Source organism: Papilio machaon, chromosome 15 (assembly GCF_912999745.1).
Source record: "Papilio machaon chromosome 15, ilPapMach1.1, whole genome shotgun sequence".
Lineage (NCBI taxonomy): Eukaryota > Metazoa > Arthropoda > Insecta > Lepidoptera > Papilionidae > Papilio > Papilio machaon.
The window spans coordinates 3,207,994-3,317,077 of record NC_060000.1 but is presented as its reverse complement, the minus strand read 5'-3'; the positions used below and the strand labels follow the sequence as shown (position 1 = coordinate 3,317,077).

General features: G+C 34.2%; 2 protein-coding genes across 5 annotated transcripts; both read right to left on the bottom strand.

The window, feature by feature from the left end:
- Positions 1–24,189: 24,189 nt before the first annotated feature.
- On the bottom strand, positions 24,190–25,384 carry LOC123720938. Its single transcript, XM_045681300.1, has one exon. It carries the CDS (start codon positions 25,203–25,205, stop codon positions 24,522–24,524), a length of 684 nt encoding a protein of 227 aa, XP_045537256.1. The 5' UTR covers positions 25,206–25,384; the 3' UTR covers positions 24,190–24,521.
- Positions 25,385–39,270: 13,886 nt separating this feature from the next.
- LOC106721039 (histone-lysine N-methyltransferase PRDM16) lies at positions 39,271–99,838 on the bottom strand. Of its 4 annotated transcripts, none has more exons than XM_014515902.2 (8): positions 99,765–99,838; positions 70,828–71,267; positions 55,814–55,945; positions 54,461–54,557; positions 47,276–47,396; positions 42,412–42,568; positions 41,948–42,118; positions 39,271–41,751 (listed from the first exon to the last, which is right to left on the bottom strand). In XM_014515902.2, the coding sequence occupies exons 2-8, from the start codon at positions 71,167–71,169 to the stop codon at positions 40,006–40,008; spliced, it is 2,766 nt and encodes a 921-aa protein (XP_014371388.2). In that variant the 5' UTR covers positions 71,170–71,267; positions 99,765–99,838; the 3' UTR covers positions 39,271–40,005. The 4 variants fall into 4 exon arrangements, with proteins under 4 accessions (XP_014371388.2, XP_014371389.2, XP_045537119.1 ...); XM_014515903.2 differs by having other exon boundaries at positions 70,828–71,264; positions 99,765–99,836; XM_045681163.1 differs by lacking the exon at positions 99,765–99,838 and adding an exon at positions 75,984–76,001.
- Positions 99,839–109,084: the final 9,246 nt, after the last annotated feature.

Below are 109,084 nucleotides of genomic sequence, written 5' to 3'. Positions count from 1 at the left end.
GCTTTTAAGCTAGCATTGTTAACACTAATTGCAGCACCCGGCGGTGCCCGCCCCGCCGCCGCCTCCGGCCATTCCATTGTAACTTTATTACAAGCAACTGGGAAGCAGCTATAATGGATAATAATTTTCATTATCTTATAGAAACAAAGTTAACTGTATTCAAGGGCTTTTGGATGAATAATGAAGTACGTCATCGTCGATCGTACCACCGTAATCTGGACTTGATATATTAAAACCATGATCAACTTCAACTTAAGATATTGGTTATTGTTTAAATTGTCTTATTTATTCATCTTCTTGTTCTGGTATATTTATTCGATATCTTATTAAATTGAATATTAACTAATATAGGAACGGCTAAAACACTATATGTCCGGTTTCGGCACCGACTAGTTTGGAGCCCATCGGGGGCCCTTCATCAGGGACGTGAGCGACGGGCCGCGTCCGCGAAATAATACCAGTCCCACTCACCCTGATGAAGGGTGCCGTTAGCAGTTCCTATATTAATTAATGATAATGTCTCACGAAAGTTTGAATAATTTAAATTAAATATTTTCTGTAATTAACGTCATGCCTTAATGTAATGTTAAATAGTTATTAATTTCCTAAAATTGTCATTATCCAGCTTTGAAAAACGACATATATTATAATTTCTAATGTAAAATTTATTTATCTTAATTTACTACAGTTATTATAAATTAACCTTTCTACATGTTATTAACGTAAGAAATCGGTACAAGTTAATAAGTCATTTTTATTTAATTTAATTGTTTTTTCTTCTTGCTCGTCTGTGTACTTGTTACAGACACAAAAATAATACAGATAACAATCAAAATCTCATTATTTTTCCATACGAATTTTATAAATACCGAAAACACGCCAAGACGTACCCCAATGTGCAATTAACGTCAATGTGTAAAATAAAAGAATTATGTAAAAACAAGAAACAAGTGTGAAGTAACTGTAAGTTAACAATAGTGTACAAAGGATAATATTCCCTACCTCATATGGGATAATGAAGAAATGAGTACGTCATTCGATAAACGAATATGGTACTGCGGTGTATTCAAAGTACTGTTCAATTCAGTTTTATGTAAATTTTTAAAACGCTTCAATTTTCTGTGAAATGTCTTAATTGGCTTCAAGATATTTTGATAATAAGTAAGTAGTGTAAACAAAATGATCATTTATTATCGATCTGTACAGATTGTTGGTTTGCATACACTGATTGCTGATGATACGACCTTAAAGTATTTTTGTACGGTTGACTCAGCAGTCACACAGCAAAGTTATGTTGACACAAAAATGTATTTTTTTAAGTTTCAAATAGAATTATAAATGATTAAAGGTTGCACCGCTTTCATGAATTTTCGAGCGTCCCTTCAAAATGAAAAGACATCAATGACTCGGAAACTTTTCAATAAAGTTCTATAGAATTAAACGTGTTAGTCAAACACAGGAATATAAGATTCACTGAACCAAACATCTTCAAACCGCTGATGCAATAATCTTACCAATAAGGGCTCATTTCCATTAAGCGACACGTCGCGCGACTACAGTCACAAACAGGACAAACTACTCCGTACAAAAACGACTGTCTGTATAATATTGGAGTCTTTGTTTTGTCAAAGAAAAAGTAAAGGGATTACAATATGTATTTATACAAGAGTCACTGTAGTGGAAGTTTCATAATAAAAACGTGCGTTCAGCTGCATAGTGGAAATTATATCTAAGGGTAAGTATATCAAGATGTGTCAGAGTTGCAATCTCCAGATTTGCAGAGTCATTTGCAGCGAGATCGCAATTGCGCTGATTGTAACGCACATTTAGCTATTTATGGCTAATAGAAGTGAATTGTATTTATTTGATCAGTGCTCATGCAATACTGTGACGCCTTTTATTAAGACATCTCGTTAAGTGCCGCATGAGATTTAAATTTTTGACATTAGTAGGTTAGTAAACATTAAGATTCTATTAAATTTACTAAGTATTCAATATGATTCGACTTCAATCAAATTATATGCATTTAGACGCATTTAAGTATAATATTTTTGCTAAATAAGCGAAAATGCTATGAAACATCAAGTATTATACGAGGGTTTTTATTGTGTTAAGCTAATATATATGAATAAATATACAGACAAGTCAAAGCCTATGTATGAAGGTGTTGAATAATTTATTTCTGAATAATTTTATAAAAATAACTAGCTGTCGCCCGCGACTCCGTCCGCGCGCAGTTAAAAAAAAACTAAATGGGGGGGGGGGGGGTTATGAAAAATAGATGTTGACCGATTCTCACAAAATTTCATGAGAATCGGGTCAAGCCGTTTCAGAGGAGTACGGGAACGAAAACTGTGACACGAGAATTTTATATATTAGATAGGTCTACTTTAAGTTGTCTTAGTACATACTACAAAGGATATCAACGAGTACCAAAGTGTACTAAAATATTATTATCAACATTATAACGCGGCTAAACTGTGAAGATAAAATCAGTTTAATAATACTGGAGGACTTGCCGACCCCATTCGACAGAATTGCAACCGATATCATAATTCACGTAAGTCCAAGGTGAACAAATGTACTGTCGTTTTGACTAAAAGACATGTCTAGTACGGAACTGGATAAAACCATACATCATGATCAGACGAGCATCATGTTGCCACAAAATTAAATACGTGAGATAGATAACTATGATTAAAATTAATTTCTTCTTCGCCAAAACTACATATTACTATAAAATATTATTTAAGATTATGTAACAAATATTTCTATCAATCCGCAATCAAAAACTATTCGCTGCGTCTCACCAAGATTAACTATTCTGTCAAACAATAAGATCTTTATAAAAAGTTAAGCAATCCCTAAACAAAAATCGTTGTTCATAACAATCATCAACAAAGGTAACGCCTTACTAAACCGTGTACGCGCGTGCGCAAGACATTCCTGACGCAACTTCAGCATAAGCTACTTTATAAATACAGTTCAAAACAATCAATTTAAAAATATTGTTAACCATTCAGATAACGATTGTATACCTTCAAGGTTACAAGACTACAACTAAAGTAATTGCAACGCTTACGCAAGTTATCACGGCTTTTGTCTTCGAATTTGTGACATCTCTTTTGGAAACATCGGATTCCGAGGCTATTGATATTTCATAATGAATCGAGTGGTTGTAATCGATTGTCTCGCTGAATGAACATCGAGCTCCGGAACAAACGATTCAATCGATACCTGTATAGTATTTTGTAACTTTCGCGTGGAACTTTGTCGTGCTTGTAATTTGATTATAGAAAAAAAAAACGAAAATCATTACAACACTGAGTTAAATAGATTCAGACTCGTCAAAAGTTAAAGATAATAGTTTTAAAAGAACTAGCTTTTGCCCGCGACTTCGTCTGCGCATAATTGAAAAAAAAGTATCTCATGTGTAACTCGAGCTTATGTTCCTTGTCTGTGCCAAATTTAAATGTGTTGAACCTGCGGAGTTATCGAGTAAGTATATATATCAACATATCTCACGGAAACCGTAACTGTTTCCTGAATCAAAGACAGCCTATGTGTTCTTCCAGACAATGCTCTATCACTATGCCAAATTTCATCGAGATACATGCAGCCCTTCTGGAGATACCTTCAAACAAACATCCATCCGCCCATCCATCTAAACATTCGAATTATAATATTAAGTAAGATAAACAGTAGTTTTACTTAATGGTTCGGCCTAGAAGCTACAAGCACTTATATTTCTATAGATAAGTGCATTGATAAAGTAATACTGAGTTAAAACGTCCATCACCATAGAAGGTCGGTTCCGAAGCCTAGTGTATGCCGGTAGCTTTTTAAAAAGTGGATTAGTGGGCGATGATCTATTGTTACAGTTATAAATGTCAACGGCGCATTAGTTATCGGACCCTTACGTGTCTTTGGCAACAATATTATCAATAAATTGTGTAGGTACTCCGTGGCACTGGGCTACACCCAATTGTCCTGAATCTATGTTTGCCTAGATGAGATGATATTTTACTAATTCATTTTTTATTTTCTGGTGTGAGCGATGACTTGGATGGATAGTTTTTAAATATTATCAATTTTTCGACAACTCATTTTATAAATCTAGATACAAAACAAACAAGAAAATCATACATACATTAATTTGAGAAATGAATTATTCTCATTGCCTGAAACGCAGAATATTAAATATTATAATCGAAAAGACAATAAATGTTTAAACTTTTGTGTTTGAAATTAGTTAATTTCTTGAAACCGTGAACATTACATTCACCTGCACAAGCCTATTTAGTGACATAACTATAATTATATTTGAGCCTATTTTTTGTAAGACCAATGGCACGGCTCGAAATTGCTTACAGCATCTATGTGCTCTATTTCCTTGGACAAGTTGTGTAACGGCTACGCATTTCAAGACAACCTTTGGTGTCTCAACGGCACAACGTGATCCTGCGCAAAATAACTGAATCGAATCTATTGCGTACAATAATTCAATGCTGGAATTGCGGTCATTTTTTATTTTATCAAATATTTTAGGTTAGAAATGCTAGACATAACAGTTATATTCCATATTCTGTGCAAAGCATCGATTTTTTTATTTACAAAACATTACATTTTTTGGGTACTATTTGCGTAAAGTTAAATAAAAAAAATTACAATGTAGTATAGACTCCTCCATTTAATTTAATACAGTGATAACAATATGGACTTCAGATGTGTGGTTGCAGTCAGTATAACGGGACCCAAAATGCTAATATAATTTTTTTAATAATTCAATAACATCTATATGTCTCATTTTAGCCCATCCGTGTTCGTCAATTTAATATTAGCTTTTAAATGAAATATTAAATACATTAATTCCCTTTATTAAAATACAAAAGAAACATTCTTTAATTAATTAAATGAAGCAGTGGCGCCGTTTAAGCGCCTAATAGTTTAGGGCACGGTCGATAAAACATGAGATCGTAAATTCGAATCGAACATTTATTGTGTTGAACCGTATCCTAGCAAAAGAGCAAATTTATTCCGAACAGTTTAACACTAAACTTAATTTTATCTTTATTAGTTTTTTTATTCTTTTAAGAAAATGTAGATTTATGTCTTCTGAAGTTCTCTCAAAAACCATACAAAAATGTTATTTTAGTTGTCGTTCGTTTTTCATTGCGTTTATTATTATCATTTTCCACACTTTTTTCTAATAGTTATTTTCATTTTAATGTTTTATCTTTAAGAAATTAATACATGAAGTAATAAACATAAACAATAACTTATTTTACTACAAGCATTGTCTAAATGCATCGTTAGCAATAACTTTTTTCAAATATTCCGCTAGCGGTCCGTAAATTTGTCAAGGCACGGCGTCCGCTTACTTGGACCGCTGTAGTCCTCTACAGAAGGCTTAATAAAGTATCGGAGCAGATGTAAATGGAACAGCGAGCACGACCCGAGGCTAGGGCGGGGTCCGGACAACACTTTCATATTATTACGGCTGCATAGCACGCACACAGGCGCACGCGCACGATCCGACCGCGCACCGCACACCGGCGGACCGCGCACGCGATACGACCACTTTCAATGATTCGTTAGCGAAATCATTAGGAGATGTAATGTCGGCGCATTGTACTATATGTTTATAGTTATTCAAATGATTTATTTTTATTGATAGTTTTTGCCTTGCCACGAGACATAAAATAATGATGGTTGATGACTGCACGCATAAGTCTAGCATAAAACATTACTGTGAAGGTGATCGTAAGCGCGCGTAATTTGAACGTATGTTCTGACAAACTCATCTGGCCCGTTGAGACAGGCGCTACTATCGCACTTACAAAAGAAAAAACATAACAAGTGTTAAGAAGCTACAATGTCACAAGGATCTTGTGATCTTTTGACATTGTCGGTGGGGAGGTGCACTAAAGATCCATTGTAATTTAGTGTCATTTATGCCCACCGGGTCAGTTATGTATGACTATACAATAATGGAATCCATATCGAGAAAATGAGTTGTCAAGTGAATATGGTTGTAACATTCATCATTCAAAATCCGGGCAACGGTAGTTGTGTGTGGACAAGTTAGGACGTATCTGTACTCTACTGTACCGAATGACTGATGTCCTCTGTTGTAAAACGGATCACTGTGTATAATGAGACCGCATACTATAAATCAATAAAATTATTAGCATAGGCATAAAGCCTACTATTCATCTACATACTTACATCGATCATGTCTATCGTACAATAAATCGTAGTTAGTTATATTCTATACTAGTTTTTACCCACGATCCGTCCGCGCGGAATTAAAAACTTTATTAGTAGCCTATTTGTTCTTCCAGATTTTGTTCAACATCTGTATCAAATTTAGCGAGATCTGTTGAGCCGTTCCAGAGATACCTTCAAACGTCCATCCTTCCATCTATGCGTATATCTAAACTTTCGCATTTATAATATTAGTAAGACTATGTTAATGTTCGGTTGACAAGTTTGTCAACCATTAATTTTACAACTAAAAACTTACAAATTTTGAAAATAATTATCCTCAAATATGACAGGCTGGATATGGTCTTAGTAAAGCCACTCACACACATTTCCCGCAATTTTTGCAAAATTCTTTTTCCCAAGATTTCGGAAACCATCTTTTTTAGTTTTTTCGATAAAATTAAAAAATCGATCGACTATTACGATTGCAAACAATTGCGCTTTCGAATGGAAAATATAAATAAAATAATCAATTTGTTTTATAAATTAATTGACTATATTTTTATTTTCAAAATTAAGTAATGAAAGCATGACCTCAATAAAAATGCCTTTAAAAAAATAAAGCCATTTTTCGGTTTTATATTCGAAATTACATGGTTTTTAAATTTTACCGTTTCACAAATAACATTACCGTTATCGAAATTTTATTATTACAAAAATAATCGGGATTGCTTAATCAAGCCAGTGTTGTTATTGTACGATGGGTCACGTACATTTTGAACACCGGTAAAATCATAATTTTGGTATTAATTCGGTCAACAATTGACATAACCGCAGAGACCACCCATATGTTTCTGGAAGAATAATATCACTGAAAATAACTCAAGAAATTAAATCCCAGAGATAATATAATGACCCGGGTCTTTTTGCGTACTGAGGCATACTTCTTTATTATTATTTGACTTTGGAAGATTAGTATAACTGTAATATAATAAATATGTTATATGCTACTTTCCATTAAAAGTTCCGTCAAAATCGGTCCAGCTGTTTCGTAGATTGAACGGAACGAACGCGGAATTGCAGACAGAAAGACAGACAGCAGTCAGATTTTTTTGATATTACATAATTTGACAATTAAACCTGAGCTTTAAGCTTTTTGTTCCTCATCGTTTTTAAGAAGTTTTAAGCTTTCGAAATGTAAAGTGTCTCATAAACACATTACGACAAGGGCAGCAACCTTCAGTTAAACGGGCGATCTCGTCCGAGACATCTTCAAGCAGTCCGCCCGTTCATTAAGTTCGCATGACTGTCCATCAAACAGATTATTGCAATTATTTAAATTCACACCTTCGAAATACGAAAAAGACTCTTTTTTACATTTAATATTTCGTAAGCGCAAGGAAATGACGTCTCATTCGAAAGGTATAATTAGGGACAACCTTGGTCTTCAGGGTTGGACTGGATTTACGCGCTTCGTACTGTGATGTTGAAGTGATAATTGTTCGACGTTTCGACATTTATTACTGAATGCTTTTTATTTTATTCATCGTTTATAATCGATGTTTACATTGTTCGTGATTAATCAGTGATGATCTTGAAACATCACAAGTTGTAGAGGTAAATTAATACACCTTTTTTTAAATAACGCTGTGAATTTCTTAGTAATCGCTACGCAGAAAGCTTTAAGTAACGAACATTTATTTTTGACATTAAATTATCTAGATTGTATGCTATATGCCTAAGTACTGGACAATTACATAGCTGCAATTAATTACAAGTGATAATAAAATCCTTAGTAACATGATAAATACGTAAATGTGTCTGTTTGTTTGTCTGTCGCGCTTTCACGCCAATACTACTGAACCAATTTAAACGCAATTTGATACACAGATAGTCCAGATCCTAAGGAAGGACTAAGGCTACTTTTAGCGAAATACGAAAAAAAGGCTGTAATTTTTTGAAAGGAGGGGGGGGTGAAAAGTTGTATGGAAGTATCGTCATTTTTACAGCTAGAAGATTGAAACTTATTTTTTAATCTGTTGATTTCATATATGTAAATATTCAAAGATTTACCCTCAAGGGTGTAACACAATAATTAGGGATAGGGGATGAAAGTTTGTATGGGAATATGTAAGTTATATGTGAATATCATTTTAATATGTCTTATTGTAATGTTTTATAAGTTTAAGTTAAATAATTGGCTTAAATAATTAAAAATACTACCAGAAGTCAATATTTCACGCGGACGAAGTTGTGGGCACAGCTAGTAGACAATAAATATAGAAAACAACAAATTATACATGTAACGCATACAGGTAGCGCATAAACTATTCAAGATTCAACAAAAAGCGTGTTTATTACATTTTTATATTGATAATTCTTTGATAACTATCTGGAAGTTATTTGAAGATCGTAAAGAATTAACTGCAACGACACAACAGCAACAAAATGTGAAATTAATTCTTAAGATATAGCTTCCGCGTTAGTTAGCTCTGTATAGTACAGGAAACTTACACGGTCGAAACATGGTCCGGGAATGGACGTGATGCAGTGTAACGTACCGCTATAGTCCTGCCGTTGCCTTGGGCACGCCCAGGGCACTAACCCTTGTCGCAGTCGCAATATGCACTATTATGCACCCAGAGCACCGCACACTCGCACTGATAAAAGGTGTAGGTGTAGTAGTTCGTCCAGTAGAATAGATGGCTACCCTCCCTTTCACTAACGTAACAGTGCCGTACTTATAGCCCAGATTATAAAACAATTTACGAAACAATTAGATAATGTTTTATTAATTTCCTTAAAAAAATGTTACATTAGGATTTGTCGCATTCACGATTAAATATAAATGATTCAATGAAAATAAATAGTTACCACTTGGGAGTCTTCGACAAAAGAGCGTCTTCCTTATAGGTCGGCATTACATCTGCGGTTTTTCTGACGTCGCAGATATCCATGGGACTCGGATCAAATAATTTTAGGCGGTCCACTGCTCGTTTGCCCAGATCTCCTATAAAAATCCTATTTCTATGCAACCCTATTGAACAAGATTAGGTTAGGTTCACTGTAGTATGACCTTCAAACTATACTCTTTAATTATTTTTTAGAGTAATTCTTAATTACTGGTTTATACATTTTAATCAATGGATTTTGCTACTCCCTCAATAATATACGAGTATAATGAAACATTATCTATTTAATGGTTGAGATGCTTTGCATTCCGTATAAGTTTGTACCCATTATTGCAGTAGGCAGTTCATTCTCTGCTTAGACTGCGGAAAACCTTCTCAATTATAAGAACAAATGCATATCTTCAAAGCTTCCGTACATACTCCTTGTTTAACTATTGTGTTCCTAATTGGGTTTCTAGGAAGTTGTCAGAAGCATGACTGCAATCTGACGTTCTTTATTTATCGATATTGGGAAACGTATGTTAATTTGTTTTATGACAAAAGATCAGTTTCCTAAAAAGATTTCTTAATAGTATCCCTAAACAATGCTGTATCTAAGATCAAAAAATATTTCAAAAATATAGATATTAGAGAAAAGCAAGGTATTGTATAAATATTACCTACTCTAAAATTTGAACAAAGGTTATCAATGCCGAGACAGGACTATAGATACGAGCAAGAATCCAATAAGGTATCTATCCATATATTGATAACAGATAAGGCTGTCACCGACGGGGCGGCGGTGGCGGCGGCGGGCGGCGGCCGGTCACTAAATATCCGCCGCGTGATATACAACCAGTGCTGCGATGTCTACACTGGTTGCGAAATTAGAGCGGCCCGACGCACGCGCACTCGCGCACCGCCCGCGCGTGCCCGATCCCTGCGTGAGTACTACTGATAAATTCAATTTCGAATTTGGAATTCGCACGCTGTTCTAAAATCAAAATGATTTTCATTGTTTTTACAAAAGGCCAATCTTAAGTATGCCATTCTAATGACCATCTAATTAATTACTACGTTTCTTTTAAAACAATATAATCATAACAAAGTCTATATTCATTATAAAAATATAATCAGATTACAGGAGTATCAAGGTATATATGATTTAAATAAATAAGGTTCAAATAGCAACCGAGCAATTCACACATAATCATATTTCAGTCACTACTTAAAGTAATTGCTGATTTTGTTTTTTTTTTCGGGTAATTAACTGTAAGATAAAGTAGTAAGGATCGGGGTCAAGTTACGTAGACCTTTCATCTTGCATTAAGATAAGTTGTTTTAAACGTCCTGTCGGTCAGAGGCGTTGGATGAAGTAAGTATTCTTATTTTTTTTACCACCAGCGCTTTAATGTGAAAAGTTAAAGTACGCGCCGAGTTTCGAGAAGCTACTAAATATATGAGTCACCGATTTTTTCATTCCGCAATCTGAGCCGTTTAACTACTTAACCGTAGATTTCCCAAACAAATCTAAAATTATTTTTTCACTTTAAACCCCTATTTAGTTAGGTCATAAGATGCATCGATGATAAATGTTAATTCTTATTTAAGACTGTGTGTAATGGTAACGGAATTCGGTAATTCGAATCGTCGCCAGTTGTCGGACACGAAGTTCGTGTCTGTGTCGCATTTGCGAGGGCTAAGGCGAGCCTAATGTCAAATGTAAGTTTATTGTTAGCTTGGTAATAAACAATTAAACACGCCCTGGCTAAATTGAATGCTACAGTTTGTTGCTTGAATTTAACTGTTGCTTTGCTTGTTTAAACACTTATCTTTGATTAGAATCTGACCACTGTATGTTGATGTATTTTACGAAACTTAATCTTTTATTCAAAACTAGCTTTTACCCGCGACTCCGTCCGCGCGGAATAAAAGATAGAAAACGGGGTAAAAATTATCCTATGTCCGTTTCCTAGTTCTAGGCTCCCTGCCCACCAATTTTCAGTCAAATCGATTCAGCCGTTCTTGAGTTATAAATAGTGTAACTAACACGACTTTGTTTTATATATATAAGATATTGTTATTTTTCTTGTTTCAGTTATTGACGACAATTGAATTTTTAAGTTTGAATACGGTGTTAGAACCACTTGACACTAAGTTAAAATGTCTCCACTAACAAGTTATGTGTCAATAATACTTAAAATACTTATAAGTGAAATATATAATGGGCCTAACTAAACGTTCATTTGAAACCTTAGGTTAAACCATTACCTTACTTCGGACATAAGGTACGTCGCGCAACGTCAAAGATAAATGGCCATGTGCACAAATTAAACACCCACAATATTGATCGATCGGCCTCTTCATTTTTGTGCCGGACACGCTTATTAATCATGCTCGGTAATCTTATGAAATTTATTACCTCTAAGCGAATCTGCCCGTAGATTTATCAACGAAATGTGTGGGCTATCTTCATTCAATATTCAAATTAACTGAAAGCGATAAGTGTTCCTATCACCATTTCTCAACTCTATTATATTCTGTAGACTGTAAATGTACTCGTAGAAAAGGTTTTATATTTTACGTTGTTTTTATTTGACGTTTATGTTGGAGTTTGTTATGGTACAAAACTTTTGCTACTTCGATTGTTTTAAATGCATTCTGCCTTGCAATGACAATTCTTGAACTTTTATCGGATTATTGAATAATCCTGAAGTATTGGATTACAGTGCAGTATAGCAATACAGCTTGTTTAGTTTGAATTAAAAATTCTAGAATCTTTGTTTTATAGTGTAGCCAATAGATGGCGTGGATCCATTAGAGTTGTTCGGGTGTTTTTGTTATTTAAGATTAAGGTTAGGTTATTTAATTCAAACTTATCTATTTTATTAAACTTGATGGCTAGATTTGTTGCGTAATGTTTTTAAGACAAATAATTTAAAAAAAAGCAAATATATACACCTCTGCCAGCATAATTATGTGTTTGTCCACTTAATAGAGATGACGGACCACCGACAAGTAGCCTACGCGTATTAATTACGCAGTATAGGCACAAAATCGATACACGTCCGGCTTTCTAATTTAATTTGGAGCATTGGGTATTACGGCAAGGCGACGGAAGACTCGATAAGCGTTTATACAGATCAGTTGCGCGAGCTCGCGTGATCGAGTGCTCCTGATGCTTGCCACAAACGATAACAGCGCCTTACGCGGAAATAAGCATTCGTGATAACGTCCGTGGACACAATGAATAACTACGATTTACTTCTAAAAACAGTTAAAAAGATTTCTATGATCTGTACACCCCCAATTAAGACAAAGCAAAGATTGAAGAATTCATAATCCGTGAACATTTTAATGCACCCAAAGACACTTGCTTTCGATTTGTAACATTGTTGGTAAATTTTAGTTTTACTTATTTTGATACTAGATGGCGTTGCGCTATTCAAATTCATGCTATTGTTTGTTGCTTGCTCTAGGCATACTTTCGTTGAACAACATTGCACGTTGACTCTCTTCTATAATGAGGTCGTGGTATTTCACTCTAAGTATTTTTGGTTATGACAGTACACTCTAGTGTTGTGTTTACTGTCACATAATGCAATATTAAATAAATCCTCGCTCATATTTAGTAGTGATGAAAAATTGACGGTTTAGATTTTAACGAAACGATCAATCAACATTTATTAGGATGTAACGTTGATTGTAAAAAACGATTATTCGAAAATCGATTTTTACAGTTCATGATAAAAATCGATTATAAAGTAAAAATAATCGATTTTAGTCGATTTTTCAATAACATCTTAAGATTCCAGGGAAAACATAAAAATACAATAGATTTTACCTAAACACTAAAAACATTTTATGGTCTTAAAAACGAAAATGTAAAACAAATCATTTTTTAAATATTCTTTAAACACTGAAAACAATATTTATAATCATAAACTAGCTGTGCTCTTGTCTTCGTCCGCGTGAAATACTTGTTTTCGGATAGCATTCCATCTCCTATTCCCTATTGTTATTTTGCTCCCTTGAGGGTAAAACTTGTATAAACTTTAAATGTCATATTTATTTATATCAAATTAACATAACATTAATACATATTAAACTGACTCATTTACAACAATTTTTCATGAACTTGTTTAACGTATTATATGTCGCAGGGCGTGAAACATCTCATCGATAGCGCTGCTTGAAAAATCGAATAAATTATATAATCGATTTTTGTAAAAAAAAGTAATCGTTCCATAAAAATCGATTTTTTTCCAAACCGATTATTTTTTTACATCGCTACTTTTTTAACCTTGGTAATTTGTCGAGAAAATAGTTTTACATTATACTTAGTAAATAAGTAAATACTTATATTAACTACTAATTATTAACATTCATTAAACGAAGACTAGCGGGAAAAAAATGGACCAGTGACTCCTATGTTATGTAAATTTATGTTAAATAATACTAATTGATCTAATAATAATACTAGTTGATCGCAAACGGTCAACGATTAAGTTAAAACGTTAATCATTGTTCAACTTTTCACACAAGTTCGTAGAATTAACGCCCATCCCTATTTTGACTCTCTGTTTGGAGTATCGTAGTTAGATTTTTATTCGCTTGGTAAACTAGGATATATTATGAAGTTTTGGACACCTCATAATCACCAGATGACAGAAATAGAAGACAATAGAAAGAATTCCAATTTGGAATAGCATCGCTTTCTTAATTATGTTTTGAACATTTAAGGCCAAGAAAATTTAATTATTTATTTAGACATTTAAAGATAGGTAGGATATTAAGATAGGTAAAAGAAAAAAACGCAAAGCGGGAGCAAATCTCCTATACCTATATACACTATCCTACTTTCAATAAATCCTTCTGTTGTTTAGCAGTGTATCCATGTTGCATCAGGCAGCTATAAAGTTGGTTGGAGGTACATCGCCGCTGGCCGGTAGCGGGGTGGCCTGCCTCAATGCATGCATAAATATTAAAAACAATAACTACACCTTAAGGTAGCTACACACTGACATGATTAATATTTTACATATTTTAAGTTTTTTTTTAATCTTTATTAAATTGTTGTTTTCGAAGTAAAAGTACCTTTATCATGTAAATACAATAAATATAGAAGTATAGACTTATTATTTTTAAATTTTGATTACTAAATAACATCACCTAGCAAACTGACCATACTGCCATGCCGTAATACAGTTTCTATTTTATTTTTCTGTTATAATAAATAAATGTAAATACAAAATAAATCAGTTACTAGAAATTTAAAGCAATACATAACACGTGTACATAATATGTTATGAAATTGTTTAATTATTATTTTACAATGTTTTTTTTTATAAAATGTATATCAATACATTACGTCGCTTACATAAAATACTAGCTTTTACCCGCGACTCTTTCCGCGCGGAATAAAAAAAAATGCACACAAGATAAAAAAGTTCCTATATCCGTCTCCTAGTTCTAAGCTAGCTCCCCATCAATTTTCAGATAAATCAGTTCGACCGATCTTGAGTTATAAATAGTGTAACTAACACGACTTTCTTTTATATATATAGATAGAAGATGTAGTATATAGTCGGCTCATATGTACCAACCTTAAAAATATATTTATGACCTTGAGAAATGGTTAATGTAGTACAATTTATATTCGTAGGAAGTTTAGGAAAATAGAAACAAAATTTCAGTCGCAACGATCTACATAATATTATATCTCCAAGATAAAGAGATAGGTGCTATAATTCCATTGTTGATCGTGTATCCATTTACCATAACAGTGGATGTAGTAGCATCCGATATGGTCCGAGCCATCAGATACCTAGCCTTACAGCGACAACGGCTGCACAAGCAAGCTATCACAACCATTATCTATGTAAGCATTCTTCTTTTATATATAAAATACATGTTATAAACAGATTCAAAGTTATATACTCAGTAAGATGCTCCATTTTATTTATTAAATATCAAAAAAGACCCTAACCCTTTTAATGCAGATCCTAACCGAACTACATGCTATTGTTATTTTGCAATAATTCTTTGATAAAGTAATAAACTTATAAATTAATTAATTGAAGTTAAAATAAGCGTTACTTGAATGTATGAACGATTGAATGAAACTTACAATTGAATGTAGCAAAATATCGAAGCTTTTATAAACATAACTAGCTTTTACCCGCGACTCCGTCCGCGCGGAATAAAAAATAGAAAACGGGGTAAAAATTATCCTATGTCCGTTTCCTGGTCCCACCAATTTTCAGTCAAATCGATTTAGCCATTCTTGAATTATAAATATTGTAACTAACACGACTTTCTTTTATATATATAGAAGATGATAATTAAGCACCCTATAACCTTTTCAAGACAATTAATTCATTCGAGTTAATACTTAAGTCACTATAAAAGCTCGTTTCCATCTAAATACAAATACAGCAGCAAATGTGAACCCTTGCTGACAGAGATTTAAGGCCTCATTACCAATAATTGGGACTCTGATCTTATAATTGGGTGGCTTAAGGAAATTGGAACTTTGGTACTAAAGGTTTCTGTAAAATAAATTATTTCAGCACATTTAAGTTAAAATGCTTGCGTCTGTATAATAAATTGAAGTAAAAATAAGATAATGACCGTTTCTGCTTAATTGGGTAAGCAGACATTGCGAAATTGTAGCAAGATCACGTTTTTCCGATGTTTATTTAACTGAATTAAATACTACATCATTTATTGATACAGGCATAGAGGTACCACGATAAGTATTTGTTTTTAAAAGATTATCCCCAGTATAAAATAAAAAAAACTTGAGAGGTGTCAAGGGACACCCGGATGGAACGAAGTTCTTTTCAATTAATTAGTGAAGGAACCAATGTTTATCCTATGAATAAAAAACTTAAGTCTTCACAAGAAGTACATTTTATTTCTATGAATTTTCGTTATATATTGTCACGTCGTTGCCATGGTGAAGTAGCGCTCATTCGTCGTTAACATACTTACTATAGCAAAAAGTGTCGTGACCACTTTTCGTAAGAATTTTTTCCGTCTAGCCCCCTTTCACAACGCGCGATAAGGAACTTCGTTCCAATATATTCGGGCACCTGGATGGAAGTAAGAAGGTAACTCCATAACGGCTTTACGGATTTCGGTGAAATTTAATTTAGCATATATGTAGAACGTAATCTGGAAGAACACATAGGTCACAAATTGAGTTTATTTTTTAATTCCGGACGAAGTTGCCGGCAAAATGTGTCTCGTATAATAAAACATTTTAAAATAATGTCATTTACAGTTGTAATGTGTATATTCGTGCAGTGTTAAACATAGATACCTACAGTAATGTCTCAGGACAGAGTCGTCCGCGTTGTATGTTAATTTGTTTACTGATCCTTAGACCGCAATGTGCTTTGTAATTGCGACCGAGAAACTACGCACTCATTTGCGTATATTAACGATATCATCTTCATATTATCTTCATTAATATTTATTAGCCAGCATTTGTAATGTGAATCTGTTACATGGCTAAGAAAGAGAAATCTTTGAGGATATAATGTTTAGTCGTATTGTATTTGTTATTAATGTTATTTTAGCGCACTAACAATAAAGTGAAAACGTTTATTTTTGATGTTTTTTAATTAAATATTTTTATTATTATGAAGAAAAAAAATTCTTAAATTTATTGCGAATTCCCATAGCTGTAAGAATCGTCCTTAACTAAAAGTCAAAAAAAAATTAGAATATATTATGTACTCAAATAAACATTTAGAGAAATTTTATCGATGTTTCTGGATCTTTTTAACAATAGTGACATCAAGCAAAGTTTAAAGTAAACTTACATATAATTTTAACAAGCATACACCACACTGGAATTTCTCAACCGCACTGTACAAGATAGGGCGCAGTAAAATTAACTGCTGCGTAAGGATCTACAATACGTTTAAGTCAGCAGTGTACACAAGCGTATGGTGAGGGATTTATCAAAGCCGGGAGCTGTGAGGAGTTTCCGCATTATTTATATGAGGCCGGACAAACAGTTGTGCGCCGCGGGACGTCCCCGCAATGCCCACGCGTCGACAGCGCTGCACTTTAAGACTACATTTTGATTTACTTCACTACTTTCCTTACATTGTGTAAAGGATTATTTGTCTGCCAACTTTCGCTATGTATTGCATTGTAATGGAGTTTATGCAACTTTACTAATTAATAAATTTCAAAATTAATTTCACGATTGACCACGAATAGATAATAAAGTTTTGAAACAGTTTATTTAGTACCAAAGATTTGTCTCGTCAATTTCTCTCTTCATTTTCAACAGCACTCTCTTCATAAGAAATTATTATTTTATCTTAAACACCTTGTAAAGTCGTTACATCATCGAACATTTAACACTTAGGTTTATTTATCGCGCTCGTTACAAGAACTTTGCGCACTGCAAATGGTCAAGTCAGCGAATAAGCAATTACGCGGTACGCACCTTTGTCCCAGGAAGGGACATCTGTCGCATTCCTACGATCTAGGAAGTGGGTACTCTCACAACAATACAATAAAGTACACGCCTCTGCTTAAGGAACGCTTGACTTGATATATTATTACTTATTAAGGTGGTTTCAATTAAGTCTAACGGAGGTATTTAGTGTAAATATTTGCTTGAGAATTGACTTTTGAATGTCGTCATTCGTAATGTTTCATTTTGAATTAAATTAACTTTAATAATCTATATATATAAAAGAAAGTTGTGTTAGTTACACCATTTATAACTCAAGAACGGCTGAATCGATTTGACTGAAAATTGGTGGGCAGGTAGCTTAGAACCAGGAATAGGACATAGGATGGATGGATGGAGGAATTTTTAACCCGTTTTCTTTTTTTTTTTTAATTCTGCGCGGACGGAGTCGCGGGTAAAAGCTAGTATTTTATAATTGGCTATTGGTATATCTTTTTTTCAGAGAGGATTGCTTTAAGCATACTCTGCGCACCGGGAGATGGACGCGGTAGTGATGTGAGGTTCTCTTTCGGATGGGTAGCATACCCACTAAACCTCTCTGTTCCTCCTATTGGTATATGTCCGTCACCTTATTCATTTATTACTATTACATTAACATCGATCAATCTGCTTGAATACTACTAAAAACATCTGGATGGTTTCAACTGCTGAATAGGAATCATAAACTTTTGTTTAATTGATTTCTAATTAAAATACAGAACTCGTAATTTACAAACTAAAGAACATAATGCCAACTGAACACAATCAAGACATGCAGAGTATGTTTATTAAAATACAGAGAACTCGACGGCGAATAAGGTGGTTCCATTCGCCGGCAACCTCTATTGAGATGTTACATTAGGACTTGGCCCCACTGACATGCGTACAGAGTCAGCACACCTTTTGCAGCAAGAGTCATGTAACCGGGTAGTTTGAATAGAGCGAGGTGATGTTCAGCTCGAACAAAGCTCGCCAACGTCTGGGGTGTGTAGGAATAATAATAGCTTTCGATCGTATCGCATCTAAATGTTAAGTACGTACGCAACTTCGACAATAAATTATTTCTGTAAAGTGGGCATTGCATAAACACAGTTATAGAATCGTTTTTGTTGCGACGACTTGGATTCTTGTTGATGGAATGCAATCTAATACTAGTTTCAAAAGTATTAACCGAGGACTACGCCTTTCGACTTTGTTGCTAAGTGTTCTAATTCATAGGTCAAGAATCGTGCCAGCCTAGGTACGGTGACAACAATTTAATAACAATAACAATTTACAATATGTTAGCAGCAATTTATATAGTAGAGAAGGAAACCTTTTAAGAGTAGTTTTTGCCTCAACTGTCGTTTGTTTCCGAACTCTGACTAGAGTCGATTAATAAACGGTTTTATCAACTCTAATGGTCTCTCTCTCTCTTACCTAAATATGTTTATTGTACCATCCGAAATGTATTCAAAAAATATAAAACTCCACTTTTCATCCATTTAACTTTCTTTTAATAGCAATCATCTTACATTAATAATTTAACTTCTTACCTTACAGATGGATGGATGAATGTTTGTTAAAAGGTATCTCCAGAACAGCTAAACTGGTGTCGAGGAAATTTGACATGGATGTAGAATATAATCTGGAAGAACACATAAGCTACTAATTAAGCTTTTTTTTAATCCCGCACGGACGGTGTCGCGGGCGAAAGCTATGGTATTTATAAAGTAATATAAGGTATCGACATAAAAATGTAACCTTTAGTTGAAAAAGTTATTAACTTGATAATAATGCGAACATTATGACAATATTAACACTAATTGACATATCGTACGTTTAATCTACGCATTGCAATATCCTTGGTAACACTCCTTTGCTGAAACTAATTCATAAAAAAACGTTATAACTTTATGATGAATAGCTTTGCAATTTTCTCATGATACGATACACTTGTTCTGCCATAAAAGAAAACTAACACATTACAAGTGACTGCCCCTACGCAATGATATGTCATACATTTCTCACGTTTTAATAAATATACGCGCCACATAATGACTTTTAATTACTATAGCAATAAAGAACAGTAGCATAAAATTAAAATGTTATCTAATTTAAAACGTTTTTAACCTATCCGAATCGTTTCCAAGAGAAGTTTTCCAACACAACAGTTGTGTAGCAATAAATAAATATGCGCGCTCAATTCAAACACTAAACAAAAAGTTATTTTGTTGACATGGGGCGTCGCAATGTTACAAATATCAAACAAGGCGATTATATTATTGTCAGAAGTGTACCCGTGGCCTTGACATACCGATACAATCCGAAACGCGTGTCAAATCATGATCCTAATCTCCATACAGTCACCTTTCACACCGAACACATCAAAACACATCCTTAGCTTGCATCACGCAACAATATAATATCGTCAATCAAACACTACAAGAGCCGTATGCAGATTTTATTTAAATCCTAGTCAGATTATCGAGCTCACCCACGTCAAAACGACGCAAACGAATCTCGCCTGTAAACGCCTAAGTTTTACTATGAAATAGAGTCAGCTTCACGGAGTTCTAAGGTCGACAATAGCATCATTGCTTATGACGATTAAAGAGACACTTTGTGCTAGTACTGAAATGCATTCGTTATTTTGCATACAAAGCGTTATAAATATTTCTTATGGCTAAGTAGTCCTACCCTCGGTGTTTTGAAACCTCGCACGGATGACACGCATCGATACATAGAAGAGTAAACTCCTCAAAGTATATGTAAATTTATGTTAAGAGAAGGCATCTTTATGATATATGCCTTTTGTGAAGCTAAAGGACAATGAATTACTATTCAACGGGAAGCCCACAGTAGCTGTATGACTGGGAAAAATTAATTTAAATTATCAACTTGTTTATTCATTTATTATTCTAACTTATATGTAAGTGTTATTCTATTCAAATCAAATATACAAACAGGCTTCTAGCTTAAGTATATTATGATTTCGCATAATGAAAAGCGTGATTTTTTTGTTCTAATAAAGCTTAAAATTAATTTTGCATGAAGTTCCACGAGTTATACTTCAAAATATTTATTTTATTTATTTATTTATTTATTTATTTATTTATTAACTCTTATTGCTAATACAAATTATACAGAAAAATTACTAAATACTAATTTACATCGCAAGGGCGGCCTTATCGCTATAAGCGATCTCTTCCAGGCAACCCTGTGGGACAGGAGAGACTAACATAAATAGCGGGGTGTATCATAAATATAAAAAAAAGGTCAAAAATAAATAAATAAGAGCAAGAACTATGTATAATTAAACTAGTTAAATACGAATATACTAAACAGATTATACAACTTACATAATATATAATAGATTTAGCGAGTGGCTTTATTCAGGAGATGGCTATGTAGCTGAGATTTGAATATAGCTAGGGACTTTGACTCGCGAACATCACGAGGCAGCTCATTCCACAAGTACGCACCTTTCACTGTGAACGAATTCAGATAATAACCCGACCTAGTAAATGGCACATCAAGTACATTACCATACCCAGAGCGTAGAACACGGCAAAGGTCAACACTACGATAATGAAAACACTCCTTCAAATAGGGGGGAGAGCGAGGATCAAATAGGACTTTGTACAGGAGGACAAGAACATGCTCGTCTCGACGGAGCCTGATAGGAAGCCAACCGAGCCTCTGACGATATTCGGAGACGTGGTCATATTTACGCAGTCCAAAGGCGAACCTGATGCAAACATTTTGTAACCTTTCTAATTTGTTAAGAAGTTCTTCGCTGAGATCGGTAAGGCAAACGTCTGCATAGTCCAGAATAGGGAGAAGTAGGGATTGCGCAAGTTCAACTTTAGTCTTAACAGGCAGAAGGTTTTTCCAACGGTTAAGTGACCTTACCGCAGCAAAAATCTTGCGACTAACTTCTGAAATGTGGTGAGACCAATTAAGTGTTGAATCTATATAAACACCAAGGTTCTTGACTGCATCACTCCATGGTAGTGTTACATTGTCATAAATGATTTTGGGAACAGTGTCATAATTGGGCCTATTAACCTGCTTCGATCCACCGATAACTATAACTTGCGACTTATTAGGGTTTACCGTTAGACCATGACTTTGACTCCAACGAAGGACAGTGGCAAGATCTTTATTGATTACGGAAACAGCTGTATTAAGGTCATCAGCAGGAGCGTGGGTATAAATTTGGAGATCGTCCGCATACAGGTGGTAGGAACAGGAGAGGAGGGGAGTGAGGAAATTGATGAAAATAGAAAACAGAAGAGGGGAAAGAACTCCGCCCTGTGGCACACCAGCAGAAATGTCACAGAAGCTTGATACACGATCATCAGCCCGTATGCATTGTTGCCTCCCAGAAAGATAATTGCGAAACCATTCAACTGCAGGAACAGAGAAGTGAAGCGCGCTTAACATTGCACTAAGGATGTCATAGTCTACAGTATTGAAGGCATTACTAAAATCAAGTAAGGCTAAGACAGTAAGTTTCTGATTGGACATAGCCAGGCGAATATCATCGGTGACCTTGGTTAGCGCGGTAAGGGTACTATAGCCGGAGCGAAAGCCAGATTGGAAAGGACTGAGCAAGCTATTGTAGTTAATAAATATACTTAGCTGTTGATAGACGAGACGCTCTAGGACTTTAGATAAGAAAGGAAGGATGGAAATAGGTCGAAAGTGAGTAGGTAAAGTAGGACATTGCACTTTGGGAATTGGGATTACTGCGGCTTTACGCCAACAGTTCGGAAATGTGCTGGAGCTGAGCGAGTAGTTGAAAATATGGCAGAGAACAGGGAGTACAACTGCTGAACTAAGAGTGACCATTCTCCGACTAATGCCATCAACACCCTCAGCATTAGACTTGATGTCAGTTATACTTTTCTCAACTTCTTGCAGAGAAACAGTTTTAAAAACAAAGGAAGGATGCGGGGGGTCGTATGACGGAGGGGGTAAGAGAGCATTAATAGACTGTTGTTTTACTGAGCTTGGGATGGAGCAAACAGAAGTGAAGTGAACATTGAGGGCATCAAGGTCAAGATTCGGAGAAAGGGGAGATTTGCATTTACCAATACCAAGAGAGTTAAGAAACGACCAAACCTTAGCGGGATCACCATTACTAACAGCAGAGTGAATGTGTCGACGCTGTGCATCTCTACATAATCTGCTGCATCTGTTTCGTAGCTCTTTATATTTATTGCGGTTCAGATCAGTAGGGTTATTTCTATATTTAACTTTAGCTGCGTTTCTTTTGGTCATATAGGTTTTAATGTCATCAGTCAGCCAAGGCGCGGGCAGGTGTTTCAGCCTGATTGGACGAGGAGGTGCGTGTAAGTCAAACACTTGCAATAACAGAGTGTTAAAGACTTCCATCTTTTCGTCCAAAGTGGGAGCACAATAAACCGCATTCCAGTCAGTAGCATAGAGATCTGCCAAAAGCTTATCCGTATCTATAGAATTGAAGTTCCGCTGAAGAGTTATACGGGGTTTGGGTTTAGGACAACGTATTTTGTAAGAGAGGAAGATAAGGTCATGGTAGGAGAAAGCTTCGGCGTTAAATTGTCCATGGGCACATACATGATCAGGCGAGGATACAATAATAAGATCTAACAGGGAGGGTGCACAGTTAGGAGAGAAATGCGTTGGACCAAGGGGAAGGATATTAAGATTTAAGGATTTTGCTACGGAATAGAGTTTCGAGGCACGGGTCCGATGTAGTTTGTCATTGTTTACTAGACAGGTGTTAAAATCCCCCATAATGATTGTATGATCTACGGTGGCGACATATTTTTCTAATAAGACTTCTAACTTATGGAAATAATCAATATGGAGAGAAGGACAATAGAACACACCAAGAAGCAATTTTAGATGACCAAATAAGACTTCAATCAAAAGGTGTTCGGAGGATTCGGAGTAGTCAGAGGGAGATTTATCGAGGATATTGTAGGGAAGGTGGCTTCTGAGATAAATAGCTACGCCACCTCCGCCCTTGCCTGTTCTGTCATTACGAATGAGAACGAAACCAGGCAATGAGTAGGAACTTGAAGGGAGACAGGGCTTAAAGAAGGATTCAGATATAAGTATGGCTTGGACATTTCGGTTGTTAGAAAAGGTGGCAAGAAGATCAGAGTAATGTGCTGGAACACTCTGGGCATTTATATGAACAACATTGAAATTTCTGGGAAACGAAGCAAACGCTGCTTCAACAGAAACCTCAAGAGGAAGTGAAAGACTATGGAAGCTATCACTAGAATGGTGTGATGAGGGAGTCAACGAGCGGAAGTCAGCATCATCACCAGAATTATTGTCATCGCTAATATTTATATGCATAAATAAACTATTTAATATCAATAATATGAACAGATATATTTATATATATAATATAATTCAAGTAATAAAAAAAATAAAAATTAAAAAAAATAATAAACTATGAAAATTAAAATAATAAACTCTACCCGCCCACATAGTTTGAGTTGCACATTATTACAGTAAAAGATATAAACAAACTATACTAGGACACGAAAAACAAAAAGATTAAAAAAAAAAAAAAAAAAACAATACAGGTTTCTATAGAAACCAACAAATCTAACAGTCATATTTAAAATAAAAGAATACAAAGCTAAGAAAAACAAAAAAAAAAAAAAGTATTCAAACACAGGGGAATAGAAGTGCAATAATGACTAAAGGGACATAATTCCAAGCTCTGTGGCAGTCACCAGTGCAATATCTACATTATACTCTTTGGTTGCTACGTCACGATCACAACGATAATGTCAAATTTCACGTGACAGTGACATATTTTTGACATTAACCAGACGTAAACAAAGTATAATTATATAAAATAAAAAAGAAGGAGAGACCCACAACCAAAAAGTATTAAAGAAGAAAGACAATTACTAATGAGAGAAAGGTGGTTAATTGACACAGATGACCATCTACACCTGTGATCTGGGATGACTTGTCTGCAATTTCTGAAGTTCAGCCAGAGACTCGATTTTGTGCCTGGAGCCATCAATAGTTTTTATGTGGATACAGCCATCTCGGGTCCAACAGGATGAAACGCCAAAGTAATCTCTTGCCACCAAGAAGGCGTTGTGACGAGGTTTAGTGAGGAACTCGGAGAGTGTGATTTTAGTTCCTTTCAGTGTCTTCTTGGCATTCCATATCCTGTCACGGAGTGAAACGTCTTTAAATTTGATAACGATGGGCCTGGGCTTAGGATTAGCATCATCCCTGGGCTTCCCCATCCGATGGCAGGTGCGGATACAGGCAGGTGTAATATCTGCCATCTTGCACCTGGCGGACAGAGATGCGGCAACAACATCTGTAACATTCTCATCCTTGGCCTCAGGAACACCGTGTATCAGGAGCATTTTGCGACGCGAGCGTGTCTCCACACGGTCCAGCCCTCTTGCCAGTGCATCAACCTCGGCTCGTAGGATGTTTAGTGCACCGCAAACAAAGGATTTAAAAGTTTGAAATTCTGTATTGAGTGCTGCAATAGTGTTAGGTGGCTTACGAGAGGTGGCTTGTTGGAGGTCAGCTTGAAATTCTGCCATCTTAGTATGAAACATCTTAATCATGTCGTCCATATTACTTTGCACTTGTGAGTAGTCCATTCTGTATGTTTCTTTTGTATTAAAAAGGTTTAGTGCAACAAACAAACACTGTGGGCAAGTAGTACTAATTACACAAAGTAAGTTAACATACTAATTGTACAAAAATGTAAGTTGGAAGTATTTTTATTTTTAAATAAACTTAAGAGCAAACAAAATTAAGTCTTGTCTATTCAACTACCCACGCAAAAAAAAAAAAAAAAAAAAAAAAAAAAAAAAAAAAAAAAAAAAAAAAAAAAAAAAAAAAAAAAATTGGGAACAACTTCAGCGAGCATAGACAGGAAAGAAAGATAACGGACAAGGCGTATTCTCGTTGATATGAAAATAGGTTGTAGCCGGGCGAAACACTTGCTCGATTTGACAGGTGATAGCAGCTAGACCCGTGAAATATCGCCGCACGGCAGCGAGAGATACGAGCACCACGGTACTGCCACAGATGTTCGATGCGACAGCCGACTGTATCTACACATACACTTTAAAACTGTTTCATAGTTTTAAATATACATAACTATAACAGTAAAAGTGGCTTAAGAATCACTGAGGGAGAGCTTTTGTTGGATTGAGACATCAAAAAAATTTTGACTGTGACTGTACAAACAACGTTTTCTAAAGTAAGTTATCCTTTCTAAGTACATTGTAGTAGAGACATCTCTTAATAGGGCATTATATTGTACAACACGTGCAGAATAACACACTTATAACCGCATATTTATGTTTCTAATCTAATATTACCTAAACAATAACCTAAGCTAACTACTTAAGTTTAAGTAAACATTTCTGTGTGTAAAAGTATACAATAGTAGTTTCATCACAATCAGTTTTTGTATATTTGCAAATTTCATAAACCTGTGAATATGAGAGAACAAGATTCATATAGTTATTTTTCAATGTTAACTATTTCAACATAAGCATATTGACGAGTCCGGACCAAATGAATCATGACAATTACAAATTCAAAGTATAATACTATTCAAATGAATACGTAGCTCTGTCGCCAGAACTCCGATTAGCGATGTCGCGCGTGTAGGACGTCTTTCACCAACAAACCTTATATTACTCAATTACATCACTACACCGATACTTGTGTGTGTAATTTATACCGGCAGCGGTGACTTGAAATTTGCATTCAGTGTACCGACGATTGACTTCGCTTAGGATGCAGTTTCAATAACCTCTTTTGTGTTCTAATTACTCAACAACATGTAGGAGCTATTTATGGATTAATTAATTAAATTGAATCATTGAAATCATAAGATTCAGGCTTTATGTAACCCTTTATTAATTTGAACATTTTCTATAAAGATATTATTATATTGAAACAACTGTTTGTTCCAACAGCTTCCAGCTTCTAGCGGGCTTCCTTTTGCCACACTATTGTACTAAGTTTGTACCTTATGTGTGTGTTTTTTGTTTTGTTTTATATTATTTGTGTGGTAATAAATGTTTTTTCTTTCTTTCAACAAAATTTTCTTTTGTGTTTTGTTATCTTATTTCCAAAAACATTTCCTGCGTGAAAATTCTTGTTTCGATCCATGTAAATATAACGCGTGTGTATGCGTGTGTGTGTTTTTTTTGTGTGATTGAGAGACAGAGTTTGAAAACGTGCTTTTTTATTTAAATATTAACTATATAGATTGATAAAAGAAAAGTAGTGTAAGAAAATACAATTTGTATTTAATAGATTCTTGTTAGTGAGTTGTAAGACGATCGTACAAGATTTGTGCTCTACAAAACCTTTTTAGAATCTGAGGCCTGCTTTGTAACGGAACTGGTCGGACCGGCAGCGGCTCTAAATTAGAAGCACACGCTACGCCGCTTTTAGATTTCCCCCTTTCTTATGTTTCGCCGACCTGGACAATTTGTATCGCAACAAGGTGCATTTTCGCAATGTTACAATTTAATGAAACACTGACAAAGTTATATATATTGTTAACATTGTCTCTTTGCGCTAAATATATTTAAATATTATAACTTGGATAACATTTTATTTTATACCTCTTTAACGACGTTACCTTAGTACTTAAACTTTTCATTACTAAGATAATTGAGTTGATATGTACGAGTATAGCAGTATGAAATTATATTAAAAAATCTTCACCTCAACCCACAAACTATTGAATTAGGTTAAACATATATGAGAAAACTACTTCAGTGATTATGGTTTTTACCATTTTTGTAAATTTCTTTGTTGATTCGTGACTAAGGCAGACGTCAAAAATATGATAAGTGTCATAAATTGTATTAAGTAGGTGACAAACCCAAATGCACTTATGAGGTAAAGTGAGTAATAGATGTGATTTATTTCTAACAACAGCCGCGACAAAACTGCTTCGTTGTTTTGAGTCAGTCGCGCCATTACTGCCTTCGTTTTAAATGTCAACACTAAAACCTTCAATTTGATACATCTCGGTCATCGAACATGTGAATAATAACTAATGCATTTACAATATTAACACTATAGTGCCACTGATTCGCATTGCGAGGTCACTTTACGTAAAAATCATCTTAGAATTGAACGTGTTAACTGTTATTGCAGCTGTGAGATTATAGCAACTTGGGAGTTAAGTTAACTTAATTTAACTTAATTTAACTTAGAATAATTTTTAAATTATTCTCGAATTTTAAAATAAATTACTGGTCAGCTGAGGTGGCACGGGACCTAGAAAGAAAAAGAGACTTGCTGTTGGAGGGTAAACCACATTAGATGTGCCAATTTAGTTAAATTTTAGTATATAAAAAAAACCTTTTCGATGTAAATAAAATTTTCCATTACCTTGGCGTGTTCTAATTAACATGATCAAGGTAATAAATATGACATCTATGTGTCTCTGAGTAATGTATATTAGAGATCAATTTATCCAATTAGAATCGATTACATCCGATTGTGGATAACGACGTCCGTTCTAACCGTAAGCGTTGTGACATCTTCCACGAGTTACGCATAATTCCGGTGTTCCAAGACATGTGAGAGCCATCTATAATTATAATATATTTAAAATATGTCCCTTCTAACTCAAAGACGACATTAATGTTGATAATCATATCGTATTTGAAACGAGTGTATCTAATAATTTAGTGTATAATAGGACTGTGTGTTAAAAGAAAATCTCATGCGTATTTATGAAATAATTTTTAGACTTTCTGTAAGTACTATTCAGTACCATTTCTTTGATTTTTAATTTACAATTACAATCAACAACAATGAGAAAGTTTTACGGAAATTATTCATATAAACATTTATATCTATCAATTGTTCTTCCTCTTATCTTACGATAATCCACTCATAGATAAATACACCTCATATTAAGTCCCACAGATATCTGCAATTTTGGTTAGCATGTATAAAAACATGGCGCAGTAAAATTTAATATCTTAGTGGTATGTTACACCGTGCTCCATAACTGATCGACGAATAAGTCTTCCTAAGACGTCCGGAACGGTATGATGAAATCCAATACCAAGAACGCGGTCCATACCGTCGAGGGAATCTAGAAAAAAATATATAGTACCGACTTTATAGACTGAGTTTTTCAAACGTCTAATTGCAACGCGTCTGCGCCATGTTTGGTTCTTGCTGATTATCTATCGCGAACTAAGGTATAAATTACAATATAATTAAGTAAACAACTAAGTTAATTAATGACATAGCGCCCTTAGATGCGATAAATCTTCTGTTTCATTGTTTTTTTTATAACTTCAATGAGAAGAGACGGAAAAAAATACAATTTTGTACTATTAGATTTCACCTCGGCATTGGATGCCAATGCGAAGACTATATTAGAAAAGTCCCGGCAGCAATGGTTCATCTCAAGATGTTCTTGTGACATACAAGTCGATAACCGTGGCATCTTTATATCTCGTTTTTATTTTATTTAATATTTATTGCCATATGGAATTTACTATAATTTGTATTACATATATGGAATTTTGTGCCCATTTGATTTTAGCCATTTTGACGCTGTCAGTTGCGGTTGATAGTGGTGATGAGGATTCGAAGTAATAATAGAGATAAAATGAACAGTCAGGAATTTCAACAGGTGCGTTTAAGTCGGAACAAAACAAAAACAATTCCAAGCAATTATCTATCAATTTATAGAGATCAGTATTTGTTTAGTCCTAATTACCTAGATTTATAATGAAATTCATCCTAATGTTTATATAAAGTATACATTTACAACGTGTTAGAATTGTAAAGGTGTGTTTGAGTGCGAATTGATATGTAGCGATTCCAACACCGATGTTAGGACGTTCGGATGCCTTTTAAATGAGAAGTTATCGCTCGATATGCTAACTAAAAAATTCAAATAATGCGCGTTCTTACTTCATAGGGAGATATCCACCCAGTTTAACGAGACTGTTTTTTTTTTTATAGGGACACGTAAAATGCGACCGGTCGTATCCGTTACGGATACCTCTGAATTAAGTAATGCTTCGTTGCTTATTCCAATTAATTAATGTGGATGTATACGTGTTTGTACATCGATTTGGCATCAACACACCTACATCCGGACAAATGAACACAATTTTCGCAACTCACATAACCATCCTAAAAGAAATAAAAAAAAACTTGAGATCTAAAAAGTAAAGGTTTTTTTTTAGCACTTTACTATGTAAAATGCAATATTTATTTTTAATACCTGTTTTAATAGTAATACCTGAACCATACAATTTTCATAACAAAGCAAAAATTACATTCCTTGCATCGGATAATTCTTTAACGTCTCATTACGACCGCTATCAGTGGTCAGGACTCGTAATGAAGTTATTAACCTTAACGGGCGTTGCATTTTAATTAAGCAATATTGACACGTGAACTGTTCCAAAGGTTACACAAGAAACAGGAAGGGCGATCACAAGTGATTTGTCATAGACGCACTCGAGCTGTCGTTTTTGCACCGTTCAGTTTTGCGTGATTCTTGTCTTGTTATAAAAGGAAAAAAGATTTATCGTTTAATTATCACTAAGAGTGCCGGAATGATTGAGTCCTGATTCAATGCAGGTATGATGTTAGTGACACATGTTCTAATGTTAACAAAGATAAACGACAAGACTGACGACTTAAACCAGAGATCGCGCGTGTTCGTAGCTGAAATAAACGCTCAAATAGTCTAAAACATAGGGTGTTTCCTTTGGGGTGATCGGTCCATCAATAATCGGCCCAAAGGGAATTATTTTCCGTATTGATCGGCCTGCCGCTCGACCAAACGGGAAACCCAAAAAATATATAGTTAATAGTTATGTTAGTTATTAATAGTAAATGCAGGCATTTACTTAGACTTATCGTACTTGTTGTCTAGATTAAAAGCAAGTTATACAATGTTTTTCTAATGAGATTGTTTTTTTATTTCGATTGGCTTTCAGCTGAAACATACGAATTTAGAACATTGTTTAGTTTGGAACGGAATTTAGAATGGTTTTTGGTAATAAGTTTACAGTTTATGTTTGCCCTTACATTTTAAAACACTTAATATTTTATATTTTTTTAATTTCATTTGGAACGTTATTTTTTGTTTCTATCAAGAACCTTTAATTAAGTGATAAAATGCTTCCGATGTTGACGATCTTATGACCACACAGATAAACGTATTTTAATTTATGTCGCTAATTAATAATGTATTACTGAGAATGAAAAATCAATAAGACACATTTGGACATGAAGTATATAATGCTACTCGTGGAAGATCCTTATCAAAGCGTTTTCCTAATAATAATAAATTCGTATAAACACATATCAGAAGCATGAATAAATAAGTTCAAAGAAGATAATTTTTTAATTAGTAATTATTTATTTATTCGATGATCAAAATGTTTTTCGTAACGCAGTTGGTTAACGCTGAAACTTTGTAATAGTCTTTCCAACCTACCAAGGTTAACACTAGAGATGCTAAACGTATAACTTTGTTTGAAATATGTACTGAAGAATAAAAACATTTAGTGATACAATGATGTAAGTAGCCATTTCAGATTTCCACTACATTGTCAGGGCGTTTCTTATAAGAATACTGACAATATTTTTGTTTTGTATAACTTACCAACTTTAATATTGAAAAAAACTACTTTCTCTTGATCTCATTGACCCCCTTTACCTTTTTCCATTGACATTTTTAATTAATTATTTTTCAAAAACGAAAAAAAAATAAAATCAGATAATAATCAGCAATCAATCGTTTGTCACCTTCAATGTTTTATCGAGACTCTGATGTTGACTCAGCTGGTAAATTGCCTTTTTTGTAACAATAATAGGTACACGGATAAAACAATTATAATAAGATAAATAAATTATAATTTGTTCAATAGACTAAAGTGGCGGCTGTTACTGCTATGAATTACATAATGCACAACATCTAGTATTGCAGAGTATCAAAGAGTATAGAAAAAAAGATTGATTGAAAAATAAATAGTGGGCAATAAAAAAATATACGTGATTGATAAAGAAAGTTAGCGTTGGCAAACTTACCAAATAGTAGACAAAAAATTATAAGATCGAAGCGGCGCAATTTTCAAATCTTCAAGACAAGAAATTAGAACCTTAGCAGAACCTTTTTAGCCGACTTCAAAAAGAAGGAGGTTATTAATTCGACTGTATTTTTTTATGTGTTAAAATTCCACGCTTAACATTACTACTATACAAAAGCAAAGCTGCTTAATGATGACACAATGAAAATATTAAAACTTAACGTAAAATGTGAAGTAATCAAATTATCCAGAAATAGTACCTTCGTAGCACCTTTGTGTCACTTATAGAACGACAAACATTACGATGACGAACAACTTAGTAAGCAAACGTGAAATTAAATTACGACAGATCATTTGCGCCCCTCTATAGGAAAAAATATCACAAGATCTTTGTCGGTCAGTATCTGCAAGAGATGTGCGTCATTTTTGGTCAATTTCTTCGTCTAAGTATTTACATTGAATATTAACCACGAGAACAGCGCGTCTCTCACCGGGCCAGTTAAGTTTGTCACACTATTACATAGGTTCGCGTGCCTTGCGACAGCGCCGCGCCCAGCTAGTGACGTGCGTGATGTCGGTCAATAGGAGATATCGATGTAATGTTACATGGACTATTGAACTTCCTACTTACAGATTCAGTTCAGTACAGTTTCTTCAGTAATGTTACATAAATCGCGTTTAACTGTGCCGTGCGGTTAACTCCAATAAATAACTGTAATGATGGAGATTATTTTGTGGGGTAAAAAATAGAGTATATCCACATACGAAACTATAAGTTATAAGAAGTTGATGATATTTACTCGTTGAATAAGATGATGAAAAACCCAAAATAGCAAGCTTAATACATCTAGTGTTTCGCCCTTATTTAATAAAAGTATTAACATTTGGTGGACTACACCTTGTTTCCACCTCCATCAAATAGTTGTAAAAAGTACATTGTATACGTGATAAAAAAAAACTTCGACGCTGCATATCCAATGACATAAAAGTAATAAATACATGATTTATAAAATTGTTCATAGTACATCCCTCACTAGAGCGGCTTGTGATAACCACAATTGAATGTTTATATTCCACAGCAGTCGCAGCGCACGCGCCGGCGACGCCGCCGTACACACCAGATCTATTGCTTACACAAAGGAAATGAAACGAATTAGCTTTATAATTACCTCATATAGTTTTATGGCCCACTTTATTGAACATTGGCATTCCAAGGATTCGATCGGAATCCAGGATATATCTGCCGTTAATACAACATTGTTCTGAACATGTCTCGATATTTTCTTATCAGTAGACACTATCGCGAGTTTATACACTTTATGTATCTTCAAGCCTTTTATAATTAATAGAGTAATAAAAACGGCGCTTGAATCAAACTAAGCTTTTAAGTAAACACTAAACAAATATTATTCCAAGCGTATCGGTTCAAAGCCTTTAAATGGTCATCATTTTTAAATTTTCTATATTATAAGGTGGCGAACGAGCAAGCACCCATAGACATCTGCAATTGCAATCTTTCAATCAACGGCGAAGGAGACGCACATTAAGAGGATATTTCCACTTTCTATGCGTTACCTCTTCCAATTATTTCCTTATAAGAAAAGGCTGGGAAGGGAACGTGTATTAAAATTAGGCCTCTGGCACGCACATTCATCAGATGAAACGCGGATTTGCTTCCACTTCAAGCCTGTCTTCTGTGTGGTCGTCATATTTCACCAGTCTACTCGGCCCAATCGTGCAACCAACAAATATTACTGTTGAGGAATCCACCACTGTTAAAATGTCTTCATAATCATTATACATATCTTACTATACGTCCCCTCCGAGTGATTCGTTGCCTACCCTAAGTTAGGAGTGACTTGGCCATAGTCAACCACGCTGGCCCAGTGAGGGTTGGTTGACTTCACACATATCTTTTTTAATTGTAGAAATGTGCTGGTTGTATCACGATGTTTTCTTCATCATAAAACTTTTTATACATCAATACTAGTCTTGATGCAAAAATTAACTTAAATTATTAACTTAAATATTATGCATACACTTTAGAGCATACTCGAACTCCGATACATTCCTTGTCAATACGTTTAAATAACTTCTGCAAAGTGAAAACATTAATTATTGAATTAATGTCTTGTTTTGTAACCGCAGACAATCGAATGCAAGGCATGGAATGTGCGTCACAACTGAGATATTGTCTCGATTTAAAATAGCTTACACGTCCCTTTGGTAAATCCGTTCAAAGTTTCCACTTTAAGTCGGAATTTTGGAAAATCCTTGCTTATTTACTTTTACTTTGTTTACCTTTGACGCACGTTCATCTTTGACGCACGTGAGCTTCCGACTTGAACAAGTACGTACCAAATATACCAAATGACAATGTTATATGTACCATTTTTTTAAGATAATCCTGACGGTAATTTTTAATAGTTTGCTTAATATTAGCCTCCTAAGTCACACAAATTGAATAGTTTTTCAAAATCAGCAATGCTCTACTTAGTATTTCATCACAATATTCGCGTTAGCTTAATGTTTTAATTAAACGACTTAAATATCAATTTGTTTTAACGTCAATTTCGTTAACGTTGTTAATGGATTCTCTTGGATATATTCAAATAAACTAACGTCTTTGATACTTAGTTGCTAAAAATAAGTACATCGAGTTACGTAATAAATAAAAGCACTAATTACAACTGATACTAAAAGACAGTTACTGATGTATCATTAAGATTTATCTGTAGTCTGTGTAAATAATCAATATCTGTGTAACCGTGGGTTTCTAATATTAAAATCTCCGTTGCAACATATATGTACCTATATTTTGTTAAAAATAGTGACAGGGAAGACGATAGATTTTAGTTTCAGAAACCCACGATAAGTAAATTAAATTTGCGTAGATTTAGAAATACTCCGAGACTTCTACTGACAATGTTTATAAAAGGCTTTAGACAGAATTTTTTATAAGGGTGGTACCCTCTAAGGTGCTAATTTATTCAAAAAATATACCGATTCTAATTTTAAAAAAAAAATTATTTAGTTTGGTTTAATAGACCTCTAGAGAGAATAGTACCTATGTTTATTGGTATTTCGTAGGTAGCCATGATTAAAGAATTCTCTCAACAGCTCATGCTACTTAGCAACAGGCAAAGAAGAAAACAAGACGGCAAGGACTCGTTTGTAAACGATAAGTTTTGAGCATTAATTTATGACAGCGTATTATAATTATCAGATATGGTATCCCCCGCCGGCACATCCGCAATGTGATACAGATACGTCATGATCCATTTCAGAGTAGCTCTAATTAAAACGGATGTTGGCACTCAGTAATATTTCTGATTTATTAGCCGGTCAGTGGGTGGAGACTTGTTGGATCAAGAAATTCAATTACTATTCAAGAACGCCACACGGTCGCCTAATGTACTCGCGAACGTATCTGAGATAACCAAAAACAAACGAGCCGTTATAAAAGAACGGATCACTTCTCTGATGTGCCAAATAAATCAAAAAGTTCGTGATCATTAGCGAAAAGTTCCGATTGAATCTCGACCTTATGTACTAAAATATCATATTTTCTTCGAAAACTTGTCGCAGAGTTATGGAGTGCGGACACTTAATGACGCCAGAGACGAATCAATTTCTTGGCATTTTGTCACATCGCGATCCCGATATTAAGATGCTTCGAGTTCCCGTTCTCATGGGCCCGATTGAAAAACTCGCGTCAGTTAAAAGTTAATGAAGTTCTCGACGACGATGGACAGACAGACGGGAGATTTATTACTACGGTAATGACCGACGGTTAAATGTAAAAAATACACAAAATACCTCGTGCGATTGGATTTAATTGCGTAAAGCGGCCTGCGTACGAGTCACGTACGATAAAAGAAATGTGGAATGCAAGGCAGCAATTCATATTGCTGGTAATAACACGTTAAATGAAATAGTTTAATTAAACCTTCACTGAAACCAACCTCTGTATATTTGATAATATATATATTTAAGGTTACGGAAAAAACCTACCTACACCAATTTATTATGATTTAAGTACGTAGAAAAACTGCCACGCCCAGATTTGTTTTTTTGATAACTTAAGCAAGTCTTGTTGAGGATTTAGTACGAAAAATCTACACTAAGATACCGCTTAAAAATGACTGCGAGAGACAGTAACAAAAGAAGTTTCGGGTAGACAAAGTATAGAAGAGTAAGAACGTATAAACTTTGGTGCAAGTACAAGTACCTTCGTACTTGCAAATAATCTTAAATCCGGTAAATATATATTTAAAACGGGATCTACGTCTAGTTTAATTTAATAAGGTCCACGGATGACATTTGCAAAGAGAGGCTAATAAGAGGCATTTCTCGTGGCGGGCTATCCGCGATTGTGCAAGCCGGGACGCTATGGCACCTTGTGCAGGAGAGACGCACAATAGCCGCGGTGTCTAGCCTTGATAAAACTCGACTTACATGGACACATGGAAAATTTTGATTTATTATGTTCGTAACGCCCAAGGCCGTGGGCACGAAATTTTGCGTCGAGTGGGGCGGCGCGACGGGCGGATCGGGGCGATGTAATCAAAAGTATAGAATGCTAATTGACGTCGCTAATTTGTACCCGCGGCCTTAGAGTCCTAGTGCTTATGTGCTTGTCATATCTCTTAGCATATTAAAAAGTGTAATATAATTTTTGCCAAACTTATAATCACAAGTACAAAATAAAATCCATATCATTCCTTAATTTAATTCTTAAACAAAATGTAAGTCCCATCTTCCTATAACTGTCTCTTGATAACTGTATTTGGGCACATGCCTTATTTGTAAACGTACTTCAGCACAGATAGAGATAGGAATTAGGTTCAAAGTTATTTTTTTTTTTCAATAAACATATGTCTATAATTCGTAAAAGTTCGGACTTTCAGGGTCTTTCAAAAATCGTCATCGTCGTAAAATATTTATGTCATTATAAATCGTAAGGTGAATATAGTTTAGAATTATATCATTTCGATGTACGAAGATTGTGAATTTCGTCTGCATGTAAGTCGACACTAATGCTTTCAGTGGGCAGTATAGCATGTGTCGTGATAGCGCAAGACTCCGCGGAACAAGACCGTACACTGCGACCACGTACCTATACCCCTAACCCCTCACCCTCTTCCAAATACCATGATTCATTACGATTCAATGCTATTCACTACTGTTTTCTATACCCAATAAATTTAACAGTACATATGAAAAATATCTTCCGCAAATACCAAATTGTTAGCCGAGACTTGGTTATGAATTAAAGTGCAAAAAGTATATCATTCAAAATTAGTAAAATTTTAAATATAAAACATTAGTACAAGTTATGATTAAACTAAAACCCTTATATACTAATAATAATTACATTAAACAATGAGACAAGCGTTCGCTTTATGCAAGAAGTTATATAAACCAGGCCTGAATCCAAACCGACGTTTATTGCATTAGGCTGAGCTACAATTTTCGTTGTAAAGGAACGAATCGGGCGTTCATAAACCACTCCGTGTAATAATATCCAAAAGAGGTACAATCCGATTGTAGACAATGAGGTGTGTCATGGACTTAGCTTAATAGGCCACTTAATCCGCTAGCCGAGTACAAAGGCAACACGCTGCGCTGTACCGCGATCGACCGCGCGTAATGCTAGTTTCACACGACGGCGCAATACTGAGTCCAGTGCAGTGGGACAGTGCAGTATTGCTATTGTATGATCGCACACGCCAATACAGAACAGTAATTAGCAGTGATGCTTTTAGGAAACAATAGTAAAGAGTGACTATGACCAAAATAGTAAAGTTCTGTCTCGGCTTGTGCCCAACAATAGCAGTACGTGCATTGTGTACTGTTCTTCCTTAATGTGCTACCCTCGTATGAAAGTATAATAACAGCTGCTATTGGTCGCTATTGGCTTATCGGCGTCCTTGTTTCGTCCTTGCTTTCACTGATAACGCCGCTCGCCGAACTATCTCTTATATAATATCTGCCCACTCGATTAAAATCTTTTGTTAAAGGTCAAATGTTTATATCACCCGATGCAGTCGATCTCGATTTTGACACTGGGCTCATTTACACGGCCAATGATTGCCGAATGACAGATTCGGTTCAGGGATAAATAATTTTGTGATTCTGCAAGTTTTTTTTTCTTGAATTTTTAAATGCCACGTAATTTTTGTTTTATCGATTTCGAAAAATGTAACAATCTTTTTAATTGGATCACTTTACAATTTAATGACTTATAATTAAGTAAAGATCAAAGATAGCGATAAGTAATTTATAAAAATTTAAGATTCCTTCTTTATTCGGTGATATCATTAGCAAAAAGTACTGCCGTTTACGATGACCATTAAACAACTTTTAAATGTATGTGTTCAAATTCTATATATAAAAGGTACACTTAATTCTATTTCCTTACCTTTCTTTAGTCGTTTTAATTAAAAATAAATTTTTTCATACTTTCACCTATTAACAAGTTTGTTTACACTCGCCATTGTTATAATAATCACATTTTTGTATAAGTAGAATATATAACAGTAAATAAACAAAGACATTTTCGCTTGTTGATTTGTTTTTGATTTTATTTTAAACTGGCTTTTACCCGCGACTCCGTCCGCGGGGAATAAAAAAATAGAAAACGGGGTAAAAATTATCCTATGTCCGTTTCCTGGTTCTAAGCTACCTGCCCACCAATTTTCAGTCAAATCGATTCAGCCGTTCTTGAGTTATAAATGGTGTACTAACACGACTTTCTTTTATATATATAGATAGATGTTCCAAACCTAAAGTGATTTTCGATTTAATTTATAATGTTGTTAACTTAACCTTGGTTATCCAGTTGTTTTTGTATATTATTTAACATGTTCTTAACATAACTATACATGTATACAGACATCATTATATCAAATGGTTAGTTGGTTTTTATTATAAAAAAAACAAGATGAATTAGATTGTATTGTTTTTATTCTTCAATGCTTTACAATATTAATAGTTCGCAATCGTTAATGAAGAAAGGTAGTGTGTTTTAATACTAATATGCGTTTACTCTTTATGGCTCAAAAGTATGGCTTAATCTAGTGCCTCAAAGTGATATGACTTCGAAATTTCATGTTATTGCGCTTCATTGTCTTAATTTACTAATCGTGGGTTTTCGACTCCAAAACCTCTGTTTAAAACATACTGTTGTCTCTGTTTTGTCAAAGATACAGAGATTTTGGTCTCAAAAACCAACGGTAACTGGCTTAAAGTAGTTAATTAAAACATAACTAAAGACTATACACCTAATGTATAATCCATTGTACGATTACGCTTTATGATTTGAAAGAAGTAAGATTGATATTTTAAAATCGAAATAGATTCGGAATTTATTTTGTCTTACTCTAGATTTATCTAACAATTTTAATATCTCACTTTTTCGTACCAAAAAAAATGTACGAAATAGCAACATTTTGAGCTACTAACCTAAACGTATGATATGCTTTGTGCAATTACAATTTTTATTTACACAATAACGTTTTAAGTAACAAATTTAACAAAAATATTAAAATTATACTTTAGATATTATTTCATTTAAATAACATTAAATTTCACAATTTTGATGTGCCAAATTTATATTAATTTTTTTTAATTACATTTAACCAAATTTGTCATTATAAAAAAAACTTTGGTAGCGTTTACGACTTAACGAGAGATTGACAACATTTTAACTGATCCACTCCTCGACTTTACTCGCAATATTTTACAATAAACAATATTCTATGCTATACATACGACTAACATTAACTTCTATACAAAACACTGCAGTTATAGGAAGTCATTTACAATATTAAAACGCCCTTAAATCACTGAAGTATATCTAGGAACGTAATTAAAGTCTACTAGACCGTTATCGCCGGCGTCACCTTAAATACGAGTAATTCTAATTCGCTAATGTCATGATAATATATTTAATGCATACGAAAGTACCAACGACGGCAATCATAATTGATGAAATAGCGAAAAAACGCAAAATCACAAAATTGTTCTCCATAATTTATGTGCACTTTAAGTTTAGAGTTATTTGGAAACTGTGTAAATAGAATCTCTCTTGTTTCTTTAACGAAAATTGCTGTTGTTTACTTTATTTATACAAACTAATTCATTCAGTAAATATTAATTACTAAGGAATTATTTACGTGCAACATCAGCATATTTACGTTACATTTACAAGAGTAAAGGACCGTTATCATTTCTGTCTTTTAATGTAGAAGAATAAACATTAGGGATTATTAATAATATAATGTATCTATCCAAATGGCTGAGGCCACAGCGGCGGCGGAGGCGGCAGCGAATACGCCGCCGGCTATGTGGATATGGCGAGAGGGGGGCGGTGCGCGGGGTGCGCGGGGTGCGCGCCGTGAGGAGACGACGCGGTCGGACTCCGGGTCCCCGGCGAGCAGGTCACCTTGCCCATAAAGGACCTAATGTCATCAAAGTAAGCATCCTCCCCTCTCTCGGTGTCGGCCGAGCTCGGCGAATCTCCACCTTCCGCCTCGTGCTTCTTTAAGTGCCTATCCAGATTTGTTTGCTGACCGAAACATCTGTCACATAGCGGACATCGGAAAGGACGTTCCTTATTGTGTATGTTTCGCACGTGTCGTTGAAGATTGGATGAAATCGAGAAAGACCTCTCGCAGTATTTACACTTGTACGGTTGTTCGCCAGTGTGTGTTCTAAGATGTCGCGTCAAATTTGCGCTCCTGGGGAATACTTTTCCACAAAACTTACAAGCGTATCTGTCTCTAAGTTTTCCCGTTCCAGCACTTAATTCTCTAAACTTTGCATATGCACTCGGTTGTCTATCTGGTCCGTCAGTACCGAGAAGTGGGGATAAAAAATTGAATGGACTAGGAACGTAGGGAGAGTGCGAACTATTTAGAAGGGAATCGGAAGCTGGGTGGAAGGACGGAAATCGCGGGCGATACATAGCATCTATAAGACTGTTGTTGTGTTGAGGATGCACTGGCATAGGGAAAGCCAGCGGTGCGGATATCATTTGTTGCGATGAATCTTCATGTTTTGGTTCAACTCCCTCTACATCGACGTCTGTAGTGTCATTTTCTGGTGTCTTGCTTTCTCGCTCTATCGGACTTTCTGGAGGCGAATACGACTTAATCGATAAAGGTTCGTCAATATCTAAATCAGATTCTTTTTCGTTCTGCTTTTTTGTAACAGACAAGTCTAACGGTTGGTCACCTTGATCTATCTTAGCATTATCCTCAGTATCTGATAAAGAAGAACGTTTGTCAATGTCATCTACCACGTTCTTAGATAAATCTTTAGCTCCAGAAGGCGATACTGATTTTCTTGCAACAAGATCGTTATTATTTACAGATAAGTTAAATGGAGAATTTTGTTTGACGTCATCTCTTGCAAAAGGATTAAACGTATTTATTGGTGCCTGTAAGGACTTTACAGGTGAGTTACGTGGCTGCGAAGAAGATTCTTCTGTTGAGGACAAAGATGGTTTTACGTAAAGTCCATGGTGTTGCGTGGGAGTAATCCTGTCAGCGTTTTCCTCTCGCTTAATCATACTAAAGTCTGAATCTTTATTCCGTTTTACATCATCGAGGGAAGTTGAACTGTCCATGCTTTTCACAGACAATCTTTCGTCTTTTAGTTTCGATGCCAAATTAGCACTCATTGCCATATCATGTTCCATAGCTAGTCTCGCCCCCTGTACATTAAATAATAGGGGATTCAAAAATTCCGGCGGACAAGCTGCAGCCGCGGCGGAGAACAGCGCTGGGTAGTGAGCAAATGTATTATATGGCAGAGGTAAAGCTGGTCCCCGATACATTGGGAATGGATTAGTGTTATTCGGAGTGTTCATTCCCACGTTTGAAAGTTGGGGGATTTGCGGAAGTCCTTGAGGCAGTTGACCTCGCAAGTTGACGTTGGCGGCTGAGGCTGTGTCACAGAACCTCTTGTGTTTGGTGAGGGAGGCGTACGAGGTGAAGGACTGGCCGCACTTGCCGCACTCCACCAGCGCTCTGCACGCAGAGTGCATTCGTTTGTGGCGACACAAGTTGGAAAATTGAGTGTAGGCCTGAAATAAAATAAGAGTTAATATTATAAAGTAAAATTGTACGGTATGTTTCCAAATAGCATTATCTCGGTCTATTCAATGCACGAACAAAAATAAAAAAATGTATCTTATTGTGTCCTTTAAGAGAATCGATTAAGCCGGGAACCATTCCATGACTTTATTTAGAATCAATATAAAGTAACCGTTGATGTCTCACCTTAAAGCAGACCTTGCACTGGAAGGGCTTGACGCTGGAGTGTATGTGCGTGTGCTGTTTGAGGCCGGAGGAGGTGGCGAAGGTTTTGCCGCACTCGGGGCAGGCGTGACTGCGCGCACCCACGTGCTGTGCGCGGATGTGGCGCTGCAGGTTGGAAGGATCGGTAAATACCTGAAATAACCAGGTTTCGATGCGCTTCATGCATTTAGTTCAGTAGATATTTTTATACTAAGGATATGTCTAAAACTAGCCTTTCATCGCATGAGCGAGGCTCTAAAGACCAGTACATCTGTCTATTCGATACTTCCTCATCTCCTTTCCTTATTTAATTTTATCGAAATTTTAAATTAACAAGTTTGTAAATGTGACTTTACTTTTACTATATGATTCTAAGTTTTTAAACTGTGCCCTAAGTTTTTACTACTGCAAATCTGGCTAATATTTCTGTGTAAAGTGTATCTCACCTTGGGACAGTTCTCGCAGGGGTATTTCCTGATGTCGGTGTGGGCGAGGGCGCGGTGTCGCAGCAGCAGGGCACGGCAGCTATAGGCGCGGTTGCAGAGCTCGCAGTGAAACGCCGCCGCCGGCTGCGCGTGCGACTGAATCAGGTGACGGTCGAGGCTGAAAAATACACAAATAATGCTTAGACTATTTTAAGATACTAAGAGTAGCAATATCTTTTTTAAAAAAAGGTCTAGATTGGCTCATGAAGACAAAACAAAATTTTTATGTATAATTTTGCAGACGTGAGATCAAAGTCTCATATTTTTGGCATACACCCTTATATTTCCTTACTTTAGATGTTCAAAATAAAGGCATTGTAATCACAACTATTCTAATAATAATAAGCAGTATTAAAAATTGGGTGTATGAATCAGCAAAGCATTATTTCGTTTAAGGATACTGGACTGGGCTAAATAAAAGGACCTTACATCGACACGCCTACGTAAAGATATCACACGCCAATGCATTATTCAAACACGTTTTAGATTCACGTCGCAAATATTAGAATTAATTTTTGTAATAAATTTCAAATACACAAGTTCCACAGCTAAAGCAATCTCGGTACTCGTCGTTTTATAGCTTGTATTCTACGTATTCAACTATCAGATGTGCTTCCAAAGACTCGTAAATATCGCATCAAGTAATAGTTTCGCTGTCATATAGGTACGTATTATGAATGATGGAAAAGGGATCATTTCAAAAATGCTCTCGTTGACTCTCCTTGGCGGTAACTGGTCTCAAACACGCGAACCTAGTCGCCGACGGCGTTTTCTATCACTTCACCTGTCACGATTCGTATAATCAGATTCCCATTACACACCAGCTTCATTGCTGGTTATGTATCGGTTGATTGCGTATTCGCAATAGAAAGATGACAATCTAACTCGTTCAATACGATACAGTCGCGGCTATCGATGTAACGGGTGAGGCATTTTCACTCTCGCGGTCGGCCGCTGCCATATCTTTTAATTAATCTTAGGAATAAAATCTACCGTCATAATGGTTCCGTCGCTAACATGTTGTTCATTCGTCCATTGCGTAGTTGTATTACTATACTTGATAATCAAAACAGTGGGTAGTCCAGGAAGAGTTCACTTCATTATAATACTGGCTGCACACTTTCATTTTTGTAAGAGAAATGGACTGATCGTATAAACTGTTGAAGTGATCTATATATGTAATAAAGGATTTTAACCGTTTTAATGTACTCGTGTAATGTGTTTCACATTTCAAATTTGCACAACCACTAAAAATACGTATGTTATTGCTTCAGTTAATTTCATTTTAGGTTCAATTTTGTTTCCAAAAATGAAAATTCGCCCTGAAATGCGATAATAATGCATATTTAAGATGACGGGCAAACAACATGCTACCCAATCAACTATATTATTAATTGTGTCAACAATACATTTTATATGTAAGGTAACTTAGTAATCTCCATCGATGTACGCAATACAGAATTGACATTTAGCCCCAGGGCGTAGCAGTCCGGAGTGTATCTCCTGCAAGCGATCTTCAATGATTGTATTGCTTTTTCTTCTTATAACAACCTCACAACATCATCCAACTAAGCCAACGTTTCGAACAAATATCAATTGTGTACAGTTTAATAGCGTATTACGTAATACTTTTAAATGAAAGCGTTGCTTTTTTGTTCTTTATTGAGACATGCAATTATAATTAAAATTATTTAATTTATTTTTTATTATAACGCTACATTAATTATTATTCTAGTACAGGTGTCTCAAGATAAATTTGAGTTTAATTTTTTTGTTTACATAACTACGAGTAAATAGGTGCAGTAATTTTTATTTTAGATGTTTTTTTGCAGATGTCAGTGAAAAATTGTGATTGTAAACTTCATTTTTAAATCAATTCTATTTTTAAGTAACTCAAAATAAGTATTTTAACTTTAATTTCTTTCAGCAATAGATCCTAGATTTGTAGATATTGGCAAAGATCGAACGGACGTTGATTAGCCGGTGCCCATCCATTATATCAGACTTACATTATTACAATATTATGTATAGTAAGGAATGACTTGCTGGTGCTATTCCTAGTATTTACTTCATGACCAACGACTTCGTTGGTCACATATCCATTTATATAAGAATTTATCGTATTAAATATAAAACAAATTAAGATTCTTAGTAAAAAATATATAATTCCATCAACAGACCAATATGTATCAATAAACGGTCGGGAGTAACATATCATATCTTGCAAAACTTTACCACCAAAAATGGAGATGTAGCATAAAAACTAAAAAACATTATGAATTATTTCATATCGGATAACTAGTCGACTTATATGGAATTTTATGATCTCTATAAGCTAAAAATTTTAACAAAACTTCACTTAAAATTAAAGCTCAGGGCATTAACAAAAATTATATCATTTTTGGTTGTGAGGTGTCATTATAAGTATATAATGTCGTTCAGTTGCTGCTTCTATTATTTTTAATAACATATTTTACTTATATGGTGTGGACGTAGAAAAAGTGGATCGCAGTGATATATGAACAAGCGTTGATGTTTATTAACTGTGCAATTCGAAATCCTGGATTTTTATTAAGTATATAAATTGAACAAGAACATTCCATTCATTCATCTATCAACGAATGAAAGGGAACGATTCCAATAAGTTGTTCATTCACATGGTATTAAATAATATCAAACCTTCTTATATCGTACTGTTATAAATCAATAGCTTTATTATGCAAAGGTAAGGGTAATCGTGAGGTTCCGCTGCTGATATAGGTTGTAAAAGAATTAGGGACGATATACTTTTTTGGATGTGAAAACCCACACTAAAATTCTTAAAAGTTTGAGAAGCTCTAGCAATGACATCCGTGAAACTGCAAATCCTGACAATGTACGTGTTGACTGATAACATCCAATGAACAAGTTTAGTTTCGAGCTGGACCGTTTGACTCCACCTACGCGAGCCACTGTCACGACCCGGCGCCAAGAAACAAAGCTTTTGAATTACAATTGAGACGCTGTCGTCGTTTCGTTGATTCACATCTTGCTTGTATAATGTAGAAAGAAACATATTTTATGGCTAAAGTTATTTAGTCAATTATACTGTAATAGAATTAAACTTTACAAATAGTACATCTCTCTAAATACAAAGATATTTTGTAATATTTTTTTTTGTCCAAGGAAATCGTTTTTTAAAAGCTCGAGATGACATCTATTAAAATCTGTAGTTGTCAGTTAAGTAATAACAAAAAATAAAACAAATTCCATTTAAAATTATTATCATCAATTCAATCTGTACTTTGAGATAATTTGTATTATCCATAACAATAACTTCTGAATTCAAGTTTTAAATATGCAAAATTTTTTAAACGAATTATTAATGCGAGACATAGATTTAGAGCCTCCATCTGACAGTTCAGATACAAGCAAGCAGCAATATTTCAGATCTATACATAGATAACAATTCCTTATATTATACAAGTGCTTCATTTTAAATGCCAGACCAGTGTATTTAACATTATAAAAAACTTTAATATTTTAATAGTGGTTTAATTTCGTAATAGATTTGTTGAATAATAATGCACGCGAATGAGGAATTCCAGTAATTTAGTTTCAGTCCACAGCAAGCCAGCTGTCTGTACGACTCACGGGTTGACATGTACGAAGCCCGTTTAAATTGTTACTACGTAACAAAACAATTAAGGGCTGGCATACACTGCTTCTAGTAATCGACGTAGGACTGGATATATTATTTTTAGTGGCGATACCAAACTACGGTCCGTAAGGAGTCCCTCTTTATGAGACTAATCAGAGTGTCATATGCTTAACCTCGTTTATATTTAGTACTTAAGTAAAACATTTTTTTGTAACGGTTACATTATAAATAAACCTGTACCTATTTATTTATTTGAATGGAATAAAAAAATAATCTACGAATAAACAATAATTCATTACTGAATGTCGTTGTTATATTCAATAATAGTGATGGAACGATAACAGCGAGGATACGTTAAAACTATGCATGTCGATAATCGCGATGGTCTGCATTTTTGATGAGTCCGACGCTACTCTAATAGAATATGATGACACACCGTTATGACCCCACGTGTCTATAACATATAAAACATGTTTGTTTGTAAGTGTATGAATTTCAATCTTGTCATTACAAAATGTAGCTGGCAGCTTAGAAATCTGAAGGCAGATGTGACGTCGCGTGCCCGCGAGCCGCCACGTAACAAATCATCGACGTACGTGTTATCGAACGGGTACATCTCTAGCACTAAATAAATCGTTCGACCGCTCCTCCGAATCGTATTAATGGCAAGAGGTTAATGGTTCTGAAGACGTTTGAAATTGATCGACTTCTGCAGTTTGCGCCGGCGGACTTCAATGGTATGCTCAGATAAGAGACGCAGTTGCCAAATGACTGATTCGAATTTAATTCGAGAACGTAGTCAATTCGAAATGTTAATGCATACTAATATGTCTTTAAAGATAAAACGTCTATATAAAATGTTAGTTACGAACTTCAATTTCTAAACAAGTTACGCTAACAACAAAACATTTATGAAACAACATGCTAGTAGTACGTGGATAGATAGATACATTTTGTATACAAATTAGGAGTAATTAATAAAACGATAAATACGTTTTTGATAGTAAACATGCAATTACCCGCACATGTCGTTTTTTATTCAGCTTAATATAATCTTTTTCATCCATCGGATCGGTTTACGATTCACAACCGTGGATCCGAGGAAGTTGAATGTACGAGGCCTTCCTCGGAACAATCTTGGAGGCGAACAATGATAGAGGCCGAATAAAATAAAGGTAAACTTACACGTCGATGTTTGGGAAGGGAGAGTCGCAGAAGGAGCACCGCGGCTCGACGTCTTCTCTTTCTTCTTCCTCGGTCGAGTGGGAGACTGTGCTGCCTGAGTTCACGTTAGGACTCTCACTGCCTGAAACAATTATAGTTAACAAGGTTATTTGGATTGTAATTACATAGATACTCTATAACAGAAAAACTTCTAGTCAACATTATTCTGACTACCTAGAAGAATTTAAGATTAATATATAGAAAATCAGATTTTGATCAGTTATTTTTGGATAAAAATATGTTAACATTACTTCCAATTGCTGTTTTTTTTTTTTTAATACTGATGGATCTATTTTTATACGACATACTTATGATTTCATGGTCACCTACAATCGTAATATCTTGTATAGATATCGAACTTCTTACGAAATTTAAGAAAAACATCGAACTTTTTGTTTATCTTAAGTTTATTAATAGCATTTAAATTGACGTAAGTAAATCACATCACCATTTATGATAAACATCATATGCAATGCCTCTCACTCCGAAATTAAACCTCCCACTCGATTCCTTCATAATTACACGACAAAAAGTTTTACCCAGTTCACACACAGTATGCACGTGATAATCTAGAGTGAACAATTTGGCGTAGAATTATGAAACGAGTTCATATCTCCGTGTACGACTGAAATTTATGATCGGACGATCACGAACGGAGCGTCGGAAGTATGGAACGTTTTACATTGACACATGCAGAATTAATTCAAGTCACGACAAGTGGAGCCACGCCTCGAGCATTGTCTAACGAGTCCCGCATCCGTGATACGGACACACTGATATAACATGTACTGATATCATCTAAAGTCGGGACCGTCATAATTAGCTTTAATGTTTTTTTTTTCTAATTTGTTTACAAAGTCTTATGTTGATTGAACCGGGGTCATAAGTTCGATAATTATAAAATCGACATCAAATTTGACACAAGAAATTTAATTATATATTTGGAATAAAAGTAAAAATAAAATGAAAAAACCTATTCAAAAACAAAAAAAATAAAAAAATTACATATATCGGAATCATCGGTACTCACCTGAAATACCGAAAAAGACTTGTAGACGACTAACCACTGATTCTAAACTTAAATAAATTATGTTAGAGGTTTCCTAATGCTCGAAGATGAGAATGACGAATTGAGCATAGGTCAACCGATCGTTATGTGACGTCAGGTAAGGACTGAAGTGTTTTGTTACAAATGATCAGGGGGCAGGTCACACCCCCACCCCACCTGCACGTCACGAGGGTTAATATGCTCACTTGACCTGACATTTGCATTGAATATACAAAAATTATCAATGCATAACGAATCTCGAAACACACCAAAAGTATATAATTATTTTGATATAATAATAATAATAGTCTTAGCAGATTTAAATAAATACTTAAAAAAATTGTTTCTCGAGTACCAGTACTGTATTTATTGTCATATCTATCTTTTAGAACCTTTATAACGTATAAAATTAAGAAGTAGAAAGCAATGGAGTGTAGAGTGTACAAACCAAGCTTATGGATACCCCTCGAATCTCGCACCATTCAAAAATAATAATCGTTGGTTTCTGATACCAAAATCCCTGCATAATATTTATTATCTTTGTTGTGTCAAAGAAAATGAGAGGGATGACGATATGTATTTACACTTTAGTCTGTAACTGTAATCAAGTTCAATTCTAAGAATATTTGAGCAATCTGATAATTTTTTTTTAGATCAACCTATATTAAGGTAAAGGTCGTGAAAATATTAATTGTAACAATAAACTTAGTTAAATTAACTTTATAGCTTCTGATATGATTGCATGTAATGCCGACTATAAAAATCCACTAAATTATGACTCCATAGTCTTTCAAATATTTTACACGCACGAGAACAATTAAACGTTGATAGGTTGTGGCTTCGTGCAAATAAAAAGATTTTAAATGCGCGACAGACATGCTTACCCCAATTTTGTATATTTCTTCATTAATTTAAGGTTACGAATTTATGATCCACTTTACGCTATTAACACGAATAGATACAACGATATCAAAAAACATGCACGAAAAATAGGTAGTACTAAAGCAAACAAAATATGTTGAAACTGTCGACCTAAAGTTAGGTTAACAATACACGTAACAAAATGTTTTATGTCTAAATAACTAAACTCGTTATTTCATAATTATGTTTCGTTTATTCATAGTAAACTAAAGGATTAAATCATAAAAATACTACCTATATATATTTTATGACCGTTAAACAATTATTTAATTTTACTGCGGCATTACGCGCGGGCGTTAAGTTTTCCCACGGAGTCAACAGATGACGCGCGAGCGCGACTACCGTGACGGTGACTTACCGATCTTTGTAACAACCCCTCGGCACTTCACCTGTTGCCGTTAACTTATTTGCATCTTTTAAATTAATAGAACTTCCATCGAATGGTCAAACCACGCAAAATTCCTTATAATAGAAATTAAAGTTTATAGTTTTTTTTTGTGAACTAAATTAAAAATACACCAACTTTGGCACAATCCTGACACTATACTGTCAAGTCTATTACATCCATATATTTACGCTTGTACGCATAGCGATTAAGGTTACTTCTTATATTACTTATTATCATCTTATAATTTTCTCATTTACCTATCCTTAAATTAAGAAGTTGTCCATGCTTTAAACAAGTTTTCATACAAAATAGGGTAGCTAAAATGTTGTTTTTATTGTAGGAATTCTAGCGGCATGTTAATATATTTAAGTTTCCCGCAGTATAGCATCCTGACAGCGCTCGCGGCGGTTACAAGTTGCGAGGCATCAGGTGCGTGTCCGTCCGCTCTGCGTACACGTACCGTTACGCCCGCCGGACGCAATCCTTACCCATAGGCATCGGCACCGGTAGTGTCTGATCCGCTTTCACATATTCCTGATATTATAATTACTATCATCATCATCATACTATTTGCTTTAAAATAAACTGAGAACTTTTTACTGTCATGGGGAAGAACAAGTATTACAAACAAATAAATTTAAATGCGTCTCAAAGTAAGCGTTACGGCAAAATTATGTATTATACAAATAATATGAACAAAAGATATAAAAATTTACGCTATACTCGGTATTAAATTGTTTAATTTTGCATCAAATCTAGATAAGACTATATCCGACTAATCTACGAATAAAAAGCGAGACACGCGTCCCTGTACCAGATTTAACCCTTTCACTGAGGCGGGGACATTAAATTGAAATATTTCTATTTTATTGTCCGTAATATTTATTTGATTGTTAAATAAATACGCGATGTGGGATGCAGTGTGATTGTGTTCGGTTAAATGGGGGCTGCGGCTATTGTTGTCGGTTAATTTTTTGATTAATCATTCCTTTTCATCGGCGGGGAATCGTTGCTAATCTGTGACGCTTAAATTTTGTGCAACTAGTTTACTGTGTGGAAGATGTAGTTTTTAGTTTACATTTACTATAGTTTATTTCTTTAATGTTTCAGTTGTTAGGGTAATTAAACTGAGAGATGACTTTGGACTTACGATATATTTATTCAAATAAGTTGGGATGAAAAGTCATTTCGTTATCGTGACATTACAACTTTTGATCAATAAAATATTATATTTATATAATGGAAGTTTAAGTTTAGTGTGAAGTTTAAGTGAGGGATTATGTAGAAAGAAAAATATTATTATATTCATATTTCAGAACATAGATTGTTTGTGGCTAATGAAGTAAAAAGATTTGCATGTAATTAAGATAAAATCATACTGATATTTGTGAATTTCAATTGTATTGTACAATAGTGCAGAACAACAATGGCGCATGCGTGTCGCGCGACAAAGCAACGTCATCAATTTTAATCTGTGCGACAATTGCGCGATGACAAATGTCAGAACGACAGTCATTCATTACGCGCGGACGCACGCGGCCACTCACAAAAAATGTACGACTAATAAAGGGTTAACTTTACGATGATATTGTTATTGCGTATGACGTGGATTATAACTTTTCAATGTTATTAAATCGTACTATGTATTTTCATATCTGTTGCTACCGATAAAATGGGCCATGCAGGGTTTAAACTGTAAAGCTGGAGATTTTTTAATAAAATAAAATTAACGGTGTTTTATTTTAGTACTACTTCATATTTAACTGTCAATCGAATAGGAGTACAAACATTAAGCTTAAACTTTAAAATCCTTACTAAAAATGAATCCTTTAAATATCTTCAAAGACAATTCTAAAACTGCTGTTTGCATTCCATTCAATTTAATAAAAATAATAAAATTAAATCAAATCTTTTTAAGCAAATAATCTTACATCGTAAGAACATTGCCAGAATAAGTAACCTGTCCGACCCACCCCAATAAAAAAGTAGCCCAAATCGAATAACTAACGAACAAACCAAATTAAATAGAAAACAAAATTAATCAAACGGTATCTGACCGCCACCGCTAAAGCTTTTACCTCCCAACCGCGGTGTTATCTCAAACTGGTGACGTTTAATTTATTAATCCTTGAACAAAAACTCTGCGTTATCGAATTGTCCAATGGAAACAGTTGGCTTAAATACCCCATCAATCAAAACTTGTGCAATGCAACCCATTGCTTTCTGACACACGTTTGTATGAAGCGATTGCAAATCGTTTCTAATTACAAACAATATTTAAGAGTCATTGTTGACGCTGAGTTGGATCATCATGCAGCTGATTTTAGATAACAATTGCGTGGGTATTGAATGAATTGGCTTTCACGAGAAAACCACTAAAAGTCATTGCTATTATTATTACATATAAATTAAAAGGACGATGACGCGGAAAATTCGCGCCATTAATTTAGAACTGTGCGACTGTGACGTTCATCAGTTTAATATCGCTCATAGAGTCGTTATGAAGTAGTCTCCCTTAGTTATCAACTCTGTTTGCGGCATTAGTTAATACAAATAATTAATTTTTAATTTAGCTTAGTATTAACTTGACTTTAGGTTAACGTGTGTAATATAGAGTATGTCAGTAATTATATACAATTCGATTCGCATAAATCACGCGCCCTTGCCGGCTGCGCTCGCACCGGAAGTACTACAGGAAGCCCTGAAGACCCCCAGATGTCACCAGTGTGCGTTCTACTAGATAAGACACAAACTTTTTTTTCTAAATCTATTTACTAAAAATTAATTTAAATAAAAAAAATCTCTTTGATTCAATTCATATAAGGAAATGATTTAGCATTGTAAAGAAGCTTTCTTTAAAAAGCAAGTTAGGTATGATTGTAAATTTATAATTTGCAAGCGACATTCTTTTTAACATAGATTTTTCTATGTTAAGCTTTCAGCCAAATTTAAGTGCATACTAGTGTACTATATAATTGAGATTAAATTCAATTAGACACTTTCAGGTAAAATTTAATTTATCGCACTCGATCACCCTCACAAAATTAGAAGCATATGCGTTATTTTTCACATCGTGAGTCGCGCACGTCCCGATTTATCTAAATTAAATATCGCATGCTCGCGTGGCCCCAGTGTGTCCGCGCCCTGTGATTGTCAACTGTACATAGAGTGAGCTAAAAAAAGGGTTCGCAACTGTACTTGACAGCTTTTCAATCAATACTATGGAAATAAATATTTGATACCTTCGTTAATCTATAGAAAAGATTTCATAATTGTGATAAAAAATTATAAACCATAATATAGTAAATTTATTTATTCAACTAAGTTCTGTTTAACAACCTGAAAGTTAAAAATTCGCCTATACATGACAAAAAGGAATGGGAGTGTAATGTTGATTCAAGAAGCTATAAAAAGCAATAGAATTTACCCAGTTTGACTTACTTAAATCTTTTAATTTCCAAATTCTATTGAAACAAATATGTTCGTGACATTCACCAAAACAACAATCTCAAGACCAATTGACAAATCTGTGTAGACAGATTTAAACGAGCAATCTGAGGCGAAACGAACCTCTCACGAACAAATCAAACCAAACGTTGTACTGGGATACTGAGATCTGTGATTTAGCATTACAGATACGATCGTCAAGGCTACGTATTTGCATTTATGCATTCCCAGCATTCAATCCATTGAATTGATTTCATACCATCTGTAAATGACTGTGTTGTGCACCTGTTATCGAGTAATTAACTACTTCACTGAGGCGTGTCATTTTACAAGATATGGAAATTGTCTTCTAATGTGAGAATATCACTGCCTCAGCAAATATACAACTTACACTAATCAATCTGAAGTAATTCGTAAACGAATTGCTTGACCTTTAGAGAATTAAGGTATTGACATATTGATTTTGAGTTTAAGTCTTTATTTAACATATTTATATTTACTAATCTACGATAATATTATATTAAATGCCATTTCATTTCAAACAGATAAACTATGGATCAAATTCGACGCTGACGCTATGTCAAATCCAAGATTATCTTAGTTACGGTAGTAAAAGTTTTCCAACAGTATAATAGAAATATTTAAAAAGCAAATTTCGGAAAGTGGATCATCCTATATATATATAGATAATAGCGTCATAATAAGGCCGTAGTCACACGTTCGGTCAGAGGGCAGGTGAGGCAGGTGACTCCAATTAACCGGCCGACGGACCGTGGCGCACGCGTTACCGTGATTACATCGGTGTACACCCCGCTTACGTTGTGTTTTTAACCCACCAATAGGTTAATATTTCAAAAGTCAAACTCGGAAGCCAGTCATAGTCACAAAAATGCGATTTTATATAATGAAAGATATATGAAAATAATGTCTTATCAGTGAAAATACGATTAATTACGATTACTTTAATTAACTTTTATATACCAGTTGTCGCCACGACTCCGTCCTCGCGGAATAAAAAAAAACTTAATAAGTAGCCTATATGTTCTTCCAGACTATTATACTTCTGTGCCAAGACAATTCCATCAAGATCCGTTATGCCGTTTCAGAGATACCTTCAAACAAACATCCATTCATCCGTCTAAACATTCACATTTATAATATTAGTAAATATAAGCTACATGTAACTACTATACTGTAAGAAATAAACTCTGTCAGTTAATTTCAGATAATTTTTATCGTAGTGATCCTGTAAAAGGTAGGGTATTTTAGACCGGTATTGTCCTGCCTTGTTTGTAGATAATGATGATGACTTATCTATTTAATTTATTTTTATAAGACTTACCGACGGCAGCTAAGACGTCTTGCAGAGGAAGCGGCGTGCGAGGGCCCAGCAATAGCTCCTGTCCAGCTGAAATCTCTTGGGTCACTTTGTACCAAATCTGTAAAGCAGACAGATTATTTAAAAACATCTTTAAATATCGAATAACTAAAATTAATTGTCAATAATTGTACCAATATTTAGTATCATGTTTTTTATGAAGGACATTTTGGCTATGGCAACATTTTTTAAGTCAAACATTGTCTATTTTAAAAAGATTTTTATCTATAGGTATAATCTTAATTCATTTTGTTAATTTTATTGAAATTTAATTTTATGATCTTAATATATAGCAAATTAGTAGGTGAGTAGCATAACGTGAGTTTAAAAACTAGTATCTTACAATAATAAAAATTCAATCTATTTTAAATTCTATTTAAATACAAAGTAAAAAAAATTACCAAATTTAAAATGCAACAGTAGCAAATATGGTCATACCACTCGTGTATGTCTCAGCAATTGTAAACGCAAACATAAGTCGCCGCTTGTTTTATACTTCTACAATGATACGTAATATACGCGGAAAAGTATTTCCTGATAGCTTTCAATACACCGAAGCTTTGGAATATCCGTCTACAGTTTGACGTACAATAATGAAAAAATTTAAATGAGACGAAAAACAACTTTCTTTTACATTGGAATTTATTTCAAATTGTTTTTCATAAAACTGTGAATTAAGTAAAACGACCAATGTTTAAAAACTGTTTAATTAAAGCTTATCGATTTATTATAATGAAATTCACGAACGATAACTGCCTCTCTTGTATATTTCTTATAAGTACAGAATTTTTTGACATCAGGGATTGCCTTAGTCACCAATTAATGACTGGTTATTACAGTTAATCAAGTTATTAAAAGTAGAGTTTATTTAAAAATAATTTTAAAATGAAATCAGCAATTGTAAATCACACAGGGCAAATATCAAATAGCTTTTAACCTCATAAGGGGCATGAATCTAATCATCGCATCTGTTCGCTCCCCTAACATTGACCGGAAGTGGGTCACAGTTGTTCAGGCGAGCGCCGATTTTCTGTCACCGGAAGTTACCAACGTTCCACATTCAAATTTCATTGGGGTAGTGACACAAAGACGGTAGAGGAATATAATGGGGTTGTTGCGATAATGATTTGTTGATCTTTTTTTTGTTGAATGGTAAAATAAAAAAAAAAATTAACTCCTTATAAAGTTAATTTATGCAGTTTTATTTGAATTAAGTTTCCATTAATTATGCATTAAGTGACTCCCTGAGTGACCACTAAATCAGTTTTAGATGTGCTAGTAAGTATATAATTTTTATGTATGACTAAAATTCCTCACTTGTCCTGCGACCATAAGGTGCTGCACGTTGACATCCTGTGGGTAGTCAACAGCGCGGCGCACCAGTTTCAGCCAGTTGCTCCTGTCCTCTGAGCCGTCCAGCCATCCACGGAAACCATTCTTGCCCAATACCTAGAATAAATAAATACAAATATTAAAAGAATGGTACATCATACCATGTTTTGCGGAAACAAATGAATGAAAGTAAGAACACTTGAAAGGGTCTAAATATCTCTCAATTCCAATCAAAACAGATGTTAATGAACGTACTAAAGAAATGAAAGTTTTCCAATAAATTCATAAGTTTCCACGTCTACCATAATTACCTATTTAGTATTTAATAAAACAAAATAATAAGTAAATATTCACATTTCCCTATTGTAAAATTTAATTTAAATTAAATAATCTTAAATGGTAAATTTTTAAAAACGTATTTGACTTTTTATCCCTATTTAATTTAGCGCCATCTATACAACAGCATAAAAACTATTATAACTGTCGGTAAAATTTACATCTAGCATACGAACGAAAGAAGAATGCATTTTGTTTTAGTATAAATAAAATTCACATAACAAGATATTACAAACAGAAATCTATGTATCTTTTTTAATGTTAAATAGAAAAATGAACTTTCCTTTCAAAAGCAAATTGAGTTTAAGGCGAAATGACATATTTTCAAGTTGCATAATTTTTAAACATATGTATTATTAATCCATTTCTAAATACAGGTTAAACGTTTAATCAAAAAATGCGCTCAAAAGTAACTTAAAAAAAACAATTTCAAACAAAATGCACTCAAAAGTAATGTAAAAAAACAATTTCAAACAAAATGCACTCAAAAGTAACGTAAAAAAACAATTTCAAACAAAATTCACTCAAAAGTAACATAAAAAAACAATTTCAAACAAAATGCATTCAAAAGTACCATAAAAAACAATCTCAAACAAAATACACTAAAAAGAAACAAAATAATGTCATGAAAACTTCTTTCTTTCTTTCTTCTCTCTTTCAAAAACCCTCTAAACTCTAAAGAAAGTTCTCTTCTTTCTTGTAACATGTCTATATTGTATAATTATTGTTATTTCGCAGTCGGTGTCGGCCGAAGTAAATAGATGACATTTTATATTTAAGATGTATTAGACATACTTACGTTTATGTCCCTACTTAGGCCGAAACCGACTCCAAAATAACAATAATTATACAATATAGACATGTTACAAGAAAGAAGAGAACTTTCTTTAGAGTTTAGAGGGTTTTTGAAAGAGAGAAGAAAGAAAGAAAGAAGTTTTCATGACATTATTTTGTTTCTTTTTAGTGTATTTTGTTTGAGATTGTTTTTTATGGTACTTTTGAATGCATTTTGTTTGAAATTGTTTTTTTATGTTACTTTTGAGTGAATTTTGTTTGAAATTGTTTTTTTACGTTACTTTTGAGTGCATTTTGTTTGAAATTGTTTTTTTACATTACTTTTGAGTGCATTTTGTTTGAAATTGTTTTTTTTAAGTTACTTTTGAGCGCATTTTGTTTGAGATAGTTTTTTTTTGTTTTGAAGTCGGCTATTTTTTTTTTCTTAAAATGTTTGTTTTATTTCTCAATTTTTAGTGAATTTGAAGTTTAATTACAAATTTCCTTAATACGTATAAGGACATAAATAAGACAAATAAAGAAAAGGACTTTCCTATTTAATATGTATGTACTTCAATTCAAAAACTAATTTAGAATACACCAGATAACCACTTATCCTTTAAACAATGAAATAATTATCAAAATGGGTATACAAATTGAAAATTAACGAACTAATACATCGTAGCGTGCCTTTAATTTTGTCTAGCCGCGCGCCGCAGTAGCATTTTTCGAATGCGCGTAGTTTTTAATAATTTAATATCTTCCAAACTATTGATCAGAATTACATAGTTTAAAGGCTAATGTAATCTGCATTTAATACTCTAGCCATCAAACATATTTATTTGGATAAGGATTCATATCGAATATAATATAATAGCGCCGTAAGCTTACGACGCTGTTTTTCGTGTGCAATTTAATCGAAGTTTGTTCATAATAACATGGTTTTTGTGAGACATCCATAGATGATAGATATATGCCACCTGAGACTTTTATTTAGCAAATTTAAGGATCTATAATTACTCGATACATCATTTTAATGTAGGTCATATAGTTTGACCTACGTAAGCCCAGAAAGCAAATTTGTGCTATTCATTGTAACGCGATGTAGCATTTTTCGTTTCCGCGTAATTTTATTCTTACGATATCTCCTAAACTATTAGACAGAATGATATAGTTTCAATTGCAAATATAATCTACATTAAATTCTCTTGATAATGAACATATTTATTTACATAAGGGTTAATACTGAACTTGAATAATAGCGTCGGAAATAGGGCATGAATTTAATTAATGTTTCTAAAGAAAAAAATGGTTATTGTGAGAAAACTATAAAAGATAGATATATGCTATCGCGGACTTTTATTTAGCACATTTAAAGAGCTACAATTCGCCATACATCATTTTTATGTAGGTCTTATAGTTTAGCCTACGTAAGCGCTGAAAGCAAAAATGTCCCTAATTTCCGCAACAAATTTTGAAGCTATATTCAAAATCTACTAGTCTTCTAGTTATTTAAAAAAAAAACAAAAAAATGGGACCCACCTGCAAGCACTTCCTTTCGATTAAAATAATTTTTATCAAAATCGGACCACCAGGGGCCGAGTTTCGCGGTAACACACATAAAAAAAAAAAAAAAAAAAAATACAGTCGAATTGATAACCTCCTTCTTTTTGAAGTCGGCTAAAAAGAATAGGAATTGCATTTATCAAGCTATGCGATAATAGCGTCATCTCACCAGTCACATTAACATTAAACATGACAGAGGACAACGCGAGTCGGCAATAGATGGCGCTATTAGTCCCCGTCAAGATGCAGCGGTGTCGTCACAGCTTGACCATTTATCATTTTAGCCCCCATGATAATTTAATTTTCATAGTAAGTGTTAGGGTATTAATCACCTTTATTTATAGGGTAGAAAAAGTTTACACTTTATATGACTTCTTTTAAAAAGCTGTTACTTATTTCTTATCGCAGAAAAACACCTTTAATGAAAAATTCATACGGGGACATTTATTATATTTTTTTAGTATTAAAATAATTGTGTTCGTAAAAGTGTTTTGCTAAAAAAATATTGTGACGATATTCAAGGAGCAGAAATATTAAATTGGTTTGTTTGAATGTTTGGTTGTATGGATGGATGGATTTTTGTTGAAAGGTATCTACAGAACGGCTGCATGGATCTCGATGAAATTTGGCATATATGTGTATACACACGGGACGTAGTCGCCGGTGACAACTAGTTTGATAATACACGGAAATCGTGTATGAATATGGCGATAATGATCTTAGGATTTCTATTAAAATCAGTGCTCATATCAGAACAAAACATCAAAATATGCATTTCTAAAATAAGATAACATACAAAATCTATATAAAGTAAAAATTGAGAAAATGCTAAAAAATAACTTCACCACAATTTAACGATACAACAAACAACAGGGTTTTATGCGATTAAGGAGAATAATTCGAGCGAGGGTCGGACTAACGTATAATTTAGTTAGACACTACAAACTCCCTTCTGACAACAATCGATTGAGTCATAATACTCAATAACAAAGTGTATTTTATGAAGATGTGTACTTAACTGATACGAGGGTTCGCCGTCTGTAATTTACCACTAAATTGATGCTATAAACATGATATATTACTTAAGCTAATACCTCAACAAACGAATTGATTGACTTATTAACGCTCTAAAAAGCGGACTTCCTATCCCACTACCAGTTGTATATAATAGTTACATAAACTTTTGCTATTATATAATGAAAATTTTTCATATTAAACTAGCACTAAAGATCTACACATACTATAAATGACATATTCATTACCCTGAAAGCCAGTTAGATGTTTATACCCTAACAATATTTAAAAAGTATTTTCCAGAGTATCGACAGAAAAATATTAGTCTTAATGGTAGGACATTTTTCAAGAGATATTTTATAGTAATTAAAGGAAGAGGTATAGGAAGAGATGGATGGATTGCGTGAAAGATGACATGATCTAGAAGGGGGTCACAATGGAGACAGGCAGACAGATTCATTTGGAGGACGGAAACCTGGTGCATCGACCCTACGTAGGTGGGACAAGGTCAAGTAGATGATTGTATAGTAATTAAATGATGCTTGACTATCATTTTTAGTAATATTTCTTAATAGAGTTTAATTTCCATAAATCAAATAATGTACAATTACTAAACATTACAAAGTATATTTATTGCATTAATTCCGGATACCTTAGAGGTACTTAAGGGAGCAAGAACGAAAAAGAAAATCACCAAAAAAGCGATATAAAAAACATCTGTTGCACAATAGAAGTAACTTAACAAGTATGGATTAATCAAAGCTCGCTGGGAAGCCCTCCTCACGCGTCACCGACAAGCCTTTCCGCGGCATTTATCACGTTATTAAAACCAAGTCGGGTGCGTTCAGTAAAAAAGATAATTATCTTAAATCGGGACCCCTTAGTCTTGGATAGGGCTGTCACAATTAGACTAGTTAGTTTCGCAGACTTTACCTAAGAAATATTATTATTTTTTTAAATAGTAAATATATTATAGGTAAGCTTTTGTAAATAAATAAATAAACACTCATCTCACGTATTAGTCCAGTGTCAGCACCGATGAATTTAATAATTTTTACTTAAAAATAAGAAATTTAAAACCAAATAAGTGTTAATGGTTGCTTTTAAAATAAATCCATTATATTTACATTAATTAAGTCTTCTTTCATCACAATCCTAAATTATTTATAAGTTTTATAGTTGTACCGTAAACAAGAAATAGGCAACCCTAGCACACACGGGCGATGAGTTGGCGAGTGCCGGCGGCATCTGTGAGCCATCAGTCATCGATGAACGGTGCCCGGTCAAGGATGCGAATTGCCCGGACACTTGTTACAGTCGCCCTCAGGGTGGCAACCCCCACTCCCACCGTGAAATATGATTGCTGGCTTGTCCATGACAAATATCGATGGTACAAATATAGATTACACAATCGTTAGTATCATTTCCGTTTGTATCTGGTAGGTAAATTATATCTTCACTTATCGTTGTATTACGCAAAATCCAACTTTTTATTATTATTAACACTTCATAAAATTAAAAGAGTTAATGGATTTGAATTTGATGTTAAATTAAGACAATCAATAATTTATTATTATAATCTATACCATAAAATTCCCAATTAATTAAATTAAGATAACATTTGTTTGCGCCTTTTCTTTTATTGTTATCTATCTATGGAATTGGCGGAAAAAATTAGTGATGCAACGGAAGTGTCTTAGCGGAACCAGAAACGGAAACAGATGTCAAAAATAAATTTTAGCAGAAACGGAAACGGAAGCGGATGCGGAAACAGAAGTGTAAATAATATGAAAAAAAACATATTTACAATTTTTTTTTTTTTGGTAAAAACAGTTTGTATTCGTTTTTAATTTATTAAGGCATTGGATATCTCCATTGGTTAACTCCAGCAAGAGAAACTGATTGTTTCAAACAGCAGCAGAAAATATTACGTACGATTAAAAAGTACGTAAACAAACAAATGCGACAAGTGCCGAAAGGCCGCGCACGGACTGCGCGTCTCGCGCCGCGCATTTGGATCTCTCAGCCGTGGTAAAGTTCCGTTTTATCTCCGTTATAAAAGTTGCGGAAACAGAAGCAGAAACGGATGTTGAAAAGCGCGCGGAACTTCCGCACTTGCGGAAACGGAAACAGACATCCGTTGCATCACTAGAAAAAATACATTGTATTCGAGAAAAATAAAATGAATTTCATTATATTTTGTGTCCACAGGAGTCTAAACGCTGTTCATACATTGTTATCTTTATAGAATTTCGAAGTAATTAGAGTCAGCTCCTTAGTGTGACTTTTCATACTAAATCTACGCTAAGGATCTTTCTTTGTGCTCATTTAACTTCTATGTGCGGTAGCTAGTGAATTGTTATATTGTACCTAAGTAAAAAAACGCATTCCTTATCAATAAAGTACCACAAATTCATTACGTCATTGTGACCTCATAAATGTTTTCCCCGGTATAGTTGAAGGTGTTGCCGCACTAAAATATTGTCACAGTAAAAAAGGAAAGTTAGTGAAGCCGTTAATCCGGCTTGCGGCATAACCGCACCAGATTATTATAAAAACCGCAGCTGTAATTTAAACGTACTGCGGCGGATCTCATATTTTCGCTCCGCACGAAGATCGCAATTTCCCGGAATACTCGGAAAAGCTACAAATGTTCGCGACTCGTTCCCGTTGGAAAATTACATTTCATAAATGTTAGTGACGCCCCTAGTGTTTGAACTTTCAAGTTATTATCGATAAATGATACTTAATATTTACACTATATATTTTTGAAGACGTGTTTTGTATAGTAATAAATAATTAAAAAAACAATATTATTCAACATTGGAACATGAATAATTAATTAATTTCCAAAAAAGTATTATATTTATTACCTATAATAACAACCAAAAATAAATTAAACCAAATATTTAAAATCAACAGACTATGTTAATACATCAGTGACTATTTGGACTGTTACTGTTTTTGTTCTAGTTTAAAACACTTAATTTTCTCGTGAAACATAAATATGTCCAAAATACTATTAGAATATATATCTACAGGGATAGCAACAATATTTTAGTTGAAAATTACTACAGTGTTATTTAGTTTCAATTGAAATGTCGATAGTTTTTAAGTCGGAATATGGGGCAGCACTATTCGGAAGTGAAGAGCGTTTGGCAGCGGCGCACAGAGCACGCGTCGTTGCGCGCATCACACGACTCGTTTCACAAGATAACAATTTGTGTGCGCGCTTATTTACCCGTGCCGCCGCCAAGCCGCACGCTGCGCGAAATTGGATCCCCTAGATATATACCCTTATGTATAAAAGACCTAAATCTCTCTACGTTTATCAGCTTTATTATGTACATGTAAAATGTTGGGAAACTGGAAATATAGCATTGACCATTTTGCTTTTACATTCTAAAATACAAAACAGTGTAGTTTGTTGATAACTTATATATGTAGGTTAAATTGTATTAAAGTCTTCGACCTTTGTTATGTGAATTGGGAGCGCCATTGTAGTTACTTTACTTTTTAGTAACCGCTTAAAGAATTCAGATACAAGATTTCTGAAGTAAAAAAAACACCTAATTACCCTAACAAATCACTTTACTGAACGTTTCCGTCGGAATAATTAGAAAAATTTCCGCTGTCCGTAAAGAACATGAAAAAATGCGACTTTCTCTACATTTTTCCTTACTGACATTTGAACGCGTGTTCAGCGGAGGGACGTTTCCTTGACTTGTCTTTGTTTATCAGCTCCGGAAAACTATTACTTCCGGACCTGTCTGCGAAATAACGCCCGCACTTTTATGGTGCATTTTTAATGACGCGATTTCATTTATCTTTTATGTACATATGTATACTCGTATTAAATTAATATTTATTTACAAATTAGATTAAAAATAATATTTAATTAGATTTTACTTTTTTTCTATTTGTTATGCTCGCTGCGCCCGCGACTCCATCCACGCGGAATTAAAACAAATATTAAATAGTAGCCTATATATTCTTCCAGACTATGTTCTACATCTACGCCAAATTTCATCGAGATCCGTTGAGCCTTTTGCAAATACCTACTAACAAACATCCAACCATACATACAAACATTCGCATTTACAATATTAGTAAGATAAAAAGTTATAATTTAATTTTTAAAGTGTAACAATATCCAGATAATATTGCTACTTGTAATTCTAGGTACATATATAACACATAACACTTTATTTTACTTAGATATAGTTAAACTAAATCTCATATCTTAGAATAAATAAAAAACTGGGCACAAAATTGAAACGTTTATACAAAAAGGATTCCGATAAATCTTATTGCATTTCATATTGCAAAGCGTCAAGAACGGCTCATGATGAGTCAATAACCAGTCGTACTGTCATAGAAATAATTCATAAGATATACTTGCATGATTAGCAAATTGTACGGAACTGCATATTTCAAAGGTTTCCAATGAATTTGTATGAGAAATATTTCAACGTTTACGGTCTGTAACTGTCACACGCGTTCATAAATTATCGCGAATCGTGAATAGGATCTCACCGTGCATCGAACTTACAGTATCCTGAACAAATCATCGAGAAATTAGTCAACAAGCGTACGGTCACGTTTCGACCATTAACCGGAGACAAAACGGCCTAATTCCTCGCGCGACAACATGTCCACGAACTTGCTATCATTGCGCAAAAAAATCAACAAACGGTAACACAATGCATTTCAATATATTAAAATTATTGGAAACTATACCTTGCACCTTCTTGATAAGAAATATCTCCTCTTTTCGGGTGGTAAAATGAACATTATCGTCCACAAACAGTGGGCGTTAGAATGCGATGTCCCATTGATCTAGTATTAACGGCACCCCATTGATTGGCACAATGACGTACAATCGTTTGTTCGGTGATGGGTGAACCGCGCCGTTCCTGCGGACGCTTTTTGTGTTGAAATAAAATTAGGGCTATATGACACATTTTGACCATTTCATTATGAGTAATAAGTTAGAACTCTTCTTGATATCTCTCAGATCACTTTGATATGAAGCAATTGTAGTGTTTTAAACTTATACCTACACTATCCTAAGCCGCAGAGGTTTACGAGAAAGACATCTACAAGTATTCATAAACAACGCCTATCAAAGTACAGTAAAACACAGCGTTGTTGAAATTTCAATCTTTAAGACCATCGACTTCATTATGTTTATTTACTTTATAGTTATAGCCTTTATACTCGTTATTTTAAATTTGTTTCAGGCCATAAAGCGATCGCCATCTTCTGACTGATTTTTCCTTGAATTTTAAGGATTTATTTCATTAATTAATAAGAACGTTTACTATCCTGATTCATTCGGATTTCGATGATTGTAAAAGCGAAATCTTCGCGTTACATGCTCGCTCACATCTGGATGTGTTAAAAGAGATTAACCGGCGGATTACAAGCTGGGAAAAAACTAGTCAATAGCTGACAAAGACACCGGCGGCTTCGTCACGGTGACAATTGCCGGCTTCCCGAATGATTTTTGGTTTATTTTTGTGACAATTTTTTTCTACCTATCATTGCAACCGTTTTTTATCTAAGATCGTAAACCATGGGATCGTAAAAATTTTACGTTTTACTGTTAACTATTGCAACTGCGTTATTTGATAGTAAATCTAATTTCTTAGAAGCTTGAACAATAAAATTAGTTTGTTAATTGGATTTGTGGCTTGTTTTGTTAAGAATAATAATTACTCTGCAGTAACTTGCAACCTAGAATACATAAATAAAAGATAATGTACTAAACTATGTTTTCCTAACTTTTGTTAGATTCAGTTAGAAAATTCACTATAAAAAAACGTATTTGAGTGTTATCAAACATGATAGATGTAAAATCAAGAAAGGTTTTTTTTGCTACATTTCCGAAATGTACAACACATCAAGGATTTAAAATAGAATTCATAACAATGCAGCCTCAAAGGCAGTTGGCGTCAGACGCATCAACAACGCTCTCTGCCGGGCGACCAGTGTAAACAACTCTTAACCTAACCCAATAACTGATGCACATTACGCATTGCTTTCGGGGTATTTCGTTATTTTGTCTACACGGATGCTGGCCATCGTGTTCAACTGACCAGGGTACATAGACCCCTCACGTCCGAACAGATCCGCCTCCTGCTCGTAATTGCTCGTGTCTTAAAGAACACTCGAGGGTCAAGCTATAATGGGAACGTTCCAACATTGTGGCGCGAACGTGCCGTGGCTACAACTCCACGGGCTATTATTGTTCTGGCCAGCTCAGATGAAATATTACCCCACAATGCGCGCCAGCACTGTTTTTGCGAACGAGAATTTGTCGGGAAAAATATCGGTAGGAATAAGATGCCGCAGTGAGGCGAGGCGTGGGCAGAAGTTACGAATTTCTTAACCATGAATCAAAATAAAATTATGGTAAGCACAAAAAAATACTAAAAGATTCAGAGCTTTTACGTACCTTAAAAATCATACGCTTTATTTTAGTAAATTTAGCAACTAACCAGTAAAAGAAGAAATAAAATAAGACATTTTTCCTTAAAAAAAAAAGACAAAAAGCTCCCTTAATTCACATCGCATTTTTCGAACAAGGGAAGGGTCCGTTTCGTAGTGACAATGATTCGCCGGAGTAGAGATAAATTTCTATCACGCCTCGAGATTAGCTGCTATTGTGCAACGGTGTAAGATTAACTGATAAGTGTTATGTTGTTAATAATAACAGAAATGTTTGGATAGGCGCTTACTTGGGGTCGCGGCTCCCTTGATGACATTATTCATTGCTATATTTTAGCGATTAATCAAACACAATTGGTAAGGCACAATTTGTTGCTACCATTTTACTTATTAAAAAGACAAAAACTAGAGAAATTAAATGGTAATACATTCACAAATAGATAATTTTTGTGATATTGGCCCTATGTCCAGCTGAGAATTTCAACCAAACTCTTTTATATTATTTTCAATTTTACTATTATTAATTAGAATTGTGCATATTTATAAAGTGGTGAAGAGGCGATGTATCAGTAAAGTGCCAGGTGTGAAATAGACAGGCATGTACATGGAAGCATCGGAGATTGAATCTAAGCTTCAACTATATTCCACTGCGTGCCAATAAAAGCACACAGCTTATTTAGAATTCTAATGTACATTAAACTTAGTATTTCAATTTTATTTTTAAAACTATTTAGATTCGATTATTTAAAAAAAACATATTAATAAAATATTTAAAAATTGCATGTATTAGAAGATTATTCTTCTTATCAATTTATCATGATTATCACCATATCACCCAAATGTTAGCCACGTGTCTCATGCCACCATCATCCAGGATACTCTCACAAGCTTCACCAGATCACCTTGCAAGAAGCCTACCCACCCATAGTTAATTAAAATGACTATAAACGTTTTGACTGTAATTCGTAACTATAAAATTAAAAAAAAACCTTTGCACTTTGAAGACAAAAAAAATAGACCACGAATATAAGTTCAAGATAATTTGTATTTCTTGTATACTGCGACACAAACTTTAAATAAAATGCATTTAATACACGACCAAATGTATGGCCAACAGTGTATCGAAAACCGTCAGCACATCACATCTGTACGTCCTTTGTAAGAGGAGATCATGCGCGGATCGTATAAATATCTATTTTATCAATGCAGCCAATAAATATAATAACAATAATATTTTTTACAACAAATGTAACAATACGTGGGGAATGTCAGCCGCCTACCGTAATGAAGATGTAATGGGGCAACGCGATGGCTAATCCTTTGCCGAAGGGGGTGACCAGCTATGAAAGGATGTCACACCAATATGACAGATATTATGACAGCAGTGCAACGACCTAAAGCTTCTGTGAGGGTGCTTTTAAAATATAATAATTCTAATTTCAAATTTAGAACGCGGAATTAAAAAGAGATTATATTATACTTACTAACTTTTAAAATTTCAAAATAAAAATAAAATTCGCGCAGTACAGGTACTTTATTCTGAATCGACGCTTCGCATGTTAACAATAAACAGTATCCTATTAAAAATTCATATCCAATTCCCATTTTTATAGCCAAGAGCAAATATTACCGAATTGAAAACAATTTTTTTTATTTCCATAACGAATTAAAATTGCTATTATAATTAGCGGCGTCCGTGTTACGTGTCAATTTCGCATCGATTGTGTCAGATGCACCCTAAAAAATAATACCGTTATGAAATTATGCGTAATATTGATTGACGCATTATTATTATAAACCAGTTTGTCTCATAAGAAATGCACACCGATAACCAATAATTATTCTACTTATTTAAATAAACATTCATGTTTTAAATGTGTATTTCAAGAGTTTTAAATATTATATCTACAAATTTAAATATATGCTGCAAGAGACTGAGACATCTTTGCATTCTTCCTGCTAAGAAAATAATAAACAAATGAAAGGGAATTAAAAACAACTGTCAAACGATTTGCGCGCGAAATACTTGTGAGAAAATATTTACCACAGCAGTTCAATAAAGCACTTATTATTGAATTCAAAAGAATGAGATGCTTCTCGAGATATTTTCTGACGATTTCATTTAATAAAAAGTAGCCAATCAAGTTTATACTTTAAAATACGAATACGATGACATCTCTCATTGTCAAATTTACCGTTGCGATTTTTTTTTAGGTAAAAAAGTGTAAATTTTTGGTTAAAAAAAATTGTTGACGGGGGTCACGCCTTAAATTTAAAATTAAGGTTTATTCGTACGCAACCTTTCATGCACTTTGACATGGGATGTACAAGTAAAAAGCTTCGGAATTACCCGGATGTTTTTTTATCGAGATCTTTGTAGAGATATCAAAGTTTGTGAGACGGTGGTTAGATAATGTTACCGCTTCATTGATTACACAATGTCGCACCCCTTTCGTTTACTCAGATACGTGAGATTACCGAAATGATTGAAAGCTTACCAGTTACTTCTTCGGTTAGGATACTTTAAATTTACGTTTTCTATGCTGTTAAAATAACGAATACAAAATAACCTTGAACTTCTTTCCCAAAATTTGGAATAAGATTTTGGTATTCATTCAACAAAGACTATCCTACTGTGATATTTTTCGGTCTTCTAAATGTGAGAATTCTATTACTATATAAGTACAAAATAATATTGTTATCTAGAGTTATATTTGAACATTATCCGAAACAGAATATGTAGTTTTGCTTTAACAAAATAAAAACAACTAAGATGAGTCTTGACATTTTAATCTTACTAATAAAAATGTTTAGATGGATGTTTGTTTTAAGGTATCTCCGGATCTTGATGAAACTTGGCACAGATGTAGAACATAATCTGGAAGAACACATAGGCATACTTATTACGTTCATTTTTAATTCCGCGCGGACGGAATCACGGGCGACCGCTAGTACGTTAATAAAATTAACTTAATATTCCAAAAACCAGCTTTTGAAATTTCATAAATGCCAATAAGACGTAATCTGATAAATGTTCGTTCAAATTTCAACTACTACACTTCGTTTACGGTTGTATTTGGTACAATCCAGGACAAAAGTATATACATCATCGTTATGGTTTTATTTGGTCAGTGAGTTGGTAGACATCAAAGAGGCCTTTGGTTAACGCAGTGGAAATCGCGCGGTCAGCGCTTCACTTTTGCGGTATAATGACGAACAAAATTGGAATTTTTACAACAAAGTCACGTACGATCACCGCATCAATTGACTGCATAATATTAAATTTTTATCCTTATCATTAAATTCCTTAATGTTTATTGTGGCTTATATTTGTAGATAATAAAGCTTTTCATAAAAAAACATACTTGGTAACGCATAATAAAGTCAACAAATTATTGTTTAAAAAATTTTTGTTTAAAATGTATCTATTATAAAAATTATTAAATTCACATAAAATCGGTATTAATAAGCCTATTATTTAATACCTTGTCCGAATACTTCCGAAAGCAACTATTATAGTATACAATCTATTCGTAGCAAGGTCTTATTGTATAGAAATTATAAACGTCTAAATAAACCTATTGAGTTGTTTAAGGAGCGAAACTAAGTGCGGTTCGCAATCGGGACAATGGTGTGGTTTGACTGCAACTTAACACCCACATCGCAGACGACTATTATCTGTCTCGAATCCGCCATCCGATAGGCGTTTGCTCATCTCGTGAATCCATTTTGCAAGCTCACAGCGTCCGGTCTTTTGTAGTATTGTAGGTCAACATCTCGTTTGTTCTATTCCAGATAAGTCCACAAATTATTAGTGTTATTGTTGTTTTTTTTTAGTCAATAAATATATCGGGATATAACTAAGAGAATTTTAATACAAACATTAGTTCATTTAATTTGATAGCTACTCCATTTTTTTTAATTTCAAAACCTAACACTAGTTATGAAATACAAAAATCATTTCATCAATTTCGTTAAAAACTCGATTAACCACAACTAAATGCCATAGTGAAATAATTTGGAACAACTCATTTGCCATTTAAAGTATTATTAAATATATGTCAAATATGATTTATATCAGCTCAAATTATATTTACTAAAAGCTCCCGTTCAAGCTTAATTTTTTGTGCTTTCGACATTGCATCAAATGATCGACAATCGCTTCACATTTGCGAGTAATTCAATACTTTCTATCTGTCGTTTCGCAATCCAAATACCGAATACAATTGACTTCCGCTTCCTGAGAGAGAGATAACCGCGCCACGCCCCAACCTATTCTTATAGTGCGTTCACTTCGAAATACGAAGGTATTTTATTTCAAGGAATAAACGGTCACTGTTTTAGAGAAAGAAAGATAAAGTAGGAATATAAATATCCAATATGTGACTAGATGATAAATCTTTCTTGCGCATATTTGAGTCGGTACAGCCTTTTATGCGTTGTATCAGGGCATAAAACAGTAAACATATTAACATAGCGTTTCAACGTTTAATTTGGCTGTTGTAACATATTGAAAAAAATATACCTTATCTTATTTTTTTTAAATGACTACGTAAAAACAACTTAGTTTTTTTTTGTTAAAGAAATATTTAAAGAAGTGATTTATTCAAAAAAAGTAGAAGTGTTGTTATAATTAAAAAGACACGACGAAAGAACAGTGCTACTTGAAGGAACCAATAAAATCAACAGTTTACTGCTTCGCTTGACGTATTGCAGTTAACTTCACTTTTGGGGCGTTATTTATTAACGAGACCGTTCCGTTTTTCCACACATCGTGTAAACACTTAAGTGAGGCAAGTGGTTTATTCTTTAAGAAAGAACTTGAGTGTTTTAAATTAAAAAAAAAAAAAACTCACCTCCCAAGCGTATCTTCTGTCCACAAGCTTCGTCTCCCATTTGCCGGTGAATGGTCCGTACTTAGTGCCAACTGGTATACTACATCTCGCGAATACTCCGCCATTCTTTATCACCAGCTCATTGGGCAGATTGTATTCTGAGTTATCAACGTCACCATCTTTATTTGAATCGTCTTTTTCATCAGGACTTTTATCCGAATCAAGGAAGCCTTGATGAGGTAAATCTAGATTTCTGGGTAGAAAGTTTCGTCCGTAATCTGCGAAATTTTGTGGGAGGTAGGCATCTGGAATGCCGAAGTCTAAGTTGCCATAGTACTCTTTGACGTCTGTGCCTGGCGCCATGGGCTCCTGCTTGATGTGCACTAAGGTGGGCGCTGGTTCTGATGCCGCGGAGTTGGTGGGACTCGGGGCCGGGCTGCCAGAATCCTGGCTCTCTGCTGCTGTTAACGAAAAAACAAGAATTAATTTTTGAATACTGTCAGGTTTCAAAATTACCTCCTAATTTTTAAAAACGGAACTACATGAACATGTACTTGTGACATGATGGTTAACAGGTTTGGAAGTGGATAAAATATCTGCGTAGACTTCCAACTACTTCTTTTATAGGAAAAGGGGACAAACGAGCGGCGGATCACCTTATATTAATTGATCCAACGCACATGGACATCCGCAACACCTGAGGAACCGCAGATGCGTTGCCGAGTTTTTTAGGGATATACATTTTTGTATGCAATGGAATTCGATGTAAGAATTAAGGAATTTTTCATATAGCCTTTAATTTCGTAGGTAACGTTATAAAGTGCATCGGCGTTTGGCTGCATGTGAACCTGTCTGATTATTTTTCAGACAAAAATAAAATGATGGAATGCAAGATGGTGCTCGCATTATGCCTCATTTCCGCTCCTCACAAAGCGTTTCCGCTTGTCTCTTGCCGCTGAGAGAATCCCTCCCAAATGCAAATCCACACCGAGATATCTGAATCGTGTGGTTCCTCCGAATTATTGTATACTCTGGAATTACATTCATTGAAATATGAACTTTATTCTGAGAATTATTTTTTATTCACATTATTTCTCGTTGCCACGTCGGCGAACTGACATCTAGCCCATGAATATACAATAAATTGATAAAAAATAAAACAATTATTACATTTTACTTTTTTTTCAATAAATTTCAAAACTAAAATAATTATGTTCTGAAGGTAAATTAGTGCCTTACGTTTTTGAATGGCGCTAATCTTTTTTTTACTCCTTTATAAGGAAAAGGTAGGAAGGAATTATAGTAATGTACTAATGTAATGTATAGGAATGTGAATATATATATATATATATATATATATATATATATATATATATATATATATATATATATATATATATATATATATATCTCTTTTAAAAAGATATAAAGTATTTACCTTGGAAATTTATAAAAATTCGGAGCGACCTTTAGAAAATAAAATTTTGACGTCAAATTTTCAGAATCCTTATATTATTTTACACTTAAAAAGATGACATGACGAGAAAAAAAAATTAAAACAAAAAAAAACTGATTTTCGGCAATTTTGGAATTTTTCAAAAATTCTGAGCGACCTTTAAGATTTTTTTTTAACCTGTCCTTTGGTGGAGGTTCTTAAAACATAGTAAACTCACATATTTTCACACGAGAATCGAAAAAAACAAAAATTTTATTTTTTTGGGCCACCCTAATATATATATTTCATAATAATTTTATTATCTAGACATATTTTTTTCCTGAACGTAAAAACCATGATATCTGAATGAGAAATATATTATATAATATAGAAAAAAATCGATTGATAAACATAATCATTAATGCCTCAAAATATAAACTATATAGGAATCATCAAAGGAAACAAATTGCTTCACTTAAATTTCAATGTCATAGATTGATTACAAAGTGTAAAACACGCGCGTGCCATCAATAAAACGCATCCCCCAAGCAAACACAAGTGAGAGAGACACTCCATAAATCATAACGCACCCCATTACTACTAATATACTTGTTAAAACAACCCCCTATCTTGTCAGGACGTCTTCCGCACGTGCGATGAAAAAAAAACGCTATAAAATTAGACGCTTGATCACAGCCTAATACAATACGGACTTGGAATGATAACTGCTTAACATAACAAAGGTGCAGTGCGCGTTCACAATGCGCAGGATGTGCGAACGTGTCTTTATGATCCCTTTTTGTGGATCCAGTTCGGTGAGGACTGCGTTCTTTTTAATGTTCGGTTGCTATGCCGATTTCACCTGTCGCGCTCTAGTTTAATCATTACAATTTATGCTCACGAACCAACACAGATACATTGGCGGCAACAATTATATATGTTATTTATTCAAGCCTTTTAATGTATGTGTGACAAATAGAGCGAGAAAATAAAAATAAGAAAGAACAAAATTCTATCAAGTAATGTTTTGCATAGTTATTGCGTCTCGTCCGTCAATTTATTGTCTCAGCCACTGTGTTATATTATTCCATGAATAAAAAATATTAATTATTCTATAGAATATATTATAAAGTGAATGTGTCTGGCTGCTAAAACGAGGTGTCATAAAAAGCGCGTTCGAATTTCAAATTCAAATTAGCGATGGCGAGGTGAGTTCGCGCGTTGCGTGCGCGGACAATGCGGACGAGTCGTCGTTAAATCTCCGGTTTCCGCAGAAACACGACAGACTTAAAATAAGAACATGCAGCGGACTAACAACTGAATAGAGTGACACAACACAAATATCATATTCCATATTATGTCTATTTCATAAATTCTTTTTCCTTCTTAACGACAAGAATAGACTTGTGAACCTAGAAAAATGTAGAAAGCGACGTTACAAAAAATAGAACAATTAGTACTATAGAATTAATAGCACATAAAAGGTCAACTAACATTGTAGCCTAAATTTGATCTCTAACGCCCAAACACAGGTCTAAGATTTATATCAGAGCTACTGATAGAGTAAAGGAGCTAATACTAGTCAGCTGACTCTATGTTATTATCTATCCCACAATAGATATAAGCTACGATACCTGTATTACAAAATTGGTTTGTCTCTAATCTTTCTTGTCCGTGGACCCTACGGAGCGCTGATTTCACGTGTTAGCCACGGCGACTGACAATAGTCACGGTTTACGTCGTCGTGTCACCGAAGACTCGACGACTCCGCTTGTGTTCACTCATAAAATACTCTTAACTGCCCAACCAAACATACAATTTCCATTATCACGGACGAAACACACCTTTAAACGTACGTGTTAAGGTTACCATTGCTATGAACTTCGTTTTAGGCGTACAATTGCATTTAAATAGCCATATTCAAGCATGCCTCATCCGATATACGACAGTACAGCTTGCACTAGGTATTGACGACTTCTTTAGAATTCTTAGAAAGTACTACTTTCTAATACGTTAACAGTACATAAATATCAAAGGAAATGTGACAAGCATATGCGTATCGAAAATAACTGACTTCCTATTTATGTATTGTTCAGTTAACGGTGTAAAGTTTTCATCATTTTTAGTGTTTTCATAAAGTACTATAAAAAGAAGTCGTACAAAAGCCGTTAAATGAGTATTTATAAAATCTTAGATTAACAAATTCGCACTAAGAGATTATGCACAAAATGTGTTACCTCATTATTTTAGGTTTTTACTAGACTTGCATCACTTTAATTAGTGGTCATTTAGATTAGTAGAACCACTAAGAAATCAACTCAAGAAACTTAATTAAAATGATAAAACAGAATTGGCATGCTGTGTCATTTTGGGCGCTGCACACAAAATGTTCTATTGAGAACTTCGGCAACATATTTTTTTTGAACAGGCAAAAGTAAAGCCGCATTCAGCCAACAATAAAAAATACGTTTCGCATACGAATAGAGTAAATAAAAATGTAACAACTTAAATTGTGTATAATAAGTTTTATAAACAAGATATAGTCCCCGGCGGCGCTTGTCAAAAGGTTACACTTCGGTAATATAGGAATGACAAATAACCTTCAGTAATAACCGCAGATTCGAGATGTTTTGGGTTGTTCGCACACCCTTAACAGAATCAGAGATAACACTCAAGTGTGTACAAAAAAACGGTTTTGTTTGACAAGGCTTTTGAAATTGACAACGAATGTTTTAAATATTGATTTTTAGGTAATAGTAATAATTTTTATTGCTATATTTTAAGGTTGATAATGTTATAGTTTTTATTTTTTCTTTTATAAATTTTCATCGATTACCTGCGTATTGTCATCTTACTGGATTCTGATACTGCTAAACTTTCAACCTTTAATATTTTCTATGAAACTTTACCTATACAATATTTCCTCAAGAATGATGTAAAATGTTTGCTGGGTATCAAATATATTAAAGCTATGATTCAATTAACTTTATATAAACTAACATGAAATTTCACAGATTTTAATATTTGTCCGGTTAACAAAAACCTGCCAAAGGGTCAGCCAGGTTTTTGAAACAATCAATATTCACTATTTTTTCTATCTTAATTATTTATTGAAGATTAACAAAATATTAACGAAATTATCAAACATCCATGAAATTATCTTACTAATGCGAATGTTTAGATGATGGATGGATGGATGTTTGAAGGTTTCTCAGGAACGGCTCAACGGACCTTGATGAAATTTTGGAACAGACGTAGAACATAGTCTGGAAGAACACATAAGCTACTAATAAAGTTTTTTAATTCCGCGCGGACGGAGTCGCGGGCGACAGCTAGTATTTATATATATTCCAGGTAATTAAAAAAAACTGCCTCCGCTTTATCTGAAGATAACAGAACATTTATTATTACTACATTTAAGCAGTGTAATCGTAACACTTTACATCCAGCTACCGAACCCAAAATAGCATATTTATGAAGGTAATATTTAAATTTATATATGCTAAAAATTATATTCAAAGCCGTTTGTGCGGTTTATTAAATAAGTCTTAAATTTATAGTTTTAATAAGAAAGAAAATTTTACTGGTTACAATATTAATAAAAAAAATATTTGAAATACACAGAATGATAAGAATTAGTTTGATGTCTACTCACCACTGTAACGTTATCTATTACTAAACGTTTAACGTTGTAACGTTGGTACGCAATACAACTTACAATCAAAAATCTGATACAACTTACCAGACATCTTCATCTTAATGCAAATATTTTAATTCAAATCGAAAATGTTAGTCATTATTCAATGAAGCACTGGCATATAAATGGTCCTTCTAATTAAATTAATTTTACACTTTTTAATTGAAAAAAAAATCCAATAAGAATTAATTTCGTAATTTTAGACCACTAATTTTCGAACGCAACACTGCACAAAAATCACGAAAAAATAAAAAAATTGAAAATATTCATAATTTCGTGTAGTATCTATAGTGATGAGATAGACTTGTCGATAATGAATGTCCGTTTGTGTGTCACGGGATGTTGCGCGGTCCCGGCAGATATGTGCGTTGGCCGCGACGAACGGTGCCAGAGTAACGCGAGAGGAAGCGAGAGCCCGGCTCATCCCTACGATCCCGAATCATAACCCTCGGCAGGGACGCACCCCGCACCCCCTCCGCCGCCCGCGCCCCGCGCACGCCCGTCGCACGCCCCGTCGCTGTCTTTGTGCCGCACCCCTCTCGCTCGCACCAGTCTTTCGGGGTCGCTTTATACAAGGTTAAAGTCTGAAAATACACTTACTGTTTTTTTTTTTTTTCGGTTTCATAAATAAGTTTTTAAAAGTATCCAGAGCATCATAGACTGTAAGTAGGTACACATTTGTTAAATATTAACATCAGCTTATTAACTGGAAAAATGAATAATTAGGACACCACTTAATATGTAGAACTTTATCTAATAATTTTAACAGATCTGAAATGAACACTATAAACTTCTAAAACTTTACATTTAGAAAAAAAATCTTATCAGTGACGTAATTTTAATTTTTATCGATAGTGACATTGTTACGATAGACATCAACACCTGCCTAAACAATGGTACTTTAACAACAACTACTGCCTTTGTAAAGTGACTGGTAAACAGAGCTACTTAATCGCACCACATAGTGTTGTACTTTAAACAATGTCTATTAGAAGATTGAGATATGAAATATCGAGCGGAAACAGTCACTTGAGACAAGGTACTTGTTAAGACAATAAAGAAGTAACACACCTTATATTTCGCGACCCATAAAACATAATGTAACTTCGTATTTTATATGTTGTAGCTTTTCAGTTAAAAAGTATACTTGTATATATTTACTTATTTATATGTATAAAAGAATTTAGGTGTTCGTATTTTATTAATAATGGCCATTGTAATATCCTACAGCCGTATTAAGCCGAGTTATCTACAGAAACACTAGTCGATTTCAGAAACGTATTAGTTTTTCAGCGTCTGAAAATATCTTGGCAGTATAGTGGCGAGTGGCAAAAGGCAAGTGAGAAGGGAGATAACTAGATAATGTTCAAGATGCGGCGACGGACGCGATTGGCCGGCGGCGGAGCGGGGCGTGGCCGGCACCGATGCACCAATGGGATGTTCCACTTTATCTGCGTCTTTGTCTGCTACAGACTACACTCTACAGATCCAGTACCCCTGTACCTCTAAACCTTTCTACCTCTGGAATTCTACTCAGTCGCGAGACAAAATCGCTTCGTTAGCTAGATCTGCGCTACGTATATTACGCATACTTTCTATACTTCAATATTAGATGGGCTACATGAAGTTAGATCGTTATTTTTATAGTAAGACTCTGAACAGAATATTATTGAACAGAAAATCATTCTTTCACTACGACCTGATACCTAGAGGAATCACATCATTTTGATTTCAATGATTTACAATAACATTTTTGTATTTGAATCGTATTATATTTTAAAGTAGTTTTGGTATTAGATTAAAGCTAATTTTTAAATTTTCGAGATGTAGTTGTTTCCTGGTACAACTAGCCAGAGTGACTAGTAACTAGACAGCTTTAAAATAGTGCTTCAGGTATTTTTTTAATAGTGTATAATATTCATTATTTTGTTTGTTCCTAACTACTCTTCCAGGGAGGGCTATTTTAGGCATAATCTTTGTAAAATTGTAATTAAACTTTCTTACTACATACCTCATCTACAAACACATTGGGACGTGAAGGCGACAACTAGAATCGATTTGCGACAGACATGACGGCTGATAATCGATTCCCGTTCCAACAGATGTCGTAATCGATTTCACAGTTCGCGTATTAAATCGACTCTGTGTCAAGTCGTTATGATTGCGGCGCGAGGGTGTGAAGGTTTTTGCAATGCTTCTGATAAAATAGAAACGTGAATAAAACTCTTTAATGGTTTATTCAGTCACTTATTTATTTAGCGTTATGTTTTAAATAAATATATGTATATTTAACTATTGTTGTATTAGTAACTAATGTATTATTAAAGCTGCAGGCCATTGATGTAGATATTTACATTGAGCTAGTTAGCGTATCGCCTAATTTTAGACTAATGCAACTGCCCATTAATATCCATAATTATCTGCATGAAAATTGACTCGTTTAAATTAAAGGAATGTTGAATTTGGTAAAATCGTGGTATTGGGCAACATTATCTATTCCTTGTCTATTACTTAAATTGAAATCTAAATATGGTAAGAGACGAAGTATATCTGTAAGAAATGTTCAATTACTAATTAAAAAAAAACTTTCTTGTAGTGTTGTAAGTACGGACAAGGAGACATAAAAATTCCATTTATTAAGATCTGTATAAGTTATATTTATTTATGCGTTCCCAGCGGCAAATTTAAATGCAGTACAAGTATGAGAATTTATGTCTCGTAATTTCGCGTCGACCGCACAAATTTATTTGATAGGCTGAGACACGACGCCGCTTTTACGTTTATTTAATAGAATTTTTCTCTAAAGAATATTTATATTCTAATTTAACTTGCTCAATAACATTTATCGTACCAAAGAGCAATAAAAAAGTATTTCAATTTAACTAGTTAATAAATAAAGCAGCTATAAATTAAGATAAGTTGACAATCTTACTAATATTATAAATGCAAAAGTTTTGATGTAGGAATGGATGTTTGTTTCTAAGTATCTCCAGAACGACTCCCGGAATCATAATGATATTTAGCAAAGATGTAGAATATAGTCTGGAAGAACACATAAACTACTGATAAAGTTTTTTTTTAAATTCCGCACGGACAGAGTCGCGGCCAAAAGCAAGTTTACTTAAAAAGTTTCTGCTTTAGTCCATCGATGTTAATATACAGTTGTGATCATCGAATTTAAACAAAGAACTAAGCAATAAGAAACGATAAACGGAATGCAGGATTTTTGTTGTTGTTTAAATTCGAGCTAAATTTTATTCCATTCTATCAATATGTTTCATATGTTAAATTTATGCTACCCATATAAATCTGAATCCCAAGTATTAAATAACTTTGGGTATTACGTACAGGTCGCGTCAGATCAAGATCCCTTTCGGCGAGGCCGCGCGCCGGGGGTGACGTAGAGGCTAATTCAGGAGGCAACCGCCATCTTGGATGACCGACAAAGGAAGTCAACGGACAAGGAAATACAACGATATACTTAATTTCATATATTTAAACTGTAAACTGTTTTTGTTGATTCTTAACTTTTACTGAGTAGTACTATAGGCACTCTTATTTCGATTCATATTGAGATTTACTTCATTTATATTTATAACCTCCAAAATGTTGATTCACACAAGTTAGGTTTTGCATTTATAGACAAACCTTAGCGTGTGTGGACTACATATAGACGTCTGTTGCTCGTCTAATTCGTAAAAGTTTGGTTTGAGATTGGACCTAAGCGATGTCTACCTACCTTGAGATACCGATGGTTAATGCATAGTTAGTGTACACCTACATAAAGCGTTGATATCACTTGTTCCCTTGTTATTCATAAAGGTATTGTAACCTGATTACCGCCAACGGCACTAGAGCGAGTTGCATCAAAAATGAATACCAGTACAAAGCAGTCGAGCACTTCGGGACTTCAACTTCATACAAATTGCCAACTAGCATACGAGTACACATTTGCTAACAAACATAATCCTTATACCAGTATACCAACGTAAATATATCGAAACAAACTTAGCTAGGAGCGGAATCTCGTGTTGAATTCGAAATGAGTGCGGACGTGACACCGGACCTCACGCGACTCTAACAACTTCTGTGGCGACAATTTTATTTGCGAACTACCCCCCATTTGGCACCTCCCTTTGTTGCCGATTCGTGACAGTCACCCTCCGCACGGTGGAAATGGCTTTAACAAAAAACTTGCTCCAACTTTCCTCGAATATGGCTGTTTATATTGCAGGATACTTTGTTTTTATAGCTTTCATAATCACTTACCATTCTAGAATATATTTTTAATTAAAGTTTCTAGAAATTAGTTCATTTTCTGAACTACTTTTAATCGAAAAGAAAAACGATAGTTCTTATTGAAGATCTTTTGTATTCCACACAATGACTTTAGATTTTCCATTTGAAATAACGATAGCTTCTCCATTTATACCCGTAACGTTATCGGATTGATAAAGCACCCGCTGTCCATTGCTTTTGAAGGGATAAGCGCTCGGAAACTTTAAACCGTCTCCGTACAACCGAGATTCCGAGACGGTCGGACATTTTCCATTCTATTTAATTCAATGGAAGTCTAATCGTGAACTATATCTACATTGATTTTATTTTAAAAGTTCAATTAAGATATAACGTATAAAACTCTAAAAATACATGATCCTTGTAGCAGTTTACTTCTCTTAAAGACCAAAGATACAATAATAGTCTGGTTTCATTTAATCTTTAAAAATTACAAATACAATAATTTAAGCTTCTTAAAGAAATGTTTGTTGCTAAATTTTGTTTATACTTTACACTTTACACTTTGATAATTAGTCTAAAAAAATAAAGCTTTATAAAGAACGTACTATCATTATCATTAGCAAGATTAATCTTAGTATCCTTACAACGGTTTCAATCTTATGAATGACCACTCGAATCTAAGAATTGGATTTAAGCCATTGATTTTAAATTCGACACGACAAAGGGTCGAGCTATTCCAATTTTGAACGAATAGATTTTTAAATCGAAATGCACCATAGCCACTCGACTCGGCAAACGCCTCCTGGGGCGATCCATCGTGTTTATAGAGGCAATAAAACGGTATTAGAAGGTAACCCGACGGTTATTGGCGTCTTGATAGGACGAACCTCTGGACACATTATCTTAATCCAAAATGATATTCTCAAATTCTAACTTACTAAGTAAATTTATGATAGACTAGCTGTCGTCAACAACTTTGTCCGCGCGGAATTAAAAAAAAATAATAATTAGTAGCCTGTGTATTCTTCCATACTGTGTTCTCCATCTATACGAAATTTCATCGAGATCGAACAATCTAAAATTCGCATTTATAATATTAGTCTAGCTGTCGCCCGCGACTCCGTCCGCGCGCAGTTAAAAAAAAATGAAAAATAAATGTTGGCCGATTCTCAGACCTACTGAATATGCTCACAAAATTTCATGAGAATCGGTCAAGCCGTTTCGGAGGAGTACGGGAACGAAAACTGTGACACGAGAATTTTATATATTAAAATAATTATAATATTTTAAATTCTAATAATAAAAGAACCCAAAAATTATTTCGTTACCTTAAACTTATCAGAGTGGAATCAGTTGTAAAAGCACCATTCAACCTTAATTCACCAAATTAATGTCAAGTAAATCTTCATGTAAAAACTAGGAAAAATTGGAAGTTAACAACGTCTTTTAACATGATGGAAAAGTTTCTTGCATGACGAACGCGCGAGGAGCGGTGCCGAGTGTTCAAATGTTTTGTTAGTGGACGATGGGCTCTAATTAGTTGTTAAATGACAGACTGAAAAGTGCTCGGGCTTTTTCAATGCACGGAAACATGTAGAGTGTAATTTTCAAACAAATTATTAAGTTTTTAATTGATCGAGGTATTAGCCTGATACAATTTACTATGCTTAAGGAAAATTACTAAATGTCAAAAAGAGAAATTTGTGAAATAACCTAAGTTTTATGAACATTTACATATATATCGGCGTGACCATCTTATAAAAATATCTCACTGTTGAAATTAATTAAATAACTCTTGTAAATACGTTCTTACAATCGATTAATTGATTAAAACTTCATTTATTGTAATTTTTAGATTAATTTACAAACGATTACTAAATTCAAACACTTTATTGTAAGTCTCATGAGGGTATAAATAAGAATGTTCCGGCGGCACAGAGCCAGTCTCAGTACGACCGCCGGAGTGATCAAAGCTCTTCAAGGAGGCTGAAACTCTGCTGAGAAATATAAGGATATCCATCAAAGGTTGCGTTTCATTTAAGGATGAGCAACACTGAAAATGATGTTAGTGGTGCTACCACCACTGACGTTGTGTGTTTTTCAAACACTTCGGGCGGTGCTCATCCGACATATATAAATTTTTAGTTATGAAGAATATTTCGATTTACTACAATTATACGCACAATTAAAAAATTGAATGATAACGTTTGTCCATTTCCTGTTTAACAGGGTGCGTCAAAACACTCGAAGTATCATGTCAAATTAAATAATCGTGTTTTAATTGAGCCGGCGATCGGAGAACAAGGGCGGCTCATCGATCACGCCACCCCACAAATGCTCCACGAGGTACAAGGTACAAGCGAAAGTGTAGTAACTAAATATTGTATATTTAAAACTTTATTCGTAATAGAATATTTCGAATTGGTTCTTTTTCTATTTTGAAAATACCAGATCTTGATCAAAATTTCAACAGAGGTGATCTGGTCCAAAAAATGTTAGTGTACGTGTAAGTTACTGGTCACCATACAATTGAGGGTCCCCGTGTCGACAGCGAATATTTCGTGTCAGTTAAGAGTGGTATATAATGCGATCGTGTCGCCTTTAACTTAGACCACAAATGTCTTAGAGCCCATTACAGCGTTATCCGCACTTAAGTTGTGTGATAGTCATTTGCGGAAATCTCGCTAATGCATCCAATGAGTACGCAATGTAAATGTTAATTACTTTAACGACTTTACTATGTACTTTCTTTCGAGTTCTACAAAACCTTTTTATTAAAGCTTAAACTATTTATATATAAACAGGCAGGTGGGAACTAAAATAGGTACTTTATACGCCGTGATAAAGTCTTGTAATAATCGAGGTTCAAAAATTAGTGAAACATTTTATTAGAATGTAAAACATTTATAGTTAGTTCGTAGGCACAGTTGATTTGAAGTCCTAATAGAATTGTAATAGAAAACTATCCACGTTCGATGCCCTTGTTTGGACAGTCATCATAATATTCCCATGATGTTCAGCCGCAAACACGACTCCATGATTATGTTAGTCTGCCCTCGCCTAAGGCAACCGCGACCCCTCTTCCCTACGTACCGGTTCGCACACTCTCATTGTACCTATATAAAACAATTTCCGTATTGTCAACATTTTAAACAAAGTACTCTCAATTTATGGAATATTATTTTGATTTGATAAAACATTTATTATTCCTTAATTGTTTTATTTTATAGAATAATTCGTAATGAATCTTTACAGAAAAAGATCAATTCGGGAAAGTTTAAGGTTAATTATTTTTGTCTGTCACAGTTTTATTCACAGATTTCGTTTTCAAAAACATTAAATAGCACATTTTAAACATTTCTCGATACATTGAAAAAGAAACACTATATTCCAGTAGGTTTATTTCATACAATTTGAGATTTTAAGACATTATCAAGTAACAATCGCTCCCTCATCCAGCGAGCGAGTTGATAAGGCAAGAATAAAGCTCACCTCGCATTGACTTTCGCACAAAAGGCCTTCGCAAATTACACACCAGGCCACCAATTACTGAGCCATAACAACAGATACATTTGTATGACAATGATCAAGTTTTTTCTGCGAAATACGATATTCAACGCGAACGCGTTGTTGCGAATTTCAATAGTAGAAGTTCCTCCTGTTTTGTGAGTTTGTTTCGAATATTTATTTAGTTATAAATTTTGTTAAAAATAATTTTACAGTACATGTTTTTTGCAACTTTGTTTATGAATTAACTTTGAAGAATTCAACTTTATTGTAAGTATTTTAAAAATATTAATTGTAAATAATTTTTTAATTTAAAGAGAATATCAAATAAATGAAATATTTTTAAATGTCGATGTTTATTTAGGTATTTTCGAATTTTTCGAACGAAGTCGAAGGCATCTGCTAGTTCATAATTATTTTTTTGCAATTAACAAGCTACTAGGAATCATTTAAAGAGATAATTGTGCAACAATTAAACAAAGTAACAACGGAAACGGCTTCCGCTGTGACAAGCCGCTCTTGGAATTGTTAGATGCTCTTCCTTATCCAGCCAGCAGTGACCCCGCCACCTTCCTTCCCGTCTACTTCACTGAATACAATCGCTTGAAACTAATACACAAAGATAGCGACTGATAACAACGTCTTTAATTAGTACCTAAATATTTTTTACTTTATGGTTAATGTATATTTTTTTTGGTAAAAGTGCATTTGTAAAAATAAACTCAGTGTCGTAAAGGTTTTCTGTTCGTAACGGTTGTATAACGTATAGTAGGATTTTTTGATAAATCTTCTATAGATTTATATCGACTCAAACATATAAAACATTTATACCTAATATCCAAACACAACGTACATATAGTCAATTATACCCAAACAGAAATACAAAAACGTGGAAACCGTCTTTTTCTATGCCGGTTCGCACCGGAACGATCCGGAAATGATAATGGGGACGTCGACGAGGCGAGAGACTCCCGACTGCGGGCTGTCACCGGTGAAAGCGTCAAAGGGTTTTAGTCAAGGCGCGAATTAAATCGGTCAGCGGGAGGCTGCAGAGCTGACGCCATCTATCGGAAACCGGTTTGCTCGGAAATTCATTCGCACTCGTACATATATTTTTTATACAATACATATTACACATATTTTAAAGCTTTCATTGCCTTAGGCTGTATGTAATTTTATCTCATAAATTTTAACAAACAATAAGGAATAATAATACAAATTCAACACTAATTTTCACTCTCTTCACATCACCAAGAGGAAATTTAATTTAAGCTTAATCTTGAGTTCACCTTAACCCATTGTCACTAGTCTATTAGGCCTTTAAACTGTTATATGTAGAATAATATTTCCACACAACAGTGAAGCACCATACTACCTTTATATTATTCGTGTAAATCAATCTAATAAAATTATCATGTAATAATTAACGCACTGAATTTTATAAATCTCCTATACACCTTATCGTCGCACTTATAAATATATCAAATTAACGTCATACTCGGAAACTGCGCAATATTGTGATAAGTCGATGTTACTAATATTATAAATGCGAATGTTTGGATAACACTAGCTTCATCTGCTAATACGCTGATCTGTTCGTTTACACTAAGGAAATATATGTATGAAAACATTGTTATTTATTTTTATTATTAACTATATTTTCCTGTAGTTACATGTGTTAGCACTGGAAACCCAATGTTATGATTAACTTCTAGATAAAATATTGGCAGAGCTTCCCCAACGCGTCCCCACGAGCCACAACTGTCGATGTCACCTTAATTTACGACCTTCAATTATAAATTTCACATCTTTTAAATGTATACGACGTAAACACGAAATTCAACCTAAATTCATAGGTAGAAAGGTTCTTTTTTAAAATCATACTGACGTTATCGAAGCGAACAAATCTTCGGGCACGAGTAAAAGTTTTAAGCGTCTTATTTTAATTAAAAGTGTTTATTAGCAGTACCTGCGGTGGTATTACCCCCATTTCAATGAATTGTTTCAAAAATGTGTTTTTTTTTTGTTGATGATTTATAATGTAACTCTTCTGGGTATATTTAAATCCTAATTAAAAATGAATTTTATTAGAGAAAATATACGTTTGCTTCAGTGATGCTCAGACGATAGAGATGAGATATAGAGTATGAGATGTGATACTGAGTGGGATTAGGCCAGGGAGAAGACGAAATGATTAAAATTTAGCAGATGTGACAAATCTATCTTATATTTTGTTAAAATTTGATATTAGATAAAAACATAAGTCACATTTATAAATTTTACAAGAAAGACAATATAATCTTTTAGTACCGGAAGAGATAAAGTTATTTGATTTTTATATGAAATCATTCAAAAGTATAAAATTGTCTTTGTGACTAATATTTAATGGATTACTTAAATTATTATTCATGGTTTATTATATTTGGATATCACTTCCTCATAATAAGTAAGACTAATACCGGCTTATTGATTCGTCTACGTTACAATCAGTTAAAGCATATTTATCATTCAACTATTTTAATTAAACTAAAAAAAAGATAAATATCCAATAACTACTGGCTGATAAAATTTTAAAACGAACAGCAACGCGGTTTCCCGTAATTAAAACTGTTTGTTACCACTAAAAGATAAAAATGATGATTAGAAATAATAGCTAATGATGTATTTTTACTGAGTTGTTTTCATACAAAAAGTGCAGTTTCCTCTTAGCCGACCTCTGACACCAGATAAAGGGAGTACATCTATCGCCGGTTTTAATTAACACAAGAGCGTTACACATTTATCAGAATACTGGCTGTCACCCGCGACACCGTCAGCTCGGTATTAAATAAAAACATAGTTGATTATGTGTTCTTCGATACAATGTTCTACATCCATGCCAAATTTTATCGAGATTCGTTGAGCCTTTCTGAAGATACCTTCAAACAAACATCCATCCACCTAAGCATTTGCATTTATAATATTAGTAAGATTTACTTATACTTATACTTAGCTTCTACTCACCGCTTTGTTCACGATTGTCTTTAAATTCTTGAAACGTAATAATTTAACTAAATTACGACGATGATGATCCTTTTCCCGGCTGTCTCATCAATCTGAGACATTCTATATTTTTGGCATATAAAACAAACTTATAGAAAATGAATATACATTTGGATTATTTATTGTTTTTCACATCGTACGAATACGTTGTATGATTACGTACATACATATGTATGTATGTACATATTACATATCGTCTAGATTTTTTTACACATTAATGACACAGACTTTCTTAGTAGAACTTCGTATCTCTGTCCTTAATATAACTTTTATTGAGAAGTAATTGTGTTGTATTTCACTCCGGTCTAGACATTGATTCTTAGAACACAAAGATATGATTAAACTGCCAGCTGCCGCTTCGTTTATAAAATAAAAATTATTTGACGAGGGTCCGCATTAATTTCGTCGACAATGTGATAAATAATGAGAGAGGTGTAATGCGGGGGCGGGATCCCTCTGAAGCGTCGCGTTGCCTTGACGCCTGATTTTGAAGTTTTGACGGCTCACATCCTAATTTTCTTTCTGTAGCCGAAGCGCGCTGTCCCTGTGGTTGCCATTTTTCAATAACTTTTGTGACACTTTTCAATTTTATATTTAAACAAAAGTTTCATAATCAATTTTTTTTTTCTTTTAATAATTAAGCAGAAATCTTAATAATTAAGACATAAAGAGACGTACAGCAAAATATTGAGATATTTTTAAATATAGGATTGTCGCATAAAACAAAAAAATAAAATATTAAAATTACTTGCTTACAATAATTAAGACTCGATCAAAATACGACACATCTGTAACAAAAAAAACCCGTTGTTCCTGTTCACCCGTTGAAAAAATATCAAGTACTCGTAATTATTAGACGTATTAATAAAATTTACCAAAGGAGAGTCACCGATGTAATTACGATCGCAAACGTACAATGATCAAAGGCTTTGAACGTGTTAATTGAAGTCAGATACAAAGGATATGTCACAAACAGTGGTACAGTCACATATTACGTGGTTATCGTAACAAACCAGTATGCGTGAATAAAATCAAATTTATCGATTTTTAATTTAGGATTACATCAGCAGTATACCTTCATATATTTATGTATATATCTATTAGATACTGTAAATATAAATGGATTAAAATACCAATTATAAGAAAGTTTCGCAGGTAATTATATTTTATGCAGGTATTTTATTATATGCAAAAACGTCGGTTATTCGAAGAGAACTGTCATCGATAAGCTGCCATTAGACGATAAAAAAACACATTAAATTATGTTTTATACAGGTGTTACGCAGTGGAAACTGACGGTATAGCGAAACAATAGAAACATGCATTCATCAATTCACAATTTGCAAGCGATGCAAAGTTAATAAAGTAATAAGTCAAACAGATATCGGGTGCGTTTGTCCTCGGTAAATCAATTTTAAATTCGACTTGGAGATTCATGGCGTCGCGACGCGGCGCGCGATCCGTGAATAATTGCTTATTTTAAAATGCCATTTTTCCATCGGCCTCTTTTTGTAGGGACTCGATCCCCATACGGCAACAGTACGCTAACTCTACACGATACTAACACTTTTTTTTAATTTTATCGCGATAAAGAACGAAAAAACTAACAAGGTTTGGTACTATTGTTTAAAGATAGCTAACGATTTCTGACCTATTATAACTATAAATATACCAGAGTAAGTATTCTAGTTTGCTTAGATTTGAAGGTAAAAATAATGCAACAATTTTTAATTAGAGTGTTCGTTTTAGTATTAGATTGACACTTAAACGTTACACCATAGTATGCTATGTAACAGATAAACAAACAAGTATCAAGATCGTGTAGGCGCACGTTAACGCATATTCAAAATCTGTCTCCATATATCATGTTGTGCTCATCACGTTTTTAATAAAAGCCGTGGCAGGCTGTTTGTTCATTGTTTAATATTTGGATTGCGGCATCTGTTGTTGTAATAATTGGTTTGTTAATTTGTTTAAAGTACCTAATATTTGGTAGATGAAGAGGTCACTTATTTACATGTATTCATGTTATTTTGAATGTCATGATAACTTATACAAAGCTTTATAAATACAATACGTTCAAAATTAATCGTTGTTTTTCACATGAACACGGGTAAGTTCGTCATCTGCCGTCAAATTATCGTAATTATAAGGCCAAGCCCACTTCAAACCTCTCAGATTGCCGTCCAAATATACGTTAGGGTCCGTTACGAGTCTTGCAATCAAAAGAATTCAATTGAAAAAGTCGGGTCCCATGTCTATTCTTCCGTACCCCTGTCTTGAGCGTTTTACCTTATCGATTTGGTACTCAGAAATATACCTTAATGTTTTCAACTTAAATATGTGATTTGAAATTTCTAATTAAGTTACAAAATATGAGGTTTGAGCATCTACCCAAAGAAAATAGCCAATAAACAAAAGTTTAGTTAAATTAATGCGTCTTACTCTCAGTTTAGGCGCACATATACAGAGTGTTTAAATTAGACTGATATTGACCAATCAAATTGTATCCAGAGAGTTTTATAAATGTATTAATGCGCTATTATCTTAAGATTGTAATCATTCATGTTTTATAAATCATTTGGCTCCATAATACGATTACGATAATGAAAATGTTTCTCGGTTGTCATATTTTCATACGATAAATTAGCCGAAAAGTTATAATTTAATAAGTAAAAATTCAAAAGATAATTTTTGATGCATAGAAATAGTTGGAACTTAAACATTACTCATCATCATCAACCTGCCCTTATCCCTATGGAGGGTCGGCACAGTTTGTACTACTCCTCCATACATCTCTATTAGCCGTCATATCTGAATTTACCCCCTTCTTACGCATATCCTCTTTCATACAATCCATCCATACTTTCTTTGGTCTTCCTCAACCTTTATAGCCATCCACATTCAATCTCATTACTTTTTTGTTTATATGATTATCATCCCTCCGCATAACATGTCCAAACCACGCTAACCTTCTGCTCCTCAATTTCTCGATAACTGGCGCTACTTTCAAACTTCCTCTGATATGCACATTCTTAACTTTATCTTTTCTTGTCACACCACACATCCAACATTACATATTACATTACTATCCTTAAAAATATATAACATTATTTTGTAAAACTTCGTTTTAGGTTTATACGAAAAATTTGATGTTAAACCAAATCTGCTTTTATTCTCATGCATTACTTATTAATTTTTTTTTTTCATCATTTGTAAGACGTGAAGAACAAAACGCTACTCACTTGATAGAGCCCTTGAAATAATAAAGGCATCCGGACATTTTGTACCGCAAGTCAGGAGGTCGGGAATCGAAGCTGTGTTCACACACAATTGTTTTCTACCCCTGTAAACAGCGCGGGACAAAAGATGGCCTGATAAAAATCATTCCCAAATACAAATCATTAACGTTGGTTCATTTATTCCCTCGATTATAATATGCAATTTATATTGCCCGTTTACTTTCTCTAGTTCTCTCAATAGTTCTTGAATACACAACATTTCTTCGACTTTATTCTCTTAAGTGCTTCGGAAGTTGGACTTTAATAATATTTATACCGTAGCTTTATACCATTTCAGAAACCTTGTTCAAAAATAAACGTTCCTTCAATTGTGACTGACTTTTGGGACGATAACGATAAAAGCTTGCTTACTTTTATAAAATTACGGACAGAAGAAATTATTTTCAGAATAATTCCAGTAGGCACTTCCCAAAAGTAAAAATTGAACCAAAACGATTATTACAAACATACAGAATAACAGGGAGGAAATCTTGGATTGTCATTTTAAAAAAGAATACCAGAAATTGAAATGTAATAGTCATCTTCGATAAATTCCAACAATCCCGTAAAAAATAAGGACAGCGAAAGGGGTTATGTCACAGATTTACCCTTTACGATGTTTTTTATTTTTTTGACGCGAAAAGTATTTTTTGCGAGTTTTCTGTCGCACCGTCCTCTTTTGTTATAAATTTCGCACGGTTCGTTATATCAATCGGTGTCTGGGTACATTTGAATGCATCGCTAATTTTGGTTTTACGAACTTTAGACGTTACAATGACACAATTAAATCTATCTCTTCTTGAAGGGTCCTATCTCTGTACCTGTCTTATAAAGTTGTCAAAAGGGTTGATCCTTTTTCTTGACCTTTTGACAGCGGGGTAAGGGTTAGGTCGATTGAAATTTTTTAAAAGATGTGTGAATCCACAAAAACTAAATTTAGCTGACATTGTTATTGAGGGAGAGTAATAAATACTTTTAATTTTATCATGATCAATGTCTTTTTGTCGCGATTTTCTATCAAGTCTTATTTGAGTTTATGAGATTCAAATGCTTGTTATTATGCTCATTAATATAATATTCCGTTTTAAATGCATATTCCAACATCACTGCAATATTATAATTCATTGTTTACGTTTTCCTTCATCGCATTTCATTAATCTTATACGGATAATTTGTAAAGATGACAATAAGCCGATTATAATAATACTTTTATTTGCAGCGTGAGCAGGCCTCCCGCAAGATGGACCGATGATCTGGTCAAGGCTGCGGGAGTATCCTGGATGCGGGTTGCACAGGACCGATCATCGTGACGATCTTTGGGGGGAGGCCTATGCCCAGCAGTGGGCGTAACGAGGCTGAATGGATGGATGGAATACTTTTACAATAAATATCACTCCTTTCTGTTATTAAAAGTTGTTTAAAAATCTGTTCCACTTTTAAACACGAATTTCAGTTTATTCTTTGAGCAATACTTTATCTTATAATGTTAATTCCTCAAAACTTTGACTCCGTAAATAATATAGATATTACAAAGAACAAATTGTAAGAACACCTGCTGAGGGCCATAGGTGTCCAAGATAATATGTATTCATAGTTATGAACTGGTTAAAATATGTTATATTTAAATTGAACCTTATTGAAGCAGCATAAAGTTTAGAATAACGTAGAATATTTATTCAAATCTATGTAGCCACAGGGCGTATCTGTTTTGTAAAGGCATTCACGTGAATAAATCCTTTTAACGATTATCATTTGAATGATAATAAAAGTCATGTTTTAAAGGGTCTTTATAGATGCTTAAGAACTCACTTGTATATAAAGGTGAATAATTTTTTAAGATTATATTCGCTTAATGGCAGGGAAATTACATAACTAAACATCTTTAAATGCACATACTTGATTAAATACTTTAAAACATTTTTGGATTTTAAATGTAATGTCATTTAACTATCTGAAAAAATAAAAAAACTATATTTCTCCCCTACAGACACTTCCGAAAAATTATACCCTTCCCCGAGTAACACACCGCCTACGCGACCTACGGCGTAGACCGCGTAGACACAGATCGATTTGCGGCTACAAGTGACAAAGTTTTTCAAGATGGCGCAGGGGTGGGGATGCGAGGGGGATGCTCATATTTTTTACTGTCGCCCGGGGTGAGCAGTGAAGCCGATCGCAACACCACTCTCCACTCGGCCTCTTAAAAGCTCGCCTTCTGAGGGACATTTCTGAGGAATACATACGATATATGCAACCAAGTGTCTATGTGCCTTTATAGAGGGAGTCTGTAAATAAGCAATATTTACTTCCGAATTCTTTCATTACATTCATTCAGATAATTAAGGTTATATTACTATATTTGTTACCTATGTTATATGGTATAGAGATTTATCTATGTTGCTGCGATGGTATGACCATAAACAAAAAAAAAACTTGAGAGGTGTCAAGGGACACCCGGATGGAACGAAGTTCCTTTCTATTAATTAGTGAAGGAACCAATGTTTATTCTATGAATAAAAAACTTAAGTCTTCACAAGAAGTACATTTTATTTCTATGAATTTTCGTTATATATTGTCAAGTCGTTGCCATGGTGAAGTAGCGCTCATTCGTCGTTAACATACTTACTATAGCAAAAAGTGTCGTGACAACTTTTCGTAAGAATTTTTTCCGTCTAGCCCCTTTCATCACAACGCGCGATAAGGAACTTCTTTCCAATATTAAAAAGGAATCTATAAGATGATTTAAAGCATTATTTAACGTCAATGCTAACACAGTAGCTATCGAGAAGACATGTGGATACAGTTCAGTCAGTAACCGAGTAAACCAATGTGTAAACATCCCGCAGCAATGTGTACACAGAGGGTGCCTAGTAACAAAGTTACAACTGGCTTTTACACATTTTACCGACCAGTTATTTTACTTTATTATAAGTAAAAATCTTAAGAAAACTATAGTCTACTCTATTTCTTTTGCATGGAAGAAAATAATTACAAATTTATACCTTAAATTCAGATAAGAATTATGAAATAGTAACATTCTCTGTTCGGAAAAAATCACAAACTAAAAACCACAAATCGATATTATAATATTTTTTTCGATTACGACCTATTTCAGACAGTGCAAACCAAACAATTTACTAAATTACGAACTACGTAAGTAATATTATTTACCGTATTATTACCGAGCTTAATTGAAATTGAAACAATAAAATAATGTTTGACTTAAAATATTTAAAACGAATTAAAAATGAGCGCACAATGCACGTCGAAGTTTTCTTTATCATTTTTTAAAACTGTACTCGGCGTTAGCTTGGAGCGGAGGTAGTGTACACAAAATCTGATTGTAGCTTGAAATTAATTTCATAACGCCCGGAGGCAGAGTGCAGAGCCACGGGGGTACGAGGGGGTACGAGGAGGGGGTGCGGGGATGGGGACTATACCATCTCATGACTCAGACACGTGCTGTTAGATTGGATAATAATATTTAAATAGATAACCGCAAGTCAGTGTGGAATTTGTGTGAAAATTGTGGATGAAAGTTGTATCAATAACTTTCATCCACAATTTTACTTCTGAATACGACTATCATATCTTTTTTCAAGATTAAAGATGCGCTGTTTTATTTAAAATACAATATTTCTGCAAAATTTTAACTTGGTCGGTATTTAAACTAAATTACAGTTTCAGTTCAAAATTATTGACTGTTTTTTTTTCATAAACATGGAATAATATTTCAATCTATGTAATATTTTATAAAAATGTGTCAGTTAAAATTCCATGTTATAATAGGATATTATCATTTTCCCCTACAGAGTCGCGCCGTGCGAAATGACAAAGGGAGCTTAAAACAAAAAGAACAAAAGGTCAAAACAATGGTCACAGTTTAATGTGAGAGTTCAACGGCCATTATGTTTGAATATGGGAAGAACATGCCTCTTGTGCGGATAAAATCATTGCAATTGAAAGTGGATTTTATGCTGTCGCATTGTGTCGTATTGTGTCGCGCGACGAAGTGTTGATGCAATAACATCCACGCAAATTATTTATATGCCTTTAAAATGTTTTATTTCATATAACGTATTTACTACAACGGACGAATTATGTTATCTATGAATTAGTAAATTTAGAATCCCTACATATGTAAAAAAATTTACATGAATATTTTCTAATAAGAATAGATTTAAAATACGATGAATAATTCTGAAACATGACAAATCTTTCCAATAACAGTTTAAAAGTACTTTAACGGATTTTAATTTAATTTGCCGTTACATTCGTATTTCCTATTATTTCTTTAAAATTATCCTCCAACATAAGATAAGATATCGGTAATGGAAAATCAAATAAGGAATTATTATATACACGAGCAATAGAAAACGAAGTCAAATGTAAGAATTTCACGGAGCATTCGGCATGAGTTGAGCGTGACAGGATCGGTACAATGTCGCAGTTTCATTGCCACATCGCATGCTGCGGATATCTAAACACGCGGATCCTATTAAATCAGAAATAGGTATCCAATCAGTGAATGCACGCTTCAGTGCATTTACACACTCTTTATGACAGTAATACGCTGTGCGGATGTGTGCGTATGGAGTTTATTAGACGTGCTCTTTTATGTGAGATATTATTGTTGTCCTAATGTCTTGGCAAGGAATAAAACATTTTAATTGGTCTAAACTTAAATGGTACACTTCTTACGTACACTTCTGGACACATTAAGGTCTCATTTACTAAATAATAAGATCTTTCAACTTCTATCGTCTTATATTACTGATAAGTAGTAGCTATTTATGAAAATTTTAGCTACATAACGAAGTATAAGGCGAATTTACAGTAAAGTTAGAAGAAATACATATTTAGTAATCTAATGAAACCACCAGCAGATTAAAATATAAAGATACGGAAAATCTATAAAAACCTAAAAGGCAAAATTCCCTATTTCCACATCAGCCGAACATTTAAGTGTCTTCAATACGGCTCGCCCCCAAGCGAATTGATAAAATAGCTTCGCCTCACAAATGCCCGCCCAAAACGATAGAAAAATTTACAAAAGGCTGAGCACTCAACGGCACTCAGCCTAAACGCTTTAACTATGTCCCAACCCCATACTTCAGGATTGCTCACTCCACTTGTCTCCAAAAACCCGTGAACGTTCTATCAAAACCTACGCCTAATGCCTTTGCAGCAAGAGCCATCTTTCCGTGCCACTACCGAGATAATGATGGCACTTCAGCTGATGGTTTTGATATTGCTTGTAATTGGTGCTGGTCTCATATAAAACTGTTGCACGCGTCACCCCTATATACAAATGTTGTTAGGGAACGTTTTAGGTATACCTATATATACCTTTTGATATACCTTCAAAACAGTATATAGAATACATTAGTGATGCAACGGATGTCTGTTTCCGTTTCCGCAAGTGCGGAAGTTCCGCATGCTTTTCAACATCCGTTTCTGCTTCTGTTTCCGCAACTTTTATAACGGAGATAAAACGGAACTTTACGACGGCTGAGAGATCCAAATGCGCGGCGCGAGACGCGCAGTCCGTGCGCGGCCTTTCGGCACTTGTCGCATTTGTTTGTTTACGTACTTTTTCGTGAATTTAAGCGCGTAATATTTTCTGCTGCTGTTTGAAACAATCAGTTTCTCTTGCTGGAGTAAACTGTCTAGTTGTTGTCCATATAAAATTTGACAACTGACAAAATGTGACTATTTCATACTTACGAGTTATTAAATGTACTTTTGAATAAGTAATAACCATGTAATGTATCATCATCGTTATTATCATCAGCTCACTATATATCCCCACTGAGGGGCTCGGAGCCTACCCCAAATTAGAAGTGACTAAGCCATAGTCAACCACGCTGGCCCAGAGCGGGTTGACTTCACACATATCATTAAATTTTTTCTCAGATATGTGCAGGCAGCATCACTATGTTTTCCTTCACCATAGGAACGTCGGATAAATGTACATATCTAAATCGAAAAACACATTGGTACATAGCGGGATTCGAACCCAGGCCCTGCAGATTGCAAGTCAAGTGCCTAATAATTATATATTTTTCTAATCTAGATTTGGTGTTTTTGATACTTAACACATTCACTGTTTACAAAATAAAAAAAGGTAACAGCTGGGAGCCAAAACTTTTTATGGTGAATTTTTATTTAGTATATCTGGGAGTGTTTGAATATATAGATAAATTAATAATGTTTTTTGTATTTAAGCGCTAGGGATCATCATTTTGAGCGCTAGGGATCATCATTTTGAGCACTAGGGATGGCAATGGTTTAGTTCACTAATACTCGTATGTAGATATTTGTTCCACGATTGCATTTCTGTGTACTAATATGTTACAAGATTTTGACAAAGTCAAGTTTTTCATCAAATTCCAGAATATTGAGTAAAACATGTAAGGATACTAATCAAAACCAGCTTATATCTTCTCGGTTCAAGATCTTGTAACATTTCATACACACCCACACATACACACACGTATACACACACACACACACACATAAAAATAAACGCATACACACACACGTACACACACATACAGGACATACATATATTTAAAAAATATACATACATAACATAAAGTTCAGCCTTAGCTTCATGTGATACAAGATATTTGTATGTTTGCCTCCGTACGAACGTGGTACTAATCACTACAACATTGTAAGAATTAAACTAATACTCTTTTTCGTTAGTTGACTATATTGCCAGAGTGGCCACACAAAGCAACATGGACTTGTTTCAAACGCCGGCGGCTTACTGGCTACTATAAAGTGAACGGGCCCCTCGCTCGGATCCGAGGGGGAGGCGCCGCTACTAATAGCTCAGCTCACTCGGATCCGAGTGGTCAGCAGTGAATGTATTAATAAAGAAATATATTTGTCGTTTATCAACACGAGTGGTTTGGCGAACATTAATTTGTAAATAGTGTAATTTTGTTTCCTGAAAATAAATTAAAAAAAAACGTATTTTAACTTATTGCAGCACAGTACGAGTAAAAATACATATATTGAAGGCTAAAGGACACCGATATCCAATGCCTTAATAAATTAAAAACGAATACAAACTGTTCATACCAAAAAAAAAATTTGTAAATATGTTTTTTTTTTAATATTTACACTTCTGTTTCCGCTTCCGTTTCTGTTTCCGTTTCTGCTAAAATTTATTTTTGACATCTGTTTCCGTTTCTGGTTCCGGTAAGACACTTCCGTTGCATCACTAGAATACATATAACCACTCATTTTGTAAATTCATTTCATTAATAATATTATATGTTTACTTTATTGTGATACACCACTACCATACAAGACCGATCACTTAGTAATTTGAAATAACTAAATACTATATTTACTAAGCCAATAGGAAGATAAATTAATTAATTAAGAAACGGCTTAACTCACGTTTTGATCGTCCGGTGGCGGCACCGACTAGTTTCGGACCCATCGGGGGTCCATCTTCAGGGCGAGTGTTCAATTCGAGGACTTCGCGGTCGCGTCGCGTCTCGCTAGTCGGTGCCGCCACCGGACGATCAAAACGTGAGTTAAGCCGTTTCTTAATTAATTAATTATGATGTCTCACGAAAGTTTAAACAGGAAGATAAATTTCAAAAAACCTTTCAAATGTTAAAAAGAATCACAAGGTGGTACAAAAATTATAGTTTGTTGATTACTTTTCGTTATCATAAGACTGGTAAACCTTGTCTATTTTTAATCACTTATAACCTGTTTCACATTAAGCAATTTTAAACAAGTAATTTAATATACATAATATAATTTAATAAGAAATAAAAAAGAGCGACAAAAACTCCCTTAAAAGCTCACAGCAATCCAAAGTGCAAACAACCGGAGCACAACATCGGAATACATCCCGCTTTGAGCTTTACACGGACTGAAACCGTGCGCAGGCAACAAAGACTACATCGAGACAACCTCTGATTTTAATTAGGCACCGCGTCGAATGGCGTCTGGAGAGCAGAGACTGGAGAACGGTGAGCGGAGAGCGGACGTAAAATGAGCGAAATGAGCGTTAGCGGGCGAAGGGAGTCACTTATTAGCGCTGAGACAGGAGCCGGTTTATCGGCGAGCGTGCTCCGAGGCGCATTCCGATAGCCCGGCCGCGGCTTTACGAGTCCGCCGTTAATGACACGCGGTAACGACCGGGAAGAGAAACGATTCACGACCCATTTTACTATCGAGACCGGAATGTCGTGCGATTCTAATGTTACATATTGATACTGAGCAATACTAATTCGATTTACTGTTTTTTTTTTAATTTCGCTGTGCTTAGTTTTCTTATTTTTCATTTAGTACTACGTACTAATCAATAGACAAATTATAATTTCTATGGTTTTGATGATACTAATCATCTAATTATCTCGATATCTATCGATTTGCTCAATAGAGTTTTTTCTATGTATATAAGGGCTCAATTAACTTTCGAGTAATTTCCTCCTTTGAAACGAATTAGAAATTCCTTTGAAATGAATGATTCGTAAATTTACAAACTTAATCATTGATGACATGACATATATTGCTAATATTATAAATGAAAAAGTTTAGATGGATGGATGTTTGTTTGAAGGTATCTTTAGAACGGCTCAACGGATCTCACTGAAATTTGGCATGTAGAGAATAGTCTAGAAGAACGGTCGGAGTCGCGGGCGACAGTTAGTGAAATTATAATCATGTACTTAAACTTAATTTTTATTATGAATTATTTATATCGACGGAAGAAAGCGATTTTGTCGTATCTCAAAATATCTAGTTTTACACCAGAGCCATAAAACTATTTCAAAAAATCATAACTCCTAAATTAAAAAAGATAGGAAGTTGAACTTTGGAACATATTATATTATTTCTATCAATCTAAATGTTATTTGATACCGTTAATTGGAATGTCTTAAACTTACTACTTCATTGATTTTTTACTAGTTACAGCATGCAGCAGATGTTAACTTATTTGGGCCAATTTTCGACATACGACATTTCCGCTTTCTGCCGTCGATATGTAAGGAAATATTATGTGCTCAAAGTACCAAGATCTGTAGAATGCCGCATAAACGCTTTATCAAAATTGGGTTGTGATAAAAACACGAGCGACTGATAAGCTGTTTAGATTTGTTTTTTGCCATTACGTAAGTATTGACGACATGCGTAGATACGAACTTGCTGTGTTTTCTCCGTACTTCAGATTATATATCTACTTCTAAAATGTTGATACATTATGGTTTAATATAAACAATGACGATATATTCTCGTTTATATAAACGATAGTCGAATGTTTATTACATCCTGTAGAATTTTATTAACACGCAAAGGATTACAATTTTTAAATTTTAAGTGATATTTGCTAAAACGTATTTTGTTAATATTTGGTGTGAGTAAAATAAATTCCGAAGAAACAAGAAACAGAATTTGAATTTACATAATTGATGTCGTGCCGGACAAACCGACAGTGAATTTTCGTATGATAAAAATATATATCAACTATGATAACATCTTTTCTAAATAAAAAGGAGCTTCAACATTCAGATAGATCTGTGAGTAGTAGTCATTATTTCAATTAATGATCATAAGATATAATTAAAAATAATTGATATTTTATCTATTTAAAATTATTAGATTAGCAGACGAAAAACAGGAAACGAGTCATTAATATCTCTAAATTCAAGGAAAACACTATAATACTACAATCGAGGGTATCCCCAATATTTATATATGTTCAATTAAACAAAAGACTTACCAGATTATCACTAATTTTCGTCAAAAATAAACAAACCGCAATGTAAAAAGAAAACGTGGTATATTTCGCAAGACTAACTACACAACAGTGCTCATTGTATCGCGAAAATCATCCTTTCTATCTTATAGATAAATCCTAGATTAGACAAAACCAATCATTTCCGATAAAATAATATCACCTTTAGTTTAATAATCGTCAAAGGGTAAACGATAAGACCAATGACTTTACAAAAAACTTTACACCTCACCTATACGTTTTATTGGTAATATTGATCAGAAAATATTTGTTAATCTTTTGTTAGTTTTTATCTTTGAATCTTATCATATGTCCATAAACTACACATTATAATAAAAACATCCTTAACAATATACTTCATAATAATATAAGTATGTAAGACGCACCTGTAGTTTCACATTTATTTCCTGGTCCATCACTTTCATCATTTCCTGAAAAAGAAAAAAAAAATTGAATACACATATTCTTCTAAGACTGTACCCTGTTACCTGTTACCCTTGAAGCTCAAACAAAATCACAATTCTGTTTTCGCCATTTGCCACGCCGCAAACAATAGTTATAGTTCCACAAGGATCTTATATCGGTCAAATAAAAGTAATAATAAAGCGATAATTATTTATAGCTAATTATTATTCAGGCAACTACAATTACTGCCTTATAACACTCCTAGGCAAATTTTAAATGTCAGTTAAGTCAGTGTTACCTACAGACATAACTTTAACTTTCCAGTTCAGTTAATTTTTATGATTACTTTCCTATGTTTCAAAATTTACTCTTTTGGTGCACATCAAATTCGAAAATAAAATTAAACAATTCGGTTAAAATATGCCAAAAGCCGAATTAAAAACTTATACAAATAGATATAGAAAAAACTAAAGGTTTTCTAACATTTATTTACATAAGCATTACATATATCCGTTGTCTGTAAAATAGTCGAGGAATTATTTTAAATATTAGGTCCTTACATATGAAATTGGCGTTTTTCGTACTGGCCACTTTAATCACGAATTTCTCCTCTTTGGTAAGGAATTCCAAATTCAAATTTGTACAGCTATAGACTCATGTATTTGTGGTTCGATGACCGTCATTCATTTGTTTTTTTTCTTCTGTTTTTTTCTGTTTGCGTCACTCATTTTACAAAATGGAAAACTTAAAATATCGCATTATTTACGAGTACGAGTTCCGCCGTGGCACTAGTGCTGCGGAAACGACTCGAAGGGTGAATGATGTGTATGGCGGTCGTGTTGCAAAAGAAAACACAGTTCGTTTTTGGTTCCAACGTTTTCGTTCTGGAAATTTCGATCTGCAAAACAAGCCCCGTGGACGGCCTGAGACTCAAGTTGATAATGAAGAGTTGAAGGCTATTGTGGAAGCGGATCCATCGCAAACCACGTCCGAGTTAGCTGCAGGCTGCGATGTTAGTGATAAAACTGTTTTAATTCACTTGAAGCAAATTGGGAAGATTAAAAAGCTTGAAAGGTGGGTACCTCACGAATTGACTGAAGCAAACCGGCAAACGCGCGTCGACTGTTGCGTTACATTACTAAACCGGCACAATAATGAAGGTATTTTAAACCGAATCATTACCTGTGATGAAAAATGGGTTCTTTACGATAATCGGAAGCGCTCAGCGCAATGGTTGGATCCTGGCCAGCCAGCCAAATCCTGCCCCAAGCGAAAATTAACCCCAAAAAAGTTACTTGTAAGCGTTTGGTGGACTAGTGCCGGTATTGTTCATTACAGTTTTCTCAAATCTGGCCAGACTATTACGGCTGATGTCTATTGTCAGCAATTGCAAACCATGATGGAAAAGCTAGCGGCTAAACAACCTAGGCTGGTCAATCGCTCTACGCCACTGCTGCTTCACGACAACGCTAGACCACACACTGCGCAACAGACGGCTACTAAATTAGAAGAGCTTCAATTGGAAAGTCTAAGACATCCTCCGTACTTCCCGGACCTTGCTCCAACAGATTACCATTTTTTTCGAAATTTGGATAACTTCTTGCAAGGGAAAAAATTAAACTCCGATGGGGCAGTCTAAATTGCCTTCAAAGATTTTATTGATTCCCGTCCGACTGGTTTTTTTAGTAAAGGGATCAATGAACTACCTATGAGATGGCAAAAGTGCATAGAAAATAATGGTTCATACTTTGATTAATTAAATATATTATATTAAAAAATATTCGACTTTTTGTTCCTCCCATACAAAACGCCAATTTCATATGTAAGGACCTAATATTAATTATAAATGATTCCGTATTCGCGGCGGGCCGGTGCCTCGTAGATAGCGTTATCAAAGATACATAACTTAAGTCGTAATTGATATGTTTGACTTATATTAGATAATTATTGATGTCAGAGTTAATTATATTTTTATCTATTGTACATAACACGATTTCATTTATTTTTTATTGTACAAAATAAAGTAAACATTACAATAAAACAAGATTATGATGTAAACAAAAATATATAAAGAATCTTAGGAATATTACAATATGACAAAGATCCTGTAAAGTGTAGTGTGTTACCAAGTTACATCGTAAAATAAGAATCCATATTCTTATTGGACGATCTTTGTTGCCCTTCTTGTTCTTTCACCTAACTAAAATTCAATTCAATATTGAGTCAACTTTTTTGTACGAGAAAAATTTTTCTTATTGAAGGAGCAATATATATAAATTATAATACATAGTTAGTAAAATTATTTATTAGTATGACACACATAAAACACAAATCAAAAAAGGTAATAAATACGCTAGGTTTTGTAACACTTAAAATCTTCATTTGTGAGTTAAGTACATTTATAATTACTCAGAAGTCGTGTTGCATATTATATATAAGTAAACAGCGATTCTATATTAGATAAAAAGTCATTGCATTATAAAAAAGCTATGCTTAACGCATTATGCGCCCGTGCCTAAACAGCTAAACACTATCAAAACATCTTGTGAGGCAACGGTAAAGACACGCCCGAACACCTTTCCACCTACTTATAGTACGATAATAGGTAGAGGCACGCGACAGGACACCGGAACAAAGCAGTAGTGCACTACAAGCCATCATTACCAAATCGAAGAAAAAGAAGTCAGAGGCAGCTGCCTTCCTACTTCCTTCCTATACAAATGTAATATAAGATGTTCGCTTTGTGCCGCGGTTTATTTTAGGGTTCATTCATTACGGCACTCAATTTGGCGCGTGTTCTTATCTGTGTGCTTGTATAGATACGTTTTGTGTTGTCGATGAGTGCGTGCGCGACGCGACGCGTGCGCAACTGGACGACATACACCGGAAGTGTATTTTGAGTTTTAATAGACGGTGCTCATGCCAAAACCTGGACATTTAATTAAATATATTGCTTATACCGACAATATTTTTTATTTCTAAGTTACTAGTTACTGTGTTATATCTTCTCCCCACTATTCTAAATGGAGGGAAATAACAACAAGACAATTTTCAATTGAGATCCAATAATTCGATAACGATTTTAATTTCTTATTCTTTTCAAAAATAAAGTTAGAAAAAGCAATTATATCTATAATATTGTCTTAATAAAGTTACATGTATTTACTTCATTCAAACTATCTAAATATGACTAATACACCCTCTTATTTACCTTTATCTATCCAGTTTATTAAATTGAAAATGGATTAAATAATAATGCGAACTCCAAGCCGCAGATAAAAAAAAATTAAACCCAACAATTATAATATACCCCCGAGGTCAATAAAATAGTGCTCATTAGAAACGAGTTTCAAGACGTTGGTGGCTCCATCTGCCAGGGCGCGGCGACGTCTTCCGTTGCATTGTGAACGCGCAGCCGCCCGAGCACGCGCCGCTTGCAACTGCTGAGCGTCTGTGTGGGGTCATACCATACCCAGGTCAGAGAACCCACGTCCGCTAAACGACTTAGAATAATTCAATAGCAACTTAAAAAACCAGGTCTTTTGATACCTCACTAAAAGGTGTTCTTCGAAAAGAAAACCTAAAGTATCGTTCCAATAAGTAATTCTATCAAATCGTTTGATTATTAACAATAATAAAGTAGAACTCAATTTATAGCACAACTAATAAAGATTACATCAGTGATAAAATAATATTATCACAAAAGGAAATATAAAAATTGGAAAATATGATAAATGTACATTTGCTTCGAAATATTAATTTAATTTTGAAAATGATTAGTCAATTTAACGAATAAGATAAACAACCTGGAAATGGAAGATGCTTAATGAAATGCGGTGAGTATTATAATTTTCAGATATCATGGCACAATATCACACTGTTAGGTGCAGCGTAATGCGGGGGAAGGGCACTGTGCAGCGCGCCGATGCTCTTGGACCGCCAAGATATTTAAAAAGAACAATAGTTATAAAATATTTTACATCACGAAAAGACAGTTATCATATGACATAAAATAGTTAACAACAACGAGTATTACGTCCATTGTACAAAAACATGTTATCGACCTCTGACATTCTCTTTGAAAAAACACAGAGATAAAAAAGTTTTAATACATTTGTCAGTGTAACCTCACAGTTTTATGAGGTTAAGCTAGTATGACATTTATTATGAATATTACTGACATAAATGAAGCTGCAACCCTCAAATACGATGATGTTAGCGGGTGCCCCTGTTTGTTCGGAAGCTAAGCCGATGTAACGGTGTTTGTCCGCACAAATTTATGTGCATCGTTACGGTGCTGTCACAAATCTACTTATCTACTCCGACCACGCCTTCTGTGAAATGTGCATTACGATGCCTAATTGTACAGATGTTTAATATCGATATCGATAAAAATAACAACACACACACGCAAACTCGTACGTTTTACTAAGGGCTTTGTTATCTCATCGTCTTTTCCTTATGGGATAAGTTTACTGCTAAAATTCGGCAACCACTTTTAGAAAACCATACACCGTTTTTGATTCTGTATAAGAGTAATATCAATCGTCATCAACTTGCAAAGTCAAGTCTGTTTCTAAACAACCTTTTCATGTTCTTTTTTTACATTATTTTTATTGGAAGTGGAATGGAGTGTTTTGACGATAGCGTTTCCATGATTCCAGTCCAGTATAATATGTCGAAGACTACAGTGACAATGAGGTTGAGAAAGCGATAGAAAATAAATTACTTTTTAAACATACACAGTTTTATAACTTCAAAAGCCTGTTTTTAATTACCATTCTATCAAAATAGCTTTTTTCAGCTCTAGATGTATTTCGGCTTCGGAGGTCTATTTTTAGTTTCGACACAGGCATTACTGAATACTTTTTATTTAAAATTCCTCAATAACCTCAAACTTTGGAAGAACATACATCAATGGTGTCACCATTTGGTCCTTATTCGCAGACTAGATTGAAAATTACCTAAAACAATCAACGTGTTGTCACTGTAGAGTTATTCCGTCAGCGTTGTAATTGTGCGTGAATTGTTATTCTGGAATTAATGGTAGACTGCCATTCCAATTCCTGGACTGGTATGATCACAGATGTCAGTGTGTTTATATCACATACACATTACAATAAGAAAAGTCAATTCGAAAAATGATAAGTTGCGAAGAAAGCACGATATCGTAGAGCCATAACAGCGTTATTGTTACGTAAGTAGCATATCGAACGCACACAGGCAGATAGATGTGTTAGTATCGGAGGCACGGGCATTGTCCATTGTGTCGACGCCTTGGCCCATTGTTCCCGCTGTGTACACAACATCGACCCGCTTATATATACGCTTACGACCCGCGCCGACTGTACACACAATCTTACGAATGCTACTATAAATCAATGAACTAACGATCACTTTTTAACTAAAACATTGGTTAAATAGACAGTAAATAACCTCGCTAACGGTGTCATGTTTTTTATATAGAAGGCATAAACACAAGCAGTACCGATTTACATATATTTTTCTTAATACACGCATTAAATTTCTTAAAAATCAACAATATAAAAATACTGATTCATGAAAATTATCGAATGTGAAAAACATCTTGAGAATTACTTAAAGAAATTGTCCTCCTACTTTACTACTACTTTTTCCTACTTAGGTCACTTTGGAATATTAAATAAAAATACAGTACTTACATGCGCAATAAAAACTAAATTTGTAACATTTATTACAACTGTGATGATCCCATATTACTGTCATATGAAAAATACGAATTACAAAATGTGTTAAAGTGCGCAGGGAATAAGCATTTCGTCACCAAATCAGATGATTTATTATCATTACGGATCAAGCAATAACCGTCTCCCTTGCCCCTTTCGAATGTATTGTACCATGTGTAATAAAGATATTACAATATGTAGAAAAAAATACTATCATTATTTCGTAAAATGTCGAACAAAAATATAAATTAAATTAGTACCATGAATTTACTTATCATTGATACATGCGACAGACTTTTTCCTATAACATAAATTTGTAACGTCTTATGACTTATGATATTTAACTTGATTTTTAATTCTATTAAATTCCAGTAAAATCAACTATACCCCTTGAAAATGTTGTTCATTTCACACAAATGTCTTAAAGGTTTATAAATTTTAATATAGAAGAAGTATTATTATAAGAATAATTTTATTTCCAAGCATTTAATCACATGATGTATCCTATTGTAAGATAAATAAGGGGAAACGGGGCCAATATTGAGCGAAAATATTGTAATAAACTATGGTATATTATGAATGTGACAGTCCGCGTGTCAGCGAACCCCCGCACGACACCATTTAAGGGTTAATTTCGCGCCCTGAAAGAGGGTAGTCTTTGTAAACTCAATGGATTATTTAAACAATGACTTCCGAACATTCGTCACTTTTGTTCCATCGCCGGCCATGTCGACAATTTGATAACTCTGATAATCATTAATTTGCGTAAAAAACCCAATATTATCTTTATCCAAACCTTAATGATATTCGCTAACCAATATCAAACTATTTGTATGGTATAAAATTACACGCAAGTGTAAAGTAAATGTAATCTTAAAATGAGATCACAGAAATTACAATGTAGTTTAATTTTACTGTCTTTACAAAAGCTGTACGGAAACTCTACCTAAACAAGAGTTTATCTATATATATAAAAGAAAGTTGTGTTAGTTACACCATTTATAACTCAAGAACGGCTGAATCGATTTGACTGAAAATTGGTGTGCTTAGTAGCTTAGAACCAGGAAACGGACATAGGATAATTTTTACCCCGTTTTGTATTTTTTTTATTCCGCGCGGACGAAGTCGCGGGTAAAAGCTAGTATAACAATAAAAAATCCGCGAACATTTAACTTGCAGAATCTTCTTTATGATATTAATGGTTCCAAATGAAACTACAGCAAGTTAAACCTTTTACCATTACAATTTTCACCCTCACCACTGTTACATTTATAAGAAAACTGCATTTCCTCTTACAAGAAATAAAGCTGCAGTGACATCAAACATGAATTAACTTTCAGCGACACCCTTGCTATCAATCTTAAGACACCGCTATCCGCTAAATTCGACCGAGACCGGAGACCGAACATCAGAGACTCGAGACCGGAGACCCGAGACTCGAACCCCAAGGCGATTTGATTCACTTCACACGCGAGTCGATGGACAGCTAAGGGATTACCCGGCACGCGACTTAACAGATATTGTCGATTTAGGGATATGAGATACGCGGTGTAATGATGCTAGTGTAATTGTCGGGAGGATTTGGGAACTTACTCTTAGATCCATTTAGATTGATTAATTCTCTTTTCGGTTACGCCTACGATCAATATGTGACGATAACCTTTATTCTTATAGTCGCAAAAGTAGTTTAAGAGCAACAACGGATTTTGTTCCGTTATGATATATTTTATTGGCAAGAAAGGTGAAAAATCCATAGCAATATTTCAAACCTCCGCATATCCTTTCTTTCCTAATCATCAAAATTAATAAGTAATTTGATACTGGTAACAAATTTCGTCGAACTTATTATTATATTCGTCGTTATTATTAATTTCGAATGCGTAACAGAAATTATTTATAACAAAATATTAAAGTGCAAATAGGTCTATTTGGAATAGAATAACAATAATTATGTCGCATTTAGTTGCGGGCATTACGCACATTAATAGAGATGTTGTGTTTTTTTGTGTGCGCGGTGGATGCGGGGCATTGTCATCGCCCTCGCCCCGGCCGCACAGAATTAGCGGAACACAACCGAATTTAAGCGATATCATAATATTACGAATGTGTTTAGGTTTTTACGAATGTTATAATCTAACTAGAACACACAAAATCATGAGAGTGAACTGAACTAAGGATAGAACAAAGCTTTTTCTTCCATCTATGAATCCAATTTCAATATTTTAGGATTTACTAGAAAATTGTATAAAATTCATTCATACAGTCACTTTACTCCACATATCATTTTATTTGTGTAACTTTAGGTTGTATAGTAATTAATTAGAAGAGAAAAACTAGAATCAACAAAAATACTTTAAAGTTCCTTAATAATGATGTACTCAGATTTATTTTACGAATAAACCGAGGCAGTTACGCGTGATATTCGCGTTATTGGGCGCGCGTTGCCGAAGCTCGCTCGTAGCCGTGGGGTTCCACAGCATATGTCGCGGCCGCGCCCACCGATAATATTTCATGCAATTGTAATCCAAATCCCCGCACACGATATTATTCAGTTACACATGTCTTCCCGGCCTAGCTCTGCGCAAATACAGATATGAAATAAATTGCTTTCCGCATTTATCTCTTAATGACCCCATTATTGTAGGATGGGAGTAACTTTTTGTTCTATTTAACTATTTTACATCGAAAACACGGGATATTTTATAAAATACTTCACAATACTGAATTTCTTCATGGGTTTATGAAAGTACTAACAATCTACTAGTTTTGTTTTCTAGTACAAATAGAAAAGTGTTTGTGAAAAATAATTTCTTGAATTTTGGTTACGAAACACCGAGTGTGTTTCGTAACGCAAACATTTTTAAGTTTTTCAAAATAATTTCAAAAAAATCTTTTTGCTTAAAGAACTTCTTATAAATCGGTTTCCCAAACATATACCCACTTAACACCAAAACAAACCATACCAACGATACCACTTAACACCGTTTAAATTCTAAATCTATGAATTTTGACAGTATCTCTTGTCACGTAGTGAATATTATTGTAAAATATGAATATGAACACACGCGTGTAAGCTTCGGTATATGTTTTTTGTGCGCCGTCTGCATCGTCGTCGGGTTGATCGTAAACTTGCAACTTTACGACATCGGCTGCCGATCTCCACTCATATATTACTCAGCTATTTCTTAACAAGTT

Excerpts from the sequence above, each read along its gene's own strand:
- LOC123720938 (XM_045681300.1), bottom strand. The coding sequence starts at position 25,205 with ATGGACTACTCACAAGTGCAAAGTAATATGGACGACATGATTAAGATG.
- LOC106721039 (XM_045681163.1), bottom strand. Across the intron at positions 55,946-70,827 it reads ACAGAAGATACGCTTGGGAG|GTATTGGGCAAGAATGGTTT; the intron begins GTGAGTTTTTTT and ends TATTTATTCTAG. Across the intron at positions 41,752-41,947 it reads AGTGCAAGGTCTGCTTTAAG|GCCTACACTCAATTTTCCAA; the intron begins GTGAGACATCAA and ends ATTTTATTTCAG.